Source organism: Monodelphis domestica, chromosome 6 (assembly GCF_027887165.1).
Source record: "Monodelphis domestica isolate mMonDom1 chromosome 6, mMonDom1.pri, whole genome shotgun sequence".
In the NCBI taxonomy this organism is placed as follows: Eukaryota; Metazoa; Chordata; class Mammalia; order Didelphimorphia; family Didelphidae; genus Monodelphis; species Monodelphis domestica.
This window is the reverse complement of record NC_077232.1, coordinates 39,320,908-39,444,868: the sequence shown is the minus strand read 5'-3', so window position 1 is coordinate 39,444,868 and position 123,961 is coordinate 39,320,908. Positions and strand designations below refer to the sequence as shown.

The 123,961-nt window shown below is 39.6% G+C and overlaps 2 protein-coding genes across 6 annotated transcripts; one reads left to right on the top strand and one right to left on the bottom strand.

The window, feature by feature from the left end:
• Window positions 1-4,538: 4,538 nt before the first annotated feature.
• RAG2 (recombination activating 2) lies at window positions 4,539-6,189 on the bottom strand. Its single transcript, XM_001362253.4, has one exon. It carries the CDS (start codon window positions 6,187-6,189, stop codon window positions 4,606-4,608), a length of 1,584 nt encoding a protein of 527 aa, XP_001362290.2. The 3' UTR covers window positions 4,539-4,605.
• A 1,103-nt stretch (window positions 6,190-7,292) lies between these two features.
• IFTAP (intraflagellar transport associated protein) lies at window positions 7,293-85,965 on the top strand. 5 transcript variants are annotated; one of them, XM_056801938.1, is made up of 8 exons: window positions 7,293-7,448; window positions 14,049-14,094; window positions 42,769-42,924; window positions 63,437-63,561; window positions 66,423-66,494; window positions 70,094-70,160; window positions 76,386-76,525; window positions 85,709-85,965. In XM_056801938.1, the coding sequence occupies exons 3-8, from the start codon at window positions 42,792-42,794 to the stop codon at window positions 85,871-85,873; spliced, it is 702 nt and encodes a 233-aa protein (XP_056657916.1). In that variant the 5' UTR covers window positions 7,293-7,448; window positions 14,049-14,094; window positions 42,769-42,791; the 3' UTR covers window positions 85,874-85,965. The 5 variants fall into 5 exon arrangements, with proteins under 5 accessions (XP_056657916.1, XP_016278967.2, XP_056657914.1 ...); XM_016423481.2 differs by lacking the exon at window positions 14,049-14,094 and having other exon boundaries at window positions 7,304-7,448; XM_056801936.1 differs by lacking the exons at window positions 7,293-7,448; window positions 14,049-14,094 and adding an exon at window positions 21,086-21,243.
• The last annotated feature ends 37,996 nt before the right edge of the window (window positions 85,966-123,961 follow it).

The window sequence follows — 123,961 nt, the reverse complement described above, 5'->3', positions numbered from 1 at the left end:
TCCTTCAATTTCTTTTTCAAGCAAGTTAATCTTATACAGTTGTTTCTAAAGCTAAGAGGTTAAAAGACTTGCCCAAGTCACAGAGTCAAAACATTTCTGTAAGGATGTCAATAGTCTTCCCATCCTCCAAAACAGAAAAAGCTCTGGGAAGCCCAACTCCTCTGAGTCACCTTGTGAAAGTAATGTTCATATGAATGACCAAACATTCCATTTCCCTTCATCAGAGTTTGAATATCAGTTTGCTGCCAATTCCAGGCAGGGAGCCCTCTCTCTTTCTCCCATCCCCTTCACCTCCATACCTCCCCATCACACAGAGTGAATTAGCATTGGTCCAGGCTCTTCACTATTTCTTCCAATGCTTGGACCTGCTTAACCCAGATGAAAACCCAATGAAATACCAGATTTCACTAGTTCAGGGTGCCCCTAATTTTTTTGGTCCCAGTCGACCTGATCTATTCCCATTGTCCCTGACTGCCCTTCTTCATTGGGAGTATTTCCCCTTTTTGTTGTTGTGAATCTTTTCAGTTGTGTCTGATTCTTTGCTATCCCATTTGGAATTTGCTTGGTAGAGACACTGAGGTGGTTTGTCATTTCCTTTTCTAGCTTATTTGACAGATGAGGAACTGAGGCATACAGGGTAAATTGACTTGCCCAGGGTAACAAAGCTAGTAGGTGTCTGAATCTAAATTTGAACTCAGCTCTTATTGATTCTAGGGCTAGTGCTCTATTCACTGGGCCACCTACCTGCCTTTTACTTTTTATATGTCCCCTTTACTTAAAAAAACAAACTCTTCTGTCCTAGTATTGATACTAAGTATTCTTTCCAAGGCAGAAGAGTAGTAAGGGGGAGACAACTGGAGTTAGATGACTTTCTCTGGGTCACAGGTAGGACGTGTCCAGGGTCAACTTGAACCCAGGACTTCCCACCTTCAGGTCTAACTCTCTATCCATTAAGTCACCTAGCTGCCTTTCATTACTTTTTATATTTTATTGTGGTTAGATATTTAAGCTCTCATTAATTTCCTCATCTGTAAAATGAGGGTTTTAGACTAGCTAGCCTGTGAGATCTCTTTCCCCTCCAGGATTATGATCCTTTTGTATCTTCATTAATTAAATCAAGGGAGAAGGTCATTCTATTGCCCTCTGAGGATCACCTAGGTTCTTGTCAAAAACCTCAAGATTGCAGCCATGGTAACACTGCAAGTGTGATGCTTATAAATATAGACCAGGATGACTGAGGTCTGCTGAGAGAATGAGATAGCAGAATTCTGCTCACTTATGAATGACCAGGTAAAAAGCAATAGCTATAGGGAAACTCTTTAAACTTTATTTTTTAGTTTCATATGATAGTGTTTTTATTTGGCATGACAGTTGAGAATGAACACCATAAGGAAAGAAGAATATAAGCATTTATTAAGCATTTACTCTTCTCTCCTCTCCTCTCCTCTCCTCTCCTCTCCTCTCCTCTCCTCTCCTCTCCTCTCCTCTCCTCTCCTCTCCTCTCCTCTCCTCTCCTCTCCTCTCCTCTCCTCTCCTCTCCTCTCCTCTCCTCTCCTCTCCTCTCCTCTCCTCTCCTCTCCTCTCCTCTCCTCTCCTCTCCTCTCCTCTCCTCTCCTCTCCTCTCCTCTCCTCTCCTCTCCTCTCCTCTCCTCTCCTCTCCTCTCCTCTCCTCTCCTCTCCTCTCCTCTCCTCTCCTCTCCTCTCCTCTCCTCTCCTCTCCTCTCCTCTCCTCTCTCTTGCTTCTCCTCTCCTCTTCCTCTCTCTTTCCCTCTCTGTCTCTCCCTCTCAGTCTCTGTCTCTCTGTTTGTCTCTGTCTCTCTCTTTCTCTGTCTGTCTGTCTGTCTGTCTGTCTGTCTGTCTGTCTGTCTGTCTGTCTCCCTCTCTCCTTACCTTCTGTCTTAGAATAAATTCTAACATAGAAGAAATAAAAGGACCAGGCAATTGGGGTTAAATGACTTGCCCAGAGTCAGACAGCTAGGAAGTGTCTGAAGCCAGACTTCAACCCAAGTCCTCCCTCCCAACTCCAGTCCTGGCATTTAATCTATTGTGCTATCTAGCTGCCTCTACCTCACCAGATTCTCACAACCACGCTAAGAGGTTTGGTGCTATTATCTTCATTTTACAGTTGAGGAAACTGAGGCAGACAGAGGTTAAGTGGCTTGCTCAGGGCCACAAAGCTAGTGAGTGTCTGAGCTGGATTTGGGACTGGGTCTTCCTGATTCTGCACCCAGACCCCTGGACACTGCACCACCTCCTTGTGCATGAGCCGCCCAATGTACAAAATCACTTTTTCTTCCAATCGCACTGCAGATGCACTCTGTTTAGGCTGCATCAGCGATCTTTGGGAGCTGGGAGATGAGGCCACAGTTGAGGAGATGTGGGCTGTGCTGCTCCAACTCCCACAGGGCTTGTGTCTTCTCGGTGGCACCTCACACTGCAGGTTCTTGATGAAGATTGATAACCAGTGTCGGGAGGGCAACTGTTTTTAGGAGACGATGCAATTCTTTCCTAAGAAAACACTCCACCGGAGGGAATGTTTATTTCTAATCCTGTCTAGTGATCAATGGAAGCCCCGAAGCCTCAAAATTAATAGTCCTTGTAACTTTCATTCTAGCTGGTACAAAGCTTATTCTTTTTCCTGTTAAGTGTCTAATTGAACCTTACTAAGCTCACCGATTTTACAATATCTTTTGGCATCCTGCTGCACAGGTTAACTGGGTACCAAACAAAAATATAAAAATGAAGAAGACCTTTTAATTTCTTCTTCAGGTCTTTTAATTTCATCAAGATTCTCTTGAAGGAATTCAATAAAAACTTCTGACTGGGGGGCAGCTGGTTGGCTCAGTGAATAGAGAGCCAGACCTAGAGACTGGAAGTCCTGGGTTCAAATTTTACTTCAGATACTTCCTAGTTGTGTGACCTTGGGGAAGTCACTTAACCCCCATTTCCTAACCCTTACTGCTCTTCTGCCTTGGATCCAATACTTCATATTCGTTCTACGACAGAAGGAAGGGTTAAAGAAAAGGAAAAAGAAAAAAGAGACCCTAGATGTTGACTGTGAATGAGTTCAGTGTGATGTAGAAGAAAGGTCATTAGGAGTGCTGGGTTCTGAACTCAGCTTTGCCACTAATTAGCTGTTTGACACCGGGCAGCAGAAGGTATTACAGGAGTGGGGCGATCAGAGTTTCCCCCCAAGGCACTCAAGTTTCAAAGGCATCGCAGGATTTCTATTTCTTCCCTAATAGGTAGCTGTCTTTTCCCCCCCTGGCTAACTCTGCACTGTGGATGAGCTCTGACTTTCCCATCCTTTCAGCAGAATAGCTTTACCACAGCTGAGAATATCTGTCTTTTCCCTTCCCAACTGAATTTGTCTTGAAAAATTTATGGGAGAGTGTTTTGTGCCGCTCACTTGGGGAATGTTTTGTAAAACTTGCCTTAAGTGTCAAAATATGCTCTGTTAGCATCACTGTATCTTAGTCTCCTCATTTGTCAGTTGGGGTTAACCTTGTATCATGGACTTCTTTTAAGGCCGTGGGGTCAAACTCAAGTAGAAACTGTGCCAATAAACAGCATTTAGGGATCTCTGCCGTGTGCCCTATTGACTTAGAAAACCACATATTAACATTATCTATGTTCTATTGCACTTTTATTTATTTTGCTAAATATATTCCAATTACATTTTAATTGGGTTGACTCTTCAGCATAGCTGGTCATATATTTCACCCCTCTGACCAAAAGGCACAGACAATATTAAAAAAATCTAAAAGTTCTATAGATGTAGGGTATTACTAGGATTAATCCTATGTTTAAGATTTTTCATGGATAATATCAAAATATGAAATGAGTGGAAATGATTTCTTGGCTGGAGTTATTATTTTCACTGGGGCTTTCTTGTGGTTTTTCAATGGGGTCCTTTTTAAAGGCGGAATCTTTTTCGGTGTTTGCAGTGGAAATGAGGCTAGATTTGGAGTTGAGTTCAAATTTTGTTTCAAATGCTGACGACCTGTAAGACCTTGGGCAAATCTTGTAACTTTTCTGGACTTCATTTTCTTCATCTATAAAATTAAGAGGTTGGACCTGATGACCTCTATTTCTCTTCCAGTTCTAAAGTTTTGATTTGGAAACTTCTATGTATATTAATTACATGCTGAACTTATTTTCATCAATAAATGTATTTAAAATTATACTTTGTGATCTCTTTATTATAGGACTAAATTCATATGAGTAAAAGTAAAAAAAAATTTTCCAGTGGACAAAACAAAAATTCTCTGTGTTAGAGCTGTGATTCTTTATTTTGGGTCTAAAAATGATTCATGAAATCAAAACTCAAAAATTCTTCAACTTCTTTTTTTTAACAATATTTTATTTGATCATTTCCAAACATTATTCATTAGAGACAAAGATCATTTTCTTTTCCTCCCCCCCCCACCTCTCCCATAGCTGATGAGCAATTCCACTGGGTATCACATGTGTTCTTGATTCAAATCCATTTCCATGTTGATGGTATTTGCATTAGAGTGTTCAGTTAGAGTCTCTCCTCAGACATGTCCCCTCAACCCCTGTAGTCAAGCAGTTGCTTTTCCTCGGTGTTTTTTTTTTCAAATTCTAATCAAATAACTTTCTAAAAAATGATTTCTTGGCTGGAGTTATTATTTTCACTGGGGCTTTCTTGTGGTTTTTCAATGGGGTCCTTTTTAAAGGCAGAATCTTTTTCGGTGTTTGCAGGCCCCTTGCTATTTCCACATGCTCATTGCAGAAATATTTACTGCTTCCTTTTGAGAGTTGAATCAGTAACTGCTCGGCTAAGTTCATACACTTGGCATGGACCCAATGGCCATCTCCGTGAGAACAGTAGATCATAGCAGGTTTGTTGAGTTCGGTGGAATAGAAGGGTACCCAGGTGTTGATGTCAACATCACAGGTGGGGCAGCAGATGATCCAATAGCCTGTTTCTGATTCATCTTCTTCATCATCTTCATTATAGGTATCAATATCACTGTCCCCATCAAAGCTGGTGATTTCTGCACTGAAACAAAATTCTTCCGAGTCTTCGAAGGGAGTGGAGTCCCCTGGATCTTCTGTTGATGCTTGACTACAGGAGAATGCTGCCTGTTCTTCTGCCATTAAGTCTTCTCCACCACACTTCAAGAGGTAGAAGTAGTGGGCATCTGAGAGAGTTTGACGATTGTCCCCTGGTATACCAAGAAAAACGGTCCCATTCCCCGTGCTGCTTCCAAACCACAACTTGCTGTGTTTAATGTCAGGGGTCCAATCTGGGGTCTCCATATCTTGGATCTCAATCTTGTTGTCCTCTACGGTGATGATATTGCAGACCAGCCTTTTCTGGTTTTCAAACTGGTAGCCACCCACAATGACAAACTCATTGCTTTTCGTCTGGGTCAGGATGGCACTGGAGATTGAGATTCCTCCCGGTAAGACGGTGCAACTCACCTCTGGGCTCCCAAGTGGCAGATCCACCTTCAGTCTGTACAGGTTGGGGGGTCGGCTATTGTTAGAGAGAGAGTGGCCCCCTATCATGTAAATGGTATCATCTCTAGCGATGGAGACGTGAAAGGAGAGCCCATCCTGGAGCTCCGGGAAGTTGTAGGAGGTACAGCATCCAAATTCCAAATCTATTAAGAAGACGTGTGGAGGGCAGTCAACTACACTGTTCCATTTTTCTGTGGTCCTCTGGGCAGATGGCATATAGGACCGACCTCCAAAGACAACACACCTGCTTTTTCCTCGGCTATAGACCACATCAATGGTGTGGCCGTATCTCGCCTCTGGAATATCTCCAACTAATTCTTTCTCCGTACAGCAAAAAGTCACTTTCTTGTTGTTTTTGCAGATGGCACTAATGATGTAAATCTTATCCGAGAGTTCATTATTTGGGGTTTTTCCTCCATGGATGATATATTGCTCTTTCTTCAACTCCAGTCTATCCTGGAAGGTGCAGATAGCTGGGTATCGAAGAGGGGGGAGGTAGCAGGAATCCTTCGAGAAAAGAGCAGGCCTCAGTTTGAGTTGGTTCTGTTTGAAATCGAAGAGAAAAATGCCAGTGGGACAAGATCTCTTGGGCCAGCCCTTTTGCCCAAAGAAAAAAACTTGTCCTCCGAAATTCATCAAAGAGAAACCCGGTTGGATTAAGGAGGCATTGTTATTCACTGTTATCATCTGTAGGGACATATTGACTGATGATGGGAAGATCCTTTATCTAAAGACATCATAGAAAACAATAGTAAGAAGCTACATTTATAGAACACTTAATGTTTACAAAGTATTTTCCTCTTTATGACTCAGTTAAGGAGGAAGAGGAAGTACCTCAATTGATGAACCAGCACTAATAATAATAATAATAACTAGCATTTATAGTATATACATTTTAAAATTTGCAAAGCACTCTACATATATTAACTCATTTAGTTTCAGTGAAAATGTTGTGAGGTAGAGGCTATTATTATTCCTATTTTACATATAGGGAAATAGAGACAGAAATTGAATGACTTGCCTAAGGTCACTTGAACCTGAACTCTGGTCTTCTTGATTGAAGTCCTGTGCTCTATCTACTGGACCACCACCTAGCTATCCATCACTATTTATTTATTATTAAATTTTATTTTTTCAATTACATGTAGCTCTATTTATTAAGTGCCTACTATGTGTCAAGTACTACAGTGGGCATGCTAATAGAAAGAATAACACGATCTCCATTTCCAATGAATTTATGCTCTAATAAGATAAGTATATATATAGAAAATATACAGTACAAAGGTAAATTAATAGGAATATATTTGTATAATATACATATATGTAAAAATATGTGAATTTGAGCTAGTAGGTGTGTATATGTATACACACATACACAAAATTGTTAACTAGTAGCTTGTTTGGGACAGAGCCTCAGAATAGTGAAGTGCTGATTGGCTGAGAGCTAAAATTATGGAGTTAGAGTGGTCCAAGCCTCTCCTTCCGAAGCTGGGAGGAAGGGTAAATCACCAAATTTTATATGAATTGTTAAGTGGCAAGAAATGCATTTGAACCCAGGTCGTCTGATCCCAAATTCAGCTCTCTTTAAACAGGGCCTGATGGTTGATAGCCCAGACCCTTAAATATATCACTGTATTTAGGGATCCTCCTCTATAAAATATGGACGAAATGGTCCGGTTACGTCAGGCATCCCGGAACCTTCTACCAGGGCTCTCTGAGCTCTGGGGACAGGCTTAAAAAGAGGACTTCGTTCCCTGGAAGTTCTGGGAATTGTAGTCCCAACTCCTCCCACATTCTTCTCTTAGTCCTGCGGGCGGGACGCGGAACTACATTTCCTAGAAGCCTTTTCGTTCAGGAATGTGTGCAACTAAGCGGGTAGCGTAGGCTTCCCCCTGCTCCCGGCGGGAAGGAATCCCGGGCTCCTCTCGGCTCAAGATCGAGGAGCACAGAGGGACTAGGTGAGCGTCAAGGCGGACGTCGAGGCCGCCTCTGCCATCGTCTACAGGGCAGGGGCATCCTAAAGGACCCAGAAGGAGGGAGCAGCGGAGGGGCCGCCGTTGCCATGGCGACGCGGCCCTTCGCCCAGCCTGGACCCGCCTCCTTTCTTTCTCCTGTTGCTCCTCTCCACACGCGAAGAAGCCCGAGCTGGGGGTAGAGGGAAGCCATGGGGCCCGGCCACCCGCACCTTACCATAGGGGCAAACTGAGACTCAGGGAAGGGACCCAGGTTTACAGATCTAGAGCTAGAAGGGACTCTCGAGATCTTTGAGTCTACTTTCCCCTCTCCCATTTTACAGATGAAGAAACTGAGTTTGGAAGAAGTGTTGAGATGCAGCACTGGACAGGACCTTCACAATCACTGATATCCCACCCTTACCTCCCATTTTACAGATGGGAAAACTGAAGCCCAAGGGTGGGTAGGAGACTGTAAAAGTAGTATGTGGCAGAAGATTTGAACCCAAGCTTCCGGTTTTTTCCCCCCTGTCTTTACCCCTAGCACCACAAGACCTTAGAGGGAGGCCTAATCAGGATTGGCAGAGTCTGGGGGTAGCTGGGTAGCTCAGTGGATTGAGAGCCAGACCTAGAGATGGGAGGTCCTGGGTTCAAATATGACCTCAGACACTTCTCAGCTGTGTGACCCTGGGCAAGTCACTTGACCCCCATTGCCTAGCCCTTACCACTCTTCTGCCTTAGAACCAATACCCAGTATTGATTCTAAGACAGAAGGTAAGGGTTAAAAAAAAAAGAGTGGCAGAGTCTGAACAACTAGATTTGAAATAGGAATTACACAGGTTCAGATTCCACTTTTGACACTCAGTAGCTGTGTGAGCCTGGGCAAAACACTGAATTTCTTTGATCCTCCATTTGTTCATCTGTTAGAAGGAATTGGTAGATGGTCTGGAGCAGGAATTTCTTGGGTGGGGGGGAAACTTGGAATTTTTTTCTGAAATTTAGAATTTCCTTGAGTACTAAGACATCAGTCTTCCCGGGGCCTGAGTCAGTGTGTGAATTCAAAACTTCCTGGCTTCCAAGTCAGACTTCTATCTACTAGGCCACCCTGTTCAATTGTTAAATGGGGTTTATAATACCAACTGATAGAGTTTTAAAAATCCATACCTTCTTTCCTAATATCAATTCTAAGATAGAATAGGGGCAAGGGTTAGGACCTCAGGGTTAGGTGACTTTCCCAGGGGGACAGCTAGGAAGTGTCTGAGGTCATATTTGAACCCAGGACCTCCTGATTCTAGGCCTGGTACTCTATTCACTGTGATACCTAGCTGTCCCCATCATAGAGTTCTTGTGAGCTGTAAATGAGACTGCATAGAAAGTGTCTTGCAAACTTGAAAACCCCACATGTACTTTAAATGCCACTGTCAGTCATTATTAAGGGGAGCTCCTTGGAGTCCTTCTGGGACTCAGATGGGGTGGAAACTGGCCAGGGTTTTGATGCCTTCTACATTCACAATAGAAGTAAGTTGAATTAAAGGAGCCCTACTTTTAATTTGCCTATTTCTTACCAGCATATTCTTTTTCTCTTTTGACTCATCCTTCTCTTTCCCTCCCTATGCCCCTTCATTCTCTGCCTGCAGTGTAATAACTGCAGTTATACTGAGTTCCAATGTGACTTCTGACATTATTTTAGCATTATGTGGTCTTGGCCAAACTATAGCATCACAGTGTGTAAGAAATAGAGGCCTGGACCAAGAGATCTTAACCTTTTTTATGCCTTTGACAGTTTGGAGAAGCCTTTGGACTTTCCTAGAATGCTTTTAAAGTAATGAAATAACAGGATTATTGTTATTTTTTATCTCTTACTTTCTGTCTTAATAACAACTTTGGGATAGAAGGGCAAAAGGTAGGCAAACAGAGTTAAGTGACTTGCCTGGGGTTACACAGCTACACAGGTTACATAATATATATATATATATATATATATATATATATACATAATATACATATGCATAATATACACATATGTGTAACATAGGTTACACAGGTTGTGTCTGAGGCCATATGAACCCAGGTCCTCCTGATTCCAGGCCTGGCACTCCATCCACTATGTCACCTAGCTGTGCCTCTGACATAGGATTATAAAGGAAACGAATTATATTGATGTATAATTATTGAAATACTCACAAATTCACATTTCCCAGGCTAAGAACTACTGATCTAGTCAAATTCTTTCATTTTATGATGGGAAAACCTGAGGCAGAAAGTGACCTTTCCAAAGACACTTTACCCCTAGTCAAGGGCAAAGCCCTTTGGAGATTTTGATCTGAAGTTTTGTGGTCTCTACCATGGTTTCCTCTTAATGAACCTCCCTGAGCCTTAATTCCTTTATTTTTCAACTAGAGGACATAGTGCTTTCATGACAAAATTCACACAGAAGCACACTATAAATGTGAGTTATTGTTCTAAGGCAAGCCAACCTCTCCGTCTTTTCTCCTGTCCTTTTCTTTCTTCCAAGAACAGCTGGGAAAATGGTGGCAGTGGAGGTTGGTTAGTGCTACCTGTTATTATCGTGTTTTCTGAGATGGGAAGTGTCTTTTTGTCTTCTCTGAGAACAAGGTGTTATTTGCTATAAAGTGTGCTTTCACATAGGAGAACTGGGGTCTCATTCAACTCAATAGACATTTATTAAGCGTTAAAGACAAAAGCATAACAATCCTGTCCCCAAAGAGCTTACGCGCTATTGTGTGTCTATGGCAAGGACACGGATAAGCATAATACAAGTTACTTTGAAGGAGAGGCCTACACAGGAGGTGACCTCCAATCTGAGCCTTGCAGGAAGCCATATATTGCCAGGGGATGAAATGAGAGAGGATAGGAACCAGGGGTGGGAGATGGCTTATATCAATGCCAGAGAGAAGGGGTGGAATGTCAAGTTTGGGGTGCGGTGGGTGATGGGGTCTGCTTGGCCAGTGTCGAGTTTGTGCAGATTATTCTGAGATGAGGCTGCAAAGGGAGGTTGGAGCCAGATTATGTAGGGCTTTAAGAGTCCAGGAGGGGAGAAATGTATATTTTACAGTTTATTCAGAGGTGCTACGGAACTACTGAAGCTATTTGAATCGGGCTATGCATGCAAAGGGTGGACCCCAGCCTTCAGGACAGGGGACCCCAGAGGCTGGAGGCAGGTGGACCAAGTAGGAGGCTCTCACAGCATAGTCTGGGGGAGGGGGTAGATGATGAGGGTCAGAACTAAGGGGGTGGCTGGGAGGTAGAGAGGTGGAAGCTAAGAGAGAGATTGTGGAGGCAGAATTGACAAGACTTGTCAGCAAATTGAGTACAAGGAGTGAGGGACAGGGATGAATCCAGAATTACCCGGAAGTTCTTAAACCTGGGTCACTAAGAGGGTGCTGTAGCCTCCTTCCCAGAAACAGATGACTTTCTGGGGGAGAGATAAGAACTTTTACTTTAAGCATTAAGTTTGCTGTGCTGCCGGAACGTCCAAGTGACGATTGGGGGGAGATGGTGATATGGGACTGGTGTTTAGGAGTCCGGTTATGCTAGATATACGGATAAGGGGAGTCTTTCGTATTTAGTGGGTTGGTGCATCCCTAGTAAAATCAGCAAGGAGAGACAAGGCCTTGGGAGAAGAAAAGTGGGTACTGGACAGAGCCTTGGGATGTCCCAGATCGGGGATAGGAGATGGGTGATGGCGCAATAGAAGAGACTGAGAAGTTGTCCTAGGAGAAAGCAGTCAGGATGATCTGACTCTCTTTCTATATGGACTGCCTTTCTATGAGTCCATGTGGCTAGAAGGTACTGGCACTGACTGTTTTTTTTTAAATACCCTTATCTTCTGTTCTAGTATCAACACTAGGCATTGGTTCCAAAGCACAAGAGCATTTAAAGCACAGGCAATGGGTGTTAAGTGACTCGCTCAGGGTCACACAGCTAGGAAATGTCTAAGGCCAGACTGGAACCCAGGACTCCCATCTCTAGGCCTGGTTCTCAGTCCACTGAGTCACCTCATTGCCCCCACATTTATTTATTATTTCAGCTCTGAAAATAGCATAGTCTGTTTCCTAGAGGAGTTTATAATCCAACAAGGTAGAGATACATGTAGTTAGTGCCAAATAACATTTCTGTGGTATTTAGATTTTGCAAGTCTTTTTCTCTCTGTTGTACACACACACACACACACACACACACTATCTATCACACACACATATTATCTTTTGTTTGAAATACTCAGAGAAGTCTGGTTCAAGGTGGAATGTGCTAAGGGCCTTTCTTAAATATTGTCTACAATGGGAAGCAGGTCTAATTAAGCCGTATTTGGAACACGAACTTTAAAGGGTATTGGGGACTGCTAATGCTCCATACCATCCCTATCGACATTACGGAGACACTAAGGCCAAGAAGTCCAGGCAAACAGATGGAAAGAAGAGTGCTAGTGCGGGAGCAGAGAAACGTGTCTAGGATTGATTGGGCTCTTTTTTAATATGCTTCTAAATCTCTCCATCTGAAGCTGTCATAAGTGATGCTGTTAGGATATAATAACTTGTCACACTTGGGAGATGATGGTCTTAACGCTGACAGGTGAATTCTAAGCTTTGGAAACTGGGACAACTGGTTATTTTATATGGATTTTTAACCTTCTGAGTCGAACAGGATGATTAGGAATAGAATATGAGTCATCGTCAGTGGCTCCCTATTCCCCCTAAGATAAAGGTCAAATTCCTTACTTTGGTATTTAAAGGGAGGCAGTTAGGAGGTGGAGTGGAGAGAGCAGAGAATTATGGAGTTAAACTTGGGTTTGAATCCTGTCCCTGTCACTTACTAGCTGGGTGACTCAGGGCAAGTCATTTGACCTCCCTGTGCCTCAGTTTCTTCATCTCTGAAATGGGAATAATAACAGTACCTATCTCCCAGGGCTTTTGTGATATTTGATTGTGATAACTTACCATTGAAATGCTGGTTATTATTTAGCCATTATTTAGGCCTTTTATAGTCTAGCTTCAGACTCTCTTCTCTGACATTATTCCCCATCACATACTCTCTACTCCAGTAAAATTGGACTTCTAGCTGTTCCTTTACATCTCTGTCTACTTATGTAGGCTATCTTGGCCCACTGGCCTAGGACCTACTCCCCCCTTTTCTCTGCTTGTTGAGAGCATTGTTTTCTGTAGCCAGACTCAGGGGCCGCATCTTCCCTGAAGTCTTCCCTAGAGAATTGTCTCCTTCAGTTTTCATTGAGCTTTTATTTCAATCTCTCCCATGTCCTCATCACAGTTCACTTCATATTGCCCTTACTGGGGTGCCATATAAACTTCCCATTAGATTGTAAGCATATAGCGTGCTGCCTTTCGCTTTGTATCATCCCTCCATGGCTAGCATAGGCCTTCCAAATAGGAAGGTGCTTTAAAAAGTCCTTGAATTAAGTTGGTAGTCCTGAGACCAATTTAAATAACGTTTTAGTACATTCCTCTTATGCCCTTTTCCCTTACTCCTTCATATTACTAGTTTACTGTCTTTATCCAGACTCTCGGGGACTGGCTGATCATTCCTTCAATGAAGTGTGAGAATTTTAAGGGAAGTGACTTTTAAAGATTCTTTGAATCTCATTCTGTGATCAGTTCTCCACCTCCATATCCTTGAACTATGTAGATGGTTCCCCTAACGCTACATAATGTGTAGTTATTTTCAAGGAGTTGTTTGGTGCTTCTATCGATAATCAGCACCAATATTATATTTTATTAAATCATCTCGGTATAAAGGCTTTGGACTGAGGAGTGACCTTTAGACATCCACTTTACTGAATTCCCCAGGGTAGAATCTATTAATAATAATTTTGGTCTTATAGATACTACTAGGACTAGAAGTGGTATATAAGAAGAGTTTTTATTTTAAAAAAATCTTAATTTTCTTTTTCCTTGGAAAATAGAGGTATATGGGTTCAGCAAGAGGTTGGGTTTTTTTTGCTTATATTTTAGTCCGAGAGGGTAGGTTTATTCATCATTGACTTATCCTGGTCCAAGAAGAGATGGCAGTCATGTAACTGAGAAAATGCTATCACTAAATCCATAGTAACTGAAAGGAATTATTACTGGTCCTCAATTCAATAAACTGGAACACATAGGTGATTATAGGCAGCAAGATGCATATCGTTCTCTCATAGCTGCATAGCTCTGGGACATAGCAAAGAAACCAAAGGCTGGTTGTTTCTAACACCTGTGAAGGCTGTTATTAGAATAGCAAACAAACTCTGCAGTGGATAATAGCTCCCAGGTCCCATGGGTGAAGCAGATGCTATGGGGCAGTACAAGTTTTGTTTAGTAAGACTTTTGAAAAAAAGTTTTCATTTTAACCTGCTGGCTTCATTTTTGGATGCCATAGAGATCTTGGACTCTCGTATGTGAAAACATGATTATTTGTGATTAAATAGAAAATTGTTCTTAGACAAGAGTCAAAGAAGACTCTCCTTGTCCCTGCTAGCTTAGGGTCACTAAGGATTTCTCTAGTAGCTTTGGAAATAAGTATTTGGCAATATTGAATTTTTGATCTATCCTCCCTTTGATCCCCTCTTGGTAACTCACCTCATTGTCATTACAGGGGCCTCAGAACAGTGACTGAGATTTCAAATAAATAAATAAATAAGGTAAGTTTGCCTTTTGTGTCTGGTAGCACTCATCAAATATTTCTCAATTCAATTAAAAATGCTGTCTGTTTATAATCAGGTATGTAGTAATCATCTGTAAATGATCCAAAAAATTTCATCTGCATAACCCATTGTTTTGCTCTATTTTATTTGATTAGTTATGTGTCACTTTCCTGGATCAAATCTCTTTTCCTTGACTTAGGCAGTTTTCCATTTTTCCATGGTTTTCATATGAGTTTATTTGCCATGCCTTAGTTTTGAAAAGAAAACTGGAAATAAAAATAATGTAACAATGTTCTTTCTTTACAAAAGACCAAGTTAAAATGGGCCAAGTTTTAAACAAGACACAGTTCTTCAACTGAGGAAAATTTCAAAGTCAGCACACATTGAAGAGCCTTTCTAAAAGACAGAAATATCATACTATTAAACTTCTATGGTTTTCCTAACCCCATGCTAACATTTCTCAGTGGGAGAATTTCATTTATTCATTTTGAAGCTAAGAGCATACATAGATTATACTCAAACCCAGTATACAATGTGAGGTCTGGGTTTGTAGTTTTTTTCCATCAGTTCACCTTCCTCCTCCCTCCTGATTTTTTCCTTCTTAAAGAAGGTACCGGATTCTGGATTAAGATCAGATTTGATTGGTCAGTACTGCCCATGTTTTCAGATTGCCCCTTAATAGCAGATAAGTTTGTGTAACTGCAGGCAGTTAGTGTATGAATTAACACCATCTTGCAAGGTTAATCAGGTTTGATGCATACATTATTTGATTTTTGCTAGCAGTAAAACTGGGATTAGTTTTTCTTTCTGACAGTTCTGCCAGGGAAGCATTTGTGCACTAAGATTAATACACAGCCCTCCAAAGGCACAGGGATTAAATTCCCGCAGTGTGCTGAGCCAGAAAAGCAACCCAGCTTCCCAATTCTTCATTATCCCTTCCCCATCTGGACACCCAGTCCACTTGAAATGAATAAGCTTCTGAAGTGTGGCATTATAATTTCCCCCAAACTTTATGAAGATGCCCCCAGCTTTAGATTTGGTAGAAATGAATGGATTGGACCTACCTGAGTGCCAAAGGGGCTGCTTCCCCCTCCCTGAAATCTTTTCGTCTAAACCAGGATTAAAATGTCAGCACTTTGGGAAGATTCTCTGCCTGCACACTGGGGTCAGGGCAGCAGAAAGCTGACAGTGAGAGAGTGTGTATATGCTTACAGATGTTTTGATGAGCACTCTTCGAATGTGGGTAACTGGCTGTGACCGTTTTTTTTCCCCCCTTCAGATGGTTCAGGAAGATACCCAGCAGGGTCTATGGTATATGCTCAAGATTTAACTGTTTCATGACTAGTCAGAGCAGGAAAGGAGAGTGGGAACAATGAGAGGAAGGAAGAAGATTCAGTTTGGGCTTGTAAAGATGTGCTCTTTTGGCACATGAATTTTTATACAAAACATTTTAATGAATAATAACAACAAAAAAACTAGAATTTTATCCAATGTGAATTATTCCTCCTCCAGTAAAGACTGAAATCAGTTAGTCAATATTTATTAAGCACCTGCTGTTCCAGGCACTGTACTAAGTGCTGGGAATCCAAAAAAAGATAAAAGCCCTTCAAAGAGCTTTCAATCTAATAGAGGCATAGCATGAAAACAAATATATTCCAAAAAATCTATATGCAGGAGAAATAGGGAATAATTAAGAGAGGGAAGACACTGGGACTAAGAGATGTTGGGGGAAGGCTTTCTGGACAAGAGAGGATTTTAGTTGGGACTTAAAGGAAGCTTGAGCAGTCTATGGTCAGAGCAGAGAAGGGAGAGCATTCCAGGGATGGGGGACAGCCAGAGAGACTGCCTAGAGCCAAGGGACAGAGAGTCTTGTTTGTGGAACGGTTAGGAGGTCAGTGCTACTGTATTAAAGTGTGTTTAAGGTAGGAGGGGACTGAATTAGGAGGACTTCAGATGTCAAACAGCTTTATATTTTTGATCCTGGAGGTGATAGGGAGCAACTGGAGTTTATTGACAAGGGAGTGTGATATGGTTGGGCCTGAGCTTTAGGAAAACCTCTTTAGTGATAGAATGGAGGAAGGTTTGGAGTAGGGAGACTTGAGGCAGGTAGGCAGACTCACCAGCAGACTATTACAGTGATCCAGATGGGAGATAATGAGGGTTTGGACCAGGATGGTGGGAATGCCCAATGAGTAAGCCAGAGTTAAGAATCAGCATGGCACCATCTGGTTTTTCTTTAAGAATAAATGTAAGCACTGAATATTGATTGGTTTCCAGAAATGGTATGAATATCATCCTGAAAGATATGTAGCAAAGAAAAGGAATTTGGCCAGTTATAAAGTAAAGATGAGGGGATATAGCACATGGCTTCAGTGCTGCCTTCCTGTCCATGGACACTTAAAACATTCAGAGCAAGGCCCCTCTCATGTGCATTGGACCCCCAATGAAGGATTTATGGAGAGACATGAACAAGAATTTACAGCGTGAGAAGGTTGCCTAGATGGATTTCAGTTTGCTTGGGCAGTCCGATGAAATCACAGATCAATTAGAATATGGTTTCCATTGGTGAGAATATTTGCCTATAGCTTTAAAAATGAAAATATCCATTCCTGGTATTTCTAACAGGTTACCTTTTTTACACCCTATTTATGTTGACATGTAATGACTGATTACAAGAAGAAAGTATGATTAGAATTCAAATAAGGAATATCAAAGAATTGGCATGCCAAGTGCCCTACAGTATGAATTTATCAAAGCAAATTAAATTGTAGAGAATAGAAATAATTAGTAACTGTTGGCTAGATTCTGAGATTATAGATTTTAGTAATACCTAAATAACTAGAGACAGGTTCAGCTTACTCCTTAGTCCAGAGCATAATAGTTTTCCAGAGGCTGGGAATTAGCAACATGGGTGGCAAAATTATAGGACCATAGAATTTAGAGCAGGAAGGAAGGGACCTCAATGATCAGATGGTTTAACCCTTAGGAAGCTGAGGCCTTAAAAGATAAAATGAGTCATTGAAAGTTGCCTGGCACTCAGACTCAGATCTGCTCACTCCAAATCCAGTGTTCTCAGGGCTGTAAGACTGTGCATGGGCTACCTCAATAGGTTTTAGTGACCTTTAGAATTGGCCTGATCAAAGCCAGACAGCCTGACCCACTGCTCACTGTATTGTCTATTCCAGTGTCCATTGTGTGCAGAAGAACCAAGCTTGGTAGGTAGTATGGAGAGTTAGGAAGGAAGTGATGGATATAGTGTCTGCCTCAAAAGACCTCAACGCATAATGGAAAAAGGCAGCCACATAGGCATCTTTGGGTTTTGGTTAAATACAATCAGAATTATGTTTGCTCTTCTTTTCCTGCCTGATTCAGCATTTCTCAGCAAGTCACCAACAGGGAAATCACAGTCATAAGTTATATGTTCCTCCCTCTGTTCCCAGGCAGATCAGATTTCAAACTCTCACTGTAACATATTTCTATACCCCTCTGAAGTGAGAAGCAAACAAACATTTGTAGGATGGGAATAAAAATAATCCCCAAAGTGGAAGAACATCTTTGCATCTGTGTGGATTTCGAAGGCTTAATGAAGTGATATACTGACATCCTTCTATCTTTGAGTGGAATTGATGTCAATAGTGGGGAGCCTACCCCCACCCCAGTGTAGATTTTAACCTCTCCTTACCTTCTCGCCCTGTCATTTTTCTTCACACTGTTTCTGAAATAGAGAGGATCTGACCAAGGAATAGGAGGCTTCCTGTGATTTAGGGACACTGTAGACTATTTGGGTTGCCCACTGTTTTTTTTTTTAGTACATGTCATCTCACTGTTGTCTTTTTTTTTTTCTTACCCCTCATCTATTTTAGAATCAATACTAAGTTCTGGTTCCAAGGCAGAAGAGGTAAAGGCTAGGCAATGGAGGTGAAGTGATTTGTACAGGGTCACTAGCTAGGAAGCATCTGAGACCAGATTTGAGCCTAGAACCTCCTATCTCTAGTCTTGGTTTTCTCTTCATTGAACCACCTAGCTGCCCCTGAGAGACCTCTGTTTTTAAACAGTATTCTTCTAGTGATGGTGCATGGCTAAATCTTTTGAATATCACAAAGTCGAGCCCCCCTAGAGGTCGCTGCCAAAGTCCACAACAGTTTACCCACAGAGATCTGTGAAAGGGAGGCTGCTGAGAGGATGTCATCAGAGAAAACTCTGGGCAGAAAAGGCAAGCCAGTCAGTCCTGTGGTGAGAACAAAGGGTAATTAATGGGTGTCCGCACAACGTTGGGGCCCCTCTAGATTTATCGGAAGACGGAGACAGAAATAACATAGAAAGGGGAAACATGAATGGCTTGTGATTGGTGCCTTTGGAAAGAGTACCCATATTGCCCATTGGTATTAAATTCTCTCAGTAACATCAAAGTATGTCTGCAAGCTTTGCAAGTATTTTTCTACTTTACAAATAGACAAGCAGTTCAAATAATCAACAAGACAAATGTCAACAGGAATCAATGTAAAATTTCTGCATTTAAGTTAAAATGCTTGGCTATGTAAGTTTTTTGACCAGACCACCTAATTACATGGAAAAACTCTGGAGACTTGAGTCGATCACAAACTCCCATTGTAGTAAGGCTGCTAACAAAGTGAATAAAATCTTAGTCTTAATCACATACAGATCAAGGGAGGAAATAAGCCCACTTTATTCTGCACTGGCCAAACTGCAGCTGGAGTTTGGTGACTAATATTGCTCATCAAACTTGAAGCAGAACTTGGCAAAGTAGTGAAAATGTATAGAGGAAGGCAGTCAGAGATTTTGATGGGGTCTGAGAATGACTGTTATAACTGGATTGAGGGAATTAGGGATTTTAGGCCTTAAAAAGAGAAGACTTAAGGAAAACATAATAGTTCTCTTCAGATATTTGGAGAGCTGTTGTTTGGAAGCAGAAGTAGCAGTGGATTGCATGGAACTCCAGAGGGCAGAATTAGCACCAATGGGTAGGAGTTACAGAATGCAAAGTTGGGTTGCCTAGGAGAGAGAACTTTTTAACAATCAAGCAGTCTAGTGGTGGAATGGGCCATGTCACAAAATAGTGATCTCCCGGTCACTAGAAGAGTTCAGGAGATGGACACCTGGCAAGGATTTTAGTAGAATGGGTTCTTTCATTGGGGGAAATGTTAGACTTGATGACCTCTAAGGTCCCTTCCAAGGCTACGATTTTATCATTTTTAGACTTACTGTTGCACAGAGTCAATAAAAGTATCTAAAAATAGAACCAGTGGCAGTTTTTCACAATATTTTAGGATAAGCCTAGAATATTGAATCATTGCTCTCTGTTAACAAGTTCCTGACCTGTCAGGAAATAATATATCTGAGATTGGAAAGGGAGATAGTTTGGCTTGTTGAATGAATGATTATTACTATGAGAACCTACTTCAGTAGGCAAAAAGGAGGAAAGAGGAAATGAAGGGAAATACTCAGAAAGACGCAATGTCTAATTATCCAGATGGATTGCTAAGAGGAGAAAAGATGACAGTTGATGTGCCAGTTTCTTCTAAAACAATTACTTAAATATAACCAGCTGACCAGAATGACTGTAATAATCTTTCCCTAAAAGGTTCCATGCTTTCTGCTAGTTAGATTAAAAATGATACTTGAAAATGAAGATGAAATTCCAGTTCTAGAGCAGGTTTGCAGTGGTGATTGAAATCCCTTTTCCTGAGGGAAAAAGCTTGTCTTTCCACCCCTTGAGCATGGAGAAAATGTTGGCAAAGTGAAACTATGTTTTTTGACACATTGAGAAAGTGGAATCAAAACTGCAAAAAGAAAATATTGAAACCAATCTGTTTCAAACTTTTAGAATTTTACTTCTTAAAAAATTTGGATTCTTCTATAAAATATACAAACATGATAAAATCACTTGAAACTTGTGTTTACATCATAGCCTCTCTTTTTTTTTAAACTGTTACCTTATTAGAATTGATACTAAGAATCAGTTCCAAGGTTCCAAGGCAGAGGATTGGTAAGGGCTAGGCAATAGGGATCAAGGACTTGCCCAGGGTCACACAAGTGGAAAGTATCTGAGGTCACACTTGAACCCAGGACCTCTTATCTCCAGGCCCTGGCTCTATTCACTGAGCTATCTAGCTACCTCCCATTCTTTTTAGAAAAGATGATAAACTTGATTTTATTTAGCCACCTATTTTAAAATATATTTTACTTTCCCCATAACATGTAAAAATAATTTTTCTAACATTTCATTTTTAAAAAATTTTGAGTTCCAAATGCTCTCCCTTCTTCTGATCCTTCCTCCTTAACTCACCTCTCTGAGACAGTAAGAAATCTGATAAGGATTTTTTAGTAACCTATTTTAATATTCATTTTCATTATACTTTTAATAGCTGATTTGCAGTTGATAGGAGGTAAGTATTTATTCTTAATCATATTTTTCTTCCCTGGGAGATTAAAAAAAACACAGATCTGAAATGCAGAGGGTTGTTTTAAGCTCTCATGTTGTTATAAACAACAAAATATAAGGGAAGACTTACTACAAAGCATTCCTACCCCAGGGTTAAAAACAATAGCTTAATTTGAATATTTGTTTTCTTTCTCTCTGAGGACATTCTTCTCCATCATCTTAGTTTTTAGCCTAATGGCTTCCATCACTGCTACTGGAAAGGCCAATTTGATTGGAAAGAATATTTTTCCAAATTTACTTCTTAAAACCTATGTTGATGAGGGGCCATCCTAGGGAGCTCTCAGAGTTCTGATTAGAAGTCTGCTTTTGTGTATTCTTGGTTACTTCTGCCCACTTTGCTAGTCATTTGATGGATTATGGAAGTGAAATGGAAGCAACACCTACCACCTCTTTGCTACTACCTGGCCTGCCTTCCACACTCTTGCTCAGCCTTTGTATATATAGGAAGAGGGGCACATTGTGACTGGCTAGTTTGACAGCTTAGTAACTGAGGTGTCATAGTTACTAAAGGAGCTGAGCCCTCACACTGATTCAGAGTCCATAGTGGTTCCAAGACTTCGAAGACATTAAGTGATATAAATTCAAATTACTGTGGAGAGAACCTCTCCTTTCGGCCCAGAGATGAGTCTCTATGTGAATGAAATGTGGGCCATATCTTTTTTCCCCTGGATGGAAAAATGCTGGTATGCTGACTTCAGAAATTGTTAAGGGAGAATTTTGGTTGGGGCTATTGTAAGTTTGTTTTATGAAGATTATACATACCTCAGGTATTTCAAAAGTTCAAGTATTTTAATCTATGAATTAAAAGATAATTAATTTTTACAAGATTTTGTTTTATGGGTACATAATTCAGGTTCTTTGGACTCCAGAAAGGAGCTGCTGTTGTTCTTTCTTAAGAGGAAGCTCAAGTGTTTAACTATTTTTCTTTGTTTAATGGAATTAATAACTGTGTAATTGAAATCACACTAATATTCAGCTGACCTAACTTGGTGATTCAATGTAGATATTTCTGTTTGGTTTAAACAGCTGGGAGGAAGACTATGTCTTTTTTTTTTTGTAAATCAAATTGATTTTATACAACCTGCTGATGATCAGTAAGACTTAATGAATGATAGCCTCAAGAAACTTAATTATTATTATTTGGATGGGTGAACAGGAAAAGAAAGCAAATTTTTCAATAGGAAAGAAAGTTTCTGATTGTCTATATAATTTTATAGTCAAGTTTTGTTTTCATTCCCCAGAGCTTTCTGCAGAAAGATAAAAATGAGCAACCCTGAACTCAAATAAGACAGAGGCAGCAGAATATAGTGGAAAGAAGGCTGGGTGTAGAATCAGGAGATCCCAGTTCAAATTCTGCCACTAGTTTTTAGTTATTTGACTGTGGGCAAGTGGCCTAACTTCTTAATTATCTCATTTGTAAAACAACAACAGTAATAATGATAATTTTACTACTTATCTCATAATTTTGTTTTGAGGAAAGGTCTTTGTAAAGTACTGTTAATGTGAGTTATGCAAATTTTTGGATAATTTGAGGTCCTTATAACTTTGCTTATAGAGATTAGTTTCATTTTGTCACAGATCTGTTTTTTTCCCCTAGTTTTACCTTTTTGTCCTCCATCTCCTTTTTTTCCATTTCTTTTAATAGTCTTGTTCTGATTTATGTGGTCACAAAAAAGATTATTCAAGTGATCCTGTTACAATATTGAATGAAACCCTCTCTCTAAATAATAAAGAGATTATAAGCCTTTTGCGAATAGGGCTCTGATCTTTTTTCAGCACAATTTGTCACACCTTTTTTTTTTTGATGGGTTTGTGATATCCCTGATGTGGTTGGTCAGGCCATCTACATCTTCTCATCTTATGCTATTCTTATCCATTTCCCTTCATGACTCTTCTCTGGAAAATCTCTCCACTATGCAGGAGGTCTGCCCACACAGCAATACTTTCCAGTGTTGCCAACTATTAGAACCCCCTTTTAAGGTGAAAAGAACTTGCAAGTTGCCCTCCCTCATTACAGATAGTAGCTATAGGATTACCATGCTTTGATTGAGAAAGTTTGTGACCAGGAGGCTTCTGGGAATTTAATGATGGTATGAAATAGCATCTACATCTATTTAGAGGAGTATTACCCAAAGAATGAGGAATTAGTTATAGTTTTGCATGTGCATTTGGGAGGCCCTTACAGTTATCAGATAGCCCCTCCCAGATTCATATCCTTAGAGCTGGGAACCACTTCTGTGCTTTTTAGTGGTTCATGTATACCAATAGATGACCCAGACTGTCTGTCCATTATCACTTGCCTATGTGATCTCACTGGCCCACTTCCATTTTGATTGTATGTTTGTTTCATTATATACTTTTTGTCACTTCTGACATGCAAATCATTATTGAAATAAGCTATACATGGGTAAGTGAAAGAAATGTTTTAAGTCACTATTAATTAGACTTCATACCTATCAGACTGACTTTTTAAAAAAATCTTTGGATTTTTTTTAATCTTTTTTCAAGAGATTTTAAATCTCTTGGAATCATTACTCTATGTTGGTTTCAGGGTAGAAAAGTGTTAAGGGCTAGGCAATTAGGTTTAAGTGATTTGCTCAGAGTGACACAACTAGAACGTGTCTGAGGTCAAATTTGAACCCAGGATTTCCTATCTCTGTACCTGGTTCACACAATGCACTGCAACCTAGCTGTCCAACCCCCCCCCCCCCTGACTTTTATGACAAAAAATGACAATAGTTGGAGGGAATGTGGGAAAATTGAGGTACTAATGCATTGTTTGGGGAGTTGTGAACTGTTTTGGCCATTTCATAGAGCCATTTGGAACTATGCTCCAAGACTATAAAACTGTATATACCTTTTGACTCAGCAATACCATCACAAGGTCTATATCTCAGAGACAAAAAAGCAAAAAGTATTTAGTATGGTGGGAAAGAATTGGAAGTGAGGGAATGTCTATCAATTGGGGAATGGTCGAGTTGTGGTATATGATTATAATGGAATACTATTGTGCCATAAGAAATGATGAGCCGGATGATTTCAGAAAAACCTGGAAAGATTTACATGAACTGATGCAAAGTAAAAGTGAGCAGATCCAAGAGAACACTATACACAGTAATAGCAATATATCAGCAATACAATGATCTACAAAAGACTCATGCTAAAAAATGCTGTCTTCCTTTAGGGAAAGAACTCATGGAGTCTGAATCCAGACAAAAGCCTACTATATTTCATTTTCTTTGTTCAAGTTTTCTTACACAAAAAGACTAATATGGAAGCATGTTTTACATAATTGCATATCTAAAATGTATATCAGATTACTTACCTTTTTGGTAAGGGGAGGAGGAAGAGACTTTGGGACTCAAAATAAAAAATTAATGTTAAAATTGTTTTATAGTAATTGAGGAAAAATAAATTTTAAAAAAGACCTCTTATATCAGCGAGCAGCAGGAAGACCATATACAAAACAACCTACTCTCCTCCTTGTCATTTTTGGGCTCAGTTCACCATCCCTCCACTTTTTTTGTATGTAATATTGGATTAACTCAATGGATTGCCTCTTCAATTGAATCATTATTTGGGCATTGCATATTCTTCATCAGCTGCTTTTTCTTCTATAGACTGCTGGGTCAATTTCTTTTGAGTGACAGGAGACCTTAATGGGAAGATCTTTTAGTATTTTGGGGCTTGTTCTAATCAGCATAATGTAATCCACAAACTGGGGCATTTGGAAGATCTCACTATCAGAAGGAAATCTCTTTTGTTTGGACTGTACACTAGAGTTCTCCATTAGTGGTGACCATCCTTGGTGAGTCTTTATCTTTATTTTATGTTATGCTTGACTTAAGCCCTATTCCAGTTCCATATCATTGTATGTGAGTCATCCTGTGACCTCAAAGGCTATCATGGTGGATCACAAACTGTCAAGTTCTACCAAGCTGGAAAAGCAAAATTAGATCTGGATGGCAGGCTGTGTATACTTCTTACAGGCCAGCCCAGTCAGATTTGGTGAGGCTCATCTTTAGCAGATAAACTAAGTGATAAACTTTTTGGCCAAGGTGACTTGTGAAACATAGAAAAACACAAAATTGCCCCCAGTCCTCTGTGGCCATATTCTTGTTCTGCAGCTGACTGATGGAATAGCAAGAAAAGAGGGAAAAGATGTTACGATCATCTCTAAATGCTAAGTTAATACAAAAAGCATTAAATATATGCTAGGCATTTGAGATGAAAAACAAAAGCAGGAGCAGGTGAGATCCCTTTCAGCTCTAAAACTAGGATACAGTTAAACTAATTTTGGGGAAAAGGGAGAACACTGATACCTTGAGAGGTCAGGAAGGGTCTCAAGTAAGAAATAGCACTTAAGCTGACTTTTAAAGGAAGCTAGGCAAGCCTAGAGATGGGAGATCCTGGGTTCAAATGTTGCTTCAGATACTTTATAGCAATGTGGCCCTGGGCAAGTCATTTAATCCCCATTGTCTGTCCCTTACCATTCATCTGCCTTGGAATCAACACAGTATTGATTCTAAGAAGGAAGGTAAGGGTTTATTGTTTCTGTTTTTGTTTTTGTTTTTTTTTTTAAGCCACATAGCTGCCCCTGAAAGTAAGGGTTTAAAAAAGTTAATAAAGGGAAGCTAGGAATTCCAAGAGGCAGAGGTGAGGAAAAAGTATTATGGGCATATTCTGTACATCATTATAGAGGTAGGAAATAGAGTGTCTTTTATGACAAAGAGGGGTTAAACCAGTTTGGCTGGAATCTAGAATGTGTGAACTGGGAGGAAAAAAATAATTGCTAGTTCTCTAAATGTGAAATCTTTGCTCACCAGCCAATGCCAACATGCCATTGGAAGAATCAGACCATATCAGTATTGACATCACTATTTATGAAGCTAGAAAACAAGGAGAAACCAAAAATTGGTGATTCACAGTTTCTCTCTGGAGAGAGAAATGAAGGCATTGAAAAGGTCAATTCTATTCCATTCCCAAAGGCCATATTCTTATATGTGAAAACTTAACTCATTTTGCAGAGTTCACGATGCAAAATAATTACTGTAAGATAAGTGAAGCGAAGAGAATAAGTATTTATTAGGCATCTACTATGTGCCAATCACTGTTTTCAGTACTTTACAATGTTTCTCCATTTGATCCTTACAACATCTGTACAGAGTAGGTACTGTGATGGTTCTTATTCTGCAGTATCAGAAGTTGAGGCAGACAGAAGTTTGCCTAGGGTTGTGCAGCCAGTAAATGTCAGAGGCAGGATCTGAACTTGATGCTTACTGACTTCAGACCCAGTGATCTCTTCAGTGTGACACCTAGCTTCCTACCCATGAGAATAATGTGGCATATGTTGAAGAGAAAGAAAAATTCTTTTCAGAACTTGACAAGATTTTCCAAATCAAGTCAAAATATACATTGATCCTCAGTAATATTAATGCAAAACATTACAAAGAATATATTGGAAAATATAGTTTGGGAATAAGCAATGAAAGAGGCTAACAGTCATGAATACTTTATTTAAGAAGTGGATAGAGTGGCAGCTAGGAGACTCTGTGGATTGAGAGCTAGACTCAGAGATCCTGGTTCAAATCTGGCCTCAGACACTTCCCAGCTGTGTGACCCTGGGCAAGTCACTTAACCCCCATTGCCTGGCCTCACCACTCTTCTGCCTTAAAACCAATATATGGTATTGCTTTGAAGATGGAAGGTCAGAGTTTTTAAATACGTGCTGAGTACTGAACAATGTCCCATACACAAACTGTATTTTAATAGGCTGGTAATAATTGGTTGCTGTTGTATTATTTAATTATATACCATATCAGCTGTCTGTGTATAGGCAGATTGGTTAGAAGAAGGAATAAAAGCTTACAATTGCAACAGTGCCAACCTGATTCATTCAGATGAGCTATTGATGCTGCATAATGGGAAATAGATAAAAAGCCAAAGACACTGGCATAGACCATCACCATTTCCTAGAGAAATTAACTAAGATAAAGCCATTCCAAGGGTGAGGAAACTGGAGCAGTTAAGGAACTGCTTTAGCTAGTAAACATTTGATCTTAACAGGATAAATTGGGGGATGTTGATTTAGTGTAGAAGCTATTTTGCAAAGTGTTAAGGACAATTTTCTGCAATACTAACTTAAAAAAAGAACAGTGGAGTGAGGCAATACAAGTCTGTGGAAAGCTTAGTATTTGACTCCACTAAGGACATCACTAGGAAGGACACACTAAGGAAGGACGTCAAATAGTTGAAAATGGCATTGCTTTATAAGAATTCCTCTCAAGAACTTTTCATCATTAAGTGGAAACACCAGATTTGTACTTCCTCCTTTCCAGGCCCTGATATGCTCTGTAAAGAAGCTGACATGGTAGCTGTAAGAGAAACATGGGAAGGACAGCTACACTAGGCCAGGTGAATCCCAGAAAACGTCCGTGCTGGAGGCATTGAGGGGACTGAGTGGTTTTCAAGATAGGTAAAAATAGAGAAAGGTACTGAGTAACAAGAACAAAATCTCAGTCACACAGTTGAAGGAAAGGAATGGGGGATGCAACATTCTGCCTTTTGTTGCTTGCTGATTATTATAAAAAGCATTTAGTTCAGTAGAACAGAAGGTTCTTTTAAAGGTCATCTTCCATCAAGTTGTCTCCCATGCGTATGTGAGGATCGTACAAGATTCCTTGATTGCTACAACTTCAGCAATAACTTTACTCAGTAATATTCTGATTATTGATGTCAAGCCAGAAATAAAAGAGATACATGTTGCTAGAAGTTTTCACTCTTATTCTTGAGGATGACCAATGCAGAGTCCAAATCAAAGTACTTGGCTTCCTTGTTGGTAGAGGAGTCCTTCAGATGACATTGGGCTGATATGAAATCCCAGAACAGCACAAGACTTCCTCAGTGGGCTCCACAGTCACTTAAAAGAGATTAACCTAAGAAATTCCACAGCAAAACCCAAATGGATTAAGAATAGCTGTCACATTCAGCTGGCGGAGATGACATCTTGAAGAAAGATGGAAACTAAGAAGCCACGGCAAGAAGGGAGAACATTCTAAGTGCGGGGGAGAGCGAGTGCAAGGTATAGAGGCAGGAGCTGGAATGCCATATCAAGGAGGCCAGCATAGCTAGATTGGAGAGTACGTCTAAGGGGTGAAATGAAAAGGTCGGAAGGGGACAGACCATCACGAACTTCAAGTGCCAAATGGAGGAGTTTGTATTTGATCCTAGAGGTCATTGGAAGTTTCTGGAGCTTATTGTGTAGGAAGGCCACCTGGCCAGACTTATGATCCAGGAAAATCACGTTGGCAGCTGAGTGGGGGGTAGAATAGGAACAGATTTATGTCAGGGAAGCCAGTTAAAAGGCTATTGTTATAGTCCAGGGCAGAGATGATGAAGGTATAAACTAAGGTGGTGGCTGTGTAAGTGCAAAAAAGGCAGTTTTACATCAGTGGTGTTAAGAAGGTCGAAACAACATTTGCAGTGGATTAGGTATGTGGAGTGAGTGTGAGGAGTCAAGGATGACGTTGAGGTTAGTATGAGCAGATGTCCCTGCGAGGATGCTGATCTTGACAGGGACAGTTGGAAAGAGGAGAGAATTTTGGGGGAAAAGAATGAGTTGTGTTTGGACATGTGAGTTTGAGATGCCTATGAGACTTCCGATTTGGGATTTCCAAAAGGAGTTAGATGATGCAAGACTTGTGTAGCTTGAGATAAGAAGATATCTCCCATGTCACGCAAGGGAATAGACTAAGGCTGGATATGGAGATTGATTGGGAGGCATATCCCTAGAGATGATAATGGAACCCCTGGGGGATGATGAGATCACGAGAGAAAAGGGCCCAAGACAGTCATGGGGGATACTCAGTGGGTAAAAGCCGGATAAAGATCTAGAAAATGAGGCTGAGAAGGAACACAGACAGATAGTAGAACTCGGCTCACCTGCCTACCTCTCACTCTTTGCAGGAATATGCTTCCTATATTGTTATACAGATAGATGGAGAGAATGTCACTAGTCATCATTTAGTTCAGACCAACTCTTTGTGACCCCCTTTGGGGCTTTCTTAGGCAAAGGCACCAGAGTGTTTTGCTATTTCTTATTCCAGCTCATTTTACAGATGAAGAAACTAAGACTGATAGAATTAACTGACTTGTCCAGGGTCACACAGCTAGTAAGTGTTTGAAGATGGATTTGAACTTAGGAAATGAGTTTTCCTAACTTCAGACCTGGTGTTCTATATCCTCTGTGTCACCTAATTGCATCTGAAAACCTTTTTTTCCACCCTTACCTTCCATCTTAGAATCAATACTGTATATTAGTTCCAAGGCAAAAGAGTGGTAAGGGCCAGGAAATGGGAGTTAAGTGACTTGCCCAGGGTCACACAGCTGGGAAGTGTCTGAGTTCAGATTTGAACCCAAGACCTTCTGTCTCTAGGCCTGGTTCTCAATCCACTGAGCTACCCGGCTGCCCCCAATCTGTTGGTTTTAGATATATACTGTTTATTATTTTTAGGAATGACCCTTCTATTCCTATGCTTTCTAGTGTTTTTAATAGGAATGGGTGTTGTATTTTATCAAAGGCTTTTTCTGCATCTATTGAGATAATCATGTGGTTCTTGCTAGTTTGCTTGTTGATGTGGTCAATTATGTGGATGGTTTTCCTAATGTTGAACCAGCCCTGCATCCCTGGTATGAATCCTACTTGATCATGGTGGATGACCCTTCTGATCACTTGCTGGAGTCTTTTTGCTAGTATCCTATTTAAGATTTTTGCATCTATATTCATTAGGGAGATTGGCCTATAGTTTTCTTTCTCTGTTTTTGACCTGCCTGGTTTTGGAATCAGTACCATGTTTGTGTCGTAAAAGGAGTTTGGTAGAACTCCCTCTTTGCTTATTATGTCAAATAGTTTGTATAGTATTGGGGTTAACTGTTCTCTGAATGTTTGATAGAATTCACAGGTGAATCCATCAGGCCCTGGGGATTTTTTCTTAGGAAGTTCTTTGATGGCTTGATGGATTTCAATTTCTGATATGGGATTATTTAAGAATTCTATTTCCTCTTCTGTTAGTCTAGGCAGTTTGTATTTTTGTATATATTCATCCATTTCTCCTAAATTGGTGTATTTGTTGCCATATAATTGGGCAAAGTAATTTCTAATGATTGCCTTAATTTCCTCCTCATTGGAGGTGCTGTCCCCCTTTTCATCTTTAATGCTGTGAATTTGCTTTTCTTCCTTCCTTTTTTTAATTAGATTGACCAGTACTTTGTCTATTTTGTTTGTTTTTTCAAAGTACCAGCTTCTTGTCTTATTTATTAAATCAATAGTTCTATCACTTTTGATTTTATTAATTTCTCCCTTAATTTTTAGGATTTCTAATTTGGTTTTCTGCTGGGGGTTTTTAATTTGATCGCTTTTGAGTTTTTTCAATTGCATTTCCAATTGATTGATCTCTGCTCTCCCTTGTTTGTTAATATAAGCTTTCAGGGATATGAATTTGCCTCTGATTACCGCTTTGGCTGCATCCCAAAAGGTTTGAAAGGATGTTTCGCCATTGTCATTTTCCTTGATGAAATTATTAATTGTTTCTATGATTTCTTCTTTAACTAAACGGTTTTGGAGTATCATATTGTTTAATTTCCAATTGGTTTTAGATTTGGTTTTCCATGTACCATTACTAATCATTATTTTTATTGCCTTGTGATCTGAGAAGGCTGCATTCATTATTTCTGCTTTTTTTGCATTTGTGTGCTATGTTTCTGTGACCTAATGTATGGTCAATTTTTGTGAATGTGCCATGTGGTGCTGAGAAGAAGGTGTATTCCTTTTTATCCCTATTTATTTTTCTCCATATGTCTATTAATTCTAATTTTTCTAAGATTTCATTCACTTCTTTTACCTCTTTCTTATTTATTTTTTGATTTGATTTATCTAAATTTGATAATGGTTGGTTTAAGTCTCCCACTAGTATGGTTTTATTGTCTATTTCTTCCTTCAGTTCGCCTAGTTTCTCCATTAGAAATTTGGGTGCTATATTATTTGGTGCATACATGTTGATTAATGATATTTACTCGTTGTCTAGAGTCCCTTTTAACAAAATATAATTACCTTCCCTATCCCTTTTGATCAGGTCTATTTTTGCATTGGCTTTATCAGATATCATGATTACCACTCCTGCCTTCTTTCTATCAGTTGAGGCCCAGAAGGTCTTACTCTATCCTTTAATTCTGACCTTGTGGGTGTCAACCCGCCTCATGTGTGTTTCTTGAAGACAACATATGGTAGGGTTTTGGATTCTAATCCATTCTGCTATTCGTCTACGTTTTATGGGTGAGTTCATCCCATTCACGTTCAAAGTTATGATTATCATTTGTGGACTCCCTGGCATTTTGATTGCCTTCCCTAATTCTAACCTTTTCTTCTTCGGCTCTACCTTTTAGTCCAGTGATTTACTTTGAATCAGTGCCCCTTGTCCCCTCCCTTGATGTTTCCCTTTTTAGTCCCTTCCTTTTTCTTCCCTCCCCCTCCCCCCTCTCTTTCCCTCCCTTTTTGTTCTCCCTCTCCCCTTCCCCCCCCCCCTTGGTTTTCCCTTCTCCTTACCCTTGTTGGGTAAGATAGAATTCAAGATCCCAATGGATCTGGATGTTTTTCCCTCTCAGAGTTGATTTCCATGAGATTGAGGTTTAAGTAACCCCCCCCCCCTTCCTCTCCTTCTTATAGGAGTTTTCTTCCCCTCCCCTTCCCATGTGAATCTTTGTGTGAGAACCATTATTCTATTTGGTCTTTCTTTACCCCCTATTTATACATTACATTTTCCCCATATGTTAGTATACATAGATTGATATAAATGTAGTCCTTATAGAAGAGAGTTTGAGTAAAAGAAGAAGATAACATTTTTCCCCTTTCCTTAATATTTACCTTTTCAGGTATTCCTTGCTCTTTGATTTTCGGTATCAAACTTTCCACAGAGCTCTGGTCTTTTCTTTGCAAAAAGTTGGAAGTCTTCTATTTTGTTGAATGCCCATACTTTCCCTTGGAAGTATATAGTCAGTTTTGCTGGGTAGCTGATTCTTGGTTGGAGACCCAGCTTTCTTGCTTTTCTGAAGATCATGTTCCATGCCTTACGATCATTCAGAGTAGAACTTGCAAGGTCTTGTGTGACCCTGATTGGTATTCCTTTATATCTAAATTGTCTTTTTCTGGCTTCCTGTAGGATTTTTTCTTTTGTTTGATAGCTTTGGAATTTGGCAATTACATTCCTGGGAGTTGTCTTTTGGGGGTTTAGTGTAGAAGGTGTTCTGTGAGCTCTGTCAGTGGCTGTATTGCCCCCTTGTTCTAGAATCTCTGGGCAATTTTCTTTGATTATATCTTGTATCACCATGTCCAGTTTGGTGTTTATTTCTGGCTTTTCTGGGAGTCCAATTATTCTTAAATGTTCTCTTCTCCCTCTATTTTCCAGATCTATCACCTTGTCGGTGAGATATTTTATGTTCTCTTCTAATTTCTTGGTGTTTTGGCTTTGCTTTATTAGTTCTTGCTTTAAAGCCTGGTTTTCTTTTACAGTTTGGTCAAACTGGTTTTGTAGATGCATGAATTTCTTTTGCATTATTTCCCACTTTTCCTCCCAGAGGGCTTCCATCTTTTTGGTCATTTCTGATTCAAATTCTTCATGGGTTTGTGGAGAGTTTCTATTTCCTTTGGAAGATTTTGGAGAATTTTCTTGTATATCTTCTTCTATCTGCTCTGTATTTTGTATTTTGGCTCCATAGAATGTGTCCAAAGTCGCCCCTTTCTTCTTATTTTTCTTGGTATTTTGGGGCTTCTGTGCTTCTGTGGAGTTTGTCATCTCTGAATGTGGAGGATTAGCTTTTCTTATCTCTGTCTGGTGATCAGAGGCTTTAGTCCTGGGCAGATGGTTCTATGAGCTTTCCCTGGGTTAAACTGAATATGCCTCACTGGAACTGGAATGGAAGGGTCAGACCACGAGGCCACACTCTCCCCCCGGCTTGCTTTCTGGAAGTTGCCTTCAGAATCGCTGGCCGTGAGGCTGTTTCGTCGGCCTGCGGGGGGGATGGGCTGCAGCTTTCCCAAGCTCCGAGGGCAAGGACTTTCACTGAGACTTGGATAGCAGGATCCAGCCCGTGAGGCTGTCTTGCCCGCCCTGAGGGTTGCTGTTGTTTAGACCAGCTCTCTGCAGCGGAAGCCCCAGGCAGTAACTTTCACTGGGACTCAGGTAGAAGGCCCTGAGGGTGCGGCTTCCGGGAGCCTTGGACTCTGCGCTCCTACCCCTGAGGTCCGAGTGATCTCGGGTTCTGGCTTTTGAGGGGGGCCGTACCTTTTGAACCGGGTCCAGGTCCAGGAGGAGGGTTCCCAGGGTCTGTGCTGTTGATCGTTTTGAATTTCGGCGCCTTAGGAGCTTATAGTTTGAGATCGGTAGGGAAGGGTTTTCCGGAGATCTGAGCTTTAGCTTTCTCTAAGCCGCCATCTTAACCGGAAGTCCCTGCCCCCAATCTAATACACTTCTAATTGAACTTTGTATATGCCCTACAATGTGTACTCATGAACATTCTTTAAACCCTCACTTTCTATCTCAGTAACAATTCTAAGACAAAAGGGCAAGGGCTAGACAAACAGGGTTAAAGGACTTGCCTAGACACACCTAGGAAGAATCTGAGGCCAGATTTAAGCTCAGGTTCTCCCAACTCCAGGCCTGGTGCTCTATCTAGTGTGCCATCCAGCTGCCTTTGAATACTCTTTTTAAAAGAGACTCAAACCATGGTCAACCAAATACTTCATGTGGGGAGGGGGGGGGGCTTATCTGAGAAGGCTTAAAGGTTAGCTACCAAGTCTTATAGCATGCCAGACTGAAGTGAATTCAATTAAGATCTTGAAAGTCTACTAAATGTTTTCCTGAATTTTAGCCTTTATTTTTTAGGCCCTTAGGTTAAAGATTTTTGTGATCTAGATTAGTTTGGAAAGCTAGACCAATTGAGTGTGGAAGTTCATAGCACATCTCACTGCCTTTCATCATATGGGAATTTGCAGGTCATTACTCCTTATTAGAGTCATAAATTGATAAAGACCCCTCCTGAGCTTTCTTTCCCATAGTTTTTGATTTTTATTATGAGATGACTCTCCCTTTGCCTTCAGTATAACCCTAAAGACATAATAAACATTAGAGAGTTGCATTTCAGAACAAATACTGGTCTTAACTACCTTTTGAGCCAGTCAATCCAATTACACTATTTGGTCTCCTTGGGCTTTGGTCATTTGCAAAAATATAAAAGGAAATCTGCTTTGAAAATGACAGGTTACCTGCTTCAAATTCCCTTAGGCAAGGTGAGTTATTTTTGTAATCTCCCTTTTCATCTTTTAACATGGAAAGAGATTCCTATTGAACTTAGAATCATCAAAATTTGAGAAAGTGGGTTTTAATGGTCCCTTTAAAATCCCTGGAAAATGTCATATTATTTATGACTTCTAAGCAGAAGCAATAAGCCTCAAGTTAGGCGTTTCTTTTAAAAAACTTTTTAAATGCAGATACACAATCCCCTGTGGTGTAAAAAGAAATCTGTACTTTGAGAGGAGACTCATCTCCAGGGGTTAGCCTCACAGAGTCTCTGGCATTCTCTTTTGAAGATGTGACCCGCTTGGTAATTCTCATTTTTAGGATAAGTGGAGATTTGAATTTAAATACTACATTAAAGGTAATGTAAATAAGGGCTTCCTATCTGGAATGCTAATCTTCAATCTATGGGAAAATTAATGATGATAATCCATGATTTTATAGGAGGGGTTGTGACTAACAGTTTACATGCTTGCCAAAATTTCTCCTTCTTTATGATTCCTGACTATTTCCTTCTAAGTCCCCACAGAGGCATTGTCACTTTTGTGACTATGGGCAAGCCATGTAACCTCTGTCCCTCAGTTTCCTAGTCTATAAAATAAATGATAATGATAAATAAATAAAAATAAATAATCCTGCAGGATTGGTGTTCCAGTGTCTTAGGGGCTGGGATCGGTGTTCCATTTGGACCTTCCATGAGGCCCATTTTCCCTAGCAGTTGCTATTGCATTGGTTATTGGAAGGAGCATTTGCAGCCATTCCCAACTCTGGGAATCATTTCCCTTGTTGCATGTGGAACTACGAGGAGTGAATGGGGATGAAGGCCATTTGGTCCATTTGATGGGCTGCTGAGGCCAAAAATGTTCCCTGCTTGGTAATCAGCCTCCTGAGAACAACTTCTTCATGTTTAACTTCTCTCGTCCAAACTTCATTTCTGGGCCTGAACTGAAAGCCTTGTCGGGTCTTGCCATGGCTTGTGCTGTGTTGGCAAACCCTTGGAAACCTTGGAGTTTCCAGGACGACTTTAGTGGGCCAATAATATTTACTACTAATGTGTAACATATTCTCATGAGTAATTACTTCCTGAGGAATATACAGAATTTATAAATATCTCAGAACGCTGTCTTTTTTTAAAAATTTTAAAAGATGGGGACATAATAATGATACTTATAATAGCTAACATTTCTAGAACTACTACATATTATAGGCAAATAAATACATTTCTATAAAAGCACTATAGAATGCTTTAAGACATGTTATCTCATTTGATCTACCCAACAACCCTCAAAGGCTGAAATAGAAACTGGGAGAGATTAAATGATTTTGCCCTCAGGATTGATAAATGGGAATAGAATAATTTCTCCTTGTCTAGTGCCAGTGATATCATTTAGTGAATCTCAGTATTCTAGAAACAGGTGTGTAACATTCACTACATTTCTTGGTTTGGAATAGAGTGGGAGGAAGTTGCTAATGTTAGAGGAAGGAAGGCAGGAAACAAATATTTATGAAGCACCTACTAGGTACCAGGCACTTTGGTTGGGACTTTACAGTTTGTACTGCCATTCCCTCATTGATGGGCATCTCCTTGTTTTCTAATTTTTTGCCACCACAAAAAGAGCTGCTATAAATATTTGAATACAAATAGGTCCTCTTCCCTTTTCCTAGATTTCTTTGGGATACAGATCTAGTAGTAGTGTTACTGGGTCAAAGGGTAGCCGTTTGGACGTAGCTCAAATTATTCTCCAGAATAGTTGGACTAGTTGGACAACTTTCTTTTTTTTTTTTTAAATATATTTTATTTGATCATTTCCAAGCATTATTCGTTAAAGACATAGATCATTTTCTTTTCCTCCCCCCCCACCCCCCATAGCCGACGCGTAAGTCCACTGGGCATTAGATGTTTTCTTGATTTGAACCCATTGCTTTGTTGATAGTATTTGCATTAGAGTGTTCATTTAGAGTCTATCCTCTGTCATGTCCCCTCAACCTCTGTATTCAGGCAGTTGCTTTTTCTCGGTGTTTCCACTCCCATAGTTTATCTTTTGCTTATGAATGGTGTTTTTTTCTCCTGGATCCCTGCAAGTTGTTCGGGGACATTACACCGCCACTAATGGAGAATGGACAACTTTCTTAAGACTGCATTAGTGTCTTAATTTTTCCACATCCTCTTCAACATTTCCACATCTCCTCAGAGTTGTATTAATTTACAGTTCTCTAGTCAGGGATTTTTAGCATTTTTTCTTGTGGCTATTGATACCTTTGATTTCTTCTTCTGTTAACTGCCTGTTCTGCCTATTGACCACTTATCAATTTTAGAATTACTGAGATTAATTGTTTCTTATTTTTTACAAATTTGGTTCAATTCCCCACATCTTTGAGAAATGAAGCCTTCATCAGAGAAACTTGTAACAAAATTTTTACTTTGTTGGTAGTACATAGAAATGCTGGTGATTTATAGGAGGTTATTTTATATCCTTCAACTTTGTTGAAGTTGTTAATTATTTCAGCTAATTTTTTTTATTCTCTGGGTATGTCATCATATTATCTGCAAAGAGTGATAGTTCTGTTTTCCCACTGCCTAATTTTATTCCATCAATTCCTTTTTTCTTATATTGCTAGAGCTAGCATTTCTGGTATGATATTAAATAGTAGTGATCATAATGGACATCCTTCCTTCACTCCTGATCTCTTTGGGATGGCTTCACAGATAATGCTTGCTCTTGGTTTTAGATAGATGCTACTTATCATTTTAAGAAAGGTTCCATTGATTTCCTATGTTTGCTAGGGTTTTTAATAGGAATAGGTATTGTATTTTGTCAAAGACATTTTCTCTGTCTATTGATATAATCATATGATTTTTGTTGTCATCATTATTGATATGGTTAATTATACTGATGGTTTTCCTAATATCGAATCAGTCCCACATAATTGGTATAAATCTCACCTGGTTATAGTATATGATCTTTGTAATATATTGCCATAATCTCCTTACTAGAATTTTATTAAAATTGTTTTCATTGATATTCATTAAGAAAATTGGTCTATAGTTTTCTTTCTCTGTTTTTGCTTTCCCTAGTTTAGGCATTGAAACCATATTTGTTTCATAAAAGGAATTTGGTAGGACTTATTTACCTATTTAAAAATAGTTTGCATAGTACTGGGATTAATTGTTTCTCAAATGTCTGGTAGAAGTCACATATAAATTCATCTGGTCCTGGGGATTTTTTCTTAGGGATCTTAGTTATGGCTTGTTCAATTCCTTTTCCTATGATGGTGTTAGTTAAGTATTTTCTTTCTTTTTCTGTTAACCTGGGCAGCTTATATTTTTGTAAATGTTTATCTATTCATTTACATCTTCAGACTTGTTGGCATACAGTTGGGCAAAATAATGCCTCATGCCTAAAATATCATCTTCCCCTATAGAAAGGTACATAGTTTAACCTGAGTGCATTATGATTTCTCTTTAATGTTTACCTTTTTATGCTTTTCTTGAGTCTTGCATTTGAAAGTCATGTTTTCTGTTCTGCTCTGGTTCTTTTTATCAAGACTGTTTGAAAGTCCTTTACTTTATTAAATATTCATTTTTTTCTCTTGATTTATTATACTCAGTTTTGCTGGGTGTTTTATTTTGGTTGTAATCCCAGCTCTTTTGCTTTTCAGAATGTCATATTCAAAGTCCTTTGCTTCTTTAATGTGATAGCTGCTAAATCCCATGGGATCCTGGCTTTAACTCCATGATATTTGAATAGTTTCTTACTTATAGACTGAAATATTTTCTTTTTTACCTGGGAGCTCTGGAATATGACTTTGATCTTCCTGGGAGTTTTCATTTGGGATCTCTTCAGGTAGTTATTGGAGGATCCTTTCAGTTTATACTTTTAACTTCTGGTTCTAGGATATTGTGGCAGGCAGTTTTCCTTGCCAATTTCTTGTAATATGATGTCTAGGCCCTTTCTTTGATCATGGATTTTATGTAAACCAATAATTCTTAAATTATCTTTCCTTGCAGGTCAGTTGTTTTTCCAATGAGATAGTTCAAATTTTCTTCTGTTTTTTTTTTTCCCTTTCTTTTGACTTTGTTTCTTGATGCCTCATAGAGTCATTAACTTCCACTTGCCCAATTCTGATTTTTTCTTTAGTGAGTTTTTGCATTTTATGTTTTTGGAAATCTGTTACCTTAAAAACTATATTTCCCAGGAGCCCACTGACATCCTGTCATTACGTGGTGATGTAGATAGAGAGCTATATTGGGTGGGGTTCCTGGTTTCACTCTTTTTGCTTGGATTTTTTGATATTTTTGATTTCTCTTGCTAATTGATTTATATACCTCATAACTCATCCATGCATCCCTAAATGATCCCTGTGTTTTTCAACATCCTTCTCAGGGGGGAATGTATTATTATAATGCAAACTTTAAATTCTTTTGAGAGTAATTTTAGGATAAGAAACATGCTACCTCTCAGAATCCAGAAAGTGAACTATTTGGAGAAGGCGCCATGAAGATGCCTGCATAGACCACACACTGCACCAGAAGATCCAGAGTGAACTTTGGGATGTGGTGATTTGAACTGTGTGGGGTTGAATGCATTTGTTTTGTATGTATGCTCTTATGCCAAAGGGGACTGCCCCCTAATTGGCTTTTTGTCAATGCTCCTAGTAGTCATTGGTTTTGTTCTCTTTTCCCTTTTATCCCCAAATTATTGTAATTTAAAAGTTGGTTATGTTTTAAAGATCCATTGGAGAGACCAGTCTTCCACCAGATCTCAGGGAGAATGTGTAATTGGAAATCTGTTACCCTAAAAACCGCATTTCCTAGGAGCCCACTGGAGCCCACTGACTTCCTGTTGTTAAGTGGTGATGTAGATAGAGAGATATATTGGGTGGTATTCTTGGTCTTGCTCTCTTTGCTTCTGGTTGCAACTGTGGTGGAGTGGGCTTTTTGAACAGGTAGATTAGCCACGGGGATATGTTTTTTATTTTACCTTTTTATTCCTTTATTTCTAATGATCATTAGTAAATCTTTGAAAATATAGTATTCAAATCATTGTAGATCAATTTAAATTTTTACAATTTCTGATTTCCATTTTGCTACTTCTGCTTTTTAAGGAAAATGAATTTGTTGCTTAATTGCTATACTTCTTTGTAAATTGTTATACCTCTCTTTCCATCTGACATTCTGCTTTTTTAAGGTGTTCTTTTCTTCAGTATTTTATGCCTCTTTTACTAAGGTTTTAATTGTCTTTTCATAATTTTGTTCCTTTGCTTTGATTTCTTTGCCCAACTTTTTCTCTATCACTCATATTTTTTTTAAACCCATGCCTTCTGTCTTAGAATGAGTACTAAGTATCAGTGCCAACGCAGAAGAATAGTAAGGGTTAGGCAATAGGAATTAAGTGACTTCCTCATAGGTAGGTCAAATTTGAACTCAGGACTTCCTGTCATTAGATTTGGCTCTCACTCCATTGAGCTACCTAACTGCCTCCCTTATTTGGCTCTTCTAGGAATTCTTGTTGGGCATGTGCCTAAATCACATTTTTCTCTAATTCTGTCTTTGTATCTGTTTTGAATTTTGTTTTCTTCTGAGTTTGTGTCTTGTTCTTCTCCATCACTGTAGTAACTTTTTATGGTCAGCTTCTTTTTTGTTGTTGTTTTCTCATTTTTAATACTCTAGTTCTTGATTTTGAACTTTATGCTAATATTGGGCTCTGTTCCTGATGTGGGGTGGAGTTAGGGGTTTTGTCTCACATTTCAAGCTTTTTCACACTTCTGTTTTCACAGCTAGTTCTGGGGGCATGGAAGTTTTTGGTTCTTCCCAGGTGGTGTGATCTGGGGAGATGTGTGATCACTGCACTCCTGGTCTATGCTCTGGTCTTTTTCCTGGATATAATCCCTTGGGATTTTGATCAGTATTGCTCTTTAGGAGCCCTCAGTACTTCCCATTCCCTTTCTGCCCTTGAAATATGACCCAGAGGATATAAGAAATGGAATTCCCAGACAGCATCTGGCCCTACACCCAGTGCGGGCACAAGAGTCCTCTCTTGTCTGTTTCTGACACTTGCCAGGCCATTTGCTGTCTGGCTTGAGAGCTCTTAAAGCTGCTGCTACTTCTGTCCCCACCCCATACTCCTTTGACCAGTGTTTCATCCACATAGGTTTTGGGCCAGCTTCCTTCCTTGTGGCACAAATTGACCTGGGAAGACTCACTTTGACCTTTTTTGGTTCTGCCTGAAAGACCAGCCAAGTGCTTCTCCATTCTGCCATCTTGGCCCCACCTCTTAACATATCAAATAGAGTTCATTTTAAGAAATATTAATCACATAATATGTCTTCATTTACAACACTACCAAAAAACCATAGAAGATAGTTCTTAAGACAAGGCTTTTTTTTTCTCAGAAAAATACCTTATGGTTAAAAATACTAGTGAGTGAATGATGACTGAAAGAGCATTACTTCCTTCAGACAACCGCCACAATTTGCATAAACCACTTGCCCTGTCTGGCAAAGGATAATTTGCCCTGTCAGTCCCTAGAGACTTTTAACTCTGGGTTGTTTTTATAGGTTTAAAGAAAATTCTGAATTTCTACATATGTATTTGATAAACATTTTGAATGATGACATTTGTAAAATTGGATATTCCAAAAGCCTCAAAAAGATGATGAAAGCATTGTTTTAAATCCCTGCATCTTTCTGTTTTTTTTTCTTCTTTTTGTTCTGTGGTAACTACATGCATAAAATGAAAGACTATAATGGTTTTTATGGTTAATTCCTGTTAATTATTTGCTATAAATATTACTGAAATAGCTGTAGGAAATATATGTAATGAATTTCAGTTTGAGAATTGGAAGGAATCTTTAAAAAACATTAATACTATTGGATTTGAAACGTTCTTAAAGAGATATCTAAAATCAATATAAACTGCAATACAGTTTGGTATTCTTTTGAGCAGAATACCAGAAAAGTTACAGAGAAAGTATTAAGGTAGTGCTTTTGTGGCAGGTCATTGGTATCTTACCTGGTACCAGCCAGATTCATAGAGTGATTCTTGAAGCAATTTCGTTTTTTGGAAATAGCACTGTACTGAAACTCAATGAACTTGGGTTCTAGACCTTCCTTTGTTTTTTAAAATTTTATTTTAAGAAATACCAATTATTAGGTGATTTTGACCAATTCATGTCACTCTGAGCTTTGGTTTCTGTGTTTCTAAACTGAGGAAATTGAATTTAGTGATTTTTTAATTTCCCTTTCAGCTCTTAACATTCTTTGATGCTGAGTAAAGCACAAATCTTATTGACAGTTAGCTATTAGACAGCTTTTGTGTATGTTTCCAGTTGTGACAAAACAAAATCAGGCCAGAAGTACCCAGATTACTACATTGTACATTTCTGAATTCTTCTAGCTAGAGTCATTACTGATGCAGTGTCTAATTTTATATACAAATATCTAATTCCATAAAGAAATATGTCTAATTATGTATAATTTATAATTAGATGATATACCTAAATGGAAAAAAAAACACCATACCTTCTATCTTAGAATCTATTCTAAAACAGAAGCATGATAAGGGCTAGGCAATTGAGATTAAGTGACTTGCCCAGGGTCACACAGCTAGGAAGTGTCTGAGGTCATATTTGAGCCCAGGATCTTATGTCCCTAGGCCTGGTGCTGCCTAGCTGCCTCCATGTAATATATATCAAATAATATTTTATTTCATATGCAAGTTCCCCTAAAGTTTTCTTAAAAGAAGATCATTGGCGAATTCCTTATTCTGCCATTTTAAGTCATTGTAGGGGAAGGCGTGATAGAATCAAAAGGAACCTGAGTTTGAATTCCAAACAACATTTACTAGCTTTGTAATTCTAGGCAGCTCTCTTTAATTTGATGGCCCAAATTTCTTATTTATCAATTGGAGAATAATACTTGTAGATTCTATTTTACAGGGTTGTTAGGAGGGACGGAATGACAGGTAAAATGTTCTCTACAAACATGAGCTGTTATTATTGATGCTAATAATAACCACACTAACAATTCAATACCAGGCCACATATATTAGGTGAAATTTGGTTCCTTACTGGGTGATACCATCATTTTGTTAACTGCTTTTGTATTTAAGGCTTACAATAGTGCTTTGATTTCTCTTTAGATTGTATCGTAAATTCTAAAATTATAGGACTATATTGATCTAAGAAGTTTGTTTACTTTTTTTGTTTGTCAAAGGAGAATTTAGGATCAGACTTTTAACTTTATTTCTTTGCAATAAAAAAATCTCATCATTCATCCAAACACAGAGTTAAGATAGAGGTATAAAAAATAGAAGGAACATTATACCCAAGAGGGAAAAATATACAATAGAGATGGTGATTCCTACTTTCTTTCAGAAATGTATGTTTAAATACTAGTCCATTAACTCCCTAAGTCCACTCATCCTTTTGACTTCTGATGGTACTTTCTCCTTCTGCCCTTATTGCATAGGTTGCTTGGGCAGAGATTATATTAGGTGTTAACTTTTTACACTTATCACATTCCTAAAGCTTCATAATGGTAACCCTTGGCCCAGATTTTACAAATTTCTTTTTACAGTGTTCAGAATAGTTTCCTAAACTTCCTGTGAATCAGGAAGCTATTTGATGGAAAAACTGAAGACAGAAAAGTTAAATGGTTTGTCTATGACAATTATCAAAGGAGTCACAGAGAGATATAGTTTCTTGATTCTAAGTTCAGTGCTATATTCATTGTCTCCATTTTTCCTTTGACTTATCAAGTCTTGCAATTCTTCATACTCCTTATTCAGATAATTTTCTGAAGGGCTGAAATTGTGTGCCTTGGTCTTTGAGCTCATTTATTTCTTTTATCTTTATATCACAGATGAAGAGGCTGCCCAAATAGCTATGTCTCTTCAGTTGTTGGAATTGAGAATCATGGATGAAAACCAGTTAATTGAACAAGTCCTGGACCAATTTATTCATCGCCATGAGCAGACATATGAAGAATTTTTAAACACTTTCACTTATCTTTCAAAAGGTAAATTTGAGGTGTGATGCTTTTATAGTTTAACTTACGGCTGAAAATGTAGTATTTCACTCTGGTTCTTTGTGTGTCTTTGCTGTTTTTTTTTTTTCATAGAGGCTCTCTGAGGACTTTACATTCATTTACTCAACTCACAGTTTATTGTCCATTGCCCTGTATCTAGCAAACTCTCTGATTGCCAACAAACTGTTTTTTTAAACCCTTACCTTCTACCTTAAAAGTATGGGTTCCATGACAGAAGAGTGGAAAGGGCTAGGCAGTTGGGGTTAGGTGATTTACCCAAGGTCATGCAGCTAGGATGCCAATAAACTAAAAAGGTTCAAATGACCAAGTAGAGGCTTATTATCATGGAAAAATAGATGCTACATTCTTCTTAATGATTGTACAGTCTGAAAATTGTGATTTCTTGGACTGGACAAAGAAAGATTAGAGAAGAAGCTGCCTGACCCCTGTGGCTAGGTAGCTAAGCATGGATGAGGGAAACATTTCTAATGTCAAACATTCATTTGAGTGTATGTACAGCATACCTAGAAAGAAGCATATCACCATATCCACATTGACTCTATTTTTGCCATAAATTGTTGCAAAAATTGAGCTGAAAAAAATGATTTTGCAAGTCACATAAACTGCATTTCCAAGCACACTAGCTTGATTTTTTTTCTCCGTTCAATATATCCCAAGGCACTAGTTCACATTATAAACTAATGACCTGAAAAAAATCCACTTAAGGCATAAAGTATTTCTGAGTTTTAGGTGCAAAAACATGTCTTAAACTAGTCAACTCTCATTTTCTTTTTTGAAACACTAAAAAATTTTTCTGAAGAGTCACACTGGCCTAATGTTTGGGTAGTGGGCAACATAATGGACCCCTCTGAAAGTGGCTGATTTGCATTCCATCTGCGTGAGGACGATGTGAATGCCATTGCTCCAAAAGACCTCATTCTTTCATTTTCACAAGTCCTTCATTTGTCTTACTAGGTTCTGTTGCTTCACTGATATGCAGTAGAATCAGTTTTGTGTGAAAGTGGTTATCACCCTGCATACGTTTGCATATTTCTCTAGTAAGTTTAGTTTCCCAAGTCTATTACCATTTCAATTCAAAAAGAGTGACTGTTCTATTTATTGTTATAATACTTATACGCCAGGATGCTCATGGGATTCATTTTCTTTCCAAGACTGTTAAAAGGGTCAGTAATCCTATTAAAAATATTTCCCAGAAAAATTAAACCACAGCTTTATTAAAAGAAATTCACATTACTGATTTAGAATCTTGAAAATCAGTCTGAAACTGTTAATATTGTAATATAATTCTCCCTTATGGTAGATTTATTTTAACTAGTTTTTGCAGTTTTTATTAGTTAGCACCTCTGGCTTGCTGAACTGTGTCAAGCTGATGATAACGATTGAGCTCAGAATGCATTGTTCAATAGATGATTCATTCACTCAATATTTCTGAATGATAAAAACATCAATAGTCTTTTTGGTTCTCCAGCTAATGACCAAGGCTTTCTTTGAATGTGTTTTAGAAAATCAAGATGTAGTTCAGCCTCATTCATAGGTGAAGACTGTTTTTTTGGGAAGAAGACTGGCCTTGAACTTGGGCTTTCATATGGTTCAGTCATTTAGTAGTTATGGAACACGAGCAAGTTCTATATCTCTGAGTTTCAATTTATTTGTAAAATAGGGAGAATAATCCTTGTAATGCCTAGCTCACAGAGTTGTTGAAAAAGTTCTGAAAACCTAAAAAAAAACTCTATCTAAATGTGAGTTTTTATTATTGCTAAAATGTGTGCATTTCATCACATATAATTACAAATTATAATAATATAGTTATGGGATATAATAGAAATAGCCAAGTTCTGATCCTTTATTTCTTAACTATTTTGTGGATATGCTTCATTAAAGATAACTTTTTTTTTAAACCCTTACCTTCTATCTTGGAATCAATACTATGTATTGGTTCCAAGGCAGTAGAGTGGTAAGGGCAAGGCAATGGCAGTGAAGTGACTTGCCCAGGGTCACACAACTGGGAAGTGTCTGAGGCCAGATTTGAACCCAGGACCTCTCATCTCTAGGTCTGGCTCTCAATCCGCCAAGCTACCCAGCTGCCACCCCCTCCCCCTCATTAAAGATATCTTTAAAGACTTGGTTCTCATGTACCTTTCCAGGTTTAATATTTCTTATGCTCCATTTCCCACTTTCTGCTGTCCAGCAATATTGGCTTTCTTGTTCTGTTCCTTACATGACAGTTCCCTCTCCCATATCTTCCAAGACTTCAGACATGGCATCCACTTCTTGTTCCCCGCCCCCCCCCCCACTCTTTCTTTTCCTTCCAAGCTCAATTCTAGTGTCACTATCTACCCAGGGAAATCTCCCCCCCCCCCCCAGGTAATAGTGCCTTCCCACCAAAAATTACCTTGTATTTACTTTATATTTATTTTAATACTAATTTACATGAACTTGTTGCCTCCCCCTATATAATTATAAGCTCTCTACTGCTAGAGATTTAAAAAATGTGGGCTTGCTTAATAAACATTTGTTGATTCATCAGTTCTTTAGATTATTCATATAATGAAAAAATGTCTTTTTTCTAAGACATTTTTTAGCATGCTCAATTTCTTATTTTTTAATTATGTTTTACACTTAAAAAATCAGACCTATTGATTAGTATAAAACCCCCAAATGTAGAACTTTTGATATCAAACCCAGCCATTGACTTGTGTAAAAAAAAAAAAACCTATGAGATCCAGACTTACTAGCTCATAAAATGCCATCATTAGCAATGACCATTTAAATCCTCTTTTTTGTTTATTCTCGTGCCAATGCAGACAAATCTCTCAAAAGAAGCTCTCCAGTATGGAGGTGTTGCTTTGTTCCAACGTGACTTAGCAGCTATTCTCAACTGTTGTAAATACTAAAAAACTTTTTTCATGTCAATCCACACTAGAATTACTGCTCGGCCCCATTTGGGAAGCATTCACTCCACCTTTCACCACTGTAATTATTGGTCCTATTTCTCACACAGAGAAATTGTATATTCAGGAAATCAGTGGCTTAGAAACCAGCATTAAACCTTTTCAACCCCATTTTATTGCGTCTGGTGACCATGAAGGTTTGCATCAGTTCTATTCGCTTCAATATCACTCAATTCATTCTTCATAAAGAGGGCTAGTTGCTCTGATTTCATGCATCTGCCTAAAATATGAGTCAGTTCCCAAAAAAGTTGTTTTTTTTTACTGATTCTCTGTCAATGGTTTGGGGATGGAGAAGAAATCACTGTGCCCCTCTGATTAGCCCTTAAATAATTTCTCCATTCTTTTCTCCTCAGTATCAATTCTTCTGGTTCTAAAAGACCTTGCTCTTCACAATGGTGCTCATTTTCCACTGGCTTTTTTTTTAAAAGTATTCTTTCTATACAGTGCACACATTCTCATTTCTTGTCATATTCATATCCATGAATATAGCTCCTTATGCTCAGGTTCAAGACTTATGATTTTTTAAGTGAAATTTTATTGCCGGTAGTTTTGTTAGTCTGAATTTCACTAGAGTGCATTGTGTTTTTAAGATTTTTATTGTTTTAGATTATATCTTTCTTAAAAAACAGAATTCCTCCCTTTCTGACCTCCTTTCTTCAGAATTTAACATTTCACTTTTGGTCTGATCTTGTCTATGAGTATTCAGAAACAAACTGTTTTGTCTAATGATTTGTAAACTGATTTGGGTTTAGGATTTTCAGGTCATTGGCATTTTAAAAATACATTTTATTTTCTCTTTGATTAAGAAGAATGAATATAATGAGCAGAAAGATGAGTCCATATACTTTGACTTGATTTCCATTTTCAGACGTGTAGTGTTTTAAGAAACTATTTTGATGAATGAGTGAAAAAGAAAAGAAACTCATATGATCATCCTATGCAGAGCACTGTACTAAGCCCTGAGGATACAGATAGTAAAATAAGACTGTCTTGGATATAGAGGCCTCTCATCCTCATAGAAGGATGTTGTATACACAATGAGATCAGCTGCAGAGGGTCCTAGATGGTCCAGTAATCTATAGGGTTTAGCTACATGGTGGTAGAAAGGCCTGGTGGTCCTTGGGGTTATGTTAGAAGCCATCTCCACTATCAAAACAAAGGCCAGAGTTGAGCAATTTCAGTATAATTTAGGACTGGGTAGGCAAGATAATAGACCTATTTTTAATGACCAGACCATCTACTTTCTTCCAGATCACCAGATAATTGCTCAACCCTAATCTTTATATAGGATATAGCGAGCTTTCCTGGGGGTTCTTTTGCAGTACCTTTTCCCAGTGAATTTTCCTCCTCATTTCCTTAAGAGGTTAAAATCTTGGAATTGGGGTTTAGTTTGCAATTGTACTATTTCTGTTTGAAAGCACGACAGAAAGGAATTAAGAATGAGATTGGTGACATCCTATCATACTTTATAATAGAAACAGTTTTCTTCCTCGATCACTCTCCTCTTTCCCCACAATGTAACTTTCTAGAGAGGAGGACTACTGTTTATGTTTTCCCAGGTCCTTGGTCTAGTACGTACCAGGAACTCAAATCTTGGATGAACGTTGAATAAGTGACTGAAATTTAGCTCCATTCACTGCCTACCTAAAACTGACCTATTATTTGGGTGCTCCAAACTGTTCTGAGTTTGAACATAAAAATGGATTTTTAAACTTCTGTAGGACACAAAGAGAGCCTTTTCCCAATATGAAGAGTGAATTTAAAATCTGCTGTAGAAAAACACCACAGAGAATAATATAAGAAAGCAGCTGGGCCTCTTACCAATTTCAGAGCAGGAAGGGAGTTTCAGTAGAGCATAAAAACAGCTTTCCCTTATTAAAAAAAAAGCCAACAGAATAATAATCCTTGCTGGGTTCCCTTTTGCTATTGTTTCCTAGCTAGTGCTAGACAGAGAACAGCAGCCTTAGCAGTGTTTTGCTCTCTTTGCATCTGGCAGATTGCCCACCAGAGGAAGTTGCAAACGGACTGACCAGTTTGAGGCTTCCAGGTGTCCCTCCAGCAGCCACCTCTGTGCTGTTGTTATCAGTCACTTAATTCCCTGCTGAATATTGAGTGGTGTTTTGAGCTCACAGTCCCTTTGCCAGTGTCTTTCTTACTGCTTCCTTTTTTTTTACCTTTGTTTAAAAGCCAGCTTTGGAAGCACTTTTGCAAATGTGAGTTTTTTTCACTAAAACAGGACCACAGAAAAAAACATATCAAATAGCAATAAGTTTCTTTTAACTTTAGTAACAGACTGATGGAATAGTGTTAACCCCATGAGAAATTTGTAGAAGACATCATATGAGTGGACTTGTCAATAAAAGCAACTTAGGCAGTTCAATAAAACTAATTAAATTAATCTAATATCCTAAGGGAAATTGAGCAAGGCCTGGGATAAAGGAAACAATGTCATTTCAGAGCATTTTAATTGATGTATTTTGTCATATTGCCAAAAAAAATCAAATGAGAGAAAAAAAGAGGTTTGTAATTTTCTATTGATCATAAATTCTGAGCTATCTGTATGTAACCTCTTTATCACAATATGATATCAACAGTCATGGGGAACACTGAAGGGAAGAAAGCAAGGGACAAATGAAATGAACTAATTTATAACAGATTCCTATACAAAGATATGGCATCAGCAGGATTAACCTGTTCTTTCTCTTTAGGGAAACATCTGCAAATTGTAATTAAGCAGTTTTCTCTTGTTTTATTTCTTTTTTCATCACCAAATCACTACTGTTAGGGAACAAATCAGACAATTTATGAAACACAGAAAATCTGCTGGTTCAGTTGCAGAAGGGAATTTTCCCACTTAAATTATGACAGATTTTGAGCTGACAGAGGCCTTTTCTTTCAGATAATTTGGCATAAATCTTCAGCCACACTTGTTAAAATTCATATCCATTGTTCATATGATGGTTTGTCCTATCGATACTCATTTGTTCCTTATGTCTGATATAGCTTAGATGTAGTCGTTTAAGAAAGAAAACATTTCATTTCTTTGTTTCCAACATTTTGAATTTTAATCACTAAATTTATCTTCTCTGCTGTCAGTTTATAAAATAGTACTGTTATTACAATACGAAACTTTAAAAACATGCCTTCTCAATTAAGCCAGATGTTATGAGAATCATGCAATTGTTCTAGGCAAGAATTAGGAATTATCTTGTCAGATTCTGTCCCCCACATTATAGGTATGCTTTCTGTCCTTTTAAAACTGAGGGATCTGAGAGAGAGAAAGAGAAAGAGAGAGAGAGAGAGAGAGAGAGAGAGAGAGAGAGAGAGAGAGAGAGAGAGAGAGAGAGAGAGAGAGAGAGAGAGAGAGAGAGAGAGAGAGAAAGAGAGAGAGAGAGAGAGAGAGAGAGAGAGAGAGAGAGAGAGACAGATGGAGACAGAGACAGTGACAGGGATAGACACACAATGAAATTGTCAACTTTGATAAATATAGGTCAGACCTTACAACCACCACTGATCATCTGTCTTTTCATTTCTCCCCAATTGGAGCAACATGAAACAGCTATTTTTTGATATATATTTTCTTTTTTACTTGAGAATTATTTTTAGACATGGTTATTATGCTTTCTTCTTTTGTGGAAAAATGGAGGATTACTCAGCCAGGCAACTGAAATGTTCATAAGCATATGTTGTATGATTCAACCCAATGGGCACATATTCAAATGTGAGTGAGTGATTTTTAGCAAAATATCCTTTCAGCTGTAAAACAATAATATTTTCTTTGAAATGGTCAACTGAACAAAAAAGGACATAAACAGGAAGCTGTCTCAAACAAACCCATATTCTTATATGAAGAGCAAAACATAGGATATCTAGCAGCTGGTTTCAGTAGATATTTTCACAGTCCTATAGTTTATTAGCTATTCTACCTGGATTCTGGGCAATAAAAGTCCAAACATTACCAGTTTAAAAACTACTTTTAATATCTCTTGTTCTTTATCAATTTCTCTGCAGTAGCACATGGAAGAATAATTTTGTTTGTGTTTTTCATATAAGTAGCTTAAATTTTACTATTATAGCAGGGAGCTTAAGGAATTGTGAACTCTAAGAATCATATTTTCAGTTTTCAGTTCAGGCAGTGATGCTCTCAATACATCGAAGCAAATTTCTGTTGAATTTGGTGGTCTCTGTTGATAGTTTAAACTCAATCCTTGATAACTTTTTGGCTATTTGGTTTTGTAGAATGATTATTCCTTGATTGTAAAGAATGTTAGGACATCCAAATGCTAGGTGTCAGAAATTAAAAAAAATCCATTTTTTTAGGTTTGCAAAGGTGATAGTTGATGGGTCCTGACAACTTAACCATCTTTTGTATATGTCTGATAAAAATATATCTGGAATATTTCATTCTCTTTACATCTAGAATGAATACATCCAGGAAAAGAGCAGCAAGAATGATTGAGTGTTTTTCAAACTGTGATTTCTGTGAGGTATCTCTTAGGGATTCCTTGGAAGAAACAGGAATACCTAGACTGTAGTTTGAGTTTGCCTTAGCATTCTACTGTAGGTTGGAGTTCTGTCATTAAAAACAATATAGAATGCTTTTGTCACATCCTAAATGAAGAAGAATTGATTAGTGATCAAGGGAGAACACAGCTAGATGTAGCTAAAAGAGGCAGGCAGCAGTGAAGAGTACTGTCTCTATCTGGTCATGGAACAGAGGATTTCACCCCTTTATCCAAGACATTCAAGACTGTGTAGTCTGTGCCTGCCCTTGATCCAGCCAAAGCACTGCTGGATTTGTACCCCACAGAGATAATAGAGAAAAAGACTCGTACAAAAATATTCATAGCTGTGCTCGTTGTGGTGGCAAAAATTGGAAAATGAGAGGATGCCCTTCAATTGGGGAATGGCTGAACAAATTGTGTTATATGTGATGGAATACTATTGTGCTCAAAGGAATAATGAACTGGAGGGATTCCATGTGAACTGGAACGACCTCCAGGAAGTGATGCAGAGTGAAAGGAGCAGAACCAGGAGAACATTGTACACAGAGACTGATATACTGTGGCACAATCAAATGTAATATACTTCTCTACTAGTAGCAATGCAATGACAGAGGACAATTCTAAGGGACTTATGAGAAAGAACACTATCCACATCCAGAGAAAGAACTGTGGGAGCAGAAACACAGAAGAAAAACAACTGTTTGATCACATGGTTCAATAGGGATATGATTGGGGATGTAGACTCTAAACTATCATCCTAGTGCAAATATTAATAATATGGAAATAGGTCTTGATCATTGACACATGTAAAACCCAGTGGAATTGCACGTCGGCTACAGGAGGGGAATGGGGGAGGGGTTGGAAAGAAAATGAAACTTGTAACCTTTGAAAAATATTCTAAATTAAAAAATCCCCCCCCCCCCAAAGACTATAGTCTGAAAGAGGTCATCACTGGAGACACACCTGGGATGGAGTTAACATCACCCATGCTGCCACCTAAGGGGATGATCTTCCTGCAGCACTGACTTAAACTCCAGGATCAAATAGAAAATTCTGTTTGGCTGTTCCAGGTCTTTACAACCTGTCCTCTTCCTGCCCTTCTAGTCTTCTGAAATGTTATTCACCTTCTTATATTTGATGTTTCAGCTATAAACACATTTATTTTAAACCGTTACTTTCCATCTTAAAATTGATACTATGAATTGGTTCTAAAGCGGAAGAATGAAAAAGGCTAGACGGGTTAAGTGACTTGCCCAGCTAGGAAGTGTCTGAAGTCAGATTTGAATCTAGGACTTCCTGTCTCCAGACCTGGCTCTCAATCCACTGAGCTACCTAGCTGTCCCTAGATCTGCCTTGCAGGACTCTCCATCTCCATATTCTTTGCTTTTTTAATGGTTGTTGCACATGCCTAGAGTGCTGCCCCTTCTTACTTCTGCCTCATGACTCCTCTGGTTTCCTTTAAGATTGAGCTTGGATCCCACCTTTGGGGTCTCAAGACACTTTGCAATGGCCAGTTCAAAACTATTTAAAAATAATACTAAGATGTTAGCCTATTAAAATAGTCTTCCCTTTTCCAAATACATACCTGTGTGAACCCTATTCCTTCATAGATTTTAATCAAAATAATATATCACAACAGATTGACTGCAGAAACAGATAATCTATCTTTCTTCTATTAAACAAGGCCTTAAAGAGATGTGTAAAGATGTGTAAAACAATGCCAGTCTTCTGACTTTTTTTGGGGGGGAGAATAGTCATTTTCTCCCCAAATATTGTGTTAATATTTAATGGGCTTATTGTTATTTTAAATAAATAAATGTTTAACAATGTTATCCATTTACATTTCTAACATAGTAAATATTAATAGGTAGAACCCATATAACAAATGCTTAGGGTCCTCAATAATTTTTATGATTGTAAAAGTCTCCTGAGTTCAAAAAGTTTGAGAACCTCTGGGATGGAGTACAAGAACAAGTTCTAAGGGATAGTCCTACACTGGCCCCTGGTGGAAGGACTAAGTTATTTTTTGTCCCTGTATATTATTTCTATATAATGCCCAATAGCTTCTGCCAGGCAGTATCTATAAGCTTTGATGAAAAGGTTCTTCTTTTGCATTGTACATTTCTAGATTGTACTTAAAAATTGATTCGAAGGGGTAGTTAGGCTACAGTTTACATTTAGAAGACATGTCAGCAATGAAAGTGCCAAGTATCATTTTGATCATTATTTTATTTTATTTCTGTCTCTGAGGTGAAGGTTGAGATGTAAAAGGTTATTGCCTCCTAGGGAGATGTTTAGTCCATAGAATGGTCTGTTTTTTGTTGAAGGTATCCCTGAGAGATATTCATTGGATCGTAGAATATCATAAGGAAACTTTGAGGTTGTCTAGTTTAGCTCTCTCCTCTTAGAACTAAGAACAGTTATATCCAGAGAAGTGAGATTTGCCCAAAATTACAGAGGTATTAAAAGAAGAGTTAGAATTTGACCTCCGGTCCTTTGATTCAAATCCATTCTTATTTGTACTCTATCTTGCTGCTTTTTTCTTCTAAAATGGTCTGCTCCCAACCTTATTATAACTGTGATGATGACTTTATGGTTTTGTGGATAAGTATCTTGCCTTAAATTTTTCCTGCACCCAATCTTTTCCCCCTTCCTTCCCTGTTTCTTGCATATAGTCTAGCAAGATGCTAGGTACATGGAAGGCATTTAGTTAATAGATGACTGATTGGTGGGCTTGATAAGCATCCTGCTGACTCAGTATCGTTTCTTTTTCTTTGGTCCTGGAAGCTACAAGTCTGAGGTATGTTTGTTTATTATCCTTGTAGACATCTAAAAGGAAAGAGGTAGTCATCTGCCACCCAGAAATCCCTGTTTGATTTTGCTATACCAACCCATGATTCTGGTCCCACTTCTTCCATTCTCTTGTGAGATTTGCTGTGATTTGCCATCCTTGGTCCTCAGTCCCCTTATTTATAAAATGAGGTTATACTGGGTGATCTCAAAGGTCTCTTCTAGCTCTATGACTCTGTGATTATGATGACTCTGTAGGGATGCTGGGGCTAGAATGGAAATAACTGACATGACACTTTACAATTTATAGTCTATCCACATTAGCTCGTTTGTTCCTTACAACCACTCTATGAGGTCAGTCATGCAAAGATTATTGTTTCTCTTTTGTAGACGAGGACCACCAGTCTATGGCTGTTTTCTAGGGTATAGCCCAAGCTGACATTTATGTTCTCTAAATTGACCTGGGAGGCAAAGGAGAACTGAAATTTGTTCTTTGTCTTTTTATTGTTTGTGCCTAGTGCAGGACCTAACACACAGTAGGTTTGAGGACATCTAGGTGAGGTAGTGGATAGAGTTCTGACCCTAGAGTCATGAAGACCTGAGTTCAAATCCATCCTCAGACTCTTACTAGCTATTTGATCCTAGACAAGTCACTTAACCATGTTTGCCTCAGTTTCCTCGCCTTTCAGATGAGTTGGAGAAGGAAATGGCAAACCACTCCAGTATCTTTGTTAAGAAAAGTCCAAATGGAGTCACAGAGAGTAACAAATAGACTGAAAACAACAAAACAATAAATCCTTGTTGTTTGATTCTGAAGAACTGAAAATGAGTATTACCCAGAGAGTAAGAGTTGTAGTTTATTTTTTGTGTTTGTTCCCCAGCACCCAGCACTGTGCAGAGCACATAGTTGGTTCTTAATAAATGCTTGGATTGTTGATTCATTGCAGTGTGCTTGGGGAAATACTGTGAAGATAAGATATATTCAGATAAATGTAATACAGATGAACATTTCCTAAGTGTCAAAGACAGGAGTTCTTAACCATTTTATATCATGGACCCCTTTGGTATTCTGGTGATACCCAGGAACCCCTTCTCAGAATAATGATTTTGATTTCAAAAGAAACCAATTAGATTAAAAGGCAGTTATCAAAATACATGTTTTAAGAAAACCCAGGTTGAGAAAGCCCAGGTTAAGAACTTCTGTCTGTGGCCTGTCCAATTTGAATTTAACCATGTGTTTTGGAGTCTTTCACAGCCCCCAATGGTGGTTGTCGTTATTTTATTTTTATTTTTAACCCATATTTCCCATTAGAATCGCCACTTAGTATCAGTTCCAAGGTAGAAGAGCAGTGAGGGTTAGACAGTTGAGGTCAAGTGACTTGCCCAGGGTCCCACAGCTGGAAAGTGTCCGAGGCCAGATTTGAACCCAGGAGGTTACCATTATTTTGTCCCATGTCATATAGACTTTTAGTGCTGCCTAAGAAGAAGATGCAAGGTCCCTCTGCAGAGATCCCACATCAGAGGCAAGTGGGAAGAAATAGTAGAAGTGGCGGAGGAAAGACAAAGTCAGCCTTTTGTGGTCTGTAGAGAAATGGAAAAATCCCGAGGTGGATGTAGTCTTCTTAATTACCCGCCTCGGAAATGTCAGAGCCAACCTTTTTGTGGCATGAGTCACAGAACTCACTCAGCAGTCTCCCAGATTTACTTCCAGCCTTGCCAGGCTCACCTTTCCCCACCATATATTGCTGTTAAGTGACTTCCACTAGCCATTTCAAAGTTCATCTCCTTCTTAACTTGCTGCTCTTGTGCCCCTCATTTTGGGACTCAGTCACACATTCTCCAGGCCACGTTGTGTGTTTTGTGCCTTGGCAGGTTGAGAGCTGCTGTGAATAATGAGTCAATTATCCCCTAGCCCGGGGGAAAGCACAATTATTCCTGGCTGCCCAGACTGAGGTAATCCTCTCCTCCCCATGCCCTTTCAGATGAAGACCATAAAACAGTTGGAATTCAGAGCACTGAAAAGGGAATTTAGCCGAGACATTAGTCTACTGGATTTGGTTTCTTTGGGTGTATTCTGATTTATGATTGATCGGTTTTTAAATTGCTTATTTAATTCCAGCACCTTGGGGGAGGCTAGTTACCAAGGGGCCTGTGATCAAGGAAGGGGCAATGAAGCAGATTTGCCTGGATGGACAAATCAAGAGTGGACTCCACTGTCCTGAGGGGCATCGCTCCAGGCCAAGAGTGTGAGAGCACCAGCAGTCCCTGATTGGCACAGAACCTACTCTTGTTAGGGGCACTAGATCTTAGCTCCTATTCTCTTTGCAGCAAGATTTTTGCAACTCTCTAGGGTGCACAGACTTTTTTCTTCTTTTTTCCCCCCTTCTAGCAATAAATCCAGTGTTTCCTTGGCGAGAAGATGTTTTTGAATTATGTGATAATGACAACTGCTGAGGGATTGGGCCAAACTTTCTGATAGGCTCTGGCCACGTGACCCAAATGGTTGTGGAGATATGTGAAAAGCAAGCTTTGAATGCAGGTGACCCCCCCCCCCCCAATATATGCTGAAAGTGGTCTGGTTTGTATTTTGATCCATTGGGGTTAAAATGCAGAATCAAGGAAATTTGCCCCTTTTCTCTTAGAAATATCACTGCTTTCTGGAAAATACATAATCAGGCTATGGTTAGTACCTAATTTTTCAAGGAATCAATAGCTTCAACCTTTTCAAGGAGTGTAACCTTTTTCTTAGATCTGAAATTAGATACTAGTTGCAGTGGTGGTCTTGTAAGGGCGATCTCTTGGAAGCTTGCCTGTTCAGTATCAAAAGGAAATTGAAATTCCGTTGCTGCAAAATAATGAAGCCTTTTAAAACCTTTAGAAAAACTTTTGTTTCATCTGTATTGAAGTTTTGACTCAGAAATGCCCAAAGAAAAGCTCTTTCAGGTCTCAGTAACCTCCTTGTTCTCTGAAATATTGCTGTTAGATTTATAAAATGTATTATGTCTGACACTTATTTCAAAGCAGGAAACATTAGGGATGAGATGAAAGGGTAGAAAAGGACTCTGATGAAAAATAGAAACAGAAAGAGGATGAGAGGAACACTTAGGTAGCAAATTTAGATTGCCTCATGCAGATAGTTGGGGAAAGTGACTGGCTACCTAATCCTAACTTTGGGCCACCCGGAATTTCAGATTATGCCCATATCTGCCATTTTCAATGTTATCACACTGAAAAAGACATTTTTTTTTCTTTTTGCTCTGCCAAAGGATAATCTTTTGCCAAAAAATAAAAATAAAAATTAGGTAAAGAAAAGCTATTGCAAGGAGAGTTACTCTGAATTTGAAAGGTGGAGGGCTACCTTCTAGAGTTCTCCCTTTGTATTTGTCCAGTACTGAGAAGAGATCCAGTTAACTGTAGGCCTAGTTTTCTTGAGTCAGAGAGAGGCAGACAGATAGACAGAAGACAGACAGAGAAAGAGAGTGACAGAGGCAGAGAGACAAAGACTAAGAGTGACCAAGATACATACACGCAGAAGAGTCATCAATTTCCTTTTTGCAATATTACCTTTTGATATTTAAGACTTTCTGCTTATAAGAGGGAATAGTATAGATGAGTGTTTTAATAAATTTTTAGAGAAAATGCTAGAGAGGTAGAATGGAGTAGGCATTAAGAGAGCTGGCCTCTGAGTCAAGAAACCCCGAGTTCAAATTCTGCTCCCCCACCAGTACATACTGCCTATGGAACCCTGATTAAACCACAGCTTCTTGTGCTGAGGTAGGCAGCTCCTCTCTACCAGGTAGCTAAGGTGCTAGGTTGCAGAGAAGTATAAATTACATTGGAAATAGAAATTCCTCACTCAAAGTTCCCTGTGCCAGTGAAACCCTAGGTCTAGTCTCTGCTCCCAGCTTGTGGTTCTAATACCATTGCTAATATGGGATCCATTGGAGCATACAGCTTTGATGCATCCGGGAGTTTAGTGATGTGTATGTGAACTTGTGGATGGAGAGGCTCCCATCATCCTGGGGGATCAGGCCAGGCTTGGGGTACGAAGTAGCACCTGAGCTGAGCCTCGAAGGAAGATGGCAATTCTGAGAGATGGAGGTGAGGAAGGTCTGGACAAAGATTCAGGCAGACACCTGAAGGTGGAAGGCAGAATAGTGAGTTTGGGTAACAGGTAGCACTGTAGTTTGTTAGGAGTGGAGAAGAAGGAAGGCTGCAAAGGAATTGGAACCAGATCCAGGAAAGTCACGAAGGTCAGGCCGAAGAGGCATTTTTAGCTTTTTGTTGTTTTTTAAATCTTAGAGACAGGGGGGAGCTTCTGGAGATTTTTGAGTAGGGAGACCAAAGAGTCGGACCTCTGCCTTGGTAGGAAGTGAATTTTGACAGCTGTGTGGAGGACTGATGGAAAGCACATAGAAGGAAAGGAAAGAATCCAGTCAGGATATTATGAGAGCCTGAGGGAGTAGAGCAAGAGAACAGATGAGAGAGGCCAGATAGGCAGAATTGACAGTGAGGGGGGAAGAGGGAGGGGAAAGAGGCCAGGATGTCTTTGAGCTTACAAACTAATAAATAGGGAGGTTTGGAGGGAAGCTGGGTGTCGGAGGGCTAAGTTTAATTTTAGACTTTGGATCTTAAAACCATAGATGAGAGCTCAGAATTCATTTAGTCCAACTCCCTTGAGGCAGATAAAGCAGTGGAGAGAGGTCAGGACTTGGAACCAGGAAGACCTGAGCGTGAATCTTACCTGAGACACTTCATAGTGTGAGCCTGGTGCTTTGACTATTTGAGTCTCTGTTGTCTCTGATGTAAAATGAGGGGGTTGAACTCAATGGTCTCTGGCCCCTTTGTTTTATAGTTGAGGCAGTTAGGACTCAGAGAGGTCTGGGGCCACCTGGGATGTGACTCCAGATCCTTTGAATCTAGGGCAGATGTCCTTCCTTTTATACTCCATGAGGACTGTGAGATGCTGGAGGGACATCCTCTAGGCCAGCGGTTCTCAACCTGTGGGTCGTGACCCCGGTGGGGGTCGAATGACCAAAACACAGGGGTCACCTAAAGCCATCAGAAAATACATATTTCTGATGGCTTTAGCCGCTGAGAAATTGCGCTACTTTACAGCAAGATCTTGGAAAGAACGGGGACCCTGCTGCCCGCACATTGTACTAATATTAGTTACTTATCAGCAGCCCTTCCCCTATGAGGGGCGATGGATTTACCCTGTTGCCTGGAGACTAGACTCAAACAGAGACCCAGAGAGAGCACTCCTGCGCTGGCTCTAGAGGGGTTAAGAACAAGTCCTGGAGCGGATAATGGAGCCTAGTAACCCCAGCAAAATGAAGCCTCAGCTCGAGCTGGAGGGAGACGACAGGAAGAAGAAGGCAGCGTCTGCGGACCCCCTCCCCAGGCAGGACTTACCTCCTGCCTCAGTGCTCAGGCTGCCTCCTGCTGGATTAATAATTCTCAACATATAATTAAATATTGTTTTTGTGATTAATTACCATGTTTAAATTATGTTTGATTTGTACAATGAGAATACATAATGCATATCAGGTATTTACATTCCGAATCATAACTGTAGCAAAATTACAGTTTTGAAATAGCCACCAAAATAATTTTTTGTTTTGGGGTCACCGCAACATGAGAATCTGTATTGCAGGGTCATGGCATTAAAAAGGTTGAGAACCACTGCTGTAGGCAGTCAAATAAGAGGTCTGGATATGACCCTGGGCAAGTCACTTCTTCCTCATCACCCAGCCCTTACTGTCCTTCTGCCTTTGAACTGATCCTTAGTATTGATTTTAAGAGAGAAGGCAAGGGTTAAAGCCAAACACTATGTGATTTGAAAAAGAGGGTTTTGTTGCTTAGTTGTTTCTCAGCTATGGAGTCTTTGTGACCCCATATGGCATTTTCTTGGTAAAGACACTAGAGTGATTTGCCATTTCCTTCTCAAACTCATTTTATAAATGAGGAAATGGAGGCAAACAGGGATAAGTGACTTGCCCAGGGTCACACAGTGTCTGAATCTGAATTTGAACTCAGGTCTTCTGACTCCAGGCCTGGCACCTCTCTCCATTGCACCACCTAGTTGGGCTGGGTATACAGAGATTTGAGATCTATGTGTAGGGACATAATTGAATCCATGGCATTGGATGAGATGGGTTAGATTAGGTGGGGTTCAAAGAGGGCCTATGACAGGCATCTAATATATTTATGTTGATTGGTTGTGCTAGAAGTAAGATATGGAGAGGACTGAAACACATCTACCTCTAAATAATATGTGGCAGCTTTTATGAAAAGATACAATTATAATAATAGATGGAATTACAGGTGAAATTTCAAGTCCTGGTGTCCTCGTATTAATGTAGTGTTGGTATGAATTAATTCCTTCTGAGCTAAACACATAGACTGATAGAAATGTGACATGACTTTTGTTGAGGACCAATGGGAAGTTTGGCAAGGACTGTGAACCTCAGCAGGCACTGAGAGCCATATTGCATTTCTAGGTATTAAGAGTGCTTTTTAGCAACAGATCTCCATGCTAATTTTAGCAGCAATGAGCTTCCTCAAATTCCCTATTTGAGATTTTGTGGTATATAAGTGAATTTTACCAATTAATACTTTTTCACATCTTTAGCACCTTTTCACCCCCAAATCTCAAAACACTTTATAAATACCAACTCATTATCTTCAGAACATGCCCTCAGGGAAGGTAGAACATAATTAAAAATAAGAGTCACTGTTAGAGTGGTGGCATATATAATCAAAGTGTTTGGGGAATGGGTAAAAAGGGGAAGTTACTGCTCCGAATGCACCAATAATAATTTGTTAAGTTCTTTGATATTCTTCATGTTAAAATAAAAGTGATGTCCACTTTGAGAAAAAGTTCTAAAAAGGGTCCTGCCTTGGCTCTTCGTTGCTGGTTATAGGTCTTGAAGTGAAGAAATTGTATACTATGGATGTTTTCTTCATGATAGGAGGAGTGTGAGAAAAAACAAGAATGAACTGAACAGAAAATAACATGCCTCCTTCCTTTTCCTCACTTTCCATTTCTTTTTTTTTTTTAAACCCTTACCTTCCGTCTTGGAGTCAATTGACTCCAAGGCAGAAGAGTGGTAAGGGCTAGGCAATGGGGGTCAAGTGACTTGCCCAGGGTCACACAGCTGGGAAGTGTCTGAGGCCAGATTTGAACCTAGGACCTCCCATCTCTAGGCCTGGCTCTCACTACACTGAGCTACCCAGCTGCCCCTCACTTTCCATTTCTAATTGGTCCCCAGATCCTTTCATTTCCACCTCTCATCGGAGATGACTTAGATATCTATTTCTCTCCATCACATGACCAACTAGTTCAAGCTCAAGTATATTAGGACCTTAGAGATCATTTAGTTCAGCTCCTCATTTTGCAGAAGAGAAAGATGACATATGTGGACCTCATCTCTTAAATGATCTGACCTCAGTAGCGCAGGTTAGAGTAAGAGTGAGAAACCAAATTAGGACTGGGGTTCACGCCACTCTAATTTGGGTTGGCCATTGCTATTGCTTCCTACTTGGCCTTTTTGCCTCTAGTCTCTCTTTTCTCTCTTTTCTCCCTTTTTTCTGTTAGGATTAAAATGATTTTGAGAGATTGATTTTGCGTATCAATTCATTGATTATGCTAGCATTAATACCAATAAAGTGGTATAAATAAAACCCTCTTGATGACCTTGGGCAGATCTATAAATAGAGTTTTAGGAGCTTATTATTCAGCCCCTCCCTTGAATATCTCAAGACATCTCTAATTGGTAAATAGTTAATTAGGAGATATTTCACTGAAGGGGCTCTGGAGACAGGAAAAAGAATCCTTGTCATCATTTATTAACCAAATTTTGCCTAAAGGAGGACATTCTTTGAAATTCCTAAGGATAAAGCAAATATAAAAAGCAGAGTTTTTGACCCAGAACCCAGACACAGGAATATACAAAATTCTCTTTCGCCCAGATCCCTAAAAATGAAAATTAATATAGTATATGCAGGATAAATTTTCATAATTCTTTTGAATTTAAAAAAGTTTTTAATCCACCCATCATCAAAAATCACCAAATCATCCAGACAGGCACAGAGGCTTACAAAAAATAAGCACTAGATAAAGATTCATTGAATTGATTGAATGACATGATAGATTATGAAAAAGATAAAAGAAAGACCTAAAGTATTTTAAGGAAATTTGAGAAGTGAGAGAGCACTTTTTCTTTTTTTTTTCTGATAGGATCAGGGAACACCTAATGGAGGAAGTGATGCATGAGCTGAGCCTTGAAGCAAGAGAAGAATTTCAGTAGCAGAGATGTAGAGAGAACATATTTATTCATAAATGTAGGGAGGTGTGAGAGAATAGGGTGAAGATCTGAGCACAGCTAGTGATTCAGTTTCGTTGTAGACTGTGGAATACATTTAGTATGAGAAATAAAACTAGAATGGAAGGTTGGGGCCAGAATGCACAGGGTCTAATTGCCAGAAAGAAAGTTTGTATTTTAGACTGTAGGCCAGAAGTCAGCAAACTATTACAACAAATAATTGCACTAACCAAGTCGGGCCCAATCGCACCCACTGCCTGTTTTTGTTCAGCCTACATGCTAAGAGGGGTCGTATTCTTAGCTTGGGTACAGAAACCGGCAGGGGCCTGGATTGAGCCTCTGGGCAGTAGTTTGCACTCTTGCTCTAGGCAAAGGATTGACACCCCAGGTACATAGGTAGACAAAAAGCACCTAGCTGCCTTTGTTCACTCTTTATCTTTGCAAGTAATCATATGTCATCTGTTTAATAATTTACTCATGGATTTTACTAGGAGTTGAAGTTAAAACTGTTTTGTAGTTTGCTGAATATACTAGCTTCTCTTTTTAAAAAATCAAGACAACATTTGCCCACCTTCAGTCCTGTGGTGCCACTTTTCCTCCCCCTATCCTGGAAAACCATCAACAACAGCTCAGCAATCAGTCACTTTACCCAGCTCCTTTAAGGATAGATGGACTTCATCTGGGTCTGGGGACTTGAGTTCATTGATAACAGTTAGGCATCTCGTTATTTCTTCCCTTCTCTTTGATTTTGGTTTTCTTTTTATCCCCTTCATCCATTTTTGTGTCCAGTGGGTCATTCTGAAGTGTCTGAGTCAGATTCAAACCCAGGACCTCCTGTCTCCAGGGCTGGCTCTCTATCCACTGAGCTACTGAGATGCCCAAGAGATACCCTTTCAATCAGGACAGGTGTTATATTGACTTCTGGAGAAGAAAAATCAGTTGAGATACTTTTATTATTATAGAGACTTTCAAGCAGGGCTATGCTATGAAGGGAGGCTGTAGAGTCATTTTGTTCAGACATCCTAAATTATGACAGACAACTTTCTTTCCCTGGCATGTACATAACAAAGTCTTGCTTATAGGAGGCAATTAGACTTTCTAACTCTATGAGGAAAGCTTCAGTGTCACTGTTTCCTTGTGACAATAGCAAATGCCTATTTATATACCATTATTTCCTTAGCTATTAAGTAGAATAAAAAGTTTTCATGCCATAAGTGGTGTGCTTGTAAAGCACTTTGAAATGTGTGCAACAGAGTGCTGTATAAATAAAGGTTTGCTTGGAAATGGGGCATAGAGGATCTTTTCTTCTTTCTTCTTTCTTTCTTTCTTTCTTTCTTTCTTTCTTTCTTTCTTTCTTTCTTTCTTTCTTTCTTTCTTTCTTTCTTTCTTTCTTTCTTTCTTTCTTTCTTTCTTTTCTTTCTTTCTTTCTTTCTTTCTTTCTTTCTTTCTTTCTCTCTCTCTCTCTCTCTCTCTCTCTCTCTCTCTCTCGTCTCTCTCCTCTCTTCTCTCTCTCTCTCTCTCTCTCTCTCTCTCTCTCTCTCTCTCTCTCTCTCTCTCTCTTCTCTCTCTCTCGTCTCTCTCTCTCTCTCTCTCTCTCTCCTCTCTTCTCTCTTCTCTCTCTCTCTCTCTCTCTCTCTCTCTCTCTCTCTCTCTCTCTCTCTTCTCTCTCTCTCTCTCTCTCTCTCTCTCTCTCCTTCTGTCTTAGAATTGATACTATGTATTGGTTCCAAGGCAGAAGAGCAGAAAGGGCTAGGCAATGGGGGTGAAGTGACTTGCCCAGGGTCACCTAACTAGGAAGGGGTTTAAGATTTGTACCCAGAACCTCCCATCCCTAGGCCTGGGTTCTCAAACCAAGTGTCTTAGCTTCCCCATATAGAATGTTTCTACATAAAGTCACTTGTGCTTACAGATCATAAATCCAGCACGGACTCTTCCCGGGACATCTTTTCCACAGTTGTGTTTCCTCATGATCAGCCCATCAGGAATGAGCACCTCCCTGTCGGTCCTGTAGCCCCACAGCCTGAGGAGGAGGAGGTGATACCCTGGGCATCTCCATTTGTTTGTGGGCCTCAGCCAGGACCATGAGCCAGAGGTCTGGTGCTAGGCCTTTCCTACTATTTCCTCTTACTCTGTCTCTCTCCCTTCCCTTAATTCCTTCATTCGCATTAATTAAAATCTCCATAAAACCCAGCTGACTTGGGTATTTCATATTTGGGAATTTTTCCCATGGCGACCACTTATTTTTGGTTTAATTCAAGACACTAAAATTATCTTTACAGTTTTGGCAATTCACAGTCTTGAAACCCACATTTTCATGGTCACAGAGGACAGGGGACATCCCAGTTTTGCCAAACTTGGGTAGTCCAGAGGCGAGCTGGGGTCAGGGTGGTGAAGCTTCCCCATTGAATACTGGGATGTATGATGAGTCAGGAGTGGCCTGGCCACTGTTCTGGATCTGAGCCTCTTCCTCTCCACAGCCTTGGAAGGGAGGTACTGGAAGCGTGATGGTCAGTTACTCCAAGAGGGAAACAAAGGCCTAGAAGAGGGGATGTCTTTTGCATCTGGTCACATGACCAGTAAGGGGCAGCACTGGATTTGAATTCAGATCTTCCCTCCCTAAGTTGTGTGTCCTTTGTGTTGGACCATGTGCCCTCCCTCCAACTCCCAGCTCCAGCTGTCCCCCCTGCCTGACATGCTCTCCCTCCCCCACCCTGCCTCTGAGAGCCCCCAGTGTTCCTGCAACACTCAGCTCCTCTTCCACCTCCTCCACAGTTCTGAGTTTTCCCCCGGCTGCCAGGGCCTTCCTTCCACACTGACCTGGGCTTTTTTCTGGGTATATTTTGTATGTTTTCTTTCCTGTGGGAGCTGTTTGAGGGCAGGCACCATGCTAGAATTCTCGATGCTCACTAGTCCTGGCTCCTCCTGACTGTTTAAGAAAGCATCTCCGATGGAGCATGTGGCTCTGCCGAATATCTCCTCTCACATGACTGCCTTTTGATGGTAGAGGGCTTAACCCAGAGCCCATGAATGTGTTTCTTTAAAAACATGTATTTTTAAATTTCAATTTAATTGGCTTCCTTTGTAATCCACATCATGTTGGGCAAAGGTCCACAGGCCTCCCAGGACCAAGTTCTTATGCTGCTCTGAGGTTCCAGATCCCGGGCTGTGGATGTCCTCCCAAATCTACTAAGGCCAATCTGCTGTTCATGGTTTTTTCTTGAACCCAGTTATTAATTTTGCCTTGGAATTCTGTTTAGAGTTAGGAGTTTTACTGTGTTTGTAACCTGGAGCAGTAGATAAAATTCACTTATTTCTGATCTTAAAACCCCTGCTTCAGAGTAGCCTTAATGTAATTCTCCATTTTTGGCAGCCCAACCCATATTCTTTTTTTTTCCCCCAAACCATTGCTTTCCATCTTGGAATCAATACTGTGAATTGGTTCCAAGGCAGAAGAGTGGTAAGGGTTAGGCAATGGGGGTTAAGTGACTTGCCCAGGGTCACACAGCTGGGACATGTCTGAGGCCAGATTTGAACCTAAGACCTCCTGTCTCTAGGCCTGGCTCTCAATCTACTGAGCTACCCAGCTGCCTCCCCCCCCCCTTTTTTCCAACCCATATTCTTCATGACTGTGTGAACCTCTTCTTCTCTCTTCCATGTTTGGGCCTTTCAGTATCAAGAAAGCCTGTTTCTTTAAGTGCATTTGTTTCCTTTTTCTTTCTCTGTTTTGGAATCTGATAGCTAGCATTGCACATAATGGGCTCACTATAACCACAAAATGGTTTTGTATAAGTATCAAAGAAGATTGAGGGACAGGTAGGTGACTCAGTGGACAGAGAGTCAGGCTTGAGGTCCTGGGTTCCAATGTGGACACTTCTTAGCTGGGTGGCCCTGAGCAAGGCACTTAACCTCCATTGCCTAGCCCTTGCCATTCTTCTGCCTTGGAAATAATATACGGTATTGATTCCAAGATGGGGAGTAAGGATTATAGTTTTTAAAAAAGAAAAGAAAAAAAGAAAAGGTTGTATGAAAAAGTTTTTATTTTCTAAATAACATCAATGACCTGTATTTAGTTAGCACCAGAATTTAGACCAGGGGAGAGCTCATGGTATTTAAGATCATCGACCTTTCTTTGGTGGGTACAAGTTTCTTTTTTCTTTTAACTGTCTGTCTTAGAATGGATACTAAGTATTTGTTCTAAGGCAGAAGAGCAGAAGAGCTAGGAAATGAGGGTGAAATGACTTTTTCAGGGCCACCTAGCTGGGAAGTGTCTGAGTCAAATTTGAACCCAGGACTTTTTTACTCTAGGCCCAGTTCTGTATTCACTGAGACACCTAGCTGCTCCTCTTTCTTTTTAAATTAAGAAACATTTATTATCCCTCCTCTTTTCTCCCTTCCTCTCCCCCTCCCTGGGACAGGAGATAGGGAGGGGAAGAAGTGGGTACTGGTTTCTGATGGCGATGCTCACCCTTGCCTTTTTGGTCTTCTCAAGCCTCTTGGCTTGCTGCCCTCTGTACCCTCTATGCCCTTTGTGCCCTTTGATGCAGTAGGCATTTAGGGAGACCTAACTCCAACCCTGGAGAGTCCTGAGCAGCCAGGCTCACTTTCCTCTGTGTGTTCTCTCAGTATCCCAAATGCCAGGAATGTCTGGCCTTCCCACTGGATACGGGAAAAACAGCTGGAGTGGCTGAGCTCTGCTTATGCTGGGGACAAGTTCAGGAATGCAGAAAGAGCAGCCAGACTGCAGGAAGCCTATTGATGCTGTCCAGGTCCATTGGGCATATCTTGTTAACAGGAAAGAGAAGGGAAGGCTGGCCTGACCTCTGAGAGGAGTGGGCAGCAGCCACACCTGACTCTGTGCTGTTTCATCTCCTTTCATTCTGTTCTCTTACTTACAGATTGTGATCGATGAAGGCCAGAAGGTTGGCATTTCCAGTCAAGGGGACCTACATCGGGCAGGAAAGGTGAAGGTGAGGCATGATGTTCCCTTTGTCCACCATCAGATCCACCTCTGACAGACTGGCCTTGTGGGCCTGACCCCAGGCTCATTGGGAGGCCTAAGAAGCCTCATCTTTCCTTACTGTTCCAGGTCTTTATTTTGTGTTTGTGGTGGGTCGAACATCCTCCCTGCAAGGAGACTGGCTGATAGAAGGGTCATTTGTGACAGAGAAAAGCGATTCTTATTCCCTGTAGAATATTCTGAGGAAGAAACACAGAACAACAAATGGCCAAGTTATTCTTCACAAGCATTTATAAGGAAAACAAGTGGAGAGGGCCAGCCAGAGGGCTCTGTAGCCAGAGCATCTGTTCTCACACCTGCCCTCAGACACTTCCTAGCTGGGGGACCCTGGGCCCTTCTCCCTCACCCTGCCTATTGACCGGGCTCTTGCTGTAGAGTTGTTACTAAGACACAAGGTAAGGGTTTAAAAAAGGAAGAACGAAAAGGAATGGAGGGAGATGCTTTTTGAATGCTAACACATGACAACAGGCCAGCGAGGAAAGAAGAAAGCTGTGACTCCAGTCATTTCAGAATTTTGAGAGAAGCTCTTGTTGTCTGGGAAATAGCAGGCTGTGGTCTGTATTCTTAGAGAGTCCAACACTCTGTGGGGCTGGGATTGCCCTGTTAACATCCTTTATCATGGATAAGCTATAACTTAAGGAGGGACTGAGGGGCTTTTTGCCTTGACTCCTTCCTATAGGTCTTCTGCTTCCAAATGGTGAAATCATTCGATCATTTCCACCCTCTGGTGTTCCCCTGAAATGAATTAGCTGGATCTGAAATGTTCTCATTTTGTTAACCTAAAATGGCTCATTTTGTCTGTGTACTGTGAGAGGTAATATTTCACCCAGAATATTTATTTTGCAGTGATGTGCCGCTGTTCTGTCTGTAAAGGTCATTTGCTCTGCATTTGACTTAAAAGACATTTTCAGTTGTATTTGTTTGAGAGAACACATGCTTGGCTTGGGTTTCCCCCACCCTCTTCATCTTTCATGTTAAGTTCCTGAGACAGGATGATATTGTTTTGCAGAGGTCTTACTTCAGACACTTGCTCAGCTGTGTGACCCTGGGAAAATCTGCCACCCTCTCTCTGCCTCAATTTCCCCCTTCATAAAATGGGATAATTATAATAATAGTACCTACCTTACAGGGTTATTGTGAGAACCAAATGACAGAATATGTGGAAAGCACTTTGCAGATGCTAATATTCTCTGTCCATGCTGGCCATTATGATCTTTGTCCCTTGATTTCTTGGTCTGCTTCTCTGAGTCCTAAGAGGGCACTGGGGGTTTCAGGGGCCTTTGGCAGATGCTCTCATGTTACCAACACAGATAACTGGGGGCTCTTTGGGACCCCCCCCCTGCCCATGGCCAGAGTGTTTTTGCTTTGGGTTCATCAACAGCAGAGTCCCAGCTCTGGATTCCCCCCAACTTCCCCCAGACCCACATGGAGAGTTCTAATTATTAGACTGTTCATGTAGTAGGGGTCCCCAAACTTTTTACACAGGGGGCCAGTTCACTGTCCCTCAGACCATTGGAGGGCCGGACTATAAAAAAAAATCTATGAACAAATCTGTATGCCGCTGTCTGGGATAGTAGAGGCTACAGCGCTGGCTGTGTGTGATGGGCCTGTCACACCTTGCACAGGCCCATCACTGCCACCACTATACCAGGCAGCAGTATACTGTGATAGACATGAAGAGAGAGAGGTTTTGCAGGACTTGTGGGCCAAGATTCAAGGACCAAGGCTGGAAACCTAGCTGTCAATTGAAAGAAGGTTCCAACAGAATGTTCCCAGGAGTGGCAGTTGGGGGTTTGCTGGCCACACTGAGAAGAGAAACTTGGCTTTTGGACTTTGTCTCTGTCTCTCTGACTCTGGGTAGTTGAAGCTGATAAGAAAAAGAAATTTGACTTTTCAGTTGGTGGTCTATTTGAGAATTGAGCTGGCCAGGAGAAATTGAGAGACTTTGAACTTTGTTTTTTTTTTCTGAGGTTAAGCTGAGAGACCTTACTGATTTTTTGTGAAGAAGAAGAAGATTTCGAACTGCTGTTGTCCTTCATCTCCCTAACTGTCTTAGAGTCACAGTTTGTGACTAGACTACTTCCTCAAACCTTCCTAAAATTATCCCCGTAGTTTAGGGAAATCCTCATCCCTCTTATGTCAGTTTCCGATCCTGTTATCCCAATAAACCCCTTGACTGAGAAAGCAACTAGAGTATCTTTATAGTTCACTCAAGAGGGAGGGAAGAAGCCTAAGGCTTCAAGAAGATTGGGAGGTGAGGGAGGCAAAAAGGAGAGGGTTGGTTAAGGGAGGGAGTGAGGGAGGAAGGAGGTTAGGAAATAGATTGATCCATCAGTCATCACTAGGGATCAATAGGCAGAACCCCAGAACAGACCCCAGGGCATTCCCTTATAAGCAGTTCCCTTGTGTATCAGTATCCCTGTTCTACCTCCATTACAAATAAGCAGCCTCAGGTTCCTATAACAGCCCTCTAGTCACAGCCAGCCAGAGAACAGCAGTCATTGTAAAAGGAAACAGGTTCCCCTCAGTTTTCTTTCTCCATTTCAATAAATGATAATTTCCCTTAGTCACATTCTTCTAATTCAGTACACAGTGTACGGAGTCCCCTCCCCCAGATCGCCACTCACCATGCTGACATCCTCCATATTGCAGCCACATAATCTCTAGGGCTAGCTCTCAATCCACTGAGCTACCCAGCTGCCCCCTAGATAGATGTCTTGACTGCAGTCCCAGCACTGTAGCTGCTGCTCCATGACCGGGTCAGAGGGTCCCAGCCATGGAGCGGACGGGCACCTTGCATGGCATCTCACTTCTTCCTGGGCATGTCCTCATGGCTGCGCCAAAGCAGGCACAGACTCAGGTGATGTGGCTCTGTCAAAGGAGAGATGTTCTTTCTTTAGGACGGATGTTAGCAAGTCATCAAGCATTTACCAAGTCCTTGCCACATGCCAGGGACTGTGTCAAAGCAGATACAAAGAGCAGCTAGCTGGCTCAGTGGAGACAGCTGGACCTGGAGATGGGAAGTCCTGGGTTCAAGTCTGAAAGACAGTCCCTTGTCATGGGGGAAAGCAGCACATCAGGGGAAGCTGATAGGGAAGAGGGGGAGAGTTAGCAGGGCAGCCTGTGGAGGAATGGAGGCTCCGCTGTCCTGGCTTCCATCCCTAAAATAGAGACTGTGGGAGGCAGCTGGGGGTTGGGGTGGGGCAAGACAATAAGGAGAGACTGTGGGGGAAAGGGGTACTTCCAGGGTGAGAAGCCCAGGGGGCAGGGAGCTTGCTGGGGCAGAGAAAGTCCAAGCCTAGGGGGACAGCTTGTAGAGTCCTTGCCAGCCACCAAGCTTCTCCTGGGCATCTCTAGGAGAGGCGGAACATGAAGGCTCTGAGCAGAAAAGCAGATTCTGCGGCTTCCTTGGGAAACGTGCTTTCCCAGAAACTCATCATGAAGAAATGGGTCTCTCTCCTGTTTCTGTCCCCCCCCCCCGCCTCTCTCTCACTCCTATGCCCCCCCACAATATATGCCTAAAAATGGGTTTGACTTTTCCCCCTGCAGGTAGACAATTTCCTAGATTTGGAAGATTTTGACAGGGATGAAGAGACCGGCCACAAGCAGAGCCCAGGTATGCTTTTTCCTTTGCCCTCCTTGGATTTTTCTCAAAACTAACAAACCTGGAGGGAGCCTCTTATTTCTAGCAAAATAGCTTCTTTTTTGTTCTCTGGAGACAGTAAACTTTGAACTAATAAAACTACTTTGAGTAATGAGAGTTCCAGCTCAAGGTGGAGGATGAATGTCCTTCCCGATCTAAGGGATTTACTGTGCTTTAAGCCTTGTCCTAGACATCAGTGTTTCCCTGAAGATCTTAATGCTGCCCTCACTGGTTCCAAGACAGAAGAGTGGTCAGGGCCAGGCAATGGGGGTTAAGTGACTTGCCCAGGGTCACCTAGCAAGGAAGTGTCTGAGGCCAGTTTGGAACCCAGGACCTCCCATCTCTGGGCCTGGCTCTCTGCTGAGTTGTCTAGCTGCCCCAGTGTTAAGGGCTTTTGAGAAAAGTTATCTTTCTTTGACACTCAAAATATGGACCCTTTGGAGAAGGTCTTGTTTCCTAAGCACTTGATTAGATGTCCAGGTTTTTCATAATTTCTGGCTGATATCTGGCCCAGGTCAGCTCAGAAATCAGAAGAAACCATTAGCTCTGAGACTTTGAGTCTCTGTTTATTCATCTATAAGATGGAGATCATGACTTTGAAGGATACACAACTCAGAGTGGAAGGGAGGTGAGGATCAAATGAAGTAATAGGTGTTGTCATAACCCCAAACACTGGTAAATATGTGCCATTATCTCTGCTCTTAGTGAAAACTAAACGTTTTGGAGAGCATAAAAATGCCTATGGAGAGAAACTTTGGGGGGAGGGTTTATTTCCTGACAGTAATGGTGTATGAGTTTTATGTGCATTAAGCAAGTCTTTGTTATTCATTTAGGTAATGTCATAGGCCCAGAACAATTAGGGGCAGCCACAGTGCACACCTGGCTGGGTCAGGAGTCAGGAATACAATGATTTGAATCCAGCCTGAAGCTCCATGGCGTTGGGCAAGTCCCTTCATCTTTGTCTGCCTCAGTTTCCTCAGCCAAAAAAATGAGGATGATAACAGCACCTACCCCTCAGGGTTTTAAGAAGAGCACAGGAGATATTTATGATCCTCAAATAAGTGCCAGCTAGATAAGTGCTGGCTATCATTAATGATTGTTATTATCATTACAAACAGTGTCTTTCCAAGTGGCCTCCAAACATTGGAGAGATTTTTCCTTTCAAATCTGCCCTCTTTAGTCATTCTTGCTTTTTCCTAAAGAGGCCTTCCTGGCATGGTCCTTCTTGGAAACAGCTAAGAAAGAGGCCCTGAAATCTAGGCTCAGCTGCAAGTCACCACCTTCCTGTCCTGGGGAAAAGTTTGGAAAAGGTCTTTTGAATAGCAGATGAGGTCCTGCAGAATTTCTGTAATAATTACAAGCATTCCAGGGCTGGGGCAGGTTCCTTCATGCACAACTTGGGCCCCTAGAAGAGAAGAAAGATCCTGTACCCCGGGGAATTGGAAAAATCAGTGTGAGCCTCATTTGTAGCCTTCAGGAATCTGAGCAGGAGGCAGACAAGAATTTATTGCAGATGGAGACATGACATTCTGAATGGGCAACTGACAGCAGAATTTTAGAGAATGGCTGCACATTCCCCAGACAAGCTGGCTTGAGAAGGCTAGTAAATGCTAGTGTTTTGCTGAAGCTATTTAAGGGAAGAAGATCTCTTCTTTTCATCTGTCTATATTTCATTCCTGTTCTCTCCAGTATGCCCCCTGGCTGGGATGAATTGGTTCTTCATTTGAGGCCTACTGCCCCAAATTCTGCTGGTCTGCAGCTATCCACTGGGTGCATATAAATTGTAGGTGTTCCTACTGGACCAGGATGAGCCTGAAGCTTCAGTTTGACACCTTATATAGTAGGAAAGTAGCAACACTTAGTGAAGTTAACCAACTTTTCTTCCTTCTGTAATATTTATTGGGAAAGGAAATAGGATTGGAAAAATAGGGGATAATGAGAGGTTTGTAGCAGGGTATGGAGGAGAGAGGGGAGAGAGGAGGGTATATTGCTTGATGAAGCAAAGGAGGGAGATGCCCCCTACTGAGAGGAAACAGCAGGGGTCCAATAAGGATTGTTTGTTGTAGAATGACTGAACTGAAGTTCATCTCTATGACCAGAAAAGATAGTCCACTTATCTGACTGCGAATTCAAAAAATATAAAGTTTAATAACCAGTTGGGATTGGAGTTTTTTCTCAGCTTCAGACCAGAGGCCAGGCCCCAGAGGCTGGTGGAGGGTTCTCCCACTCCCGTCTACTCTATATCAGTCCAGTTTTGTTTTTTTAGAATCTTAGCAGGAGACAGAAAGCAAACAAGAACAGTTCTAACTTTCAGAAGTGATTGGGCCTGAATCTTTGGGCTGAACCAAGAAGAGGCACACCACACCAGACTGGGCTGACAAGCTCCTTCCTCCTCCAACCCCAGGAAGCCAGTCCTGCCCCATGGGAAGGAAGTGCTAGTCACAAGACCCAGCTGCCACTCCCAGTTGGCCCCTTCCCCCACAAACTGTCAGTCTTGTTTCCTTTCCACACATCCTCCCTCCCTCCCTCCCTCCCTCCCTTCCTCCCTCCTTTCCTCCCTTCCTACCTAGCTGCCTACACCCTTTCCCCCATTACCTTTACTCATTGAACATGTATTATTATTACTCATTATGTAAAAGCACGAGGAACACTTTCTTTATTGCTCATTAATTTCTTTTTTAAAAAATCCTTCCCTTATAATGAGCTTTTGAACACCTTAATAGGTGAAATGTCTTAGTGTTTTTAGACATTGTTAGATGCAAGTTGGGTATCAAATGAATTGTATGTGGAACATTCAAATAGGGGATGACATTTAAAAGAGCATTACACTTACCATTGTACGTTCAGGAATCCCTGAGTAACCATCCATCAATCATTCCATTTGAGAAGTAAGCTTGCCCAGTCACACTTCTGAAGAGAAGGAAATAGAAAGATTTGTTGATTTGCCCATAGTTCTATAATGAGTCTTCCTGGCTCAATCTGAGGCCAGATGCACATTTTGCATTATCTTCTTAGATAGATTTAATCCTCAAGTATTAGAGCCTTTGATTTTTTCAGAAATAGTTCAGTTATCTCCTACATCCATTTATTTCTTTTCCTTTTTTGCAATTCAGGAGGAAGTATTATCCAAATGGAAAGGGCTAAGCACATAGCATACTCAGAAACAGTTACTGGTCACATTTTAGGTTGGGATGATGGAGAAAAACCAGGACTCTTTTCAAATTAGAGTGATTAGAGTGAATACTTTAAATGAAAATATGTCCTTTTTCTATGTGTTTTCACTATCTATGCTATCTCAGATTCTTTTTGCAAGCAAGGGGGGGGGTCATCAATCAATCATAAATACAGCATTAAAAAGGAACTCTTATCTGTTCAGAGTGTCTGACTTTAAAAAGGGTAACAATAACAACTCTGATAATAGGCCTCTCAGTGGTTGAGTTCTTTTTACTTCAAAGCAGTTTAAATTGAGCAAACCTCCACTCACTACCTGGCTTAGAAAAAGTGGATTTTTATGTGTGAGAAGGTAGGTGGCTCGGTGGGTAGAGTGGTCAACTTGACTTCAGAATGTTCTTGTGTTTTGAAACTTATTAGCTGTGTGATCCTTGGTAAAAACAAAAACAAAAAAAAGACTAACTAACCAAAACATTTCTGGTCTAGATCTCAGGCAATACAATCTGGAGTAGAGGGAGAGGAAGAAGAAGGGGAGGGAATAATAGGTATTTATACAGTGCCTACTCCATTCCAGCCCCTGCCAAAACCCAGGGTTACCAACCTACCTAGATGTGCCTGTCCTCCTGGAGTCTGAGATGTAATTGCACAACTGGAATTGATGCTGTCTGTGGTGGGAAGCAAGGTGCATTCCAAATGAGTCTCCGTGTTTGGATATCAATACTTGCTCTGTTATCTTCCTATTTATGCTGCCATTGGCAGCAACCAAGGCATTCCTCTTCATTAATCACCTTCTCTGAGAACTTAATTAGTGGCTTAATTAGGATCATCATCCTCTAGCCCAGGAGCTTTATCCTGGCTAGCTGTGGATTATAGGATATGTCTTGTGAACCTGACTGCTCCCAGAGAAACTGAAACTGAGGAAGAATACCATTTTGATTTTTTACCCTCTTTCATTCTACTTAGTTCCAGAGAGCAGAAACTTGGAACAATGGATGGAAATTGCTGAGAGGTAGATTTTTTTTTTCTCAATATAAAGGGAAAAACAATTCCAGAATTTAGAAGCATCTAAAATGAAATGTTTCCTGTCATGGAGGGGTGGTGGTCTTGAAACAATGGCTGGATGACAGGAGGGTAAGGCTCTTGGAGAGAGGATTTCTGGTCAGGAAGGCAGTAGATCCCATGACCCTTGAAATTCCAATTCTGATATTCCAAAGACCTTTGAGAGTTTTCTGGAATACATATATATTCCCCACATGGCAGCTTTGCTGGTCATATGCAGAAATAAGAAGGAAAATTCACTTATTTTGAATCTATTAGAAAATGAATAGTGGTTAGCCAATCTTAAGACAATGCTAGAGGTACCAAAAGCATGTAGAACTTATTTGCCAGAGCTACAAATTAGACCATGCATTTCAATATGACAGTTTTCTTTTTGCTGAAAGTTCAAATACTTACCTTCTGCCTTTCTTAATTTTTAGCAGTATCTTTTTGGGGAGTTTGCCAGTTTGTTGTGTAATGAATTCAATACTCTCTTTTCTTCTTCTCTTGTGTTTCTCCCTTTGGAAGCAGGAAGTGCAAATGGGGGAAATAGTAGAAAATGGTATAGGAAAACTCTTCTCCAAGATAAACAACTCTCAACTGTGATTGGGCTGTTGAGGTGCCATTCAAAGGTGTGAATCCTTCTTCCCATGCGTCTCTTAATCCATAGCTTTTTAGGCAATATGATTCTTATCCATGTTCTGCCATAGATCTGCCATAGGAGACAAACCCAGTGTTTGGTAAGCCTTTCTACTGGGCTTTTAGATAGTGGATCACCTCAATGCTGTCCATTTATCATTCACAGTTCCTTTTCTGGAAACACATCTTTGTTAATGTTGGTCTCTTTGGGTGAGAGGGGAAATTCTCAAATATAACTTACCACTGATTTGTGCCTGTTTATTTCTACCACGTGTCTTTTCATTGTCCTTTGGGTTGTCCAGATGTTGAATCTCGTAAGATGTTCATGTTTTCATGATTTCTAGCCATGAGCATCACTGGGAAATGTTAAAAGGGGCAACTAGGTAGTTCAGTGAATTGAGAGCCTGGAGACAGGAGGTCCTGGTTTCAAATCTGGCTTCAGAAACTTTCCAGCTGTGTGACCTTGGGAGAGTCACTTAACTCCAATTGCCTACCTCTTACCATTCTGCTGCCTTATAGCTCATACTCAGTTCAAAGACAGAAGGTAAGATTTAAAGGAAATAGATGTGCTTTTTCATCAAGGACAACACGAGGGCCCTGAAAATTCTGTAACCTAGATGGCTTATTGCTTTCTGTCCCTCAATTTTGGACTCCTCTCATTGTCTAGCCTCAGTATATTTCCAAGACATAGATAAATTACATATATACATATAGTATACATATACAAAGATATATAAAATATATTAATATTCATATATACACTGATTGGCATCACATATATAAAATACATGTACATATGTTTATGTCTGTCTGTCTCTCAATGGAGTGCCTCAGTGGACAATTTATCCAATTTGAATGTCACAATATGGGTGTTTCTCCTTTATTATATATTTCCTTCTAACTGTGGGGATTGCTGGGCTGATCTCTTTTGAGTGCCCGTGGATGTCATGGCAGAGGTCATGTAGTGCAGGGCTCACTGCTATCTGGAAAATGCCACTAATTAAGCAATAAACATTTATTAAACAACTACTGTGTATGTGTCAGGCACTGACAATGGAAGTAGGATAATCTAATCCTATCATTTACAAACAAAACCGTCTTGAAAAATCTTCCTCTTCTTTTGAGTAGAATGTAACTATACCTTGAAATAAAAATATGTGGATCATAACTTTCTTTTTTTTTTGGTAAAAGTGACCCTCACTTGAGCCTTACACTTTGCATCAAAATCCAATCTTGCACTTTGCAGTGGGTCTCTTGTCTGAAGTTAGTGTTTTGAAAATGATTGGCTTGTGGATGATTCAGTAAACTTGTGTGCACAGTGTGTCAAGTGAATTCTTCTTCATTCCCCAGAGTTGATGCTGCTTCCCGGAGAGGTAGAAGATGAAGCACATTTCTCTGTCTCGAGCTACGTCCCTTCTTTTGACCAGCATTCGTGCCCTGAACCAAAGACCCAGCCAGCAGAACAACCAGCATACAGGCATTTGAAGGAGGTACCCTTCCATGCAGGGCATTCACGTCTTTCTCCCACAGGATCAGATGCAGGTGGGGAGGGCAGGGCAGTGGGATAGGACATGGGACACATGGGGTGAGACACTCTTGGCAATTGCCAGGATTCTAGGGCTCACTTTTTTTTCTTTTGGCTATGGCACTGGATGAACTTTAAGGACTTTAAATGTGGACATTTCCCCCTCTGTCTTTATGGATGCTTAAAATTCAAGTTGCTTCTCAGTCCTCCTCACTGCCATTCATATTCAATTTTTTTATTTCTTTTGGAACACATAGTGCAATTATGCTCTTTTGTGGAACTGATTTTTCCTTTTCAGGGAGTATTATGCCATGAGTTAGTCCTGTCTGTAGATTCTCCAAAAGAAAAGATAATTTCCTTGCCCACCTTTAGTTTCAAGTGGTTACTTTTTTGCTTGTTATTTCATTTTTCATATTTCATTTGCAGTTCGAGCAAAACTTTGCTATCAAATAACCTTGTATCTTCAGAGTCATTTATTTGAAGCCATTGTCCAAGTCTTAGAAAATAGGACCCCAAGAGAAGCTATTTTTGTCTTGGTTTTGAGAGAACTTGGCCTCTATTGCAACCTTCATCTTGATGGGTGGGAGATTAAAGGCTTTTTTATGAAGCCTTTATTTGGCAAAGGTTATATAGTAGGTAGAGGGCAGGATTTGGAGGCAGTGGCCTTGTGTTTGAGTCCTGACTATACTCCTGATGAGTGCTAAGAGCCCAGGTGACCCCAGGCAAGTCATCTTTTTTTTTTCTTTTTTTAAACCCTTACCTTCTGTCTTAGTGTCAGTTCTAAGACAGAAGAGTGGTAAGGAATAGGCAATCAGGGTTAAGTAACATGGTCCTCCTGACTCCAGGTCTGGTGCTCTATTCACTGTGCTACCTAGCTGCCCCACAAGACACTTTCCTTCTCTGAATTTAGGTTCCTCGTCTGAATTTTGAGGCAAGGATTAGAGGGTCTTTAAGGTTCCTCCCAGTTCCAAATCTCTGAAACTGGCTTCCTAAGGTTTTCTTAATTACTTGGTTTCTTGGAAGAAATCCCTGGAGCATTTCTTGATTGCAGGAGGTGCCTGGTCATGGAGAAGTTAACTGTGAAACCTTTTTAAAATCCTCTATACAAATTGGTGTACAATCAGTGTGAAGAGGTTGCATTATGAAGCTCAATCTTTCAATCGGAAGCAATCAATGCATTGTAATTTAAAACTGACCTTTCCTCTTGGAACTTTTGTCCCACTCTGAATCACAAGGGAAGCTTTGGGCTTATATTACACTATTAAGATAGTTGACAGACCAACTGGTAGGAGCAGCCTCCTTTGAGTATGATTTTTTAATTAAGAATTTCTTATTCTCCCCAAGATGCAAGAAGCTAAAATTACAAGGTTGTTTCCAGCAGGATTCCATTTATTTTATAGGCTGCCTCTCTTTCTTGACTTCAAGCATGATTACAAAATATATTAGAACAGTAAGCGGTTGTAGCACCTGACAGAGTTTTGACAATTGTTGTAAAATGATTTTAGTTAGTGGGCAAAAAAGGATGAAATATTTCTCGAGCCCTTCAGATAGATGACAGAATGCTAGTTAAATTCCAAACTTATATCAGTAGTTTTTGAAAGAAACTTCTGGTAAAAGCAAAATAATCTGAACAACCCTTGCATTAGCAACATGATAGTGTGGACTGTGAGTTTTAAAACCTGTGTTTGAATCCTGGCTCTATGGTATGAGGGAAAAAATGACTTAACTTCCCAGATCCTCAGTTTCCTCACCTATATAATGGAAATTATAATACATACATGTGCACACACACTGAAGGCCAGAGTGATTGGATTGCAGACTGTGGGAGGGGGAGTTCATGTCCAGTGAGTCTGGAAAGTTGGGCAGGATCCAGTTTTGTGGGGCTTTGGAAGTCAAAGAAGATTTTGTATTTTCTTCTCAAGCTAATGGGAAGACACTGAAATCTGACTGATCAGGGAGTGACATGGCTAAATTCCTTTGGCAGCATTGTGTCACATGGATTGGAGTAGGAGTGATGGCGAGACCTGCTCTTTAGGAAGTTCACTTTGACAACTGAGTGGAAGATAGACTAGAATGAGGAGAGCCCTGTGCCAGGAAGACCGACCAGAAGGCTATTGTCCAGGTGTGAGGTGGTGAGGGCCTGCTCCAGGATGGCGGCATCATCCTAAAGGAGAAAGGGGTAGAAAGGAGAGATACTTCAAAAGTAAAATCGATGAGCCATGGCAGCAGATTAGATGTGGTGGTGATGAGAGAGAGGGGAGTGAGGAGGACCCCAAGCTTGTGAGCTTGGTCTACTGTAGGATGCTGATGCCTTCAACAGTGCTAGGGAAGTTAACAAGAGGAAGAGGTCTTTGGAGAAAGACACATTGAGCTTAAGATGCTTTCTGGACATCCAATTTGAGATGTGAGATTGGAGGTCAGTCAGTAGAGTGGTTGGGGCAGGACTGGTAAATTTGATAATCAAGATGGTATTTGATATGTCATCAGATTAGGCTGATAGTGCTAGTCATATTAACACCAGATTTCTGGAGCTTTTATAGAATACTTTACAGTCCCTACAGTGACCCTGGGACGTAGAGGTGTCCTTATTTATAATAGGACACTAAGACTCAGAGAGATGAAGAGACTTTTCTGAGGTTGTACATATGAAACTTACCCTAAAGAGCGGGAGAAATATTGACAATGAGGACCGAGAGCCCTTGTTGAGGTGTTGAAGAGAAGATTCCAGCTGAGGCCAAGATGGCCTCTGAGTTCTCCTCCAACTCTGATTCTTTGATTTTGACTAAATCATACATTGTTAAAACTGAAAAGGATCTTAGGGATTATTTTGCCCTATATGATGGGTGAGGAAACTGAGGCACAGGGGAATCAAGTGACTGCTGGTGGTACACCAGCTGGTTAATGACAGAGCTGGTAATTGGCTTATAGCTATTGATCCAGGTAGCTTTCCATTGTTGAATTTGCCTTTTAGGTCAAAACCACAGAGTTTTAGAATTGGAAAGACATTTAAAGGCCATCTGGTCCAACTAGCATTTTCTTTTCTTTTTCTTTTCTTTTCTTTTTTCTTTTCCTTTTCCTTTTTCTTTTTTTACCAATTACACATAATAACAAATTTCCACATAAATTTCCTGAAGTTATATGATTTACATTGTCTCCCTCCTTCCTGTCCTCTTCCTGGAGCTGGAAAGCAATTGAATTTGGGTTATACCTGTATTATCGTGTAAAACGTATTTCAATAGTGTTCATTTTTGTAAGTGACTAACCTTATAAAACCAAAATCCCACAACATATACAAATAAACAAGAGAAAAATTGTACACTTTCATTTACATTCCTACTCCAACAGTTTTTTCTTGGGAGGTGGAAAGTCCCTCAGACTTACCTTGGATCACTGTGTTGCTGAGAGTAGTTAAGTCTATCATATTTGATTCCATAGCATTGGTCAAGTGTGAGGTTGTTTTAATTTGCTTTTCTCTAATCAAGAATGATTTAGAACATTTTTCATATGGTCATTTATAACTTTGATTTCTTCATCTGAAAACTGATTATTCATATCCTTTGATCATTTGTCATTTGGGGAATGACTAGTATTCTGATACATTTGACTTAGTTTTTTATATATTTGGGAAATGAGACTTTTATCAGGGAAATTTGTATATGTTGTCATATATAAGCTCCTAGGGGGCAGAAGTTGTTTCATTTGCAAACTTTAAGGTGATATATAAATGCTGGCTATTATTATTATTGTCATTTGTTTTTTTTTAATTTTTAAATTTTATTTGGTCAATTTAGAACATTATTCTTTGGTTACAAAAATCATTTTCTATTCCTCCCTCCCTTTCCCCCACCCCTCCCATAGCCAACGTGCAATTTCACTGGGTATTACATGTGTCCTTGAACAAAACCTATTTCCATGTTGTTGTTGTTTGCACTAGGATGTTCATTTAGAGTCTTCATCCCCAACCAAATCCCCTCGACCCATGTATTAGAGCAGTTGTTTTTCTTCGGTGTTTCTGCTCCCACAGTTTTTCCTCTTGAATGTGGATAATGTTATTTCTCATAGATCCCTCTGGGTTGTTCAGGGACATTGCATTGCCACTAATGGAGAAATCCATTACATTCAATTGTACTGCAGTGCATCAGTCTCTGTGTACAATGTTTTCCTGGTTCTGCTCCTCTCGCTCTGCATCACTTCCTGGAGGTTGTTCCAGTCTCCATGGAATTCCTCCACTTTATTATTCCTTTTAGCACAATAGTATTCCATCACCAACATATACCACAATTTGTTCAGCCATTCCCCAATTGATGGGCATCCCCTCATTTTCCAATTTTTTGCCACCACAAAGAGTGCAGCTATGAATATTCTTGTACAAGTCTTTTTCCTTATTATCTCTTTGGGGTACAAACCCAGCAGTGCTATAGCTGGATCAAAGGGCAGACAGTCTTTTGTCGCCCTTTGGGCATAGTTCCAAATTGCCCTCCAGAATGGTTAGATCAATTCACAACTCCACCAGCAATGAATTAGTGCTCCCACTTTGCCACATCCCCTCCAGCATTCACTACTTTCCTTTGCTGTCATGTTAGCCAATCTGCTAGGTGTGAGGTGATACCTCAGAGTTGTTTTGATTTGCATTTCTCTGATTATAAGAGATTTAGAACACTTTTTCATGTGCTTATTAATAGTTTTGATTTCTCTGACTGAAAATTGCTTATTCATGTGTTTATTTGTTAATTAAAAAAACAAAAATTCCTTACTTCCTTCTTAGAATCAATACTGTATATTGGTTCCAAGACAGAAGAGCAGTAAGGGCTAGACAAATGAGTGACTTGCCCAGGGTCACACAGCTAGGAAGTGTCTGAGGTCAGATGTGAACACAGGACCTCCCAACTTCAGGCCTGGCTTTTAATCCCCTGAGCCACCTATCTGTCCCATGGTTATTATTAATTTCTGTCTTAGGCACTTAATACTTGCTTTCTGATTGATTTTTTTTCTAAGTGCTCACCTAGCTCTTTGCTTGAATTTTGTTAAAACCAAATTTTGTTCCTGATTTTAGCTTGAGGTTTTATGTATGGGTATATTTCTTCTTCTCATTATTAGTCAAGTATTCTCTAGAAAGCTTGTGTTCTCTATTTGTGTCTTGCTTTTTGTGTTCCAAGGAATCTGAGAACATTCAACCAACTTTATTGGGCAAAAAGAGATCACCTTAGGGATGTGAAAATTGCATGCTTTTAGTTCAAAAGCAAGAAAAAAGGTAGTCTGTAAAGGGCAGAGAGGAGGAGCTCTTTAGTGTATTTTAATAAGAGTAACCATCTCTGTGTAAAGATTACTTTGCCTATTCTTAATAGACTTTTAAAGTTCTCAGCTACAGATAGTTTATACCATTTCTCTGCAAAATAACCTACAGCTAAATGCTGCTGTTATTGATATGAGCATTAGATTCTTTTCCCTTAATTTGGACGTGCAGTCCTATGAATGAAAATGATTCTTTCCTTAACACCAGCTCAGTTCGAGTAAGTCACATGGGCAATTTTAGGGAAACTGGCAGTTTTTCTAATCGTGTACCAATTCTATTCCCAAAGAGTACACAAAAAGATTTCAATTAGATCTGAAATTAGACACCTGAAATCCACATATTTCTCTCAGCTCCTTAGGCAAAAATAACAAGTTAATAACTTGGTTCACAGTTGTTTTTTTGTTCAGTGGCAGGGGATTCAGTGTTCCACTGTGCAAATTCTTCCATTTGAAATAAATCAGAATTTCAGTTTGTAGTCTAAAGGTGCAGTCTCCCTACATAGGAAGCTGAAATGAACTTAAAGCTTGAAAGAAGGAGAACTCCCAAAGCATTCCTCAGAAGGAGAGATGCAACTGCATTGGATCATAAAACTCTCACCAGGGAGGCCATAGGGTTGTAGGCTGGGCATTACATTTCTATCCAGCTTTACTTTGAATTTCTCTCTATAATTATATCTACACACACAGACACACACACACATACACAGACATCCATTTTGGTACAGAATTTTCACTCATTCATTTACATGTTCAGAAAAATAATGAAAATGCAGAATGACCCTTCTAACTGGGGGTATGTGTCCAATGTGCCTAACACTGGTAAGATGAGAGAAAAATGGAATATCTCACTGTTGTAGTAGGGAAAAATATTTTTAGCCTTTATTCAAAGAAAATTTTGGATTGATCACAACTCTAAGGTTTCTCAAAATAGTTTGTCTTTGCATCATGGTCCATTCAAATCCTCCCTCAGCTCTAGATAGAGCTCTTCTTTGTGACAAAAAAAAATTATCAAGGGAAAAATATCCTCTGCAAAGATAATCAGCTTTATTCTATATACAACACTCTTTCCTGGTTATTCTCTGCAAAGGGGAGGGTGTTTTACTCTTCGTTTTCTGGGACCTTTATTGTTTTTTTTAGTTACCCAGTGTTTGACTTTTTAAAATTAGGTTTTCATTTACTTTTGTTGTAGGCTTACTCTAGGTACTCCTGGTCCTGCTTATGGCATTCTGCATGAACTCATACAAATCTTCCCATGTTTTTCTGAATTTCACCTATTCATTAATTCTTCCTGTACAATACTATTCCATTATATTAGTAAACCATTATATTTTTAGCCATTTCTCAAACTTACTTTGTTTCCAGGTTACTGCTATGGATAGTTTGGCCTTCTCTTTTTTTCTTTGCCTTCTTTGGGGTAGTTAGGTCACTGGGCAGGTAGTATGAATGATCTAGTCACTTATTGTATAATTCTCAGTTGGTATCCAGAATGATTGGGATAATCCACTCCTATAGTAAGAGTGTATTTTTGTTTAAGAAAGGAAAATATTCTTGCAATTTAGTATAGCTTTCCTTAGAAATTCCTTTTCCAAAGACATTCTGGCCTTTTTTACAATGTCCAACAGTTCTGACATCCACAGTTAAACTTACTTAAAAACTACTGAGTGTCATATTTTGGCACAGAAATATGATAATCTATGACTGTTCTTGGCTGCATGCTTTTTAATTTCATCCTTTAATTGATTGCCCAGGAAATTAATCTAGCAACAGTTGCTGTTAATGACTCTCCTTTCTAAGTGGAGAAAACATTTACAGCTCTTAGAGGAATATTGGTTTTCGGGGTGTGAGAATAATCCTTTTGCTAGAATTATATTTACTGACTTGCCACAAACAAAATGCTTTTGGTATGATCAACACTGTATGACTGATGAAGAAATCCATGTGGCTAAGCAAAGAAATATTTACATGTTAAGATGAAAATATTGAGGGGAAAGAAGGTAATGCTTCGTTTTTTGGGAAAAAAAGAGTATTTCTGTCTAATAGTACAAAGTGGACACGTGGTCTGGCTCCCTCTATATTTTTTTTCTATCTTAGTAATAGCTGACCATTGATTTCTGGGTGATCAGTGGGTCTATTGTGACTGGAGTCATGCCCAGAGAAGGCCAGAATGAACAGACTGTTCATCAGTCAGTCTGATTCTCCTGTTTTCTTTCCTGAAGTTTAAGAAAGCTGGAGAAGCATATGGCGTCTTTTGTGAAGAACCTTGGCCTGGGTGATAGGAGTCTTTGGCTTTGCTTTTAAAAAGTTCTCTAACCCTAGGCAAGTCATTTCCTTTCTTTTAGTCTCAGTTTTCTCATCTGTAGAATATGGGCATGGAATTGGGTGGTATCTCATAGAGTTTTTAGTTTTAATGTTCAGGTATTCTATATTATGCTATGTCATGCCATGTCAGGCCATGCTAGAGTATTATTACTACTCTGTGGCAGGTGATGGGAATGCTTCAGCCTTTTAAGATAGAGGCTTTTTCTCACAAAGAACTGTTGGATCATCTTTGTCCATTTTCCACGTAGATTTTTCCTTGGCATTTCTGGGAAGTGAAAAGCTGCTTTGTAGATCACTGGGGCAGAGAAGCATGGCCCCACGTAGTACCCTGTTCCATGCATGCTTTCACGAGGGCAGGATGATGGTTTACGAAGCTGCACAACTAACTTCCAGAGAACAAATGAGCAGAATGGCTATTTGTGAGTGAGTCACTTTTCTGAGTACCTTGTATTGAGGAGGAAGGAAATTGCCTTTTTCCTGACTCTCTTTCAGTATTAGTTCCCACAAGCCATTTCTGAGCCAAGTATTTTTCTTTCAAGATAATCCAGAAGTCACTCCAGGTGTTGACAGCAACACTTGAAGATGATCCCATCCCCTGTTTGTGTTGGGCATTCTGGCACGAGCTGCCGCCTTCGGTCATTGCGGCAACACCAGATGTTGCCTGTCCTCATTCTAGGCCTCCGTGCAGGGTGCTGGTGCTTCTGTTGTGTTACACACATCACTCTTCTATCTGCGTCGGAAAGATCCAAGGAAGAGATGCAACGAGCTTGGAAGAGGTATCTTCCCGGGCCTTTACGGAGAATATTTTTTAGCCAGTATCTTCTTATTAAGCACCTCTTTAAAGATCATGAATTAGAAATGAGGAAGGCTAATTTATTGCGCTTCTTTTCAACTACCCTTATTATGTATATTAAAAAAAACCCAGTAGCTGGTCCATGTTTGGGATGTGGAGAAAAGGACATCTGGACCTCATAATCTGATGAAATTGGAGTTTCTCGATTAGTGCTTTTATCTGCCCAGGGGGCAGCACTGTTCTCTGAGGACATGTAATATGTTCATGAGTGCAATGCGCTATGTTCATGCTTGAAGAATTCATTTCATTGGGAGAGGCCATTTTTAGGTGCTGGGTCAAAGAACAACTTAGACTCACTACAGTCAGAAGGCATACATGCTCCTGGTTTAAAATACATTTTAATTTTCCCATAGCCCTGCAGCCTTGCCACTAGGACTGGTAAAAATGTAATGGATGTGTGCAGGGGAGACTTTCTGATTCTTTGCCTGGAGCCAGATTAGTTAATGATATTCATTCAGATACAGTATAGTACAAATGGGGCCTATTAAGAGGCTTGAATTAGGTCAAATTGAATAATTGAATTTATTCTTTTACTTAAAAACAGCTTAATCAGTTGAGAGTGCTGAAGTCTAAAAAAAGTTTAATTAAATATTAATACGTGGTGTATGTTTTCAACTTTTTTTTATCTTCCTTTAAAATCATTTCTGCATCTAAACCACATCTCCTTCCCCTTTATTATCCTAGGTATCTGGAGATGAAGTTCAGCCCTTCTCACTTGATGAAGAATTTGACTACGACACCGTGACGCTAACCCCCAAGTTCTCTAATGCAGAGATGAAAACAATTCTAGAAATGTCCAGCCGCAGTAGATTGAACCCTGGCCTGGAGGGCAAAGAACCAAATATCTGATTTGTAACAATATTTTCTTGCTTTCTTTTATTCCTCTTATTTTTATCAGACAATATTAGAATAAAAGGCAAATAAGTGCTGTACCTTAAGAACGTGTATGTGTATTAGGTAGCTTTTGTGGATGGGCCCACTTTGTATTGCCTGCGGTGTAGTTGGTGTTGTGGGAATTAGAGGAAGGAATCACACTTGTTCATTTTCCTCTGAGGATCTTACAATCGAATATCAAAGAGAGGACAAGTGGGTAGAGTCCATCTCTTGCCTCCATATCTTTGCCCTATGGGCTTCCCTGAATTGGAATGGCTGCGAAATCCGGGTTCTGCCGCTGTCTCCTACATAGGTCTTTCCTGAAGGATCAGACATGGTAGACATTTTTCCATTTCAAATTCCTTTATATATTTTTGGGAATATGTTGTATGTATTTGACCCTGCTCCCCTTCAGGACAATAGAAGTTCCTCAGTGCCAGGGATTATTTCATTTTTGTCTTTATATCCCCAGGATCTAGCACAGTACTTGGCACTTAGTAGGTATTTAATTGAATGTAGGGTAATCGAGTTGAAAAGCACATTCATTAAATAGGTGGAAATATTTAAAGATTAAGAATGAGTTCCTGAGAAAGGGGGGAGAGAGACAGAGACAGAAACAGTGACAGACAGAGACGGAGACAGAGAATAGAAATCATTGCAGGACTCGAGTGTCTGGAATTGAATGAGATTTTGGGAACATTCATTGAGATGATATTTGAGAATTTAAACAATCACTGTGTAGTCATTAAGTGGCTCACACATTCCTATTCTGAGGAGTAAAACGGAACTTCTAAGAGCTCTGTCTTCAAGAGGCTTATGATAGCATTGGGGAGTCAAGAAATAGAAAGTAACCATATATAATTGGTCAGAAGAAAGAGCAGAGAGATGGATTTTAGGAGAGACTTAGAATTCTAGTCCCTACCAGAGGCAACCAGAGGCCCTGCTGCCAGGAAGACCGTAGTTCAAATCCAATTTCACAGTCTTACCAGCTTTGTGACTCTGGGCAAGTTACTTCACTTCTGTCTGCCTCAATTTCCTCAATTATAAAATGGGAACAATAACAGCATCACCTCCCAGGGTCTTTGTGAGGATCGAATGGGATAATTTTTATAAAAAAGCACTTGGTACAGTGCCTGCCACATAGTAGTTGCTCTATAAATGTTCACTCTTTGTCCTCTCCCCCTGCCCTTCCCCACTGCCCCTACATTACTGTAGGACCCGAGAGACAGTGTGGTGTAATGGGAAGAGTGCAGGATTTGAAGTCAGGGTCTGGGTGGGAGCCAAGCTCTTTCATTTTCTCTCTGAAGGAACCTGGGCAAGTCCAGGTGACTAGATGACTTTTTAGTCACTCCAATTCCAAACTTATGAAGGCTCTCTCTCCCTTGGTCTTAGTTCCCTTACCTATAAAATGAGGTGGGTTAGATTAGAGGATTGCCAAGGCTCCTTCTAGCTCTTAAGATGCCTGAGTCTAATTGAGCTTCTATTTTTAGATCCAGGCATTGAATAGCAGTAGGACATGGCTAGCAGATAGTGTGAGAGTGAAGGAAGAAGAAGACAGTCTAAGGAGACAGATTGAAGCATTTGTGAATGGTCCTAACTGGGAACTGTCCATCCTCCCATTCCAGTAGGGCCAGCTACATGGAGCAATCCAATGTGCCTTTATTAAGTACCAACTGTGTAGAAGGGACCAGATGCTGGGGATACAATCACTGCCACCACCACAGTAACACCAGGCCCTTTCCTCAAGGGGCTTACCTTCTACGTGTAGACTAAGACACGGTTCAGTTTCCTCACTGGCAAAATGAGGACGTTTCTCTGAAATCACCAACTGGAGTCTTGGATCTTGGAAGGAGAGGCTTAGGAGGTCAGGAAGTAGAGGCCTCAAGGAGAGATGGCTTTTTTTCAGACACAAAGACAAAGAATGGGCTTCAGAAGAGCGAGGCTAGTGTTTTTCACCCAAGACTGGCATTAGTGTGTCTATTCCCCTTCGTACTTCCATGGCGTTTTCATTCTCTTGTGTTCCTGTCTGTGTCCCTCCTTTGAGGATCCACTCAATGGGTCACGAGCATCCTGCTGGTCATTTTGACGTTTTGTGGTGGCCAGTGTGGCTCAGGCTATCCAACTATTTATCATCCCTTGTTCTCAGCACGTGTCCTTTCTACCTCCTGGCCAGTCACCTCCTTGATATTTATGATCCATAATAAAAGGATACTTTAGACTTGAATGAACAAAAAGACAGTATGTTGATCATATGGTCAGGTGACAAAAAGGAGAGACTCGTGACTCTGCTGAATGCCAGAATCAGAATCCAGAAAGATTTCGAGCCTCCTGGAGTGATGGGTTGGTTTGGTAAGATGAAGTTTAGTAAGAAATAAGGCCCCTCGGACACTTCCTAGCTGTGACTCTAGGCAAGTCACTTAACCCCAATTACCTGGCCTTCGCTGCTCTTTTGCCTTAGAATTAATACTAGGACAGCAAGTAAGGGTTTTTTTTAAAAAAAGAATGTCCTCAGGCTAAGGAATCGATAGCCCAATATAGTACGAGACTACATAGAAAAGTGGCAGTTTGTTTAAAGAAGCCTGATGTTTTTACTTGACTGAGAGCCCATTAGGAGACGCTGGTGTGGTGTGGCAGCCACCACAGCCTCTCTAGTTTTGGGTTGCATGTACAGAATGAGGGAGAGACCTTTGGCGGGCACAGTGTTGGGTGTCATGTTTTTAGAAGGATCATCAAAAAGCTGCAGTGGGGAGGAAGGTCATCAAGATGGTGAAGGGATACAGTGCCAAGTTGTATGAGGAGTGTTGGCGAGATTTGGGTTCATTTTTCCCATGGAAGAGAAAATCAGGGGACCCGTGATACTCATCTTCCTATATCTGAAGGGGTTTCCTATGGCGGGATTAGATTTACTCTGCACGGCTCCAGTGGGTAGAGTAAGAACCAAATGTAGAGGGAGGGAAATTTTGACTCAACCTAGGAAGAACTTCCTCATCAATAGGGCTCTCTGAAAGGCAAGGGGTCTGTTATTTCTTCAGCGTACATCACTCTGATTAAGGAAATCCCCTCTCACAATGACGATGCTCTTGACTGAGAGTTTTAGAGGGCTGCCTAGAGCTCTGGGGTGCCGTGCTCACTCAGGTCACTCAGTTTGTGTCAAAGGTGAGACTTGAACCTAGGTCCTTCAATGCCAAGGCACTAGGCTTCACTGTTTTGGTGTCCATAGAAAGCTCAAGCTCACAGTATTGCTGTGTGTTTTTGTGTGTGTGTGTGTGTGTTGGGAACATTTCTATTGATAACTCGCTCCCTGATTTGGCATCGCAGTTAGCAAGAGGAGCTTTGTCTACTGGGCTCCAGAAATGGGAATGCTTGACTGTTTTCCAGCTTCTTTCCTCTTGGTAACATTCTGTGCATTTCTGTATTTGTGAGAGATGCGCCTGATGCCCTCACTTGATTTTTCTACAACCATCTCATAGAATCATAGAATCTTTGAGTTGGAGCAGAGATGTTGTTCACCATTTTAGGTTTGTGGACCCTTTGGCAGACTGATGTAGTCTATGGGCCCCTCACCCTCAGAGTAGTGTTTTAAAATAAAAATACATAGAATTATAAAGAAAATCAAAGACAAGTGAAAGTAAATTAGATGTAATTTCCTATCCTCCCACCCCATTCAAACACACAGGACACTAAATTTATCCAAGGATCCCTAAGGAGTGCATGCACTCCAGGTTAAAAACACCTGCCTTTGGGGTTGTCTGGTCCAACTCATGTCTGAAACCCCAAATTCCCTGAACATTTCTGATTTTTTTTTGAGAAAAGTGATGTGAAAACCCTGCCACTTGAATGAATAAATTTAAATCCTTTTGAGTGAAATTCTGCTTTGTCTTGGGGTTGGTGAGTAGGTGGTGGTGATGATGGGGCATCAAATCCTAGCATCTCTGCTGCTCTGTGGAGAGATCCCATGAATCAAAGAGAACAGCTTTGCACTTCCAGAGAAAGTGATTTGTTTCAGGCTGCTTCACAAATGGGAACCTCTTGACTCCTGCAATTGTGTGGTCTTGCTTTGATTGATAGATCCCACCTTGACTGGGCAAATGTCAGTTCAGGTCAGATGAATGAAGAGGAGGGGGAAGAAGAAGCCCCTGAGTATAACAGATCCAGTAGGAGAGAAAAACATCACATTTCCCAAAGTACCTTAAAAATGTGCAAGTGGCAATGCCAACTAGCCAGAACAGAGAAATTCAGCGCCAAGGCCAAAGCATCGGCCTCCACTCTGTCACATCTGTCTTCCCTGATTCTTTTTTGCAGCACATGCGGAGGGAGCATTCAAATCAGACTCATCCCCTGTGCTCAGTGTGCCTCAGGAAGGATGCCACTCAGCCCTGACAGTGGATTTCCCTCTTTACTCAATGAGTATCTTCTATTCATTTCCTATGAATGCGATATAGCCTTGAGGTCTCTTAAACTAAAGACAGCTTTGTCGATTGTTGTATGTTCAAATTCTAATGTTAAATAAGATAACTGAATGGTAAGAATACTTCAGATGCATCTGCAGGTTTCCCAGAAGCAACTGAAGAAATGATAGGGGGGAAACAAGTACATTAATAGGCTTTCTGAAAAAACAAAACAATCAACCCACCATCATCCACGAATAGAAGGGAATTCTGGAGGATAGCCCAAGTAAATTATTTTGCATTCTTGAGCTGGGAGGTCAAGGTGATTTGGCCTCCTCTACAGGAAGTTCAGAATTAGAACCAGACTAAAAGTTAACAAGAGGGAAAGCTAGGGGGCTTTGTGGATTCAGAATCAGAGACAGGAGGGCTTGGATTCAAATCTGGCCTCAGATATTCCTAGTAGGGTGACCCTGGACAAGTCACTTAATGCCCATTTCCTAGTCCTTACTGCTCTTCTACTTTGGAATCATTACACAGGATTAATTCTAAGATGGAAGGTAAGGGTTTTAAAGAAATTAACAACATTGAGGAGCTCAAGAAAGTCTGGAGAGAACTGTTCTTAATGGGAAACTATGCATGCGTGCACACACATCTATATTCTTTCCACAGAAATTTAGGAGGATGAGTGACAGCAGAAAACCTTGTTACCCCTTTTGATCATTCTTGTGGAAAAGTTTTGCTTCTTTGAGTTCACATTTTCTTCAGACAGATGTGTGCTGGGAATATGATAGATTTCCTGAAGTGAGGACAAGTGACTAATGGAAAATGGGTAACCAAAAAGAAAAGTTAGAAAGAAGTGATAGGAAAAGGAAAAATTCTAATTCAGCACCTAAATCTGGAAGAAATAAAATTCATTCATTCATTCATTCATTCATTCAACTAATACGTATGAACCTGTAGGCTGTACAAGCAAGGTACTGTGTGTGTTGCTGTGTAGGTTACAAAGATGAGCCCCTGCTTTCAAGGAATTTACTTTGATATTTCAATGCATCTGGGACCCCATCCATGTGGGTCCACCCTCTATTCAGCCTTGCTTGCCTAATCTGAGTAGTTCTCTTCCTGTACTCTCAGCAATCTGCCACCCCACCTGCTGGGACCCTTCATCTAAGGCTCTTGCCATTACATAGGTCCAGAGGGAGCCCAAATGATTCATTTTTCTATTCTCTTTCCTCTTCACTATGTGTTCTACTCAGTTTCCCAGCCCTACTTTTTTTCCCTGATGCTCTCTTTTATTCTGTGTCTTCACAGGAATTCCATGGCTGTAACATGTGCCAGCCTACTCGATGTCTTTCCGTCACCCTTTTTGTGAGCCTCTGCTTGAATTCTTAGAGTGATGGATGTTTAGAATCCTTCTTAAAAAAACATCAACATCACACTAAATCAGGAGTTCTTAACATTTTTCCTGTTATGGGCTTCTGTGGAAGTCTGGTGAAGCCAATGTCCCCTTTCGTAAAATATTTTAAATGTATAAAATAAAATGATGTGGATTACAAAGGAAGTTAGATGGAAATTCTTCCATTGAAATAGGTATGTTTTCAAAAAGTTCATGGACCCCAAGCTAAGAACCTCGGAACTAATGTCATTTTCTAGCCGCCCCCTCAATTCTGACTCTGTTTAAACTCCAGGAATCCGCCTCAGAGGTGATGATACTTGGTATTCAAGTCCTCTATATGAAAACAAACAGCTATGCTCTCCTACAACAGTACAAAATGGGTCACTCTGGATAAAGGCTCTATAGGCAGACATCAATTTGTTGAAGGATAGTGTTTCAAAAAGATTGTTTTATAAATAACATTGTTTGGAACTTGATACACATTTCCCCACAGAAACAATGTTATAGATGATGGTTTGGTTTCCAGACCCGACAACAAAAGGCCATGTAAGCCGTGCTGAGAAATGGTGATCATGAATAACACTGGTTCTAAGGGAAAACTCAATCAGAATTCTGATTTAGGAGGGGTGCCAGAGGAAAGACAGTACAGTGGAATAAACACTGGATTTAGAGGCAGAAGATTTAGGTTCAAATCCTCGCTTACTGTGTGAATTTCAGCAACTCACACCAACTCTGAGCCTTCTTTCCTCATAAGTAAAATGAAATTAGATTAAAGGACCTTTGAGAGGTTCCTTCTAATCTCTAAATCTACGATTCCATGATACATTGTGGCCCCAGCAATACTTAAGATCCACAACCTTCTACATGATTTTATACAAAACAGATTTTCAGTAATGAATTCAGTAATTGAATAAATGATTGAAAATTTCCTGTTACTGACTCCATCAGCAAAGGGGAAATAGCTTTCTGGGCATCTCAAACAGTGGTAGGAAAGCACCATGGCATCTGCAATGGCAGTGGGGAGAAGGGGATCTTAGGCTACCCAGAGTGGAGGAGAGGTCTTGAGAGCTGAATTCCTGGTCAGGACAGCTATATCCATATAAAGGATGTTTGTAACTTGGGTATTTTTGAGTTGGGAATGTCCAATAAATGAAGAACTTTAATATTATGATTATATATAATTAATAATATAATGTTATTATAATTAATAATAATAATAATAAAATAACAATATTTAAATTGATTCTTGAATTAAGTATAGTCAAAAGACAATTCTATGTTCCCCTCAAGGTATATTTTCTTAAAATAAGTAACATTTATATATTATACATTATATTATATATATTATATAATTATATAACCATCATAATTATATATTATTAATATATTATAGAATTATACTATAATTACACTATATTATTAATATAGTGTATAATTATAATATAATAGTTACATAGCATGATTAATATATTTTATAATATACAATATATAACCATTATATATTACATTGTATATGATAAATATACAATATATAACATGATATATACCATCTATATATACAATATATAACATATATAAATATACAATATATAACAGTTATATGTTACATTGTATATGATGTAATATATAACTGTTATATATTATATATATATACAATATTGTATATAATGTAATACATAATGATTATATATTGTATATAATATAAAATAGTTGTTATATAATATAATTATATTATTAATATAATATATAATTATAATAGTTATATATCACAATTAATATATCACACAATATAATATATAATCATTATATAATATATAAAATATAATATATAATAGTTATAATTATATATTATTAATGTTATAGAATTATAACTACAATATAATATATTATTACTATAGTATATAATGATAATATAATAGTTATATAATTATATATTATATGATATACACATATATTAACATTATAATGTTAAGTAAGTATATACTTTTTTGTTATGGAAACAAAAGATGCAGTTCATCATGTAGCATTGTTTGATTTGGGGAAGAGAAGTTCATGAAAAGCAGCTCTAGATGTCTCATGAATTTTGATTTCCTGAAGTAGGAATGGGAACAAGTAATTCCAATTTCTGTAAAAATAAGAGACAAGTTTATATATGAATATTATCACTCGAATTCGTGAAAGTTCGCTTTTGCTTGGAGGAGGAGAAGAAGATTCATTCTGTTGTGTTTCCCTACTGGAAGTGCGGTGAGCTAGCAATATAGGTTAAAACACATGATACTTAATTATGTAATGCCTTGCCTTTTCTCAGCAATGCAGCATTTCTTCAGTGTTTTTGTTGGTTCCACATCAGATCACATTACATTGCTATCTCCATTGTGTGCACTTGGGATATCGGCATCCTTGTTAAGATTAAAAAATAAATCCAATAACTCTTAAAATTGTGTTAATATCGGCTATGTTCTCGGAGAGAAATTAGCATCAATTTTACTTGAGATTGAAAAGTATTTTCAAAGGATAGCTTTGTGCAAGTGGCGGTAAATGGCGCTTGAAGTAATTAGGGTGTTTAACAACCAGGCAGGAAAAAAGCCACTAATTACTCCCAGCTTCATTTTCCCCCCTGCAAGGAGAAGGAAACCTGGAAAAGATTTAAATTTTATAAAGACTGAGGACATTAAAAAAATTTTTTTTTTACTATGGATGATTAGGGGGCCAGAGGGAGAGTAAACACTTTAAAAGAGTACTTTGTGATCAATAGTTCAACATTTTAGAAGTGCCTATTATGTCCAGAACACTTGACTAGGTTCTGGGAGAGATCCCAAGTTAACCTTGCTGAGGTCCATACCATCTCCTGACTGATCTTGAGAATGGATATTGCTTTGCTACTAGCAAACATTCTTTGTCATCTTAGCCAAATCATTTTCCTACCCTGGGTCTCAGGTTTGACACATGTGAAATGAGTCTGATTCAGCCTTGGTGAACCTTTTCTGAGTTCGAGTGCCGAGAGGGCAAATTCAAGCTGTCTGTGAGCCCCTGCATTACTGAGAGAGAGCAGAGAGAGGAATTGCTTGCTTTGGGTCCTGGACAGAGGGATGGGCATGCAAAAATGTCCTCAGATTCTGGGAAGAGGGGTAATGGAGCAGCTCCCCAAGTCAGCTCTGCACTTGTGCCACTTCTTCACCAATGCTGGACTAAATGATGGCCAAGTTTCCTGCCAGCTCTGAGATTCTGTGCCCTCTAAGGCATTTGAACTCCCTCAGGGAAAGCAAATGGTTTTTTGTTGTTTGTGGAGGACTGGCAAGGGTTCTTGATTTTTGCCTTTGTCTTGCACATAGTAGGCACTTTAGAACATTCTTGTTGAATTGAGAATGGCATCCTGCTATTGCCACAATGCTTGACTTATGCTAGGCCATCACGTAGTGCGATTCTGTTAACAAAAAAGAATCTGGTTTCATGTTTTCATGGGGTTTGTACTGACCTTCCCTCTTCCTGCCTCTCTCCCTTGAATGATATTTCTATTATTTCTCAGAAAGATAATGATACATATGTTCAGGGCCCTTTCAGCTCTAAATCTAGTGGTCCTGTGAGCCTGTGGACAGAATAAAGTAGGATTAGGCTTGTGTTTTTTTTTAACTCCATTTTTGTTCCTTTAGGAACATCATCTTCTCAGCTTGTGGCTTTGTGCGTACCAACCAGTCCTGCTCTCCCCGTGTCCTATTCTAAAATGTTATTACATAGATTTGTTTTTTTTAAGCCATGTTTTCAAGATGTGGCTGTCTAAATGCAGGTGCACAGTATCTGGGCATAGGTTTTTGGTTACCAAAAGCCCCAACAACCCTCTGCCTGTATCTGGTATTACAGGTGAGGGGTTGTGGGGGAGAAACAAGAAACTTGGCTGGGTTTGTTTTGTTTTGGCTGTTTTGGGCAACATTCTTCCATCAGGGTAAAGTTTTAGAGAATGAACTGGATGTAGAAACAGGGAAGACTGCTTTGAATCTTGGCTCCAGTACCGTGGGACTCAAAGCTTCAGTATCCCAGAGCCTCATTTGTTTTATAAAATGGATCAGAGGCTCATGGAGCTACAGGTGGAAGGAAGCTGAGAAGCACATAAGAAATGCATTGGCTATGATATTGTTGTTCAGTCATTTCAATGACGTCCCTGTTGATGACCCCATTTGGGGTTTTCTCGGCAAAGATAATGGAGTGGTTTGCCATTTCTTTCTCCAGTTTATTTTACAGATGAGGAAACTGAGGTGATGAGTGTTAAGTGACTAGCCCAGAGTCATGACGAGTGTTAAGTGACTAGCCCAGGGTCATGTAGCTAGTAATGATCTAAGGCCAGAACTCAGGAAGGGGAGCTCCTGACTCCAGACCTGGTGCTCTATCTACTGTGCCATGGAGCTGCCTCTATGAATTTGCTATAACAGGCAACAATAAAGGCTAATGACTAGCACTTTAAGATTTACACAGTGCTTTATACATTATCTCATTTAATTCTTATTCCAGTTCTGTGAGGCAGATGCTGTTATCCTCACATGAGAAAACAGAAGTTCTGAGGGGTTAAATAACTCGAGCAGGGTCACCCAGCCTGGAAATGATGTCTCAAGGCAGTGTTCAAATTCAGATTTTCCTGACTCCAACTCTAGTGCTCTATCCATTAGGCTTCACTACTCCCTAGAAAAGTGACACATTATCATATGTTCTTCATCTAGCAAATCCAACGAAATCAGATCCTTTTCCTTTTATAAAATATCTGTTTCTTTTTTTGTTTTTGTTTTTTGGCCAGTATCTTGGAGACCTTTGCTACCCACAATGCTTCTCTTTGTGCTGAACTGGAGCTCAGATAACCACCCTTTACCAGTTATTTAACCAAAGTGGCTCTATTAGTAAAGGGGAAGAACATAGCAAATCTGGTGGTAAACATTCCCATATGGGAATTTCCCCCAAGCCTGTAAATGATGAAAACACAATGACTGATTAAACATTAAATGCCCACTGTAAGGTCAGCACCATCTTGGGCACTGTAGGGATTATTTTATTTTCATAAAGATATTAAATTTTACCAATTAGAAGTAATAATATTCCACATAAAATTTCTGAAGCTATATGATCCAAATTGTGTCCTCCCTCTCTTCCCCTCCTTCTCCGAGCTGATAATCAATTGACCTGGCTTATATGTGTATTATTATGCAGAACATGCAAGGATTATTTTAAATCATCCCACAGAAGCACATATTTGTATAAGCTTAATATTGTTGGAGAAATCAATATGGAATTGGGAATTCAATTCAAACTCTATTTAGTACTTTGTCCATTTCATGACTCTTTTACATAGTGTAATAATGAAAGTAAAATATTAAATGTAATATTAACTTTAAAAGATTATGGCTGCTGTCTATAAAATTAGCTCTCAAGTCACAAGTCTGTCAGTATCTCTTAACAATTAAGTTTTAATCAAAATGGAGATAAAGTAAAAAGAGGGAAATGTAGGAAGGAGACAGAAAATATCCCTTAGCTACAATACCCTAAGCTGAATCAGGAAGCCAAAATCCGAATCCTGTCAAGCCACCAAAGTCCGCAAAAGCCCTCCAGTGCACAGCAGGCACCAGATTTCCCCCTCCTAACTGTGTTCCACTGAAGCACCAACCCCCAGAGAGCACTCCCTGGTCCCCAACACACCCTTTTTCCTCACCTCCTTTCTACACATGCAAAATGGGATGCTTGGGGAGTGGATTCTATCTACACAATAGCCTTCTTCTTTTCATGTATTAAACAATAACAACAAATAAGCCTTACTCTCTATCTTAGTAAAACTCTAAGACTGAAAAGCAAGGGCCATGCAAATGAGGGTAAGTGACTTGACCAGGGTCATATAACTAGGAAGTGTCTGAGGCCATATTTGAATCTAGATGTTCCTGACTCTGGGCCTGGTGACAGCTTCAACAACTTCTTCTTCTTCTTCTTCTTCTTCTTCTTCTTCTTCTTCTTCTTCTTCTTCTTCTTCTTCTTCTTCTTCTTCTTCTTCTTCTTCTTCTTCTTCTTCTTCTTCTTCTTCTTCTTCTTCTTCTTCTTCTTCTTCTTCTTCTTCTTCTTCTTCTTCTTCTTCTTCTTCTTCTTCTTCTTCTTCTTCTTCTTCTTCTTCTTCTTCTTCTTCTTCTTCTTCTTCTTCTTCTTCTTCTTCTTCTTCTTCTTCTTCTTCTTCTTCTTCTTCTTCTTCTTCTTCTTCTTCTTCTTCTTCTTCTTCTTCTTCTTCTTCTTCTTCTTCTTCTTCTTCTTCTTCTTCTTTTCTTCTCCTTCTCCTCCTCCTCCTTCTCTTCCTTCTCCTTGTCCTCCCCCTCCTCCTTTTCTTCTTCTTTCTTCCTTCTTCCTCCTCCTTCTTCCCCTTCCCCTTCTCCTCCTCCTCCTCCTTCTCCTCTTTATTCTTCCCCCTCCCTTTCCCTTTCCTTTTCCCCTTCCCCTTCCCTTTCCCCTGCTCCTTCTCCTCCTTCCCCTTCCCCTTCTCCTTCTCCTCCTTCTCTTTTTCCTCCTCTTCCTCTTCTTCTAGAAAACCACACACATCTATATATTTATCTATCTGAATTAATAAGGAAACTTAGGAGAATTCTTTCTGTTTTTAGAGGCTGAGCTGACTCTAATGGGGAAATATATTGGGCAAGTCATAGTATACTGAAAAGAACACTGGATTTGGAACAGGAAATAATGGGTTTAAGTTCTGTCTCTGCTCTGTGACCTTTGTGACTTTGTTAATCTGCTTTTATGTCTTTGGATCTTAGCCTCACTATTTGTAAAATGAGGTTGTTGGATTTCAAGGATCTCTTTCTTTTTCTTTATTTAATAGAATCAATTCCCAGATATCCCAGCCCTTCTTTCCCCTACACCACAGAAGCTACCATCCAACAAAAGATGTGTATTAGTGTCCTCATTTTTCCACATCCTCTCCAACATTTTTCATTTTGCCCCTTTATTAGCCAATCCAATATATGTGAAATAATATCTCAGAATTATTTTAATGTGCATTTCTTTAATCAGTAGTGATTTAGAGCATTTTAAAATATACCTATACATATATATACACACACACACATACACACACACAGCTTTGACTTCATTCAAAAACTGTGTTCATATCTTTTACTCATTTATCAATTGAGGGATGACTCTATTCTTACAAATTTGACAAGGTTTTCTCTATATTTTAGATAGGAGACCTCTATCCAAGAAACTGTCTATAAAATTCCCTCTTCACAAATTTCTGTTTTCATTCTACTCTTGGCTACATTAGTTTTGTTTAAGAGTCACTTTCAACTAAAAAAAAAGCCCAACTATGAACCCAATCATACATTTGGATGGCAAAACATCCCTAGGTCAGCTCATGTATGCCCTCTTTATTTTTTCAAGAATGTTAATCCTTTTAAAATTATCTTTTTATTAGGGACTTAATCATTAAAAAGTACAAATATTTTGATATGCAAAGAACAAAAGAAAGGATTATAGGTGAAACCATGAGTGTCTGGTTACAGTTTGTTTTTAAAAGGCATATTAAATTGAACAAGACAGCAAGGTAAGGTTTCATCTCAAATGCAGCAAATTAGCAAAGATGAGACAAGATAAGAATTGTCCATTTTGGAGGTGGTGTTATGGGAAGATGGGTACAATAATGTATGATTGATGGGGCTGTAGATCGATCCAACAATTCTCAAAAACAATTTGGAATTATTCAAAGAAATAGACCAAAATGTCCATATTTTTTTATTCATAGATTCCACTGTAAGCCTGATACCCAAAGGAGCGCTGAGATATTTATAGTAATACTTTTTTTTTTGTAGTAACAGAGAAATGGGGAAAAGTAGATAACCATCCACTGAGGAATGGTTGAATAAATTATAGAGCCTGAATATACTGGAATATTTCTGGGTTGTAAAGACAAACAAAAAATCAACAATGAATATGGTGAATATGAAGATGTATGGGAAGATATTTGAATGGATGCAAAATAAAATAAGAAGACGTGGAAAAAGAACATGCTTAATGACTAATGATGTAAATGGAAAGGACAATAAAAGAATGGACATTGAATGTTGCAAAATTATAATGATCAAGCTTGACCCACCTCCTCCAAACCTACCTCTCTATCGTTTCTCTTTTTTTCCCTTTAAACCCTTACCTTCCATCTTAGAGCTAATACAGTTTATTGATTCTAAGGCAGAAGAGTAGTAAGGGCTAGGCAATGGGGAGTTAAGTGACTCGCCCAGGGTCACACAGCTAAGAAGTGTCTGAGGCCAGATTTGTCTCAAGGCCTGGCTCTCAATCTACTGAGCCACCCAGCTGCCCCACTCTCCACCATCTCTTTGTAGAGATTGGGGTTATGAGTATGGAAACTGCATGTAATATCAGAATTTTTAAAAAACCCTTAGCTTCTGTCATATATTCTGTATATATATACATATATATATATTCTGTGTATATATATATTCTGTATATATATATATACATATATATTCTGTGTATATATATATATTCTGTATATATATATATATATACAGAACCAATATTCTGTATTGGTTCAAAGGCAGAAGAGTGGTAAGGGCTAGACAATGGGGGTTAAGTGACTTACCCAGGGTCACACAGTTGGGAAGTGTCTGAGGCCAGATTTGAACCCAGGACCTCTCATCTCTAGACCTGGTTCTTAATCCACAGAGCCACCCAGCTTCTCCCCAGAATTTTTTTTTGTTATGTTGATTATTTTTATTGAACAGATTCTCCCCCCCTACCCCAATACTCTTTGCTATAAGGGATCGTCTGGGCTGGGAGTGAGCATAATGTTAGAGAGACACATTGAAAAAAAAGAAAGATATTAATACATTTTTATTTTTAAAAATGAGAAATAAAAATATTTTTATGTGTAATTTGAAAATAATATTTTAAAAAATACTGAAAAGGGGGCAGTAACAAAACCAGTCTGTTTACACCCACTTTGGAATTTCTTTTTGTTGACTAGTGCATTTATTCTTTAAACATTTTTTTAAATTTCAGTTTTCAATTCTCTCCTACCTTCCCTCCCCCTAATTGAGAAGGCAAGAAATCTAATATTTGGTGTAGTTTTGGATACTATATTCCTGCACCTTTATTACTGCCCCATAATTTATCTTCCCCTCCCTAAATTTGAAGCCCTTCACTGTAACAAAAAGTACAGACAAACAAAACAGCCTGACAGGTTGACCGTGTCGGAAGAAGCGTCTGATCCTGATCTCCAGCCACTGCCCCTCTAAGCGGTGAGAGGCATGCCCATCTTAGAAGGCAGAGCCCTTTGGCCTTGCCAGTTCCCTTTGGTATCCGAATGCTGCTGCACAGATGGCTGCAAGCTCCCTTTGTAGTGGTGCAGACTTGACATGAAAGGCAGAGAAACCTTTGACAGCCATCCCTCTCAACCCCACAAGAACAGCTACCGGGAGCCACAAAGATGAAAGCTCCAGATAGTGGGGGCATTCCCACCACTGAACGCTCTCTTGTGGGCGAGTGACAGTTGACACAGGTGGGCGTTAGGGGCTGCCTTTCTTTTGAAGTCTGTCTGTTGAAAGCCAGTGCCACCTGTAGGTGATTTGGGGGCTTTTCTGGTCAACTGAGCCAGGTGGTCATTCCCTGCCCATCCATGCTGAGAGCCATAGGTGGTAAGAGATCCAATAAGGGTTCAAGAGTTGGGGGGAGGGACAAGGTGGCAAGTCAGGTAAACCTTGGTGCCGTGTGGCCGTTGGAGATGATGCTCTACCAACTGGGTTTTTCAGGAACTGGGACAAGTGGCTCATCTGTCTCTTACCTTGAGTTGGTTCAGAGAAAGCCCGTGTTGGCTTCACTTGGGTTACTGTCTGCTGGTGTTTGAAGGGGGGGGGAAATCACATATTAAATGATATTGTAATTTCCTTAAGTAAATAGCATTTGTTGGAAATTACAGGGCCCTATTTTGTCTAGATTCACAATTAACAGAAGCCCATTGTAATACAGCATGGCACCCAAGATGTTTCGTTCATTAATAAAACCCTAGAAAGGAGAATGAAACTCTTAGGCAATTGCATTGTGTTTTACCGAAATCTTGGTTTTTTTTTTCCTCCCTTTTTGTCAATATTCTCTATGTAATTATGCTCTGAGTAAACTGGCCCACAAATCCTCAGGTTCTTGCCTGAGCAAGAAGGGCTTTAGGGTGATAGTTTTTAAAGGAAATTAAAAACAAACAAGTAAACTTCTAGATTAGCAGCAAGACAAATGTCCCTGGAAGAAGTCTCATTTGCCAGGTTATCTAAGCTTTTCTGAAAGCCTCAGAGGGCAAAAGCTGGGCTAAAGAAAATGTATTCAAAGGTGTTGACTGATGTTGTGATTTTCTGTCATTTTTTCAGCTTGTCTGCAAAAACACAATTAATATTTCATGCTAACGAGGCATAATAGGGTAGTGGAAAGAAGATCGAATTAGAGTTTTAGATAATAAATAGTTCAAGAGCTTGAAGGAATCTAGGCCAACCTCAATTTTAGAGATAAGGAAACTGAGACCTGAGAAGTTACATGACTTACCTGAGGTCACATATGAAGCAAGTGTGTGGGGGATGTAGGATTTGAACCTAAGAAAAGCCCATGCTCTTAACTGCACTAAACTGCGTGCTCGAATCAATTAATCAAAAAGCATTTATTTTGTGTCAAGCGCAGCGTTAGTCATTGGATTAAAAAATCAAACCAAAACAAATGAAGCAGTCTCCATTCTCTATACTAAATTCAAAGATCTGAGTTCAAACCTTGGCTCTACCAACTTTGACAAGTCATATAATTTCTTGGAGTCTCGTTTTTCTCATTTGTAAAATGTGAGTACTTATCTTGGATGCAATACTTCAGAGGGTCAGTGTAAGGATCGAATGAGATATGTCCAGATTCTGATTAGTGTGAATAATCAATCCCATGAAATGGACACATATATTAAAACTTGCACAAGCTATAATTATGTAAAATATGGTAATTGAGTCAAGTCCAATGGCAATTTATAGTAGAAACTAAAATAATGTGACCACTTCAATGGATTCAATATTGGCATTAATCAAGTCCTACCATTAATGTGCAGGAAGTTCAGCAAGGGCCATTTTTACCAGTGTCAAGGATCTGTGGTTTCTTCAGGGTAGTAATTTCATCAACCAAATTGGCAAACTTGATCATAGTTTATATTTTCAAAGAGTTGCCTTGCTTAATTGATTTACCCATGCTGCCACATTAATGAATTTACCCTTGTTGTACAACGGTATGTTAGAGGTAGGACTTGAACTCATGGCTTCCTAATTCCAAGCATAGCACTATATCTATGCTGTCTCTCTCAAGCACCATACAAAGAGATTTATGGATTAATTAACCAATTAACTAATTAGTTATTGTATTCATTGTGTGGGCTATTTTCTTAATTGTGTGGGATAGCCCCAATAAGCCAACGTGCCCAGTCCAATTTGCTCTCATAAAACCTGAATTATTCCATAACATGATTATTTAGTGGTCATCTAGTCAACAAAATGTTTGGCTCCATGATCTTGGTTCAAAATTCTGGCTCTGCTACTCATAATATTTGTATATCTTGGGTAAGTCGCAGAAGCTGTAGCTATCCACGTACCCATCTGTTAATGAAAGGATTATATTGGATGATCTCCAATTCTATAATCCTTTGAAGAGAATAATATATGATGAGACTGTACAGCAATGATAATGGGGAAGGAACAAACAGGTGGCAGTCAGAAGAGCACCAGACTGGAGGGAGCAGGAAAACCTAAATTCAAATCCTGCCTCAGATACCTACTAACTGTGTCTAGGCAAATCGCAACCTCTGCCTCAGTTTCCTCATCATTCAAGGGAGATAACAATAGCACTTACACCTCATGGTTAGTGTGAGGATAAAATGAGATAATATTTGTAAGGTGATTTGCAAACTCTGAAGTGTTACCAGATATTAGCCAATGTTTGTCACGAGCCATTATTACTCTTTTTTTTAAGCCAACAGAGAAATTGAGGCATGTTGGAGTTACATGATTTGTCAGAGGCCACTGGATGCATTGGTAGTGAGATATAATGAGGACTGGCAGGGCCAAATGCCCTCTTTAAAAAAATCCTTACCTTCTGTCTTTTTTTTTTAAACCCTTTAAACTTCCATCTTAGAATCAATACTGTGCATTGGTTCTAAGACAGAAGAGTGGTAAGGGCTGGGCAATGGGGGTTAAGTGACTTTCTCAGGATCACACAGCTAGAAAGTGTCTGAGGTCACATTTGAACCCAGGACGTCCCATCTCTAAGTCTTGGCTCTCAATCCACTGAGCTACCCAGCTACCCCCACCTTCTATCTTAGAATCAATACTAAGTATTGATTACAAGGCGGAAGAGTGGTAAGGGCTAGGCAATGTGGGTTAAGTGACTTGCCCAGGGTCATGTAGCTAAGAAAGTCTGAGGTCAGATTTGAACCTAGGACCTCCCATCTCTAGACCTGACTCTTTATCCACTGAGCCACCCAATTGCCCCTCAAATCCACTCTCTGATCACTGAGAATGTCTGGGGCCTTCTCTAGAGTGTACCTATGACTGATGAGATAATGCATATGGGGGAAAAATAAAGATGAATTGTTTAAAGAGTTTTTAGAAAAGATTTTTTTTTTAGAAAAGAATTTATTGACTGAAAGAACTAAAGAAAAGATGAAAAGAGGCAGCAAATTTCACAGAATACTGGTGCATAACTTATCTTTATAGTATCCACGTGATTATTCAGCCAAAATATAAGTGCATTTATCCATGCAGTTACTTAGTATTGGAGAATCATTTGCTGCATCCTGGCTGTTTCAAAGTTCATCTTTTGAAGTAGAAAGTCCTGATGAAAAATGGATGTGAGCCATCTCGCAGGTTTCACCAAAGCTTGAGAAACCAGGTTCTCCTCTGTCTCTATAGTCTCTCCCTTGCTGATCTCAGGCCCTACTTTAGGCAGGTGTGTTTTGCTAAGAGCAAGCACTTAATAAATATTTGTTAGACTGAATTGTATGAAATTGATTCTCACCCACTCTTATAGCTTCATTGATCACCTCTATCCATGCTCATGGCTTCCAAATCTCCATTTCTCCTCTAACTTCTCCCCAGAGCTCCAGGCTGATAATTTCTAATTGCCTGCTGGATAATTTCTCATGGATGCCAACCCAGCAAGTTAAATTCAAAATTTATATTTAAAACTGCTCACATCATCCCTTCCATCTGCCCCTTACCCTAACTTCCCTGTTTCTATGAAGGGCATCCCCTTCCCCTATTATGTAAAATGTAGTCATCTCTGACTTCTGTCTCCTTCACACCATACACCCAGGCACTTGCTGAGATCTAGGGTTTATTTCTTTATTTTTATTTTCCAGATTACATGTAGATACAATTTTTAATAATTGTTTTCTGACCTTTTGCAATCCATGTTCTCTTTCTCTTTCCTTCCCTCCCTTCTTTCTCCCCTTCTTGTGATGGCAGGGAATGTAATATAGGTTATACATGTGCCATCATGGACTATATATTACCATGTTTGTCATGTTGTAAAAGAAGACATATATCTTCTGTCTTATACAAGAAAAAACTCCTGAAGGAAATCAAGTGAAGAATGGTATGTTTCAAGCTGCATTTAGACTCCATCAGTTTCTTCTATGGTGGTAGGGAGCCTTTTTCAAAGTCCTCTGGCTTTTGATGCTGCGCTATCTCTTACATCTTGGTTCCTCTGTCCATTTCCACTGTGGCCACCCTGTGGCTCTCATACCTTCTCCTCTAGGCTGGGTCTTTTTAACTTTTAAAAAATGTTTTTTTTGCCAATTACATGAATTAATGAATTTCCACACAAATTTTCCCAAGTTATATGATTGAACTTATCTCCCTCCCTCCCTTCCCGTCTCCCTCCCAGTGCTGGCAGGTGATTTGATCTGGGTTATACGTGTATTGTCATGCAAACATATCTCCATAGTGTTCATTTTTATAAATGAGTAATCTTATAAAACCCAAATGGGTCATTTTCTCTTAAATTTCTTTCCTTTATGATCAATCCATAAGGTCCTGCCAGCTTATTGACCAACTCATCTTTCTAGTGAATGTCTGCAGTCATGTTACTCTTCTATTCAAAAGCCTTCAATAACTCCCTGCTGTCTATTGAATAAAGTAGAAACTATGGATGTTGACATTCAAAGCCTTCAGCAATCTAACTACATCCTGTCTGTACAGTCTCATCATATATGATTCATCTTCAAAGTATTATAGAATTAAAGATCATCAAATATTATAATCCTTTAATTTAACAGATGAGTACTTGGATACTTACAGGTTAAGCAACTTGCCCAAGATATACAAGTAGTATGAGTAGCAGAGCCATCATTTCAACCAAGATCATTCGATTTCGAAACAAGCACTTTTTTTTTGTTACACTATGAGAACCTCTGAGAGATAGCATAGTATAAGGAACAGAGGCTTGACTTCAAAAGCAGGATGATTTGGATCTTCTAGAAACTTCTAAAAACCTGGAAAAGTCACTTACTACCCAAGGCGAATTCTCTAACTCTATAAGCTGCAGGAAGGTACAGACCTCCGTGGGAAAAAGGAAAATTTCTCACCTCAAAGGTTCTGAAACTAATGAAATGACAAGTCTAATACATATCCCACATCCCTGGGAGAATCTCTATTTTCTAGCCAAACTGGATTACTCTAGAGCTGTGAAACTGGATTACTCTAGAGCTGTGGTGGCGAACCTGTGGCACATGTGCCACAGGGGCTACATGCCATCGTCCCAGCACAGAATTCACCAGAGTTTGTTACCAGAAAGCCAGGGGGAGGCAGGGCTGGGCTGCTCCCCTCCTCCTCTCCACATGTGCCTGAGGACATTTTTCACATCACTCACCCCTCTAAAAGGTTCACCATCACTGTTCTAGAGGCAACTAAATGGCACAGTGGATAGAGTAGGATTTGAAGTGATGAAGACCTGAATTCAAGTCCTACCTTACACCTTTATTAGATATGAGGCCCTGGGTAAGTCTATCACTTAATGTCTCTCTTCCTCATTTTATTTATTTTCAAAATGGGGGCAATAATAGCACCTACTTCACCAGGTTGCTGGAGAACCAAAGGAGATAACATATGTAAATGCATTGGCAAAGTTAAGGTACTATATAAATGCTGATAGTATTATTATTAATTATTATTATTATTACTCTTTAGAACCTTAGTTTTTCTGTCCTTTAGTGTTTCCATGTCTGATCATGTCATCCTTCTTAGTCAGAACAGAATTACTTCTAGTGCTTACGTGGATTTACTTCCTATACTCTTCTCATCTCTATTGAAGCCCAACTCAGACATCTCTTCCTTTTTAGTTGAAAATGATCTCTTGTTTCCTCCAGTTTTCCAAAGAGTTTTTCCCAGAAGTATATCTTTTTTGTGCCTTTCTCATATCATTATTTGTGCATTTGTCATTTGCCCTCATTAAGTTTTAGGCTGTGGGAGGGCTTATGTTTTTAAATTTGTGTATGCCTAGAACTTAGCACTACTCTTGGTACATAGAAAGCACTAAATTCATTCATCTGTGCATTCATGTATTCATTCCTTTGTACAGAAGGTGGTATAATGGAGGAAATGTTGGACTGGGAGTCAGGAAGATTCAAGTCTGAATCCTGCCTCAGGCACTTAGCTGTTTGACCCTGAATAAGTCATTTAACCTTGAATAGTATGTGTCTGCATCTGTAAAACAGGGGTAATAATTGTATTTACCTTTTGGTAAAGGCTCCACTGAGATAATGAAGATAAAGTGCTTTGTAAACCTTAACGAGTGATGTAAATATTAGTTATTATTATTATTTATTTTAACAAGTACTGTATTGAGTTAAATACCTACTATGTGTCACGGAATAGGAATACAGAGAAAGCAATGAGGGATGGATGGGATGGGTTTCAAGTAGCTCAAGATTTGTGGGAGGTGGAATGGACAGCATGTCCACAAATTATCTGTATTTATCTATACACACATGTCCAAAAGTATTCATATATGTCATATATGTATGCATATACTTGTAGTCATATATGTATGTATGTATGTACATATGTATGTATACCCACAGAGTACATATAAAGTGATTTCCCAGGGGAGAGGATTAGCTACAAGAGGGATCAGGACTGGCTTCCTGTAGGAAGTGTCACTGCAGTTGAGCTAGGGATTCTATTATTGACTGAGATGCTTTATAGCAGTGTTTTCAGCTAATGAGCCAACTTGAATATGCTCTGGAAAGTCCCTGTGGTGGACTAACTGAGGACTCTTCCAACCCTCCTATATGAGCCAGCCTCAATGCATAGCACGGGGATGGTCCAGCTCCTTCGAAAAGGAGATATATTGAGGAAACAAACTCAACCGGAACTGAGGGTCAGGGAGGAAGGGAGTGGGGACACGCTGATTTTTTCCGGCTCCGACTGTCAAGGCTGGGAATGTTTTGTCACAATGCTCATTTTTCAGGGCTGTGATTTTGATCAGCTTTCTTCACAAGTCCACATCTCTGTGAAATTGGAACCCATGAACCGGCCTCTGGTCCCCTTGTTTTATTAGAGGTAAATAAAAGAGAGGCTATGATGGGTTTCTTTGCTGGAAAAATAGCGCTGTCTCCCTTCACTCTACCGAGGAAGCATGGGTAATATCTCAAGAGAATGTTCACTCCTTGCTAAGAAGCTCCTCCAGCTTCATGTTAGGTCCACTCCATTCTTCTCCATATTTCTCTTTATGGGATGTGGCCAGTGCCAAAAGGAAATGATTATTAGTTAGTTAGTGTTAGATCCACTATTCATGAGAGCAATTCTATTGGTGTTTTTCTTTTTTTAAACCCTTACCTTCCATCTTAGAATCAATATTGTGTATTGGTTCCAAGGCAGAAGAGTGGTAAGGGCTAGGCAATGGGGGTTAAGTGACTTGTCCAGGGTCACACAGCTAAGAAGTGCCCGAGGCCAGATTTGAACCTAGGATCTCCTATGGCTCTCAATCCACTGAGCCACCCAGCTGTTGGTGTTTGTAGTTCAGGAGTCCTGAGATCTTATTTGAGACACTGAGTAATTGAACTCAGATATCACAACCAGTCCAACTCTTAAAAAAAACCAAACAAACTCTACCTTCCATCTTGGAATCAATACTGTGTATTGGCTCCAAGGCAAAAGAGTGGTAAGGGCTAGGCGATGTGGGTCAAGTGACTTGCCCAGGGTCACACAGCTGGGAAGTGTCTGAGGTCAGATTTGAACCCAGGACCTCCCATCTCTAGGTCTGGCTCTCAATCCACTGAGCTACCCAGTTGCCCCCCAGTCCAACTCTTTTGTTAAATATAAATGATAAAAAACCCCAGCCCAACAATCTAGTACCACATGATGAAGTTTTCCTTTTGTTTGTGAAAAAGAATCATGATATAATATTCATTTGTTAATTCAAAATACACTTTAAAGCACTCACTCTATATAGCTGTACACTGTGCTAGACACAGGAGAGTTAGAGACAAAACCAAAATAGTTCCTACCCTCAAGAAGCTTCTGTTCTTTTAATTTTCCCTCTTATAAACAAGATCAGTCTTGAATTCAATGAGAATTTGCTCATTGTCCATTGTGAGAAAGGCACAATACTATGTGTTTAAGGTAGAAAGAAAAAAAAAGGCAGTCTTCTGCATTCTGGTAATCTTTCATACAGTAAATCTGTTCCATTTTTTATTCAATGAGCATTTATTAAGTGCTTGCTGTAGGCACAGCTAGGTGGCTTGGTGAATAGAGAACCAGGTCTGAAGTTTAAATCGGGTCTCAGACACTTCCTAGCAGTGTGATCCTGAGCAAGTCACTTAATGCCAGTTGCTTAACATTTACCACTCTACTGTAGCCTTGGAATTGGCAAAAGGTAAGGGAGCCTTTCTAAAAAGTGCCTTCTGTGTGCAAGTTTGGATAGTATGGATTTGGGATATAAAGTCAAAAAAGAAAGCCAGTAGTCCTCCCTCCCCCCTCCCAACTTTAAATTCTACTATGGGGTTCGAGATGTAAACAGGTAAATACAAGATCATTTGAGGGAGAAAACTAAGAGCTAGGGAACTTGGGATGAATGATTAGTAGAAGGGACATTTGATTTGAGAACTAAAGGAAGCTAAAGATTCTAAGGGGAAGAGATGGGGGGAGAATGCTAGGGATTGTTTGTTTATGGAAAAACTGGGCAAGGTCACAGATGTGGGAGATGATCAGTCAAATTCTGTTAAATGCAAATAGACTGGTTTAATTGGAATATAGAATTCATAAAGGAGTTGTAAGAAATATATCCAGAAGGGTTTGATGGAGGCAGCTTGTTTAGGGCATTAAATTTGAACCTCTCAAATCTGACCTCAGACACTTCCCAGCTGTGTGACCCTGGGCAAGTCACTTAACCCCCATTGCCTACCCTTACCACTCTTCTGCCTTGGAGCCAATACACAGTATTGACTCCAAGATGGAAGGTAAGGGTTTTTATTAAAAAAATTGAACCTCATGCAGTTGCATTTTATGCTAGGGGCAATAGGGAGTCACTGAAAATTCTTGAGCATGCCAGCAGTGATAGGGCAGATGTCAAGATGTCTCACTGCAAGGTCTTGGAACTCTGGAAGAGATTAATTAAGCTATGCTTAATACCAGTAGTCAAAACTGAACTGTGGGCTCCAGGAAGATAAGTAGATCAGCATACAGATAGAAAGATCATAGATATGTAGATGGTGGGATAGCTAGTCATATAGATAGATGTAAAGGTAGGTAAATAAGTAGATAGATATATAGTTAGATAAATATCATTATGTACCTATAGTCTACCATCTGACCTGGATAGCCTTGTCAGCAACTTTAGATATTTATTAGCTGGATGATCATGGGCAAGTCACTTAATTTATTTCTGCCTCAGTTTCCTCCTCTGTACAATAGGGATAATAATAGCATCCCCTTAAAGGGTTTTTGTGAAGATAAAAGGTGTTTATAAATTATTTCATGAGCCTTAAACAGTAGCCATTATTGTTGTAAATGTTGTTCATCCTTCATTTTTGAAGAGGATCCATGACATCACAGACATCTTTGGCCAGAAGCAGGCTTCAGGACTTGGACATGGTTGACCGAACCAAGGGAAAAAACCTATGAGAATGCTGCATGGGATGGGCTCTATAGATCAATTCAATCTTGTGACACTATGGGCTTTCTGTCTCCAGCTTAAAGATTTCTTCCATAAATATTGGAACTTAGGAGTTATTCCTTCCCAAGGAATATTTGCTTTAACAGCACCCTTAAAAGGATTGCTGGAGTGTTAGGGAAACATAAGAAATCTGTCTGTCTGTCTGTCTGTCTGTCTGTCTGTCTGTCTGTCTGTCTATCTATCTATCCTTTCATTTATCTATCTATTTTCTTTCTCTTTCTTTCTTTCTTTCTTTCTTTCTTTCTTCTTTCTTTCTTTCTTTCTTTCTTTCTTTCTTTCTTTCTTTCTTCCTTCCTTCCTTCCTTCCTTCCTTCCTTCCTTCCTTCCTTCCTTCCTTCCTTCCTTCCTTCCTTCCTTCCCTTCTTTCTTCTCTTTCTTTCTTTCTTCTTTCTTTTCTTTCTTTCTTTCTTTCTTTCTTTCTTTCTTTCTTTCTTTCTTTCTTTCTTTCTTTCTTTCTTTCTTCTTTCTTTCTTTCTTTCTTTCTTTCTTTCTTTCTTTCTCTTTCTTCTTTCTTTCTTTCTTCTTTCTTTCTTTCTTTCTTTCTTTCTTTCTTTCTTTCTTTCTTTCTTTCTTTCTTTCTTTCTTTCTTTCTTTCTTTCTTTCTTTCTTTCTTTCTTTCTTTCCTTTCTTTCTTTCTTTCTTTCTTTCTTTCTTTCCTTTCATCTATCTATCCATCCATTTGTTTTTAGTGGGAAAAGGACCTTTCATTATCCATGAAAACACACACACATGCATGTGTGTGCAGTCACACACATGTACAAACACCCTATCTATGTTTGATTTCTGAAAGGAGCGAAATCCAGCAGAGTGGTAACTAATAATTTTTCACTAAGAAAAAATGATTTGAAATATGCTCTCAAACCAACTTTTTGAAGTCAGATTCAGTGGAGGGCAGGAGATAGGGAACCCAGAACACAGTGAGGCAACTGTTGGGGAAACTGTTACTAGTGGGGTGGGATGAGGTGGGTCTTTCTTGGAACTTACTTGGAACTACTAGGGAAAGAAGAAAGCTATCTGCTAGCTTTCCCTTTTATTTAATTTAATTGTATTTAATTATTAAGGTATAATTATTCTTGCTGACTAGGTGACAGTATCAATTATTATTATGCTGCTTAAGAATTATAGGATCATAGGAACATAAATTGAGAGATGGAATGGATTTTAGAGGTCATCTAGTCCTCCCCTCTCATTTTACAGCGAAGGAAATGGAGGCCAAAAGAACATAAATTACTTTCTGAGGATCACACAACTAGTGAGTTATTTGAGATAGCAATTATAAATTAGGTCTTCTTTACTCTAAAACTGTAAGAGCTTCCTGTGCCCTTCTAAATTTCACTGCCCTTAGTCTACTCCCTGATTGCCCTGCCCTAGTTATAGCTCTGCCCCTCTATCCACTGCAGCATTAACCACATTCAGTGCTCCAAGTTTCCCTGTGGGCTCTGAGTTCCTTTTGGTGGATGATGTGATCCCATTTCCAGCAGTGCCTCAGAACTCAGCTGAGACTGCTTCAGAAATCCCAGCCTTTTATGAATCCTCATTTGAAAACTTAAAAAAAGATATAAAAATCAATTAACTTCACACATGAAAAATACCTCATATGGTTAATCTTCCCTTACATGGTTTCCTGATTATGTTTGGAAGTAAATTGCCTTGATTATACCTTGGATGGAAAAGGAATGTCTTTTAATTAATTTGATACATGCTGTAGTGATGCTGATTTGTACCAAAGAATGATAAATTGGGTTAGAAGGAAGAAGTCACTCCAGTAGGACTGAGTACAGTTCAGATGGCTGCACTTTAGTTTTAATTTTATTTTGGGTTGGATTGCAAAATCCTCAGCTCTGTTTTTTTCAAAGGGGAAGATGGAAAAGTCTAGAAAAGCAGTTATGACTCAGGGAATACAGTGCCAAGCCTGGTGTCAGAAACATTCTTCTTGAGTTCCAATCTGGCCTCAGGCACCTCCTAGCTGAGATGCCCTGGGCAAGTCATTTTACCCTGTTTGCCTCATTTTCATTATCTGGAAAACTGCAAACCACTTCAGTATCTTCACCAATTAGTGGTTACATTGGAATATGATATTGGACAAGACAACCTCTGTGAACCTCTTACAACTCCTTTTGGGTTAATTAGGGAAAGCAGTGGATAAAATACCTGCCCTGGAGTCAGGAAGGTTTGAGTCCAAATCTAGCCTAGATACTTACTAATTGTTTAAGTCTGGGAAGTCACTTAACCCCTATTTATCTGAGTTTTTTTCTTTCATTTGTGAAATAGGGATAATAATAACACCTACCTGTTAGGGATGTTGTGAGGCTCAAAATTCTTAGCACGGGTTTTGTCACATAGTAAGTGCTATATAAATTTCTTTCTTTCTTTGTTTCTTTCTGTTTCTTTGTTTCTTTGTTTCTTTGTTTCTTTGTTTCTTTCCTTCTTTCCTCTTTCTTTGTTTCTTTCCTTCTTTCTTTCTTTCTTTCTTTCTTTCTTTCTTTCTTTCTTTCTTCTTTCTTTCCTTTCTTTCTTTCTTTCTTTCTTTCTTTCTTTCTTTCTTTCTTTCTTTCTTTCTTTCTTTCTTCTTTCTTTCTTTCTTTCTTTCTTTCTTTCTTTCTTTTCCTTCCTTCCTTCCCTTCCTTCCTTCCTTCCTTCCTTCCTTCCTTCCTTCCTTCCTTCCTTCCTTCCTTCCTTCCTTCCTTCCTTCCTTCCTTCCTTCCTTCCTTCCTTCCTTCCTTCCTTCCTTCCTTCCTTCCTTCCTCTGTCTGTCTCTCTGTTGTGACTAGGTCAACCTGTCACCTCTTTTTCTTCTTCTCCTAATCTTAGGCAAATAAGGGTTCAAGGAGAACATGGTCAGGATGAAAGAGACCATAGGCAGGTTAAAAGCTACATTAGTAGATGGAATTCTATCAGTAGGTTTTTCCTATTTGGATGATATTTTGAATGAATGCATAGAATTCCCACATGAAGAGGACTATATGTTAATGGGACCCAAGACCCTTAGTGTATCCCCATTATAAATAATGAGTAACTGAGGGTATATGATCTTTTAGTAATTGTCATGAAGGTCATCTAGATTCTTGAATTTCTCTCTTCTAATTCTGAATGGCAGCCAGGAAGAGTCCTTTGCTTTCAGAGAGGAAGACCATCAAAAAGAAGAAGCTTATACCAAGACTTGTTGTTTCACTAAGCCGTTGATTTAGACAGTGTCATAAGAGGTGAAATAGAAATTGTCCAATTTGTGGTCTTCCAAACTGCTTTAATGTTTTGCTGAGATTTAACTATCAACTTCATGGCACATAAGAGTAGTACTAATTAGTTGTTACTGAATTCTAATTTCCTACGAATGCTCACAGTGATTCTTGTGCTTAATTTTCTCTTTGTGTGTAAGAATATTTGATCTGTACCAAACCACAATTTTATATTATCCATTGGTTAATGGTTTTATTCCTCCTTTTTAGAAGGCGTAGATATCTGCCAGAACCTAAGCTGTTAGCACATTTGCCCTGGGTACCAGGTTGGGAGACAAGACTAGCCAATGACTGGGAGAAAAGAGAGTCTTCACTTACCAGAGAGCACACTCCCAAGGAGTGAACTTGGTTCAGAATACATGCTTGGTTGATAACAGGGCCCCCAGCCTTGGTGGGTCCATCAGTGATTGTCTAAATACTAGTCTAACTTCTACCTTCCTTGTCATACTATCAGAAAAATAGATCTGATTTAGTTGAATGTGTTTCTTGACAGACTTATATTGCTCTCTTAAGGGGTGTTGCTAGAATCAAAGTAGACGTGTAAATTCTATCAGCATCATCAGTGAAGTGTTTTTTGGGTTTTTTGTTCTTTCTTTTGGAGTTGAAAATCCTTCCACTTATAGAAGACTGGAGAGAAACAACAGACTTTGCATAATATTTTAATTAGAGGATGTTTGCTTTGTAAAACCTTATGTGATCCATGAAATGATCAAAATAATTATGGGCACAAATTGCATATGCAAAATGAGAGACCTGGTGGGTGTTCTCTAATCCACAATGTTTATACCACAGGGAACTGCTGGGTAATGACACCAATAGTGTCTATAGTCATTGCTTTGATCAAATATATTTCTGTCCTGTAAAGATAGACAATACCCTGGACTCAGTTGAACCTTGAAGACTCATCTGGTGTGGATACCTGATTCCAGGCAGACCTATTTTGAAATGTCCATACTGAATATTGTTCATAATTATTCATTCTGGATGATGGAAGGGTAAGGTAGTTGAAAGAGGACTGGATTGGGGTCAGAGGGGCTCTGGGTTCAAATCTTACTTCTAACACTTGCTAAATGTATGACCAAGGTCAAGTTACAATAATTCTGATCTCAAGGTTCTTTATCTGTAAAATGGGGATAATAATACCTGTGGCAGCACCTAAGAGGACTGCGGTGAGATTCAGATGACCTAATGTATAAAAAGTTCATTGCAAGTCTTAAAATATTAGATCGATATCAGCTCTTATTGTATTGGACTTTACTGTTTTTTGTTAACAGTTAAATACAAATGCTTAACACTGTGCCCAACACTTGGTAAGAGCTGAAAAATGCTTATTCCCTTCCCATGCCACCACCATTACTTTTTATTTACCTTTTAAATATTTTAATTTTTACTTAAAAACATGGTATTTCTATGCTGCCACCCCCCTCTCTGCCATGTAAACTCCCCAAAGGAAGGGGCTAGTTTCATTTTGATCTGTGTATCCCCAGCCTACCACATTTAAGAAATGCTTGTATTGAATTGAATTGAGATTAGAACAATTCTTGTTTGGCCCCAAAGGAAAGACCTGGAAGCGATACATGCCTAGACCAATGCTGAGCCACTGGTAGATGCCCAATAGATATTTATTGATTTTGATGGACTCAACTGAAGAAAGATAATGCCACCTTCTATTCATAAAGTTCTTCAAGACCTATTAGTGAGCCTGAAAGTCAGGTTTCTCTTAGCAGTCATGGCAGAAGACAAAACAGTTCCCCAAGTCAGATTAATCTTGGAGTGACTCAATATCTCCTTCATTTTTAGCTCTTTAGATCAACTGTGAGGGAGGCTATAGAGGACAACTCTTCCTTGAGAACATGTTACACATGTTACACATAGTGTGTGAGGCTCTCACTCAGGGCAGAGAGCATCACCATGATGAATAATTACTACAAGAGTAAAATGTCATAGAACAGACCATTGAGCTACAGAATAATGGATAAAGGGATCATGACTCTACTTTGAAAAACAAATAACGGACAAGAATAAGAGGGAAGATGAATTTGGAGCCTAAGCATCTGGATTCGAATCCAGATTTTAAATTAATTTAAAATTATAAAAAATAATTAAAAATTAATTTAAAAACCCCTCTACCTCCGGTCTTAAGTATTGATTCCAAGGGTAAGTGGTAAGGGCTAGCCCAGGGTGACACAGTAAAGAAGTTCCTGAGAGCAGATTTGAACTCAGGTCCTCCCAACTCCAGGCCTGGCTCTCTTATCTGAGTCACTTGCCCCTCAATTACCTATTAATATGACCTTGGACAACTCATTTTAATCTCTCTGGACCTCTGTTTCCTCATCTGTAAAATGAGAATATTAGGAAACTGAACCTATTCTTTGGCTCTTAATGAATTGGACTGTATATCATGAAGAAAGCAGAACCCGAAAAAATGCTAGAATAGAATTGGAAACTTCCATACTCTCCTAGAATATTGGTAGTCAAGGGTCAGGCATATCAAAAAGGCTAATCAAACTTGTAGAGCCCAATGTCCAATAACTGAAAAGGAACTCTTTGGGGACAGATAAGGAGTTCAATAGAAGTCTGAAAACCTGAGATTCGCATGTTGAATCTGCTCTTGTCTCAGTTTCCCACATTGGCAAATTAGGGGATTGATTCCAGTTTTCAATTTCTCTGACTCAAAAATGGAAGTTGTAGGTCTCAGAATTCCCCATTTTATGGCTTTTTTTTTTTTTGGAAACCAGGGGGGTTCTGGATAGGATTATGCCAAATGAGAGGTCTACATCATTGATTCTGTGGTGAATGAGAAGAATGAGAGACTGGTTGTTGGGCTACCCGGAACTAGAATCCTATGAAAATGACTTCTATGGTAGACTGAGGACAGTTTGGCATGGTACAATGGAAGGAACCCTGGATTTGGAACCTGAGAACTTAGAGTCCAAGGTTTGCCATTTTCTAATGCTGTGACTTTAGGTAGGTAATTTCACCCCTCTCAGTCCCAGGTTCCTCATCAGTCCCAGGCATTGGCATAGATGAACTCTAGAGTCCCTTCTAGCTCTAACACATTGATTGTATAAAGTCTGGTAACCATATAGTTGATCTCGTGTACCCTGAGATATAAGACACCAAATTCTCTTGTTCTGATGAAGGCTTCCTGATGGAAGGGAGTATGGGGGGGGGGTCTTCCTTTGTGTCTGTCATGCTTAGCACACATTCTAGCATCCTGTTGATGTTGCTGTTGTTGATGGTGAATCGTTTCAGTTAGGTCCGACTCATCGTGACCCACTTTGGAATTTCTTGGACAGAGATACTGGAATGGGTTGCCATTTCATTCTCCAGCTCATTTTTCAGACGAGGAACTGAGGCAAACAGGGTGAAGTAACATGCCCAGGGTCACACAATGAGTAAGTGTCTGAGGCCAGATTCAAACTCACGAAAGATGAGTCTTCTTGACTTCAGACCCAACACACTATCTACCAATTAACTACCCATCTAGCATATATATGTATATATGATTAATTTTAATATATAATAGTAACACATAACATATCTATATGTAAACATATAATCTATAAATATATGAATATACAAATATATTTACATGTAAATATATAACACATTTATATGCAATATATAATATACATATATTTATATATAAAGATATAATATACAAACATATTTATAGATTTATAAAATACAAATATATTTATATGTTGCATAACATATAAATATATTTACACATAATATAGAATTATATTTACATATATAATATAGGAATATACTTACACATAAATTATAATATAAAAATATACATCTATACATAAATACATAAAATAATATATGTACATATAAATATAATATAGATATATATTTATATATAAATATATAGGAATATATTTACATATAAATATATAATATAGAAATATATTTACATATATAATATAGGAATATATTTACACATAAATTATAATATAGAAATATATTTACATGTAAATATATAGGAATATATTTACATATAAATATATAATATAGAAATATATTTACATATATAATATAGGAATATATTTACACAAATTATAATATAGAAATATATTTACATGTAAATATATAGGAATATACTTACATATAAATATATAATATAGAAATATATTTACATGTAAACATATAGGAATATATTTACATATAAATATATAATATAGAAATATATTTACATATATAATATAGGAATATATTTACACAAATTATAATATAGAAATATATTTACATGTAAATATATAGGAATATACTTACATATAAATATATAATATAGAAATATATTTACATGTAAACATATAGGAATATATTTACATATAAATATATAATATAGAAATATATTTACATATATAATATAGGAATATATTTACACATAAATTATAATATAGAAATATATTTACATGTAAATATATATAATATAGAAACATATTTACATATATAATATAGGAATATACTTACACATAAATTATAAATATACATTTACACATAAATATATAAAATATATATAAAGTACCTACTATATGCCCTCAGCTCCTTTGGCTTCCCCTCTCCTTCCCACACTTTCCCACCTGCCAAACCTCAGCAGTGGCAGACTGGGTGGGGAGAGGTGTGTGTGTGGGGGCCCGCGGGTCCTGACCCCGTCTCCCCTCACTTCCACCCCACCTCGCTCCTCTCCCCTCCTCCAACTAGGCGGCTTGGCGTTGGGTGGGGGGAGATCGGCACCAGGGGGTTCCAAGTCCCTATATGTAGGAGGTACTTCATAAAATGCTTGTTGACTGACAGAAAGCTTAAATGATCATAATACCTCAAAAGTAGAGCTTGAAGGAGTCTTAAAGCCTGTCTATTCAACCCTCTCATCTCACAGTTGAATAAACCGAGGACCAGGATGCAGGACTTGCCCAAGGTCACTTGGGGAGTAAATATGAGAGGAGGAATTTGAACCTGGGTGTGATTTGTCCCCCGGGCCAGATTCACCTCATTTACTCATCTGGAAACAGCCTCTAATTGCTATCTTCCTGTGGCATATGGGCTGCAGACCTCAAGGTTGAATATCGAGGGCACTGAAAGAAACAGATCCATCTCGAGGGCTGCACACGGTCCTCCAAGTTGCTCTGGGGAAAGGGGAAAGCCGCGGCTGGTCCTGTCCCAGGCGCTTATGCTGCGAGCAGCCACAAGGTGGCAGTATGACACCATTCCTGAGCCAACCAGCCTTCTCCCCGCCTAGCAGTGCCGCGGCTAAGAGAATGTCAATTCATTTGTTAAAGCAAGAAATTGGCAGATGCAATAATCCAATGTTGGTTTAACCAGTGAACATGCTACTTGTACTTGGTGCCACTGATTGTGTTTTCCATGATAAAATATAGCAGACAGCAGCAAAAGTAATACATTCTTCCCCCTCCTTGTTCGACCACGGATATAATTCAGGCAAATAATAAACATGGACACAGTTTGAATTCTGTAGTCACACCGACTCAGTTTTACCCAGATTAGATCAGTCTAATTAGTTTTATTCTATTCAGCCAACACCTGCTTGAGGAGAGCATTTAATGTAATAAAACAAACCGCCCACCAAGAAGCTAAGGAAGCACACTGATGTTTCAGCTCTAAAACAAAGCCTTGCCACACACCCTGTTGCATTCTCTGGTTAGAAACTCCATTTTCTGCTGGGATCTGCTCTGTAGGAAAAGTTCTCTTCTGGGTCCCAAGATGTCCTCGGCCAAATGACATTGGTGGAGAAAACTTGCCATTTTGTTAGGGAATATTCTTGAGGGGTCACTCTTAATGCTGGTTGACTTTAGGAGATGCTGAAGGTCTCTGATCTCTACTTGTCTCTGGGGGAAATGCTGCTCTGGAGTCAGGAAGACTCATGTTCTTGAGTTCAGATCAGACCTTGTTACTTAACCCTGTTTGCCTCAGTTTCCATATCTGTACAATGAACTGGAGAAGGAAATGGCAGATTATTCCAGTATCTTTTCCAAGAAAACCCCAGATGGGGTTCAGACATGACTGAACACCAACAAGCTGGGAGAAACAGGAAATGAGATTTGATGAGCTTTTTGATTCTATAACTTGTTTTAGATGAACTTAAAAAATATTAAAACTGACCAGTAGTACAGTTTGGTTGCTCTGTGGATTGAGAGCCAGGTCTAGAGATGGGAGGTCCTGGGTTCAAATGCTTCTTAAGTTGTGTGACCTTGGGCAAGTCACTTGAGCCCCATTGACTACCCCTTACCACTCTTCTGCCTTAGAACCAATATACAGTATTGATTTTAAGATGGAAGGTAAGTGTTTAAAAAAACTGAATGGTAAATGCTCTTTCAAAATGGTAAAAGCCAGATTATCATAGATCTGGATCTGGGAGGGTCTGTAAAGGTCATTTAGCTCATCCTTCTCATTTGATATATGGGAAGCTGAGGACCAACTCAATTCAATGACTTACCAGCCTCACAGTGCCAATAAGTAGCTCCACTCTCTTCAAATTATCATGCAGAATTTAACTATTTACAACAATAGTTGATGTTCACATATCACCTTAAGGTTTGCAATGCATTTCATGATTGTTAACAACAACTTTGTGAGGTAGATGATATTACCTCCATTTTGCAGATGAAGAAACTGAGGCTGAGAAGTTAAATGACTTGCAGAGGGTTACAAAGCTAGTGGGTTTTGAATGCAGGTCTTCTTGACTCATTGTCCAGTAGTCTATCCACCATGCCATGCTGTTTCAATGGTTACATGTTTTCATGATGGACACTTCCAGAAGGATGTAAACTTTTTGATCCTGGTGATGGTTTTTCATAGCATTATAGTGTTACAGTATTTGAGATGGAAAAGAGATCTCAGTAGATGTGAACTCTCACTCACATCCCCAAAGAATCACCATTGTAATATACCATGACATGGGGCACCATTATTCTTTTAGCCCCTGCTTGAAGATGACTACTGAGGGAGAAACCCATCTCTCAAGACAATCCATCCCCTTTCCGAATAACTTTCATTATTAAGAAGTTTTTCCTGTTGCCAAGCCTAAAATAATCTTTTAGCAACTCCCACCTGCCCATCACTCACTCTTGGGTCTACTCTCTGGGGTTAAAACAGAGCAAGTAATCCCTCCTCCAAAAGAAAGCCCTTTCATTCTCTCTTTGTGTCTTCATTACCAAGGACAGCACCTTGCCTATAGTCTGTGATTAGTAAAAGCATATTGGCTTAGACCAGAAATAAAGAGAACCAGAACTCAAACCTGACTATAGGAACTGTCCATTGTATCACACTGCCTTCTAGTTAAGGTTAGAGTATTATCTTCCAGGGAAGGTCCAGGGCGATATTAAAGAAACAACATGACCGGCATTCTCCACCTCCATCTTGGCAAGGAGACGGTTTTATGCCCAAGTCTATAAGAGATCACTAGATGATCTCTTTGCACTGTTTTTTATTTTATTTTTTTAGAAGTGACCAACTATTTGGGAGAGATTGCCTAGGATTCAGGGAGAAGCATTGCTGTCACTGGGATAAACTTCAGATTAAACTCTTCTCTATTTCTGATATTTGAGATGGGAATAATCAGCTAAGGGCAGTTCTGTAGCTTAGTGGATAGAGTTCTGGGCTTTGATTTCAGAAGTTCTAGATTCATATTTTGCCTAAGGCACATGCTGGCTATATTGCTGTAAGCGGTTCATTTAACCTCACTAGCACAGATTGTACTCAGTTAACAGGCTACAGTCTGTATTGGGACAGAAGTTGCTATAGTGACAAAATCATATATCCTTGGCATATTAACAGCTAAGACATTCAATTCAGTAAGGCTTTATTAAAGGCTAAGTGCATGTCTTGCAGTATACTAGACACCAGGAACAGAAAGATGAAAACAAAGCAATTCCTGCCCCCAAGGAGCTTACATTCTATTGGAGGGAGGTGTGTGTGTGTGTGTGTGTGTGTGTGTGTGTGTGTGTAACAAGAGAGACAGGAAATCAAATCCAAAACAGATGCAAAGTAATTTTGGGTGTTACAGAGGGTCCCATGGATGATTAAATATCTTGCTTAGAGAGTTTTGGGTCCTTTGTCCCATTCCATCCTCCAGCTTCCTAGAGGATGTTTGGACCAGGATTTGCACTCAGTTTATGCTCTCTGATGCAGAGAGTGACTGATTATTGTCTTTGGAGGTTGTCCATGCCTTGTCATCAGTACCAGTTGCCTCTGGTGCTCACTACCTGCATGACAATTTCTATTAACTCCCTGGGCGTCAACTATAAAACTGAGAGAGTTAGACTTGATGGACTTTCTGGTCTCTACTCGCTTTAGATCTATGATCCTTTGGAAAAGAAATGAAGTCAAATGACAAACATTTATTAAGTATTTACTATTTGCAGTGCACTGTGCTAGGTAGGGGGTAGAGAAATAGGAAGTTTAAAGTTTAAAGGTCTATGCCTTGCCAAATAACTGGTTTAGTGGATTTTTCTATTGGTTTGATGATGACTTAAATGAACTGGCCAGGGGGCAGCTGGGTAGCTCAGTGGATTTGAGAGACAGGCCTAGAGATGGGAGGTCCTAGGTTCAAATCTGGCCTCAGACACTTCCCAGCTGTGTGACCCTGGGCAAGTCACTTGACCCCCATTGCCTAGTCCTTACCATTCTTCTGCCTTGGAGCCAATACACACAGTATTGACTCCAAGACGGAAGGTAAGGGTAAAAAAAAATGAATTGGCCAGATAGCAATTCTTTTGGTATGATATAGTCAACCTAGACCAGCATTGGTGATATATTGGCACACATGCCCAGCTAGCACTCAGGGAGCCACTCTGTTCCCCTTTTCCCCAGTACCCGAGGGCATTTTTGCATGCCCTGACCCTCTGTCTAGCCACCCAATGCAAGCACTTCCTCCCTCTACTCTCTGGTAATGCAGAGGGGCTCACAGACAGCTTGAATTTTCCTTTTGGGCACTCAAACTTAAAAATGTTCACCAATGCTGACCTATATAGTAAATTCAGAACAAATTGTGCAAATTTCTCCAGGTATTTTTCTTTTTTTTTTATGGAAGAAAAAAATTTTCCTTGAGCCTCATCATGTGTTAAGTGATTTAAGCTGGGGCTAGGCATTTTTGCTTTTGTTTGGGGCTAGTTCTTCACACAGTTGTCTCTTATTGCAGAAGGTCAGGAGGTGAGTGGTCACCTCTTGGTGTGACAGCCCAAGAGGGATGGCCAGCCCCATTTCTGCAGACCTTGCCAGTTCACTGAGCACAGCAAATTGCTGTCAACTCTTTGCAGAGCTCAGACTGCTCCTTTGATCTCCTTTGGTTTGTGTTCAGGCTGCTATGACATTGTTCTGGCCCCTTTGTCTAGTCCAGGTTCTGATTTGTATTTCATACCCTTCTTTTTTTTTAATCATTAGCTTCCATCATAGAATTGATACTAAGGATTGGTGCTAAGGCAGGAGATCAGTAAGGGTTAAGGAATAGGGCTGAAGTGACTTACCCAGGGTCACACAGGAAGTATCTGAGGTCAGATTTGAACTCAGGTCCTCTTGACTAGTTCTCTGTTCACTGAGCCATCTAGCTGCCCTCTCACTTCACTCTATTCTTTTTTTAAAACCCCTACCCCTCAGACACATCCCAGCTATGTGACCCTGGGCAAGTCACTTGACCCCCATTGCCTAGCCCTTACCACTCTTCTGCCTTGGAGCCAATACACAGTATTGACTCCAAGATGGGAAGGTAAGGGTTTAAAAAAAATAAAGTAAAGCAATTCCAGAAAATATCTGTTAAAAAAAAACCTACCTTCTATCTTGGAGCCAATACTGCGTACAATACAAGACAGAA

What these genes read in the sequence shown, in the direction of transcription:
- IFTAP (XM_056801936.1), top strand. Translation starts at nt 21,198, where the DNA reads ATGAAATGTGGGCCATATCTTTTTTCCCCTGGATGGAAAAATGCTG. An exon ending in ATCGGGCAGGAAAGGTGAAG is followed by an intron (nt 66,495 to 70,093) that starts GTGAGGCATGAT and finishes TTCCCCCTGCAG; the next exon opens with GTAGACAATTTCCTAGATTT. An exon ending in CGGCCACAAGCAGAGCCCAG is followed by an intron (nt 70,161 to 76,385) that starts GTATGCTTTTTC and finishes TTCATTCCCCAG; the next exon opens with AGTTGATGCTGCTTCCCGGA.
- RAG2 (XM_001362253.4), bottom strand. Translation starts at nt 6,189, where the DNA reads ATGTCCCTACAGATGATAACAGTGAATAACAATGCCTCCTTAATCCAA.